Here is a 115,858-nt window from a genome sequence, read left to right as displayed (position 1 = left end):
CTATTCTCAGAATCTCATGCTACTGCACACACACACATACACACACACTCCCTCCCTCATATACATATAGATCTATGGGGTGAATTTGAATTTGCAAAATTGTATTTGCAGATACATTCTATTTTGTTCAAAAAGCATATAATCTGTGGACAGTCAATATTTTTTATAATCCATTTGGCATTTTATAGATTCCTACTTTGGAAGTAAAACCAGTCTGACTCAAGATTGGAATACAGACAGATTCTAATCTCACACTTTTTATGCATTATGTGAGCTGAAATTTTGCCTTTTTTTATAAAACCTTAAGTTATCTCAGGAATGTGACTTGAAAGAAGTTCTGGGATTTACATATTAATGAATCAAAACCTGCAATCTACTGTATTCTAAAAGATAGAAGACTTAATAGCAATCTAGGTTTGTTCAATATATCGTATCAGTGTATGACGCTGTGATCTTTTGCTATAAATTCTGTGTTCTATGATCCTACTCCACAGCTTCCTGACGAAGGAGCAGCGCTCTGAAAGCTTGTACTTCCAAATAGACCTGTTGGCCTATTAGCTGGTGTCGTATGATTTTTAACTTTGTTACTGCTGATGTCAGCATCATATCATCTGACGTATCATCATGACATTAACGTAAGCATTCTCATTCGACTATTCTAATGATGCTTCTTGACACTATCTGAACAGTCTGTTTGCTCTCGTGCTCTACAACAGCCTGAGACTGAGGTGGCCTTGTCACACTGCAGATTTCTCCTGTCAGGTAAAAGATCCTAGGTTCCCCACCAAGAGATTGCTTCCTCACGGGCTGGTCTCATGTCCTGTATTCCCATGGTGCAGCACAGTGCTCTTCTGAGAGAGAGGGCATTGTTGGGTAGTTAGAATGCAGCCAATTGGTCACACACATTGAATGATCTAATGGCACTTTTAGAGTTCTTGAGAAGAACCCTACCAGATATCCTGCAAAGACTGTGAAAAACACTATATAAGACAAACAGGAAGAAAAAAGTAAACTTTATTTGTAATTTCTACTATATACAACTGATGCAGTAAAGAAAAATGAGACCGGTTCCTTCAGGACCAAGGTGCCACATGGACAGCACAAACTACACCAAAGGGCAGCATAAAGTATAAAACACACAAGTTACAGTGTAATAAAAGAATGATAATTAACAGACATTGTTCTAGCCCAATTGGTCACTAAACATTTCTTAGCTGGATATCAAATGACCTTTCTTCACTTCAGTCAGTCCCAGGCCAGTGACTCTCATATGTCCAGCAGGATATTCAGGGATGCTTTGTAACATTTTTATAAAGTTGCTGTTATCCATTTAGGAGTGTGCTGCTATGGCTAAGTGCCACGAACAACAACCATAGCTATAGCTAATGACTGGTACTGTACAGTTCTCATAATCACATCTGTGCAGTTGTAGGCAAAGTCATCTTGGAGGGTTATGTACAAAACTTCACGTCAGCTCTAATGAAGAGTCATCTCGACTCAAAACATTAGCTTACTCTCTCTCTCTATGAATATTGCCTGACCCACTGTGGGCTCCAGCATTTTTTGTTTTCAGTTCCACACAGACCGTGTGTTGGGCTGAATTTGCCTTTAAATAGTACAGATCAGCCAGTTGAATTTGGAAATGATTGTGAGGGGTGTGGGAAAGGCAAGGAAGTGGAGACAAGACCTTGGCAACCATGATGGAAATTGTTGTCATGTTCCCTTTGACCATTGCACTTTTGCCATTAGTTGATTGCTGTAGAATCAAATGTTCTCATTTCCTGTCTTACGAGTCTGTCAGCCCCACACTGTCCACACAAAACATTGCAGATGAATGTCTTATCATAAATGGATGAGATGCCCTTTTGGAAAATCAGCACTGGGTTTTCTGCTGCTAAATAAATCATTCTTTAATTCAAAATTTAATTCCTCATGCAGACTGCACAATAGTTCAAATTTCTGTGGACCAAAACAATTTCCACATATCCTGCTGAAGAAATATTCTACAAATACCTGAACAATTAATTTTTGGTCACTCAACTCTATTTGGGGCACTGCTGGATGATAATGTTTGCCTTTTTTTTCATTTAACACAGATCACAGGAGACCAAAAGTAATTCACTATGAAGCGCTTGACAATAGTCAGAAGTCACGCAATACCAGGTTATAGTCTAACAAATCTATTGGACTTTAACCTTGTGTAAGGCAAAAGTGAGGACCGCAGATGCTGGAAAGCAGAGTTTAGATTAGAGTTGTGCAGGAATCAGATTCCTGATGAAGGGCTTTGGCCGGAAACATCGATTTTCCTGCTCCTCGGATGCTGCCTGGCCTGCTGTGCTTTTCCAGCACCACTCTAATCTATAACCTGCTGTTGTGTGACTTCTGACCTTGCCTACCCCAGTCCAATACCAGCACCTCCACATCATTATAACAAGATGTTATATGTAAATGAAAATGTTTATTTAACTCCACCTAACTGAAAACTCTCTAATAATCTGAAGCATCAGCATATATTCAAGGTTAAAAAAAACTACACCTGTGTTAATCAAGACATAGTGATTAATCTTCTTTTCTTCATTGGGATGTGGGCACCATTGGTAAGGGCAGCATTTGCTGCCCATCCCTAATTGCCCTTGAACCAATTGCCTTGCCAGGCTATTGCAGAGGGCACTTAAGAGCCACAACATTGCTATAGGTCAGCGTCATAGAGTCATAAAATCAACTATCACCAAGTCCATGCTGAACATAGTTCCAACTAAACGAGTCCCACCTGCCTGCATTTGGCCCATATCCCTCCAAACATATCTTATTCATGTACTTATCCAAATACAGTAGCGCCTCGACATACGAATGACCCCATTCACGTACAAATCGGTTTTGCTTCAACGTACGTACGAAATTCAAGGTACGAATGCAAAAAGCCCGTGTGCGACCACGTGGTTTCATTGTTCTGCTTTCATACACACTTGTTGAACGCAAAAGCTCTCGGACCCCACATGATCTCATTCAGTTCATCTTTGGCGCGTGCGCTGTGAACAGCCGTCCAAGCATTTTTATGCTATCCGAACAATGGGAATTGATTCAGTTCACGAACAGTAAGTCGAGGCGCTACTGTACCTTTAACTATTCCCACATTCCTCTGGACGTTCATTCACATACGAACCACACGGTTTGTAAAATAAGTCACCCCTTAAGTTTTTTTGAAATCTTTCTTATGTCTCTTAAAAATATGCCCCATGAGGGGCAAATTCTTTATGCAGAGAGTGGTTTGTGTGTGGAATGAACTTCCTGAGGAAGTGATGGCTGTGGGTGCAGTTATAACTTTTAAGAGACGTTTGGATAGGTGCATGAATAAGAAATGTTTGAGGGATATGGGCCAAGTGCAGGCTGGTGAGGACCAGTTTAGTTTGGGATTACGGTTGGCATGGGCTGATTGCACTGAAGGGTCAGTTTCTGTGCTGTATAACTCTATAAACAAGAAGGCCTCATGTTTCTCTCACTCTGCACCACACCAGCCATTTCTTGGCAGTTCCAGTGAAACCCAATAGTGACCAGATTCACACTGAATGTGAGGCCTTTGTCGTTTCCCAGGGAATGTTTTGTCATGACCACATGTTTTTCTGTTAATGTGTGAGATTCTGTGTCGAAGAGAGTGGTTCGTTGACTCTCTGCCATTGGTGTTCTTAAACAAGGATGCTTTCCCTGTGGAGTGAAACTGCAGACTTCTTGCGGCCCTCCTGTTAAAGTAAGTTTTCCAATCTGAAAACCTCAAATCTAATTCTGTCAAGGTGACGACTGAATCTGTCCAAGCATTTCTAAAAGAAAACACACTAGAAAATTCCAACAAGTTATCAATCAATAATCTAAAATTCAGGTCATTATAACCCTCAAGGACAGATAAAATTTCCATCAATGAATTTAATGCCAGACCAATAGTCTAATACAATGGCCTAAGGGAACAACACTTGTCATGTGGGAGATTTTGACAGAGGTTTGGGTTTGCACAGAGTACTGTGGTTGCTATGGTGATATAATAAAGATTTTTATGAAGTTTTCCCAGTTTAGCAGGTTTAACAAAAGCATAAAAGATTCATAATCAAAAGGCTGATGAAATCTTGTCCTTTACCTCAAGGGGTCTGCATGACAAATGGAAAGGAATTTATGTCCCGATTGGACCATCCTCGTCCAAACCTGGGCACTGTGCCTCTTGGAAAAGCCCTCATGGAGGGCTTGCAGAGCCACCAGGAGAAAATGAGGACTGCAGATACTGGATATCAGAGTCAAGAGTGTGGTGCTGGAAAAGCACAGCAGATCAGGGAGCAGGAAAATTGACATTTCAGGCATAAACTCTTCATCAGAAATGACTGGTGTTAATGTAATGATGAGGACAGGGCAATACACGTGATGTGTTTTCTCTTGAGTGAAAGCGATTGAGACTTGATTATTTTGGTAATAATAATTTATTATTACTATTAAGGGCAGAACTTATACAGTTAATGGTAGGGCGATGGATAGTGTTGTCAATCAAAAAGACCTATGGGTTCAGGTACATAATTCTTTAACAGCTGCATCTCAGTAAACAGGGCGGTTAAGAAGGCATTTGGCTTGCTTGCCTTCATTGCTCAGAACATTGAGTATAGGAGTTGGGACGTTTTGTTGAGATTGTACAGGGTATTGGTGAGGCCACTTTTGGAGTACAATGTGCAGTTCTGGTTGCCCTGCTATAGGAAGGATATTATTCAATTGGAGAGGGCTCAGAAAAGATGTTGCTGGGACAGGAGGGTTTGAGTTATAAGGAGAAGCTGGATAGGTTGAAACATTTTTCACCGGACCATAGGAGGCCGAGATAGTGGAGGAAGTCATGCCAGAAAAAAATCAAGAGCCCAATCCTGATGTATCTGAATCCATTGCTCAATGGACTGTAGCAGTTCAAGAAAGCAACTCCCCATCCCCTTCTCAAGGGCAGGAAATGTTGGCCCAGTCAGCAATGTCCACGTCCTGCTAGTGAATTTTAAAAAACGCTCAATGATTGGATGAGCAATCATTTGGTCTCCTCTGTCATCAGAAAACTATTAATATTATTAATAAGTAGTAAATATAATTACTTCTTTATCTTTTTATCGTAATCCCAGCATCAGGAATGTTTCACTGGCAACAGTGACAGAAATGAACTGTTAATCTTTTGTCTTTGGTCAGCATTGTTTGAGGAAGAAATCTCAGACAAGCGTGGTGAGTCAACCTGATCTTCATCAAGCTTCTTCTAAAAAAATTATTTCTCGAACGCACAAACCACTGGCAAGATTGGCATTTACTTCCAGTCTCTCATTAGCCTTGAGAAGGTGATGCTGAACAGTGTTTTTGATGTGCTAAAGACCATGCAATCTCAGTATGGTCACTTTACTGCTAGCGAGCATTCTTTAGACCAATGACGAGAGGGGAATGAAGAAATATGTCCAAGTCGTCATGGTGTGTGGCTTAGAGACACACTTGCAAGTCATGGTATTTCCATTTGCTGCCTGTCCTTGGGCTTCTAAAGGGTAGAAGTCTTGTAGCTTGGAACCCACAGTTGCCGAAGCCTTGGGGCGAGTTGATGCAGGAGTTGTGCACTCCACGTCATGTCATCAGTTCCTTAATGCACACCCTTTCTTTCCTTATCTCTGTTGTTCCTCAAAGTTTATGTTCTCCTGTACAGTGGTATAAATAACATGTGCAGCTATCCCTCATCTTGCATCACCAAATACAGTCAAATTAAAGGAATGTCATAAGGGGTTCCAGAGACAAAGAACTACAGCAATGAGGATAGATTGAAGAAGTTGTGACTGTTCTCCTTAGAGAGAAGAATGGCAAGAGATTACTCAAAAGACGTTATCCAAATCCTGAGCAAGCAGGATGAAGCAGATAGGGAGAAACTGTAGCCACTCATGAAAGGAAAAGGAACAAGAGAGCGTAGATTTAAGGTAATCTGCAAAAAAAGCAAGGGTGAAGTAAGGAAAAGCTTTAAACACAGCGAGTAATTATGTTATGAAATGCTATGGTAAGGTGGTAGAAGGTAGTTCAACTGATGTATTCAAGAGGGTATTAGGTGATTATTTCAATAGTAAGTAAGAGTATGTGGAAAATGCAAAAGATTGGCACTCAGTAATGGAGCTCATTTAATAAGCTGGTGCAAGCACAATACACCAAATGGCATCCTTCTACACCATATCACTTCTGTGATTCTGAGTAGGCCATGTGGCTCTCAAGGCTGTTTTGGCATTCACAGAGATTCTGGGTGTACAAATCTCTTACTTCTGGGACAGCCTATTCTGGGAAAACAAACTTCAGTCTAGCACAGCCATTTTGGTCGCCATGACATTGGTGTTGTAAAAGATGCTGCATGGCTAACTTTGAATTAAAACTAAGCTAACGAATTGTGATCTCTAATCCAAGTTAGATCATCAAGCCAATACATTGCCAATCATCTATCCAAATCTATTATAATTATAAGGGCTGTCCATAATTTTTTAAAAAAGAGATGCTGCCCATTTCAGTGTTAAAGACTCTTCAGGAATTTAAAGGGTTAAATGAAAGGAGCCCAGATTGGCTGATGAAGAGATTATCGACTCCAGCAAAGACAGGACTGGCGCCTACAAGATTGGACATTCTGAAAAGAGATACACAAAATTCAAAGCTGGTATGTGAGGCATCTCTCAGGTTAACCCTGAAGAAAAGACAAAGAACAACTGAAAAATTATGAATGGGGGAGTGTTGTGAAAAGAAATCTCAGTCCATCTTTTGAAGATGTCTTAGGGATTCACCTCATACGGACTGGTGATAGTGATGGAACGCGAGCCCAGAGAGGAAATTACGAGTACTCAACGGCGGATTCCAATGGACAGAGGCAGAATGTTAGGTTCAAATTGAAGGAAAGTAGCCCACTTATTTCCAGATTATAGCTCACCCAATATTCAAAGCATTAATGACATTAAAGTATATCAGTGGAAGTATTGACTGGGGTCAGGCCACATCCTTGGAGAGAAACAGTGAATATTTGAGGTCAATGACCATTCATCCTAGAACCCAGAAAGATTAGAAATGTTTTTAAATTGGTAGAAGTGGGAAGAATAAAGCAAAAGTCTGTGATAAGATGGAATTGTTGAGGGGTGGGGGAAAGGCACGAATGCTCAGATGACTTCCAGGGTAGAATGTTATTGGGGTCTGAGTGATGTTGGCTCTGAAGAGATTTGTGGCACAATCCAATGAGAAATCCCACGAGGCCTATCCCAGTGTCCGAAGCAACCTATTGCATCTTTTATGCATTTGTTGAGCGACAAAACAAGTTTGTTGCTAGGCAGCAGGGAATACGCAAGGAAGATGGATCCTAACTTTTTAAATGCCTTATTAATTATGCCAATTTACCTCACTAATGTCCAACTTCTCTTACCAAACATATTGAGATATTGAGAATTCTCAACATGCAAGTCGGAGCGGATACCTTGCAATTTGATATCACCACTGGCTGCAAGGAGCCATTATGTTCATAGACTCCCTACAGCATGGTAGCAGGCCATTTGAATTCGTACTGTCCCTCTAAAAAGGATCCCACCCATTTCCCTACCCTATCCCTTGGATCCTGCATGGCTAACCCACCTAGTCTGCTCATCCATGGGCACTATGGGTAACTTACCATGGCCAGTCCACCTAACCTCCACATCCTTGGACTATGGGAGGAAGTCAAAGCACACAGAGAAAGCCCACACAGACACAGGGAGAATGTGGAAACACCACACAGTCACTCAAGGGTGGAATTGAACCTGGGTCTCTGGTGCTGAGAAGGAGCAGTGCTAACCACTGAGCCGCCATGCAAGGCATCAATCTATCACCTGGTGCTTGTGCAGCAAACCCACATTCATTCAACCAAACGGCCATGTTGGGAAGTGGGGTCTTATCATCAGTCTAGTCATAAAGTCATCGGGATGTACAGCACGGAAACAGACCCTTCGGTCCAACCTGTTCATGCCGACCAGATATCCCAACCCAATCTAGTCCAGGGTGGGTCTGGTGTCCATTTCGGGAATCCCAGTGCCACCGGTCATGGGCATAGTCCACACAGAATTCTGGGACTAGGCCAGTCTGTCTAAGCAATGTCAGTCCTCTGCTCAAGCCGCTCACAATGAGGATCATCGCCTGGGAGCATGCAGTGGTCAGTGTTGTAGGGCCAGGTTTGGTAGGGTACGCCGAAAAATCTCATATGGCCTCACGGTAGAAAACCCTCCAATAAATTCAGCATAATGTCCACAACAAAATAAAAGGTGAGATTCAGCCCCATAAGCCAAAAGCAGTAGCAGTGGGTGTACATAGTAAAATAACAACAGTAATATCTAGATGTGCTGTATAACCACCATCTGAATGCAACATGAAGGGATAAAGAAAGAAATAAGAAAGCAAAACACAAACAAACCAAAACAGAGTGAACAAGATGAGGACAGAGGCTAACACAGATTAAGAAGGGTGGCACAGTAGCTCAGTGGTTAGCACTGCTACCTCACAGCACCAGGAAATTGGGTTTGATTCCAGCAACAGGCAACTGTATATGTGGAGTTTGCACATTCTCCCTGTGTCTATGCGGGTTTTCTCTGGGTGCTCCAGTTTCCTCCAAAGATAAGTAGGTTCTGTGAGTCAGCCATGCTATAGTGGCCAGGCAAGGTGGGTTAGCCATGATTAAAAATCCCATATGGGATGGGGGAGTACTGCTGGAAGGAGGGGTGTGGGCTGAATCTCCTTGCTCTGCATCGTAGGGATTCTATGAATCAACTCTTCTTAAAATTGAAGACTAGTACTTTAATTTCCAAATATTATGAGCTAGTTTTACTTATCTTTTCCTCCTGGGCAAGTTGCATAACATGATATTGAAAGCATACGGTGCGGTTCCAGTAGAAAGGATAATGTTCTGTTCCTTGTGTTTACACTGACCCTCATCTGAACATGTAGGAGGCTACAGACAGAAGAGTTCACTCACACTCTGACTTTTCTGACTGGGCTTGTTTCCCCTTTAACTTAGAAGATCGAAGAGTTGATCTAATTGACGGGTTTAAGATGATAAAAGGAGTTGAGTTGATCGGGTATATAAGGAGAAATTATTTCCTCTGATGGACATAACCTTCAAATTCCAGTGAGGCCATTCAGGGCTGAGGTTAGGCAGCACTTTGTCACAAAGGGGGATGGAAACCTGGAGCTGCTCTGAAAATCAATTAAAAATTACTGAAATGAGAGAAAGAAATAGTCAAGGTCTTTTCCTCAAGGTCGGGGAATTAAAATCTACACGGCATAGATTTAAAGTGAGAGGGGAAAGATGTAAAAGAGACCCGAGGGGCAACCTTTTCATGCAGAAAGTGGTGTGTATGTGGAATGAGCTGCCAGAGGAAGTGGTGGAGGCTGATACAATACAGCATTTAAAAAGCAGCTTGATGGCTATATGAATAGGAAGGGTTTGGAGGGATATGGGCCAAGTGTATGGCAAATGGGACCAGATTTATTTAGAATATTTGGTCGGCATGGACAAGTTGGACCAAAGGATCTACTTCTGTTCTGTTCAAGTCTATGTCTCAATGACTCAATAAAACTGGAAGTTTGGATAAATTTGCATTGTGATCTGGTTAATGATCACAGCTCAGGACAACGCAGATTTGAGCAGTTGCCAAAGTGTTTGACTGATTCAATTTCAAGGTGAAATGGTAATTCTATGAAGATGACTGCAGATGCAGGAAATCTGAACAAAAATACAAACTGCTAGAGAAAGCAGTAGGTCCGGCAGGGAGAAACAGAGTTAACATTTCGGGTCCAGTGACCTTTCTTTTGAACTGGAAAATTAGTGACGTGCTTGAAGTATAACTATTGCCTTGGATACGTGGAAAACTGCCCTGCTCTGCAAAACAGTGCAAGGGGCTAGTTTATGTATGCCCGAGATGCCTTGACTTAAAGGGTTCATCTGAAAGACAGCAACCCCACCCCCACCCTCCACCATACCACAGTTAGCACTCCCTCATTACTGCACCAAAATGTCAGCCTAAATTATGTACTCAAGATATTTAAATTGGAACTTGACCTTCTGGCTCAGGCAAGACTGGCTACCAACTGAGTTGACACGTGGGAAAGGAGAATTTAGAGAGAAAGGGATCACATCTACATTTTGTGAGGAAATGCAAGCTGAATTATTTTATTAATCCAGATCAGTCTGCTACAGTGTGCAGTGTCATTGCTAACCTCCATGCATGGTTTGATAAATATCTTTCGGCATGTGTAAGAATCGCTGTATAAAACTGGAATCATTGCTTCAATGGATAACTTAGTAGGACTTTCAGAAACCTGGAAATCACAGTGAGCCACCATTTACCTATTGTTCTATCTGCACGTGACTCACCTGTGATGACAATTGCTTCTCACTCCACAGGAAGAATGAAGTGCAAATAGAAATAGGACAATGTTCAAGGTGAAGAATACTTTAATTTTGTAGAGTGTGCAATAGTTACAAAGTCACAGAAACTTACAGGTACAGGTAAAGTTGCAATCATCGTATACCACACCATAGGGCTGCTCACTCGTTAGGGAGAGATGATTGTTGGTGGTTTAACCTGAGGGTCACACACGTCAGGCAAAGAGAAAGATTAAGGAGGAGTATAGAGTCTTATAGCACAAGTGGGTTGTCACAACTTAACCAGGGACAAGACTCATGCCTTCATACTCCACAAGCCATCATAAAACATACAAAATATCATGTAAAATTGTACGTTTAGTTGAGTGTAGGAGTTGGGACATCATGTTGAGGTTGTACAGGACATTGGTGAAGCCTGTTCTGGAATACTGTGTCCAGTTCTGCTTGCCCAGATATGGAAAGGGTATTATTAAGTGGGAGGGGGCTCAGAAGAGATTTACCAGGATGCTGCTGGATACGGAAGGTTTGAGTTACAAAGAAAGGCTAGATAGGCTGGAACCTTTTCACTGGAGAGAAGGAGGTTGAGAGGCAACCTGATGGAAGTTTATAAAATAATGAGGGGTATAGATTGAGTTAGTGGTAGTTGTTTTTTTCCCCCCAAGGATGGGGGATTTCAAGTCAATGGGGCAAATTTTCAAGGTGAGAGGAGAACATATTTAAAAATTTGAGGGACAACTTTTTACACAGAGAGTGATTTGTATGTTAAATGAACTTCCTGAGTAAGTGGTAGATGTGGGTAGAATTGCAATATTTAAAAGACATTTGGATAAGTACGTGAATAGAAAAGGTTTGGAGGGATATGAGCCAGGAGCAGGCAGGTGGGACTAGTTTAATTTAGGATCATGTTTGGCATGGATTGGTTGGACCGAGGGATCTGTGTGGCTCTATGACGCTAGGATCAATATCTTGACTAACTGCTTCTCAGGACAAGTATAAATCACTCCAGGTTTCATCAATTAACAGAAAATAAGTATTTATTCTAACTTAACATTGACTAATGGCAGAAAAAAAACATTTACAAATCATCTACTGTGCAGCTGAAACAAGACCGCTTTAAAACCCCATTTACTCACACATTAATGATTAAGACAGACAGAAGAGAAACAATTTGATACAGATGTTATAGATGGAAAAAGTGTGGACGGGCAAAACAATATTTCAAAGATTAAAAGCCCAAATTTTAAGAGTGGATTAAAGTATCCCTCATTTTCCTTTTGATTATTGTCCCAGCTCACACATGGTTGTCTGCAAAGTAGCGGTTGGTTTTTACTTTGGTAGTTGTTCCAGTGGAACTAGGTCTTACCTTGCAGTAGTTCTTTATTTTAAGTTTTCTTAGTTTTCTTGTCTTTTCATCTGCAGAGAGAGGAAGAGAGGCAGAGAGAAATGTTTTCAGATCACAGCCTCTAGATGTCTCTAGCTGCCCTGCACCTACAGATTTGTTGCAATCTACCACTGAGCCAATCCAGGTAGTGTTTCTCCTCTCTGAGAGATTCTTGCTGCTGTGTGCAGCAAATTATTCTCTTACTGCTCCGAAAAGCAACATTGTCTTGCACTGAGAAAAATGTGCACCACTTGGATTCTCCAAGTTGCAAAGCTCTTTTGGTTTTTCATCTCTGTATTAATGCAACCTCCACTTTAGTTTGTCATTCAAAAAGGAAAAAATATGTGGCACCTTACAAGGAAGTCATTCACCTTATCTTTCTGCACCAGCTATCTTGGTGATTAGATTACTTCCAGTGTAGAAACAGGCCCTTCGGCCCAACAAGTCCACATCGGCCAGCATACCACCCAGACCCATACTCCTACATTTACCCCTTCATCTAACACTACCGTCAATTTAGCATAGCCTAACCTGCACATTTTTGGATTGTGGGAGGAAACCGGAGCACCCAGAGGAAACCCACGCAGACACGGGGAGAATGTGCAAACTCCACACAGAGAGTCGCCTGAGGTGGGAATTAAACCGGGTCTCTGGTGCTGTGAGGCAGCAGTGCTAACCACTGTGCCACCGTAAGAGTAATTGATAACTGAATTGTCACTGTTATGCAATTTCATTGTGCACAGAACAACTGCCTGATTTGCCTCCGTGCAAAAATATCAATCAATTGATTTTTTGAAATAAATCAAACACAAATGCAAGTTTTTATTTTGTTATGAACACTCCACAAGATACTGAGACATCTGGTCACCTATTGAAATGTATACAGTGCAAAACCAACTGTGCATATTAGTGAACTGACCTGATAAAATCACTGCTTAAAGATGATTAAGATTCATTCGTAGTTCAGCTGGTGTTGCCAACTCTGGATGGTCATATTCCTGGAGGTTCCACCACACTGCCTCAACCTCATTGGCTGTCTAACCAGTCATCAGAACAATCCTACCCACTTTTCATTATCTTACTGGATAACCGTTAATTGTCGATCAAACAGCCTTATCAGAAATTTTCATAACTAGTAACTAAAATGAAATGAAATTATACCATTTTAACTTTAGGGGAGGTGGTGGTGCAGGGGAAATTTTGCCAGCCTAATTCCAAAACACCAGTTTTATATTCAGAAAACATGGTGAAATTTAAATTCAGTAAAAATTGGGATTTAAATGTTAGCCTAATGACTACTATCAATTGTTGTAAAAACTCATCTGATTCACTAATGTTCTTTAGGGAAGAAACTCTGCCATCCTTACCCAGTCTGACCTACATATGACTGCAGACTCTCAGCGATATGGTTGACTCGTAGCTGCTCTATGGGCAATTAATGTTGGCCTAACCAGCAATGCCCACATCCCAAGAGCCAATCCAAGACTTATTCAAAGTATTTGTGCCTCAGATGAAAAGCCAATATGCACAATATTAACTCCGTTATTCTCTAATGAGCCTTTCCATTATTTTCTGATTTTATCTCAAATTGCTAGTACCTGCATGATTCTACTTCTGTTCCGGAGATTAAAGTTGTTACCTGAACTTTCCAAGGTATTCCCAAACGGTTGTTAGCAAAATTTACAACATACATTCTGTTTCAAAATCATGTTAAACATCTTCAATGACCTGGTGTAAAACTTCTCCAGTATCTTTCAAAGCTGATGTCTGTTATGTGTTGAATTTGACCCTTACTCTTTGGTTGTATTCAGGGTATTGGAATAAAGTACATTCAGTGTTGCTTTTTGATGTATTGAGAGGGGCATTTGAATGGTTGGGGAGCTGGTCTTGAATACATTAGGAGTGGGTTTTTGAGTGCATTAGCAGCAGGTTTTTAGAATGTGAAGATACTGTCACTTTAAAAAGGTTATTTAGTTCTGGGGTTTTATTTTGAAGAGAGCTTATAAAGGCAGAGGTGCTGAACTGGCTACTGTAAATGGCCTGAGTATATAATTTATGAGGCTTTTCAAACTTTTTTTTAATTGTAACAATGGAAGTGGAGTTGCCAGCTCTCAGAGAGCAGGCTTTCTAGTTTTTTTTTCTCATTGCAGCAATCAGAAGCTGTTTGGGGTCCCAGAGAGTGGGAAGCTTCAGTAAATGATTCCTAGCTGCTATTTTCCCTGAGATCTCTCTTGATGTTGTTTCCTCCTGGATTGGAGAATTGTATGTAACAATCTGTGTCTGAATTCTCCTTTTTGCCCAGGCGTCTGCTTATGGGATTTTACCACATTGGAACGGTTAACTAGTAATTGGTCCTACATCTATTATTTAGTTAAGTTTTCCAATCGTAAATTTATTATAAATTCTTCTGTTTTTCTTTTAACTAGCGTGTTTAAATAAATTATGTTTTGCTTAACATTGAGTAGTTTGACCAGTTGTGTTTCATCTGGAACACAGCACTTCACATCTACCTTCAAAATAAGGAAAAGTTAGGTTCTAGGCTACCTTCTTTAAATATTTTGAGGGGACCTGGCCTGGTCCATAACTGTTTTGACTACATTGGGTGCATTGAGTGCTGATATTGGGTGTTGGGTGCTGATAATGGGGTGTTGGTATTGGGTGTGTTGGTTGCTGATAATGGGTGCATTGAGTGCTGATATTGGGTGTTGATATTGGGTGCATTGGGTGCTGATATTGGGTGTTGATATTGAGTGCATTGGGTGCTCATATTGGGTGTTGATATTGGCTGTGTTGGATGCTGATAATGGGTGCATTTGGTGTACTGGGTGCTAAAATTGGGCACTGGTATTGGGTGTATTGCGTGCTAATATTGGGTGTGTTGGGTACTGGAATTGTGCACTGATATTGGGTGCCGATATTGGGTAGACTGAATGCTGGATTTGCGGGTGTTGATTAATCTAATGTTGATTTACATCACTATTTTATGAAGCTGCAGTATTTTAACAGGAATTACAATCATTGCACCTTGAATGTGGATCTATGGATTTCGACAAACCTTCGAAACCATCAACACAGAGCTTTAGGCTACAGGAGTGTGTGTGGGGAATGGCGCCTGATTCATGGAACATGTCCATTTTTATCCATTAATCTGAATAATTAGAAATATCTGAATCTCACTGCACGAAATGTTAAGCTTTTGAATCCTTATGTTACTCCCAAGGATTAATTTGAAGCCTGTGAATTGATAAGACACATGTATGGGAAACTCAATGGGGAACACATTATCAGTTTTTACTCTTAATGGAGCAGATGGGTCAATGATGTTGACTGCAGCAGAGCCTGCACAATATCACCAGGATCATGAGTGACTCCTGAAACAGAATTATATAAAATTTGCAGCACATTTTGGAAGACATGGTGGTATAGTGGGACTGTCTATGAACAGTATTGTAGGATTAAATCACTGGGAACAAAGGTTTTAAATCCCAACATGGGGAAAAGATGAATTTAAAATTCAATTATTGATTAACTGAAAGGTAATCTCAGTAATGGTGACCATGAAATGATCATCAATTGTCATTAAAAAAAAAGACAGCCTAGTTCACCGGTGATCTTTCGAGAAAGACATCTGTCATCCCAATATGGTCTCATTTAAAGTAACTCCAAACCTACAGCAGCATGGCTGAATTTCGGTTGTCCTCTGGAATGGCTTAGCAAAGGCCAATAAAAATGGACAATAAATGCTGGCCATATCAGGAGCACACACATCCAATCTCACATTTCTTCCTATGTGCGAAAAAATATAAAAGCAATATCTAGGGGCACTTGTGGGACAATGGTAGTACCTCTATCACTAGGCTAGATAGTCCAGCTTTAAGTCCCACCTGCTCCAGATGTACCTAACAAAAGGTTGTTTAGATGAGAACATTTAGAACATAGAACATTACAGCGCAGTACAGGCCCATCGATCCTTGATGGTTCCACGGGTCGATGCAATAATTCATACCTCTACTACTATCTGAGTAACGAAACTACCTCTGACATCTGTCCTATATTTATCACACTTCAATTTAAAGCTATGTCCTCTCGTGCTCGTAATCACCAAGGATAAAGGCTCTCACTATCCACCCTGTCTAATCCTTCGATTATCTTATATGTCTCAATTAAGTCACCTTTCAACCTTCTTCTCTCACAGCAAGTGGTTGAAGTGGATAGTATATGTGCACATTAAAGAGGAAAATAGACAAGCCATTGAGAGGATCGAGGATTAGAATGATACATTAGGAAAGGTGTGACAAGGTCAGGTGGAGTAACATGGACTGTTTGGGCCAATGGTCTTTTTTACAAGCTCCTGTGGTAGCAATTGAGTTTCCCATTCTAACCTCTCTCCGGATGAAGCGGTTTTTCCTGAATTTCCCATTGGATTCATTGGTGAACCAATTATAATTCCCATTATTTATGGATTTGCTGCATTCCCATCATTCTATGTCAAAGAAAGGATCCCTTTGAAATGTTTTACATAAAACAGTTTTGCCTCTCCCCATCTCTAACTCTATCAAACATTTTTGTAATCTTAAATACTATCAATTCACCCTTTAGTCTTCTCTAGAGAAGTGAGTCTCACTCAACAATTGTGCTAAACCTGACAAACTCAATGACATCTCTATTTTTGAACCCCACTCATTTGTGTAAAAATAGATCAGTTTTGACTTTAGTGCAATGAGTCAAAAGTAGTGTCTATATCTGGATTGAACCCAATCAGGAATAATGTGTACAGAGGCATAAACAAGGGCCCCATGTTTTACATGTTGTTTAAAGATGTTTTGTCTTCACTCCTGCCAACAGCAGAGAGCACCCTGCCTTTTAATGGTCATAAACATGAACATATATGAAAGGCAACAACTCCAACAACCATTCACTAAACCTTTCAGCTTTGCTGCCTGTTGATGAACACAATGCCTTTTCTTTAATTATGTCATTATAAAATATTTTCCAGGTAATAAAAATTAATAAGCATAAAGTGAAATCTCAAAGGGTTGTTCAGCTGTTTTCCCATATTCAGGAAAGCACCTTCCTTAGAGTTAAAGATGTGAAGAAATGTCATACTGGACTCAAGACCTTAACTCTGTTATTCTCTCTCCACAAATGCTGCCAGACTGGCTGAGTTGCTGCAGGACCTTCTGTTACTATTAAAGTTGCCTTTTGTTTTGCTTGTAACATAAGCAAGTGTACACAGGCTCTGTTTCATTCGCTTACTTGACGGCACATAGAGACATCAAAAATTTGAGCTGGAGTAGGTCATTTGGCCAATTAAGCCTGCTCCAGTGTTTGATATAATCAGGGCTGATCTTGGCCTTAAACACCTCGAGGAAAAAGTGAGGACTGCAGATGCTGGAGATCAGAGTCTAGATTAGAGTGGTGCTGGAAAAGCACAGCAGGTCAGGCAGCATTCAAGGAGCAGGAAAATCAATGTTTCGGGCAAACGCCCCTCTGCCCATTCCCCATACCCCCCGACTTCCTGAGACCAAAGATTTCTCTAAACAGCCTTAAGTATATTCAATGATGGAGCAGCCACAAATCTCCAGGGTAAAGAATTCCAAGGATTCACAACCTTTTGAGTGAAGTTATTTCTCCCCTTCTTGATGCCAAATCATAGAATCCCGACAGTGTAGCAGCAGGCCATTCAGCCCATTTACTACACACTGACCCTCCAAAGAGCTACCCAGACCCACTCCCCTACCCCATAAACCTGTATTTCCCATCGCTTATCCACCTTAACTGCATATCCCTGGACACTATGGACAATTTAGCATGGCCAGTCTATCGAACCTACACATCTTTGGACTATGGGAGGAAACCAAAGCATCTGGAGGAAACCCACACAGATGCTTGTGAGAACATGCAAACTCCATACAGACAGTTGCCCGAGACTGGAATCGAACCCACAGTGCTAACCACTGAGGCACTGTGCCCTCTTAATAACTAGCCACATATCCTAAGACTGTGCCTGTGTTTTAGTTTTCCCAGCCAAAGGGAACAACCTGTCTGTGTCTATCCCATCAACTTTCATCAGACTGTTCAATGACTCATTGAGATAGACCCCCACTCTTCCAGATTCCAGAAAATACAGACCTAACTTTCTCAGCCACTGGACAATCCAAGCAGCTTACAACTACTTTATTGCGCTTTCACTGTACCACCTTCAATGCAAATATACCCTTCCATTAAGGAGGAAGTGAGGATTGCAGATGTTGAAGACCACAGTTGAAAAGTGTGGTGCTGGAAAAGCGCAGCAGGACAGGCAGCATCCGAGGAGCAGGAGAATTGACGTTTCGGGCAAACACCTGGACACCCCGTGCTGGCCTCTTACCCACCCTCGATCTCTTCATATCCAACTGCTGCCGCAATATTGACCGCCTCAGCCTGTCCACCCCTCTCACCCACTCCAAACTCTCACCCTCACAATGCGCAGCCCTACACTCCCTCCGCTCCAACCCCAACCTTACTATCAAACTGGCAGACAAGGGAGACGCAGTGGTAGTTTGGCACACCGATCTTTACACCATTGAAGCTAGACGCCAACTCGCAGACACCTCCTACTGCCCCCTTGACCATGACCCCACCTCCCACTACCAGACTATCATCTCCCAGACCATCCGTAACCTCATAACCTCAGGAGATGTCCCATCCATCGCCTCCAACCTTATAGTCCCACAACCCCGCACCGCCCGTTTCTACCTCCTGCCCAAAATCCACAAACCCGACTGCCCTGGCTGACCCATTGTCTCAGCCTGCTCCTGCCCCACCGAACTCATCTCTGCATACCTCAACACTGTCCTGTACCCCTTAGTCCAAGAATGCCACCCCCCCACCTACGTTCGGGACACCACCCATGCCCTCCACCTCCTCCATGATTTTTGCTTCCCCAGCCCCCAACACCATATCTTCACGATGGACATCCAGTCCCTGTACATCTCCATCCCCCATCACGAAGGCCTCAAAGCCCTCCGCTTCTTTCTCTCCCACCGACCCAACCAGTACCCTTCCACTGACACCCTCCTTCGACTGACTGAACTGGTCCTCACCCTGAACAACTTCTCTTTCCAATCCTCCCACTTCCTCCAAACCAAAGGAGTAGCCGTGGGCACCCGCATATGCCCCAGCTATGCCTGTCTCTTTGTCAGGTATGTGGAACAGTCCATCTTCTGCAACTACACTGGCACCACCCCCCACCTTTTCCTCTGCTACATCGATGATTGTATTGGCACCACCTCATGCTCCCTTGAGGAGGTTGAACAGTTCATCCACTTTATTAACACCTTCCTCCCCTACCTCCAATTTACCTGGACTGTCTTCAGACTCCTCCCTCCCCTTCCTAGACCTCTCCATTTCTATCTCGGGCAACCGACCCAACACAGACATTTACTACAAATCAACTGACTCTCACAGCGACTAGACTACACCTCCTCCCACCCTGCCCCCTGTAAAAATGCCATCCCATATTCCCAATTCCTTCGCCTCTGCCACATCTGCTCCCAGGAGGACCAATTCCAATATCGAACAACACAGATGGCCTCCTTCTTCAAAGACCGCAATTTCCCTCAGATGTGGTTGATGATGCTCTCCACCGCATCTCCTCCACATCTCGCTCCTCTGCCCTTGAGCCCCGCCCCTCCAATCGCCACTAGGACAGAACCCCACTGGTCCTCACCTACCACCCCACCAACCTCCGGATACATCGTATCATCCCCCATCATTTCCGCCACCTCCAGACAGACCCCACCACCAGGGATATATTTCCCTCTCCACCCCTATCAGCGTTCCGGAGAGACCACTCCCTCCGTGACTCCCTCGTCAAGTCCACACCCCCCCATCAACCCAACCTCCACTCCTGGCACCTTTCCCTGCAACTGCAAGAAGTGCAAAACTTGCGCCCACACTCCCCCCTTCACCTTCCTCCAAGGCCCCAAGGGATCCTTCCATATCCATCACAAATTCACCTGCACCTCCACACACATCATTTACTGTATCCGCTGCACCCGATGTGGTCGCCTCTACACTGGGGAGACAGGCCGCCTACTTGCGGAACATTTCAGGGAATACCTCTGGGACACCTGCACCAACCAACCCAACCGCCCCATGGCTGAACACTTTAACTTCCCCTCCCACTCCGCCAAGGACATGCAGGTCCTTGGCCTCCTCCATCGCCAGACCCTGGCCACACAACGCCTGGAGGAAGAGCGCCTCATCTTCCGCCTAGGAACCTTCCAAACGCACGGGATGAATGTAGACTTCTCCAGCTTCCTCATTTCCCCTCCCCCCACCTTATCTCAGTCCCAACCCCCAGATTCAGCACCGCCCTCTTGACCTGCAATCTTCTTCCCGACCTCTCCTCCCCCACCCCCTCTCTGGCCTATCACCCTCACCTCCTTCCACCTATTGTATTCCCAGTGCCCCTCCCCCAAATTTCCCCCACCCCCAACTTTTATCTCAGCCCGCTTGGCATACCAGCCTCATTCCTGAAGAAGGGCTTATGCCCGATACATCGATTCTCCTGCTCCTTGGATGCTGCCTGGCCTGCTGCGCTTTTCCAGCACCACACTTTTCTACCCTTCCATTAAACAGAGAGGCTAAAAGTGCATGCAGTACTCTCAAAGCCCTGAACAACGCTGGCAAGACATCTTCGTTCCTGTACACCAGTCCCCTTGCATTAAAGGCCAACGTGCCCTTCACCTTCCTAATTGCTCACTGCATTCTGCAAATTATATTCCTGCAAAGCCTGCACAACTGTGTCCAAGTTTCACTTTAAAGTTTCCCATCTTTTAAAATATATTTGGCTTTTCTACTTTACTGACCAAAGTGAATAAATCTACATCCTTGTCAAAAGCTGTTTATCTATGTTGTCAGTGTGTCATCTGCAACATAACATCCACACAGACCCACATCACAGCTTTTATTAAACAGTATGATGTTGGAAATGTGTTTTAAAACACCTGGAAATGGAGCTGTATGCCTGTATTTTTCTATTTGCAAGAGGAAACTGAATGCTTTCCTACCATAGAGTCATAGAGATGTACAGCAGAGAAACAGACCCTTCAGTCCAACTCGTCCATGCTGACCAGATATCCTAAATTAATCTAGTCTCATTTGCCAGCACATGGCCCATATTCCTCTGAACCCATCCTATTCATATACCTATCCAGATGCCTTTTAAATGTTGTAATCATACCAGCCTCCACCACTTCCTCTGTCAGCTCATTCCATACATGTACCACCCACTGCATGAAACAGTAGCCCTTTAGATCCCTTTTAGGTCTCTCCTCTCTCACCTTAAACCTATGCCCTCTAGTTTTCCCCTACCCTGGGGAAAAGATCTTGTCTATTTATCCTATCCGTACCCCTCTTGGTTTTGTAAACCTCTATAAGGTCACCCCCACATCCTCCAAAGCTCCAGGAAAATCAGCCCCAGCCTATTCAGCGTCTCCATATAGCTCAAACACTCCAACCCCAGCAACATCCTTGTAAATCCTTTCTGCACCATTTCAAGTTTAACAACATCTTTCCTGCCTATGGGAGACCAGAATTGAAAGCTGCATTCTAGAAGCGGCCTAACCACTGATCTGTACAGCCGCAACATGACATCTCAACTAATATAGTCAATGCACTGACCAATCAAGGCAAGTGTGCCAAACTCTTTCTTCACCATCCTGTCTACCTGTGACTCCACCTTCAAGGAGCTATGAACCTGCACCACGAGATCTCTTCATTCAGTAACACTCCCCGGGTCCCAGGGTGAATGATAAATAGAAATTCAAACTCTATAAAGACACAATGAAATAGTCACAGAGAAATGCGAAAAGCATTGCTACAGAATTCTCTTCCCTGAGAGGTTTGGGAATGTGGAAAATACAACATTAGAGCTGAGGCAGGAATACATTTACATTTAACGTCGTACCATGAGTTATGGACAGAAAACTAATAGCATATGGGGATAGATTGAGGTGAGGTTGTGTTGCATGCCTAACAAGGTGTTGGCCCCCAAGAGGTGGAAAGTTACTCTTGGCTTGTTAAAAACCGAAAGAATTGTGGATGCTGTAAATCAGAAACAAAAACAGAAATTGCTGGAAAAGCTCTGCAGGTCTGGCAGCACCTGTGGAGAGAAAGCAGGGTTAACGTTAACCATCAGTTCTGAGGAAGGGTCACCGGACCCGAAATATTAACTCTGATTTCTCTCCACAGATGCTGCCAATCCCGCTGAGCTTTTCCAGGAAGTTCTGTCTTTGTTCCTGTTGGCATGTCGTTCCAAGCTGAGCTGTCAGCCCGGCTCACAATAATGCCATGATCTCCTGCCTTCCCATTCCAGGGTTACAGCCCCACATCAACCCATCAGTAATTACTCACATTTAATTTGCCTTCTAGCTCTGGTGATAAATTGCTCCAGTACACCACCATGTAGTGGTCTCGTCCCTAGACAAATAGCACAGGCTAATGCTCCAAGGATGTGTGTCCAAATCCTGTTATGGCAGCTGGCAGAATTTAAATTGTATTAATGAAGCTGCAATATGCAAACTATTTACATTTAGGATAAAAGCTGTTCTGGTTCATTAATACTCCTTTACAGATGATAATCAGCCATCTTTACCTGGTCTGGCTAATATGTGATGGCCTTAAATGGACTCTCTATTCCTGAGATGCTGCCTGGCCTGCTGTGCTTTGACCAGCAACACATTTTCAGCTGGAATGTCAATCAGTTCAGCAATAATTAGGGATGGGCTGATTTATTTTACTCAAGATTAGAGTGGTGGTGGAAAAGTACAGCAGGTCAGGCAGCACCTGAGAATCTTGACGAAGGGCTTTTGCCCAAAACATCGATTCTCCTGCTCCTCAGATGTTGCCTGACCTGCTGTGCTTTTCTAGCACCACTCTAACCTTTATTCCAATCTTCAGCATCTGCAGTCCCCATTTTTGCCTAGTTGATTTTAACCTTACTGCGAATCCTCTTGCAAGGTCGCCTACCTTGAAGAAGTTCTCCTCTTCTTTCTACAAAGGGTTCCTGATGATGGGCTTTTGCTCAAAACGTCAATTTTCCTGCTCCTCGGATGCTGCCTGACCTGCTGTGCTTTTCCAGCACCGCTCTAATCTTGACTCTGATCTCTACCATCTACAGTCCTCTGATTTATTTTACTGCTGATATTTCAAACTAATGCATTAATATTAAGCTTTTCTTTTGCAAATAATCCTCAGTAAAAAAAAATCCATTGCAAATGTCCTTTGCACAGTGCATCAACACAAGAGTTACAAGAATTCACATGAACAATAGCAGGGATGTCAAAATTAATTTTTGGAATTAAAGCCATATGTTTCCAAAGGCAATAGCTACATCTAGTGTTAGAAAGCAGCACTGCAGGGAAGATGTGTTTGCATACAGTAGGATGAAGCTCTTTTGTAAGGTCAGGCAATATTTTAAATCTGCATAATACAAAATAATGTTGATACTGCATAGGCCTGAAATATTAACCTAAGCTTTCTCTCCCAGAAGTGCTGCCAAGTGCTTCCAGTTTTTTTTCCATTTTTGTTCAGGCAACTTTATGATAACAAAGGCTATCAGGGAGACCTCTAAACTGTATTTGCGTGGCCACCTGTAGCTGTCCCTTACTTCCAGCGGGGTCAGTCAAAGGTCTGAACAGTAGAAAGCTTTAAATCCAGTCTGCAGTGATTACCTCCAAAATATTACCTCAAGGATGCTGTTACCATCTAAAATTGGACAGAAAGAGACAGAGAGTGAAGTGGAACAATGTCTGGAGCCTTCTGATACTTGTTCACGTGTCAATCAAAGTCAGAAACACCAGCAATTGTCATCCATGAGGGTCCACCTGAAGACACCATGGATAACAGTCTGTTGGTTCCGAAAGGCAGTTTGAATACCTTGCTTCCATCTCCCTGATTCCACCCTGGCTCACTTCAGACGTATGTGTGGCCTGTTCTGAACCAGCTATCGCCCTACTTTATGCTCAAGTGTGACACAAGCTGGCCTCTCAGTCTACGTTCTTGTTCCTTTCTGTCTTTCACTCCCTGTCCACGCTTTGATCTTCTCCAAGTTCCCACCTAACTTTGTTTAATTTAACTCTTTAGCTCCCCACTTTACCAAATGAACCCCAAACCCTCACCAAACTTGGTTCGCACTGTGCCCATATCATGATAGTGGTGCTGACCCTCTCCTCTCTTGCAGTAGCCCTTGCCTTCCTGAACCTCACAGTCTCACAACCTTCTATGTTAAGATAGCCTCCTTCACAATTATTATCCCCTTTTTATCCCAGCATTCTGCCTACAATTCTCACAATTTACTTCCCTACCATAAAGGTGGCCTCTGACAGTCCCATGTAACCTCTCGTAGACAGACCTCAGGACTAACTGCAGCTCATCTCACAGACTGACCTGGGATAAGGCCATCAGAAAGGGGAACAGGAGTAGGCCACTTGGCCCCCTCCAGCCTGCTGCACTATTCAATGGGGTCATGGCTGACCCAACATTCCTCACATTCACTTTCCCCCATTACCCTTGATTCCTGAACTGGTTTAGAATCTATCTCAGCCTTAAATATACACATTGACCCTGCTCCCTCTGCTCTGTGTGACAAGGAGTTCCAAAGACTCATCACCCCTGAATGAAGAAATTCTTCCTCATCAGTTTTAAATTGGCATGCCCTTTATTCTGAGACTATACCCTCTGGTCCTAGACTTTCCCATGAGGAGAAACATCCTCTCAGCTTTTGCTCTGCCAAGCACCTTAAGAATCCTGTATGTTTCAGTGAGGGCACCTCTCACTCTCCTAAACTTCAGTGAGTCAAATCCCAACTATTTAGCCTTTGCTCATAAGACAATCTCTCCACACAAGGGTTCATATCAGTGGACGTTCTCTGAATTGCTTCTAATGAAATAATATCTTTCCTTAAATAAGGGGACCAAAACTGCACACAATACCAAGGCCCTGTATAACTGCAGCAAGACATCCTTACTCCGACACTCAAATCCCCTCGCTATGAATGACAGCATGCCATTAACGTCCCTCACCGCCTGCTGCATCTGCATGCCAACCTTCAGTGACTGTTCCACCATGACACTCAGGTCGCATTGCACCTTACCTTTTCCTAAACTGCTACCATTTGGATAATAATTTGCCTTCCTGTTTTTGCAACCAAAGTGAAGGGTTCAGAAAAGATTTACAAGTATGTTGCCAGGGTTGGGGGGTCTGAGTTAATGTGACAGGCTGAATAAGCTAGAGCTGTTTTCCCTGGAGTTTTGGAAGCTGAGGGGTGACCTAATGGAGGTTTATAAAATCATGAGGGGCATGGATAAGGTAAATAGACAAAGTCTTTTTCCTGGAGGGGGAGGGTCCAAAGCTAGAGGGCATAGGTTTAGGATGAGACGGGAAAGATTTGAAAGGGACCCGAGGGGCAAATTTTTCATGCAGAAGGTGATACGTTTATGGATTGAGTTGCCAGAGGAAGTGGTGGAAGCTGGTACAATTACAACATTTAGAAGGCATTGGGATAGGAAGGGTTTGGAGGGATATGGGCCAAGTGCTGGCAAATGGGACTAGATTAATTTAGGATATCTGGTCAGTGTGGATGAGTTGGACTGAAGGGTCTGTTTCCATGCTGTACATCTCTATAACTCAATGTGATGTGAAACTGTCGCTGTGAATAAAGTAGTCTGACAGTAACATTGCAATGAAAGGCTTCAATGAGCGTCAGAGTGCAGCGTTGAAATCTGAGCTGTATTATGTGTGAGTCGGAGATGTGCTCTGATGACATGATGAGGCTGGTTCTTGGACAATATCAACCTTTGCAGAGAAAGCATGAAGGCGGTCACTATCCAAGGAGCATACGCTGAGAAATTGAGGGACATTGGCTGGGTTGGACTGCCGCAGACAATGTCAGTAAGCATAGCTGCTAAGTCACTGCTCTGACTTTCATGTCGGGAATTGTCATTATCTAATTTCTCTCACTGCCTGGAGACATAGCAAGCCGCACTGAACTGAGGCGAGGTTAGGTATTAATGAGGAGTTACTGCATACTAATAGGCCCCTTGTCACTTATTAGTGAAATTCTCATCTAGCTGTTAAAATTTTACACCCAAGGTCAGACTTTGTGTTCTTCAGCATCAAGAATCACATATTTTAGATCCTGCTGTATTCTCTGAACTGACTCACCATCGCCCATCTTGGTCAGTGCCTGGGGAAATTCCACTGATTGGTGGAATCTTACGTAATGGGTTAAATGGCCAAATCCTGCTCCATCCTAAACTATGTAGAATCAACTTTTTCAACCATGTTGGGACAGAACTGGTATAGATCGGGCTTGAACCCAGAGTATCTAGCCCAGGAAATAATAGCATCATCACTGCATTACAGTAGTTCCTCCTGTATACTATGTAATTCAATGTTAAAGACAGATCACAATGTAAAAAGTCATGATGTGGAGGAGCCAGCATTGGACTGGGGTGGATAAAGTTAAAAATCACACAGCACCAGATTGTAATCCAACAGGTTTATTTGGAGGCACTAGCTTTTGGAGCGCAGCTTCTTCAACAGGTGATTGTGAAGCAGGACCATAAGGCACAGAACTTATAGCAAAGTTATAAGTTTGAACAGACTAAGTTTGTTCAATACATCATTGTAGCACTGTAATCTTTTGCTATAAATTCTGTATCAGAGCTGAAAATGTGTTGCTGGAAAAGCGCAGCATGAATCCTGAAGAAGGGCTTATGCCCGAAACGTCGAATCTCCTGTTCCTTGGATGCTGCCTCACCTGCTGCGCTTTTCCAGCAACACATTTTCAGCTCTGATAAAAAAACTCCAGCATCTGCAGACCTCACTTTCTCCTATAAATTCTGTGTCATGTGGTCCTGCTCTACAGCTACCTGATGAAGAAGCAGCATTTTGAAAACTAGTGCCTCCAAATAAACATGTTGGACTATAACTCGGTGTGTGATTTTTTAACAATGTAAAAAGCATCTGTACAACTAGATGGCAGCAAAGCGGCAACTTCACCACCTGATTTCCTGGTGCAGTCCAACAACATTCGGTTGTTTAATATTTAATTTACTTGCATTGTGACATTTTCATGTAACAATCAAATTTCTTTCTTATAATGTTACAAGTCCAGCTCATGAGGTACAACATCTCAGGACAAATCCCCAGGACCTGACCAGGTGTACCCTAGAACTCTGTGAAAATCTAGGGAACTGATTGTTGGGTAAGTCCTGATGAAGGGCTTATGCTCGAAACGTCGAATTCTCTATTCCTGAGATGCTGCCTGGCCTGCTGTGCTTTGACCAGCAACACATTTGCAACTGATTGTTGGGCCTCTTATTGAGATAGTTGTATCATTGATAGTCACGGGTGAGGTGCTGGAAGACTGGAGGTTGGCTAATGTGGTGCCACTGTTTAAGTAAGGTGGTAAGGACAAGCCAGGGAACTATAGATCAGTGAGCCTGATGTCGGTGGTGGGCAAGTTGTTGGAGGGAATCCTGAGGGACAGGAAGTATATGTATTTGGAAAGGCAAGGACTGATTAGGGATAGTCAACATGGCTTTATGTGTGGGAAATCGTGTCTCACAAACTTGGGAGAGTTTTTTGAAGAAGTTACAAAGAGGATTGATGTATTTATGTAGCACCTTGTATGGCCACAGGACACCTCAGCTACACTTTTGAAATGAAAACACGAAATTTCTGAAGCAACTCAGTTGTTCTGGCAGCATCCATGGAGAGAGACAGAGAGAGAGAGAGAGAGAATTAACATTTCAGGTCCAGTGACCCTTTTTCAGAACTGGAATACACATTTGAAGTTTAGTTATTGTTGTCATATAGAAAATACAGTAGCTAGTTTGCACACAATAAAGGGACAAATATTGGTCACGACACATCAGATCAGAAACATCTTCATTGTAAAATTCAACCTCGTTTTCAAATCTTTTTGTGGAATTTTCCTGTCATAAAAACCTCCAAAATATGTGTGTTTTGCTAATTCTGGACTTTTTACATCCCTAATTTTAATATCTCCAGTATAATAAAACAAAGAACTGCGATGCTGGAAATCTGAAATGAAAGCAGAAATTGCTGGAGAAACTCAACAGGTCTGACAGGAACTGTGGAGAGAAAGCAAAGTTAACATTTCAAGTTCAATTTGAATTCAATAAAAATCCAGGATTAAGAGTCTAATGATGACCGTGAAACAATTGTCAACTGTCGGAAAACCCATCTCATTCACTAGGAATGGATTTTGCGAAAGGAAATCTGCCATGCTTGCCCAGTCTGACCTACATGTGAAATATATGGTTGACCCTCAGCTGACCCCTGGGCAATTAGGGATGGGTAATAAATACGGCCTGGTCATCGATCTCCATGTGCCATGAATGAATAAGAAAAAAAAGTCCAGTGACTGTTCTTCAGAACTGATATAGCTAGGACAAGTTATTTATACTGAAGATATGGGGTGAAGGAAGGGGTGGGGCATGGGGACTGAGTCGATAGGTAGAGATGGAACCCAGAGAAAGAGAACAATGGGTAGACGGATAAAGGGATGGATGATTGTCAGCCCGGGAGAAAGAAGAGCCGCTAATGGGGACCATACGAAGGTGAAAATGGGTTGGCTGTGCTGAAACCAGCCAGTGTCATGATAGTGCCTGGGCTCTGGGGGTAGGTCAAGGACAAAGACAGAGGAGTTCAGATTAATCTCCATTGGATTCCATTCTAATGATGCTGTGTTCCACAGGAGGGCCTCAGAGTCATCCAGTTTTTCCCTGTCACCATGGTTGTCAGGACGCTTAGTTGTATCCAACTCATTTCTCTCACTTCTGCCCTCACCCCTCCCATATTACCAATAGGGTCCGCCCCCCCCCCCATAATCCTCAATTTCCACCCCACCAGCATCCACATCTAAAAGATCATAAGCCTCCAGTGGATGCCACCACCAGACTCATATTCCTCTCAGCTCTCTTGTCAGCATTTTGCAGGGTCCCCGTTCCCTCTGGGACACCCTGGTCCATTCCTCCTCCATTCCCAACACCGCCCCACACCCCCTTCCCATGCAACCGCTGCAGGTGAAACACCAGTCCGTTTACCTCCTCCCTCCTGACTATCCAAGGTCCGGACACACATTCCAGGTGAAGCAGTGATTTACCTGCACTCCACTCAATCTAGTCTACTGTGTTCACTGCTCACCACGTGGTCTGCTCTACACCGGGGAGATGAAACACTGAGTGGGCGACCACTTTGCAGGTCACCTATGCTGTGTCTCTGAGCTTCCTATTGCCTGCCACTTCAACAAACCACCCTGTTCCCTGGCCAACATTTCTGTCTCTGGCTTGCTGTAGAGCTACAGTGAAGCTCAGCCCAAACTAGAAGAACAGCATCTCATTTTATACTTGGGGATCCTGCAGACTTCAGGACTTAACATTGAGTTCAATAAGTTCAGGGCCTGAATCCCATCTCTGTCTATCCGCTCACTCCTTCCCAGCCCATCTTCAGCATAAAGACCACCTTTTCCTGAGCAATATCAGTTCTGAAGAAGGGTCACTTGACTCAAAACTTTGCTTTTTCTTCAGACCATCTGAGTTTTTCCTTCTGTTTTTGTTTTAATTATTACATCCTAAGCCTTCAGTTGCCTAGACCTTAAACTCTGGGATTTTCTTCTATAAAACCCTCCATTTTGCTTCCTCCCTTCCTTTCTTCAAGCCACACCTTAAAACCCCATCTCTTTCAACACGCTTTTGATCATCTAACCAATTCTGAGATGTCTATATTTCAAGGTGTTCCAGTGGTTAGAGACAAAAAAAAAATGCAGATGCTGGAATCCAAAGTAGACAGGCAGGAAGCTGGGAGAACACAGCAAGCCAGGCAGCGTCAGGAGGTGGGGAAGTCGACGTTTTGGGTTGTTTTATTATGACAAATGTAAATGTAGACTGTTGGTGTGAGGACAGCTGAAAACATAGCCTTGTTCTTTCTTCAAAATGGCATCAAGTTCATCTTTTACACTGACCTGCAAGGGCAGAGAAAGCCTTGATTTAACTTCTCATCAGAAAGAAAAAGTCACCCACAGTGCAGCACTCCCTCAGTGCAACCTTACAATGCTCTTTTAGATGTTGTGCTCAAGTTTCAGGAGGTGCATTAAAACCCACAAATTTCAGACACATGCTGCTACCTATCATACAATGTCCTAGTGTTTGAGGGTTGGTTAGCTTTGATGGCTGGTTTGCAATACAGAGTAAGACTGACACCATGGGTTTGATTTTTCCACCAGCTGAGGTTACCATGAAGGGCGCTCCTTCTCTACTTTCACCTGAGGGTGTGGTGACCCTCACATTAAACCACCAGCAGTCATATCTCACCCTCTCACACACACAAGAGAGAAAAGACCATGGCAACTCCCTTTTATTCTGCTTTGATGCTCCACACTGCCACCATCTGGTCTGGAGGTGCTAAATGGAATCCAATTTGTTGCTCACCACATGCATGATGCAGTGCCTGGATATAAATGGCTTGTGGTTGGGGAAGAGACTGAACTCCGTCTATACTTCTTGCTGCCTTGGGAAGACAGTCAGCATAATCAAAGACTGCTTCTACTCCAGTTATAATCTCTTCCAGCCTCTTCCGTTGGGCCAGAGATACAAAAGTTTAAACATACCGTATCAACAGAATCAATAACAGCTTCTTCCCCTCTGTTATTAGACTTCTAAATGGGCCTGTCAAATTTTAAATATAATGTGATCTCACTCTTTGTGCACCTTCTCTGCAACCATAACATTGTATTCCTAGCTCTGTTCTATTAGATTAGATTAGATTCCCTACAGTGTGGAAACAGGCCCTTCAGCCCAACTAGTCCACACCGACCCTCCGAAGAGTAACCCACCCAGATCCATTCCCCTTAACTAATGCACCTAATTCTATGGGCAACCTAGCATGACCAATTCACCTAACCTGCACATCTTTGGACTGTGAGAGGAAACTGAAGCATCCGGAGGAAACCCACACAGACACAGGGAGAATGTGCAAACTTCACACAGACAGTCACCCGAGGCTGGAATCGAACCCAGATCCCTGGGTATTACCCTAATGTATTTTGTAAATTATGAACTGCCTGCACTGCTCGTAAAACCAAACTTTTCATTGTACCCAGATACATGTGGCAATAATAATAAATAATAAATCCTCATTCCTGTGAGTGTTTAAGAGATTCTGTAGTAGTCTGTTGTGGAGGAGGGACCACAAATGACTCTCAGCAGAAGAGGTTCTTGTTTTTCAAAACACTTGATGATAGTTGTTGCAATCACCATTACTGAGATGAGTTTTATATTCCCAGTGTTAAATCCACCATTTGCCTGGGAGGGATTTAAACCAGAGCATTTTTTTTTTTATTCATTCATGGGATGAGGCTGTCACTGACTAGGTAAAAACAAGGACTGCAGATGCTGGAAACCAGAGTCTAGATTAGAGTGACAGCAGGTCAGGCAGCATCCGAGGAGCAGGAAAATCGATGTTTCAGGCAAAAGCCCTTCATCAGGAATCATTTGCCCAAAACGTTGATTTTCCTGCTCCACAGATGCTGCCTGACCTGCTGTGCTTTTCCAGCACCACTCTAATCTAGACCATGTCACTGACCAGGCCAGCATTTATTGCCCATCCTTAATTATTTAGAGTCAACTACATTGCTGTGGGTCTGGAGTCACAAGTAGGCCAGACCAGGTGAGGATGGCAGATTTCCATCCCTCAAAGCCATTAGGGAGCCAGATGGGTTTTTCCAACAATCGACAATGGTTTCATGGTCACTATTAGATTCTTTAATCCAGATTTTCTTTTCAATTGAGTTCGATCTGTCATGGCAGGATTTGAACTTGGGTCCCCAGAACATTACCTGGGTCTCTGGATTAATAAGTTCTAGCAATAATATCACTAGACAATGGCCTCCCTGAACTAATCCATTGCTCCTTCACCAACATTTCCCATTGTTGCTGTCCATGACAAATCACTGCTGCTACGTACTGTATTGAAGTGGTGCAGATATGATGAATGCTTTCCATTTCCTGAAATATTAGCAAGTTACTGAGGTAAAGACAGCAAGTAAAGCACATCTTGCTGTTTTTGTAACATGCTAAAAACTGTCAAGTCTCCCACAGGAATAATCATTAACAAGAGCAGGAACAACTTGCCTTTGAGCTTCACACCTCACACATTAGAATAATTCAGAGGACTTTAGAGATGATGTTGGGGTTGGGAATCAGGGGGGATTAAAATGAAGAGCAGAAGGCAGTATGAAGGAGGTAGGTTCTCAAGAGACATTTGAAGGAAGGCAGTGACATGGTTGGGCAGGGACAGAGCAGTTAAGCATGAACAAGAAACATTGGGATCAGAGTGTGAACACAGATGGGATGTGGAGCAATGTGAGACATCAGTGTATGAGCAATGAAGGCATGTGGGCAAAGAAGCAGCCATCTGCTTGTAGCAGAATGATCTGTTTCACTCTCTGTGAGAAGATTGCTGACCTTCTGGGTTTTAATCAGGGCAGATCAATGAAAACCAGGCATCAAAAGCTCCAGCATTTTCTTCGGCTCTTCGGTTCTCATAAGGTGAGGCGTGGAGGGTTCACTTGTCTGCCCATTGTAACATCAGCAAAGTGCCACTCAGGGTAAATAGCACAAACTCCCTGCGAAGCAAAAGGTGGGAGGAACTTGCATTAATAAGTGGTTTTTCTCAGGACAATCCATAGTACTTGGCACGCAGCAACATACTTTGAAGTATTGTATTGCTGGTGCAATGCAGGAGGAATGAATGTTTACACAGCAGGCTCCCACAAACATTAAAGTGGTTAGGAAGAACATTGGAACAAGAGTAGGCCAATCTGTCCAATGAGCCTACCCATCATTCAACACGATTAAGTCTGATCAAGCACTTCAATTTCTTTGGCCCACCCCCATCCCCATAACCTCATATACTACTGATAATCAGAAATCTATCAATCTATCTAGCTTAAAGATACTCAAAGCTTCCATAAACCTCCGCAGAAGACAATTCCAACAGTTCACAGTGTTCTGAGTAAAGTGACTAAATTGTTTAAAGGATTAATATTGACCAGAACAGAAGATATTGAGTTTAATACCTCCAGCACTGAGGGTTGAACATATAACTATAAAATAGGCTGTTATTTCCCAAAGATACTGAGGGAGATCCATGAAATTCAGAGGTGCCGCTGTCCACCTTGGCCAATACCCCCAAAAAAAAAGAGTTGGGGGAATGGGGGTGGTGAAGAGGGCATGGGAGAGGACTACGGCCCTCCTTCCTGGGGTTGACTATGAGATAACACTCCTGTGCTGACATAAACAGAAGCCATTTCAATTCAAAATGTTTCATCTTATGCAAAGCTTTTTGAGAGATATTAGAAGATTCTGTATAAATGCAAAACAAAAACTTTTCAAATGATGGAGATTTGAAATAGAAGTGGGAAACAGGCTTTGTCAACTTGTGTCAAAGGAGAAAAGACATATTACAGATATGAAACCTTCACCAGAATTGTAACATTAACTAGCACTTTTCTCTCAGATTATTGGATGACCCACTCGGAATTTACCACAGTTTCTAAAAAGAGGAGGCCATTCAGCCCCTGATGCCTGTTCTAGATCATAGCTAGATACCTGTATCTCAACTCATTTCTCTCACATTGCTTCTGTAGTAAGATGAGGTCTATACTCTTGTAAGTTAACATGAAAAGGCTTTGTTAAACATAACTGTATGTCAGGGAAATTAAAGGAGGTCAACTTCAAGAATCCCATAGACACAGGCTCCAGCTCCATGTAATCTGACACCTTGGTGACCACGCTCCTTTTGCATGAGCTCAGTATGTTTTTCTTGCAGCGAAGTTATAATTAACCCTTTACACTACATCTGGCTTCCATAACAACTGTCAACAAGTCTCACTTCTGAAACTTTCAATTCACCCAGCAGCTTCTACATGGTGGAAGTTCTAGATTTCCACCACACTGGTGTAAAAGGGGCTTCTTCTCATCAAACCCATATCCCCATAATCACCATCAATGAGCCTCACTTCATTATAAGGTAATGACACTCCTCCTGCTCCCCCCGCCCCCACCCCCCACCCCTTGCTTTAGACTTCAACAGCCAACCCAGTGATTGTAGTTTCTGTTTATCCATCCTATCAAATCCATCATGTAGGGCGGCAAATATTAATTGGAGTTCGAATCTCACGCAAATGTCTGAGATAAAAGTCAGTGAGGATTCTGCATGAAACTAAATAATTTTGAGTCATTTCATTCCAGGCAGACACAGTTCTGCAAAAGCAGCTTAATTATCAAAGATGCAGGATATGATGGATGGTCAAATATTACACTGGGGAGGCTTTTTTTTAAGGGGGGGTGGTTTGAAACAAGTGATTGGAGGTTATATTATGGAAGCTTTACTCAGTCAGTTGCCATACTACCATCAAGTATAAGAGCTTGACACATGAAATAAATCCCGTTCACTTGATGAAGGCAAAGACTATGTTCATCCACTCAGAAGCATTGTGAACTGCAGAGACAGTGCAGAATTTCAAAGGGATGTGGACAAGTTGCTGGATAGGTTACTAATGAAGTTCATTGTGGAGAAGAGTGAAGTAATATACTTTGGAAGGAGGGACAATATAAACTAAAGAGTACAATTCCAAAGGGGGTGCAGGACCTGGGTGTATATATGTAAAAGCCATTAAAGGTGGCAGGACAGGTTGAGAGAGAAGTTAATAAAATATTCCAGCTTTGATTAATAGGAGTATTGTGCATAACTGAACATGTATATATATAACTAGTTCAGTCTAAGCTGGAGTATTATGATGTGAAGTTCAAGGCCCCACATCATGGGATGGATGTGAACGTATGGAAGAGAGTGCAGAAGATAAATGTAAAGATGGTTCTGAGATGAAAAGCATCATATGAGAGTAAAATAGAGAAATTAGGACAGTTTGCCTTGGAGAGAAGACTAAGAAGAGATCTGATAGAAATTTTCAAAACCATGAGAGGTCTGGTCAGAGTAAACAGTGAGAAAGTATTGCATAGTTGAGAAAGCCATGATGTGGAGATTAGATTAGTTTAGATTCCCTACAGTGTAGAAACAGGCCCTTTGGCCCAACAAGTACACACCGACCCACCGAAGCGTAACCCACCCAGACCCATTCTCCTACATTTACCCCTTCATCTAACACTACAGGCAAGTTAGCATGGCCAATTCACCTAACGTGCACATCTTTGGACTGTGGGAGGAAACCGGAGCACCCGGAGGAAATCCACGCAGACACGGGGAGAATGTGCAAACTCCACACAGAGAGTCGCCTGAGGCGGGAATTGAACCCGGGTCTCTGGCACTGCGAGGCAGCAGTATTGGTATTGGACTGGGGTGGAAAAAGTCACAGGTCACACAACACCAGGTTATAATCGAAAAGTATAACGTTGAAAAAGCACAGCAGGTCAGGTAGCATCCGAGGAACAGGAGAGTCAATGTTATATCAGGAATGTTCTCCTGCTCCTCAGTTGCTGCCTGACCAGGCTGTGCTTTTCCAGTGCCACACATTTTGACTCTGATCTCCAGCATCTGCAGTCCTTACTTTCTCCTAGACACCAGGTTATAGTCCAACAGGTTTGTTTGAAATCCCAAGCTTTCAGGGCGGTGTTCCTTCATCGGGTGAAGTCCCTCCAAAAGCTTGTGATTCCAAATCAAGCTGTTGGACTATAACCTGGTGTCATGTGACTTCTGTACTTGAGAAAGGACTGAGGACACAAGGGTACATATCTAAGACTATTAGTAAAAGAACTAAAAGTGATATGAGAAATCACTTTTTCAACCAATGAGTGGTTAGGTTCTGGAATGCGAGTATTTTGGAGGTAGGTTCATCTGAGGCATTCAAAAGATGATTATTCTAACAGGAAGACTGTGAGAGTCTGGGAAGGAACCAGAAGAATGGCACAGTGTGAATTAGCTCATTGCAGGGAGCTGGCACATGGGCTGAATAACTTCCTTCTGTGCTGTAACAATTCTGTGAGTCATGTGTTAACGTATGCTTGGCTTGTCAGTTTGATCTGCGTGTTGGTGGATTCACAGTTGCAAATACATTAAATCTGTGCACATTCATTTGCATGCAATTAATTAACTGCTGTGTAATTTTATCACCAATGGGTTTCAGTGAGCACCCCAGTTTTAGGAAGAAATTAAGTTTGAGCAATTGCGTAGACTCTCAAATCCATGTTGATGTACAATAGACACAGCACAAAAGTCACTGGAAAACTTCCCAGTCTCAATTATGTTTCCACATGTGGGGCAGGCTCTAGTTGGGATTGGCTGCTTAATCTTGAAGCACATTTGAGATCATTCAAATTCCAATCACAGATTGAATGAAGTCTTGTTTTATTCCAGTCGTGGGAGCCAAATATATAACTGGAATAACTGGATGTCTCTTTCACACGTACCAAGTATCAGTGTAGGTATTTTTAATCAAGCTACTCATAGGTGTTATGACATGCCTCTAGACCACAAGGGACTTGAAGCTAGGTCTCCTGTCTCAGGGGTAAGGACACAACCACTACACTGCAAGAGCCCCTTCCAAGCATCAGTGTATGCAAACATGACCCCTTTTACTACTTAATGCTGATTTATTATTATCGTCAGACTTTAGTCAGGCATTATCAGTGTCATAGCAAATTCAGGATAGTAGATTTAATTCTAATGGTATTTGCTTATACCCAATGACTAGACAAAAGGGATATTATGACTCTAATGATGGTAACTCAGGTTTGTAACAGAGCTCCAACTGCTTTCTGCAACATCCACTTACACAGGATATCATTTGGTTCCAGATGAGATTAATTATGGGGAATCCTCTGCCTATGTTAATTGGTGCTCCAGATTATTCAAGTGTTTGATACTTCAAGATTGGACAATTTCTCACACATTAGGTAGCTTTGTTCTGCTTACTTTGTGCAGTTGCAAGGGGACCCACTGAAGACTGTGCACATAATGTAGACAAATGCTTTTGGTTTAGCTTTTAAGCCGAGCAAAGGACTGTTGCAGGAAGTGTAGCCTGGCCTGGCTACACTGGGCTGGCTGTCCAAAGGCAAAAGACCACCTGGGTAAGTGTATCGGAGGGCTGCTTGCACACAGGGGGCTGAGCAATAAATTAATACCTTCAACATGAGAGCAAAAATGAAAAGAACTGTGTGAGGAAAGAAAGGAAAGGTGATTCATTCTACCAACCTCTATCTAGTATTTAAGCTTAGTTTACCATTTATAGCTCCCCAGCCTAAATTGTGCTGTTATTTGGACAATTAAGTGACATGAGGTTAGTGCAGTAGATTGGGTCTCATGCAAATGACTAACCATGACCTTGTTAAATATTGTCCACCTCCCTGAGAGAGCAGGCAGGGGTTCAGTTCAAGATCTCATTCAGAAAGTAGAACACCCTCAAGACTACACTGCGACGTCAACCTTACTGCTGTACTTATTCTCACCAGCAGGGGACTTGAACCTACAACAATCAGAGTCAAAGGTGAGAGGACTACCAACCACCAACAGTTAATCGTTCACGATCCTATTGAATAGCAGAGAAAGCTCAAAGAGCCAAATGGCCTCCTCCTGAGGCAATCAGTAATGTTCAAAGGCTAATCAAGGGATCTGTTCTGCTGGTTCAACCAAGGGCAGTTCACCTGGTGCAATGGTAGTTTCACTACTCCTGGACCAGGAGGCCCGGGTCCAAGTCCCACCTGCTCCAGGGGTGTGTAATAACATCTATGAACAGATGGATTAGAAAAAAATAGGTTGAATAAAGCAAATTATGGGCAGTTTACTCTGCACTCTGAAGGTCATAATGGGAACTTTCCTGGTGTGTACAGATCCACAACATAACTAGTCACGAAGGCAAAGCCATTAATGAAGGGGTGAAGTTAAGAAGGGGATTGTCAAAAGTTTCTGAAGGATTATGGGAGATACACTGAACAAGGGAAAAAATGATGACTAGAGTTAAGATACAAAACCACCATTTATCAATTATATTATTTTTCAATCCCATAAAACTGTCCTTTTTCACAATTGATATAAACAAACAATTCAATTTCCATTAATTACATGCTGTGAGGGAATAGACAATTTCAAAAATATTAACTTGCTTAATTAAGGTTCAAAACATCTTTTAAAAATGTGTGGTAATAATATACAATACTATAACCTTTAAGCTTGAATTGTTCTTCAACTACACATTATTGACATGATAGTGACGCTCAATTCCTTTATGTTTTCAGTAGTGTTTATTGTAAAGAGAGTACTGTTTTGTGTCCCTACTGTAGTATTTACAATAAATACCCGATGTTAAGGCAGATTACCAAATGGGAAAGTCAAGTCTGTAAGTTTTAAGGACTAGTTTAAAGGAGCTGAGGTATGTCGAGAGTCAGAGATTTAAGCATGTTTTTGAGTTTAGGATTTGGTACTGTGGCTTATAGAGTCATAGAGATGTACAACACAGAAACAAACTCTTTGGTCCAACTCATCCATGCCAACCAGATTGGTTGGTTAAAGTCTTCTAGGAGAAAGTGAGGACTGCAGATGCTGGAGATCAGAGCTGGAAAAGCGCAGCAGGTCAGGCAGCATCCAAGGAGCAGGAGAATCAACGTTTCGGGCATGAGCCCTTCTTCAGAAGTGAGGAAAATGTGCCAAGCAGGCTAAGATGAAAGGTAGGGGGGAGGGGCATTGGAAATGCAATAGGTGGAAGGAAGTTAAGGTGAGGGTGATAGGCCGGAGTGGGAGTGGGGGTGGGGGCGGAGAGGTCAGGAAGAAGATTGCAGGTTAGGAAGGTGGTGCTGAGTTTGAGGGTTGGGACTGAGACAAGGTGGAGGGAGGGGAAATGAGGAAACTGGAGAAATCTGAGTTCATCCCTTGTGGTTGGAGGGTTGCTAGGTGGAAGATGAGGCGCTTTTCCTCCAGCCATCGTATTGCTATGGTCTGGCGATGGAGGAGTCCAAGGACCTGCATGTCCTTGGTGGATTGGGAGGGGGAGTTGAAGTGTTGAGCCACAGGGTGGTTGGGTTGGTTGGTGCGGGTGTCCCAGAGGTGTTCTCTGAAATGTTCCGCAAGTAGGCGGCCTGTCTCCCCAATATAGAGGAGGCCACATCGGGTGCAGTAGATGCAGTAAATGATGTGTGTGGAGGTGCAGGTGAACTTGTAGTGGATATGGAAGGATCCCTTGGTGCCTTGGAGGGAAGTAAGGGGGGAGGTGTAGGTGCAAGTTTTGCATTTCTTGCGGTTGCAGGGGAAGATGCCGGGAGTGGAGGTTGGGTTGGTGGGGAATCTTTTCGAAACGCTGGTAAGGGTTGGGAGGGAAATATATCCCTGGTGGTGGGGTCTGTTTGGAGGTGGCGGAAATGACGATGGATGATACGATGTATATGGAGGTTGGTTGGGTGGTAGGTGAGAACCAGTGGGGATCTGTCCTGGGGTGGGAAAGGAAGAAGCGGCGGGCTTTGAGTCCTTCGTGATGGGGGATGGAGGTGTACAGGGACTGGATGTCCGTGGTGAAGGTAAGGCGTTGGGGACCAGGGAAGCGAAAATCATGGAAGAGGTGGAGTGTTCTGAACGTAGGTGGGGACTTCTTGGACTAAGGGGGACAGTACCACGTCGGGGTATGCAGAGATGAGTTCAGTGGGGTAGGAGCAGGCTGAGACAATGGGTCGGCCGGGTGCAGTCAGGTTTGTGGATTTTGGGCAGGAGGTTAAATTGCCTACCTAGCTAACAGAGGCTGTTGGGTTCAAATCCCAGTGTGTATATGTTTAAGCACAGTGGTAGTGTCCTTACCCCAGGACTGGAAGGCCCAATTTTAAGTCTCACCTACTCCAGAGCAGTATAATAACATGTTTGAACAGGTTAGTGAGGGAAAAAAGAAGGTATGCCTAGCAGTGGTAGAATGATTAGAATGAGAATCTGAAAATGTGCAGGCTGGGTGGGTTAGCCATGGGAAATGCAGGGTCGGGAAATGGATCTGAATGGGATGTTCTTTGGAAGGTTGGTGTGGACTCGATGGGTCGAGTGACCTGTTCTCAAACTGTAGGAATTCTAATCAGGGCCGATTAGGATGGAATTGGAATATTTATATATCTCCAAGCATTGTAGGGGTAGAAGAGATTACAGAGATGGGGAGGGAATGAAACACAAAGAGATTCAAAAGTTGGGGTAAAATTTTTGAAATTGAGGCATTTGTTAAATTACATCGAACAGGGGTAATGAATGAATGGGACTTTGTGAGCATCAAGGCACATACAGTAAAGTTTTAGATGATCTTTTGTGCTGTTATCCCCCGTCTTCTTTCCAACTGCCTTCTGCATAGAACTCAGTTGTTCTGTGCTTGATTACTTGAGTCTGCTTGCTGTCAATGCTGACTGAACTTGATTAGTTGAGACTGAGTGTGAACTCAGGGAAAAGTAAACACAACTGTAAAATGAACGAGAACCCATATCTGAAACATGCAGTAAACATTTTAAAGCTGTGAATAACGCCTGTTACATTACATGGAAACTAGGACCATCTCTACATACATTTACAACATTCTGCTACCTTACCCAATACAACATTCCTTTCATAATGAGTGTAGACCATGATTACGGCCATATTCCAGATCCTACCTTGCTATTCTGTTGCTTCCCTTAAACTGGATTGGAGTCAGTCCGTGTGTCCCAGGGATAAATCTAGTGAACTTTCGCTGGACTACCTCAATACTAGTTTATAAAAGGTCAGTGAAGATAAAGCAAACAGGACCTGGCATGGGAGCAGGCTAAAGCTTACAGATATCATAAGCTCGATTTCAGGATGACAGTTCCTAGGACATTCGGTCATTTCCTCAAATCCCGATCCTTTCTTTTGTGATTGAAAATCTCCATCAAAAATGGTTCAAAACCCCTACCCTCACTAGTTAGAATTGTGATACAGATGGAGTCACACTGAAATCGTTGACTAAAGGTTGGTGAACATCTGGCAAATTCTCCAAACTGTCATCTTTGCTTGGTGTAGAACGTGTGGAATGGTGTACGTAATAGAGTGGTGATTATTTACTATAGGATGGGGGCTTACCTGGATTGGTAATCAATCTCTAATTGCCCTTGAGCTGAGCTGCTTGCTCAATCATTTCAGAGTGCAGTCAACAATCAAACATGTAGAATCCTGGGGAAACTCAGCAGGTCTGGCAGCATCTGTTTGAAGTTCTGAGTCATTTCAGATTCTCCTGCAGAGTTTTGTTAGCACTCTCTGTTTATTTTGACTTCCAGCATCTGCAGAATTTTGCATTTACTGCAAGAACCAACGGCATTGCTGTAAGTCTGGCATCATGTGTTCACCAGGCTGGGTAAGAATGCCATAGTTCCTACCCTAGAGGATAACCTAAGGTAGCTAAGAGGTGAGTTACTCATTCACTTGCATTTTCTATCACTTTTTCAAGTATTTTGAATATTTATTTCATAGAATCCCTACAGTGTGGAAGTAGGCCATTCAGCCCATCGAGTCTTCACTGGCCCTCTAAAAGCATCCCACTCAGACCTACCCACTAGCCCATCCCTGTATTAGCCATGGTAGCACATTTCCCTAGCCTGCACATCCCTGGACAATTTAGCATGGCCAATCCACCCTAACTTGCACATCTTTGGATTGTGGAAGAAAACCAGAGCACCAGAGGAAACCCACGCAGATACAGGAAGAACATGCAACTCCACATAGTCACCTACGGGTGGAATCGAACCTGGGGCTGTGAGGCAACAGGGCTAATGATTGAGCCATTGTGCTGATCACATAGCGATCCGAGCTTGGGTGTTTTACAAGGCTTGCTGCATGGGTGGTGTGGTGGAGGGGTATATACTTACTCATTAACTGAAGAACTGTGAATGCAGCTAAAAATTTAAGCAGTGTTCAGGCAACTTTCCCGTTTTACAATGGCAGTTTCCTTCCCAAAAGGACAATGGTGAACTAGTTAGGTTTTTCTTGACAATTGATAATGGTTTTATTGTCATCATTAGATTCTTCATTCCAGATTTTGTTTTAAGATTGAATTCAGTTGCCACCATCTACCATAGCAGGATTCAAACACGGCTCCCCAGCATAGTACTTGGGTCTTTAGATTAGTAGCCTTGTGATATTACTGCTAGGTCATTGTCTCCCACACAGTTCAAGTCCCACCTGCTCCTGAGATGTGTAAAAACATTTCTGAACAGGCCGATTAGAAAATATTTATCCTGAGGAATTCCTGAAGCAATGGCTTGGGACTACGATGATTTACATCAAAATACCACATCCTTTACGTTTGCAGTCAGTACAGGGTTTTCATCTGATCCCCATTGACTTGGGCTCTTTAGCACAATACTAAAAATGTCAAGGACAGTCATGTCACTCTATACTCTTTAGTTTTAATGTGTCCTGCCAAACGAAGGCACCTCCAACAGTGCAGCACTCATGCGTACTGCCATGTAATCAGGGCTGGATCACATCATCAAGAGCCAGGGGTGACATCTAAAGACACAACTTTCTGGTTATGAAGTCAAAGTGCCAACAAGGAGCCAGGGCTGATCTTTTGCATGTAAATAATGTCATTGGTGCCCACAAGAGAATTAACAATGAAGTTATGCAACAGTTAACTTTGCAAAGTCATCAGCATGGAAATGAAACAAACCGCTAACTTGCTGAGGTATTTGTTGGCTGGAATTAATTCTCCAAAGGGTTAAGTGTTTCAGTGTAGTACGTGTGTGGCAGAGTGTAGACGCGCAGGGGTATATTTAAGGAGACCACAGTCTGATTGTACATCCTCTGAAACTTGTAATCAGGGTGAACAATCATATACTGTCCTCACTTCTAGGTTGCTGAAGGAACTTTGATGCCTCTACAAAGCGACTGGTTCTTGCCGATTGACTGCTTAATGTCTTTGTGCAAGAGAGAAAAACGCAACAAGAAACAAAACCTGCTGCTGATTGGTGAGCTCGGTCTGGATGCAATTGGACGTGAGCCGGTGAGGGGGTTGGGTTGTAACTGTAGACGTCGTTATGCTCAAGTGTGTAATCACATTTTCTTGCTCCCAGCAAGTACTGTGTGTCACTGTTAACCTCACTTTCAGCAAGCTGATAGAGTCTTATTGAAGGCTTGTGGCAATCGTTTTCCAGTCAGTAAGTAGGTCTCAATTCTCATCATACTAGTTAAAGCTATTTAATCAGTAGTTGTTCAATCCACTTGTTAAACAGGCCTGTGTACTTTTTCAGAGCTGGGCACCAAGTGAGAGCTTCATAGTAAAGTGCAAAACAATTGAACACATCTTTCAGAGAATATTAAGCTTCATGCACAAAAAGAAACTGTGCAGAGCATTGTAATATGTAATTAGAAGTGTAATATTCATTCATGTAACACAACTATGCTGCAAGAAGATGTGTTGGATATTTTAGTGTTTACAGTGAGGTATTGTATTGATAAACTGAACTGTGTCTGGCTCATTCTGTAAAACTCCTGTCCCCAAGTCAGAAGGTTATGGATTTGAGTCCTATGTCTGTGCACATAATCCAGGCTAGTTTTCCAGTGCGGTGCTGAGGGAGCGCTGCATCATTGAAGGCACCAACCTGCAGATGAGACATTAGACCTTTGCTTCTCCTGCCTGTACTCATGGTTCAGTGGAGCTTAGTTTGGAGGAGGCACTTCTCCTGAGTTCCTTAGCCAACATTCCTCCTTCAGCCAACACAATCAAACCCAATAGATTAACTAATAGTTTAATGCAATATTAATAGTGGAATATTACTGGTGTTGAACTTGCCGGCCTATTTAAGAAGTCACTGCACCACCACATGGGGTGGCACAGTGGCTCAGTCGTTAGCACTGCTGCCTCACAGCACTAAGGACCTGGATTCGATTCCATCCTCTGGTGACTGCCTGAGTGAGTTTTCTCTGGGTGCTCTGGTTTCCTCCTACAGTCCAAAGATGTGCAGGCTATGTGGATTGGTCGTGCTAAATTGCCCATAAAGTCCAAGGATATGTAGGTTAGGTGACTTATCCATGGAAAATGCAGAGTGATAGGGTAGGGGTGAATGTGGATGGGATGCTGTTCAGAGGGCCACTGTACACTTGATGGGCTGAATAGCCTGCTTCTATGATTCTAACAACAAGTAATTCGGTGTGGTCTATTTTAAAGTGAAAAGAGTTTTATCCGACATGGCAATGAATTGGAAACTTTCTTTAACAAGAGCCAAAGTTAACATTAGAGGCAAAAGCAGAAAGTCTTGCATTTACATAGCACCTTTCACAACCACTAGACATTTTGGGATGTTTTAAAGCTGATGAGGGACTTTTGAAATGGATCTGGAATGTGGAAATCTGTTGTAACAAGAATTCTGGCAGCCAATTTACGCACGGTGAGTTCTCACAGACACCAATGAGTGCATGACCACATAATCTTGATGGAGGAATAAATAATGGCCAGGAAATCCGGGATACTCCTCTTCAAAACTGTACCTTCAACTATTTTACCTCCACCTAAGGGAATAGGCAGCATCTTGCTTAAATTGAATTGAATTTATACCAAGGCTTCGTCTTGCAAACAATACAGACAGATCAGAGTTAAGAGGCATAGAAAAGTAAATAATAGGTAAACAGCAAAAATAAAAACATTGAAACAGGTGAATGTTCAGAGTTTGTGAGTCCATTCAGTGTTCTCACAACAGTAGGGTAGAAACTGTTATGAAACTGGCTGGTGTGTGTGTGTGTGTTCAGGCTTCTGTACCTTCTCCCCAATGGTAGAGGTTTAGCAAAACATTGCCAGGATGGGGTGGATCTTTGAGAATACTGCGGCCTTTCCTTGACAGCGGGCCTGGTAGATGGATTCTATAGATGGGAGGTTGGCCTTTGTGATTGTCCGGGCCGAGTTCACCACTCTCTGTAACCGTCTCCGATCTTGAATGGTACAGTTGCCATAACAGGTAGTGATACATCCAGACAGAATGCTCTCAATGACGCACCTATAAAAGTTAGCAAGAGTATTTGCCGTCATGTCAGATTTCCTTAGCTACCTGAGGAAAAAGAGACGTTGCTGGACCTTTGTAACCAGTGCATCCACATGTAGAGTCCAAGAAAGCTTTTGGGAATGACCACTCCCAGGAGCTTGACACTCTACACTCGTTCTACCTCTGTGCTGTTACTGTGTAGGGGGGCATGAGTTACATCCCGCTGAAAGTCAATAATGAGTTCCTTGGTTTGCCGGCATTGAGAGCTAGGTTGTTCTCAGTGCACCATTTTTCAAGTTCTTTCACCTCCCGAATGTAGTCTGCTTCAACGCCATCTGAGATTCAATAGACTATGGTGGGGTCATCAGTGAACTTGTAAATGGCATTAGTCTGGTATTTGGCAATGCAGTCATGGGTATACAGTGAGTACAGCAGGGGGCTGAGTGTGCACCCTTGGGGGCTCCAGTGTTGAGTGTTAGTGATGATGAAATATTGTCCCCAGTCTTCACTGATTGTGACCTGTGGGCCAGGAAACTGAGGATCCAGTTGCAGAGAGTGAGGCTTAGTCCGAGGTCACTAAGTTTAATAATGTCTCATCAGAATGAGGCCCCTCTGGGGAGATGTACCCCTTCAGTCCTGTACCAGAGTGTCAGCCTTGATATCTGCGCTTAACCTCTGAAGTGCGACATTCTCTCTAAGAGGAGAAGTCGATCCAATGAACAATCAAAAAGGTACAATTTGTTAATTGTATCTCATTTGTTACAGACTGTTTGACCCCAGCTATTCTTTTCTCAATTGTATTATTGCAGTGTACACAACAAGAATTCCTGATGACAGGGCAAAGTAACACAAGTACTAAATTAACAAGTTTCAAACAAGGTTAGAGATTAGAAAACATCTGTTTCCCATGTGATATCTGAGGCATAAAATGGTCACTCAGAAAAGGTATTGTTTGGTGGTGAATAGGTACCTTTTAAAAAGGAGCTGTTGAGCTGAGGGATGTAGGAATATTAATTACTGATTAAATTAGCCTTTTGTTTTCAAGGGGTTACAACTATACCTCAAGTCTAGCGTCAGTTTAGAGTAATTATGGCTTCACGTCTAAAGTTGTGTCGCATAAAATAGATGTGGATTCCTATCTCCAGATCAGATCCAACTTCACATTCATTCACGTATTTTCTGAGACTCATCAATTCCACGTGTATAAAGAAATCAAAGGTGGACTGCTTGTGATTTACCAATCTATGCCACTAGTGGGCAAGAGCCGCGGATGCCAGTCTATATTTTTAAAAACACGTCACCCTTGCAAACTATGTTACATCAGGATAATCTCTGGAATAATGGACGAAATGGCCTCTTTTCATGTCAATAACTTTGCATTTCTACGGCACCTTTTAGGAAGTAAAATGTTTCACACAGCTTCACAGGATACAAGTTGATCCAAAGGATACAGCCAGATAGAAATCAATACTGAAACAGAAAATGAGCCAATTGGTCAGGTAACTAAAAGCTTTATCAAAAGGTGGGCTTTGAAGAGGAAGAAGAGGCAGAGACAGTGTATTCAAGACCTTCAGCACAAGTGAAGATGCAATGAACATTGAAGGGTTCCCCACATTACAACAGATTCCCACACTGCAGCTACACCTCAAATGTCCCTCATCAGGATTAAAACTATTTGAAATGTCAGCTGGTTATGAAAGGTGCTGTCCAAATGCATTTATTTCTTCTTTTTCCTCTTCCATTCGATGGCTCAGCCACTACAAGCCCCTGCCTAGGGGGTTCCATATTCCCCGGAAGCAGGGGTTGGGAGAGGGACACTTTAGGGTCAGATTGGCATTGAGTGAGTGTTTCTTAGTGATGAAGCCTACAGGACTGAGGAAACCTACAGGGGGAGATGCAAACTTCCCCCTAACCCCCCCCCCCCCCAAACCCGGCATCTCCCTCCCACAATCCACCCTCTATTGTCTAGCCTGCCCTTTCCAGGTTACTAAATAATTTTGAAAGGTGCCTGTTTTTATTCAGCCTTCTCTTGCTGATAAATGCTCACACCCTAGTGACTTGGCTGTGATCTTTTTCCACTGTCTGTAGCCCACTCCTCCCTCCCTCCATCCCCTCACTCAAGACAGTAACAAGCTTCTCGCATCCTATCCAGGACCCTCACTGTCCAGCAGGAACTGACATTGCTCCAGCCCTGCAGAAACTCTGGTAGCTACAGAGTCATTAAAGTGTGGCGCTGGAAAATCACAGGAGGTCAGGCGGGATCTGAGGAGCAGGAGATCGTCGTTTAAGCGCACACATTCTCTACTATAGCTGCACACCACAATCCTGCCTTGCTCTCATGCCTTCCTTGTGTCTATTTGAGGACAGGGACGTAGGTGCCTTTCAAGAACAGGCCCAAGGGTTATGGTCCTTATGGAAACATGGGAAATAGAAGAGGAGTTCCTCCATTCATTAAGATCATCCACCTCAGTACCCCGATGCTGCATTTCCCCCAAATCCTTTGATCCCAAAGCTCTAAGTGTTATATCCAATTCCTTCTTGAAGTCATATAATGTTCTGGCCTTGACTGTTTTCTGTGGTGGGAAATTCCGTAGGATCACTATTTTCCAGATGAAAAAATTTCCCCTCACCTCAGACCCAAATGGTTTACTCTTATCCTTGGGCTGTGACCCCCAGTTCTGGACATCTCCCACCTTACCCCCACCCCCCAGTGGGAACACGCCTCTTGCATCTACCCTGTATAGTCCTGTTAGAATTTTGTCAGCTCCTGTGAGTTTCCCTCCCCTCATTCTTCTCAACTTCAGCGAACATAATCCTCACCATTTCAACGTCTCCTCATAGATCAGTCCTGCCCTCCTAGGAATCAGTATGATAAACGTTCACTACATTCCCGCTTATGACAAGAATATCTTTCCTCCGATAAGGAGATCAAAACTGAACACATAATGCACTCATCAAGGCCCTGTGTGAATGCAGAAAACATACCTGCTCTTGTACTCCAATCCTCTCGCCTATCATGTGCCTGCTTCACTGCCTACTGCATCAGCAAGCTTACCTTCCGTCACTGGTATACAAGGGCACCCAGGTCTCATTGCACATTTCCTTCTTTCGATTTACAGCCATTTAGTTAATAATCTGCCTTTCTGCTTCTGCTGTAAAAGTGGATAATCCCATATTTATTTACATTATATCACATCTTTTCTGCATTTATCCACTCACTCAGTGTATACAAATCACACAGAAGTATCTCAGCATCCTCTTCACAGCTCATTCTCTGACCCATTTTTGTACCATCTGCAAATTTGGAGATATTACATTTAGTTCTCTCATCTGAATTATTAAGGTACATTGCGAATAGCTGGAGTCCTAGCACTGATCCCTCTGTTATTCCACCATTCTTTAGCTGCCAATTGGAATGAGACCAGTTTATTCTTACTCTTTGCTTTCTGTTTGCTAACATGCCTTATATTCTTTCTTAATGCATTCCCCTGATCCCAACCACTTTAATTTTACATGCTAGTCTCTTATATTGGGACTTTGTCAAAAACCCTCTGCAAGTGACATAGCTGGCACCCCCTCATCATCTCTACTAGTTACATCCTCAAAGAATTTTAGTAGAATTTTCAAAGCATAGTTTTCCTTTTGTAAATCTACACTGACTCTGTCTGATCCTGCCACTATTTTCTAATAGAATATACTCTAGCATTTTCCCCACTACCAAAGTCAGACTGATTGGTCTATAATTCCCAGAATTCTCTCTACCTCCATTTTTCAGTAGAGGGGTTACATTAGCTACTCTCCAATCTGGAGGAACTGTTCCAGACTCTATAAAATCTTAGAAGATGTCCACAGTTGCATTCATTGTTTCGAGGGTCATTTCCTTAAATTCTCTGGGAATAGATTATCAGAGTCTGGGGTTTTATCAACTTTCAATCCTGCCAATTTGCCCAGCACCATTTCGCCACTTATACTGATTTCCTTCAGTTCCTTTCTCTCATTAATCACTGTGCTCCCTAACATTTCTGGTATATAATTTGTATCCTTCTTTGAGAACACAGAACTAAACGTGTGTATTTAATTAATCAACCATTTCATTGTTCACCATTATAGGATGGCTCAGTGGTTAGCAGTGCTGCCTCACAGTGCCAGGGACCTGAGTTCAATTCCACCTTTCTGCGACTGTGTGGAGTTTGCACATTCTCCCCGTGTCTGTATAGATTCTCTTCAGGTGTTCTGGTTTCTTCCCACAATTCAAAAATGTGCAGGTTAGGGGGATTGGCCACGCTAAATTGCCCATAGTGTCCAGACTGTACAGGCTAGGTGGGTGGGTTAGTGATCAGAAATGCTGGGTTATAGAGTGGGGTTGGGGAGTTGGGGGGGTGGGGGGCGGTGGTGGTGATGGGTGGGTTTGGGTGGAGGGTCGGTGTGGACTCAATGGGCCAAATGATTTATTCCCAATGAAGGGCATTTGCCCAAAACGTCAACTCTCCTGCTTCTTGGAAGCTGTTTGACCTGCTGTGCCTTTCCAGCAACATACTCTCGACTCAAGGGGCCAAATGGCCGACTATCTCACTATAGCTTCTTTCTGTGATTATAAACTCCCCCTGTTCCTATTCTCCAAGTTTTGCAGTGATGACAGCTGTACTTTATAGAACAATCCTGGATCACTTCTCTTCACCAATACATGACTCGTTTTTCACAGAAATTCATTTTGTCCATTCAGCAAAAAAAACTTAAACAGTAACAACAGAGGAAAAGTATAATCAAAATCTAACTTTAATTAAATGTATATAAAATGAGTTCAGTGAGGATAATCTGCCAGAGGTTATGCTAAACAATAGCTTCTGCATCATCCAACTCCACGCATGTCCCCGAGACTGACTTGAGGAACAGATTTTGCATTACAAGAATTACTTAAGTATGATATCTCCCTCTGCATGTGGAAGAGGGGAGGGGGTGGAGGCAGGGGGGGGGAGGTGGGGATGCTGCGGTTGGGTAAGGGAAAAAGACAGCTGGGTACTTTTGAGGTAACAAAGCATCACATTCCTGATCTCCCAGCCTTTGAAATCTGCCATCAGTAACAAAGTCCAGACTGGAGGGCAGTCAAAATGAAAACACTTGCTTGTCATTTTGAAAAGTTACGCCCACTTCCCTTTATTTGGGTGCTAAAGTGTTCACCAGAAGGAGTCACTGAGACACAGCTGTGAAGTGTAATGGGTCAACGTCTTCTGTAAAAGGTGAAAGCAGTTAGGCTGATGGGTCACTGCATCTATGAAATCGATACCCACTGAAAACTGAAGTGTATAATCTGAGATATTCCCTGATATGTGGACACTAGGATTTGCAAACTGTTGCATTGATCATTACCAATTTTCCTCTAGCAGAATCACTTACTCAATTTATTTCTGATTTTATCACTGGTACACAGTTACTGTAATGCTTTAGTGTGTCCACTGCACACAGGATCTCCCTTCCACCCAAGTACATCAGCTGATTACAGTTCTATTTATGGCTACATGGTGTTAGAGTGAATGTACAGTACTTTTACACTACAGCATCGTGATATACCACAGTCTGAACATTAACAATCTGTAAAGTTGCATTGCTTTGAGAAAAATCAAATTTTCTGATTCCGAATTTAAGTCCAAATCTGATTTAAACAATTCACTGAAAAATGAATTTATTGCAATTCCTTTCAGTCTTTTTCTGTTCCTCCCTTTAAGATACAGATTTGTTCAGCAGGAAACAGATTACTGCACTTCAAGTGCATATCCAAACACTTCTTAAATGCAGTGAGCATTTCTGCCTCTGCCATCATTTCAGGCATTGAGTTCCAGACTCATCATCCTCCGGGTGAAATAAATTCTCCCCATCACATCCTGTTTCCTCAGCTTTCAAATAGAGTCATAGAGATGTACAGCATGGAAACGGACCCTTCGGTCCAACCCGTCCATGCCGACCAGATATCCCAACCCAACCTAGTCCCACCTGCCAGCATCCGGCCCATATCCCTCCAAACCCTTCCTATTCATATACCCGTCCAGATGCCTCTTAAATATTGCAATTGTACCAGCCTCCACCACATCCTCTTGCAGCTCATTCCATACCTGTACCACCCTCTGCGTGAAAAAGTTGCCCCTTAGGTTTCTTTTATATCTTTCCCCTCTCATCCTAAACCTATGCCCTCTAGTTCTGGACTCTCTGACCCCAGGGAAAGACTTTGTCTATTTATCCTATCATAATGGTGTAAACATCTATAAAGTCACCCCTCAGCCTCCGACGCTCCAGGGAAAACAGCCCCTGCCTGTTCAGCCTCTCCCTGTAGCTCAGATCCTCCAACCCTGGCAACATCCATGTAGATCTTTTCTGAACCCTTTCAAGTTTCACAACATCTTTCCGATAGAAAGGAGACCAGAATTGCCTGCAAAATTCCAACAGTGGCCTAACCAATGTCCTGTACAGCTGCAACATGAGCTGCCATCCTGTACTCAATTTTCTGACCAATAAAGGAAAACATACCAAACGCTTTCTTCACTATCCTATCTACCTGCAACTCCACTTTCAAGGAGTATGAACCCGCACTCTAAGGTCTCTTTGTTCAGCAACACTTCCTAGAACCTTACCATTGATGTTCAAAGTTGCAAGGGAGGATAAAAAGTCTAAATGTCTTAATGATGTCCCAGCAGCATCTTCAGTATGCTGCTCTCCCGAGGTAAGATCAGTTAGGCCTGAATTGTTTTGATTGGAGTGTAGAGGGTTGAGGTGCAATACCTATAAAGGGCTTGCGAGACTGGAAATGAAGAATGTCTTTCCCTTAGACAGAGGTCAATAATGAGGGAAAATAAATTTAAAATGGAAGGATTCATCATTACCAGTTGTCCTTCTATTCAATATTAACATCTACTCAGGGTTGAGTATTTCTGCTGTGTATGTACATGTGGCTGAACAGGACAATTCATGGGCACATGGGCCAGGATGTCCCATGAGGAGGTAGTATCCAGAGTGTAGGATTAGTATCTTTTTTTCTTTCCTTCTCTGTAGCACCTCTGTCTTATCATGAGGTTTGGACTTAATGTGTGAAGGGACTTGATGGGTAGATTGTCACCATTTTGAATGACCGGCAGCAAGCTCCTCCAAATCATTCATGTCAACACTGCTGTGCTTCAAGGAGAGTCTTTGTAACATTTTCTTTATCCTCCCTTAGAAGCTCAGCCATTGGAGAGATGAGAAAATAGGATAAGATAGGAAAGCCTAGAGGAGAGTTGAGAATTTATTTCATCCAGGGGCTGGTGGCTCTGGAAATCAATGCCTGAAATGATGGGAGAGGCAAAATGCCTCATTGCATTTCTATAAGTGCTTAGATATGCATTTGAAGTGCTGTAAAGTACAGAGCTAAAGATCAAAAAGTGCATGGCAGGATTATACTAACTAGCTCTCATTCAGATGGACTGAGTGGCCCTCTTTTGGGTGACACATTTTCTAAATTTCTCCTTGTTTGAAAACATTCATCACCAGACCTGACCCTCAAATAGTCACAACAGTCAATAGACTCCAGTTTGGAACAGGAATCCAACTCTCTCCCTAAAATAAAACAAAACCATTTGGATGATGAAGATTTGAAACAAAAAAAAATCAGAAATTGCTGAAGAAACTCAGCAGGTCTGGCATTTAATGTGGAGAGAAAGCAGAGTTGCCATTTCCAGTCCAGTGACCCTTCTTCTGAATGGTTCAGTTCTAAAGAAGGGTCACTGGACTCAAAATAAAAAGTCTGCTTTTTCTCCACAGATGCTGTCAGACACAGAGTTTCTCCAGAAATTTTGTTTCTTGTTGTAGAAACTTTACTGTTGACTCTGAGATCGACTGGCTCAGGACGGAAGCTGGAGTTGAGCCTGGCCTGATCTCTAATGCTCAGCACCATCCTGAAACCCGTAACCAAGGAAACATTTCTCAAATCTCTTTTGTACAAACACAGTTTCAGCAGGTGTATTGTTTGTTGAAGTAAATTCATCATCGATTCAGCAGGAAGCAAGATCAGAGAATAGTCTCTTGGATGTGGTGTCACACTTGTTGACACTTGTTTTATTGAACAATGTTCTCCCTGAGACTGTGATATCGGTGAATTGACCAATTTAATATCGAGCACTGTGGTTTCATTACAATGGATCATAGCTCAGCATCACCTGGAAATTCCAACATTTCTTTATAAAGGATCACTACAGCCATTTAAATGTGGATGTAAATTCCATGACAGTCTGGAGAGAAACTCTGGAATTTCAATGTGTCAAGGAAGTTTCAGAGAGATGGACCTAAAAGAGAAGTGCACTACAAATTGAGCTGTAATCCCAGTTATCCCAGACTGGGAATATGATGGGACAAAAGACAGCAGTCAAGAAAAGAGACGTGTTTTGTGTCTTCCCTCTTTGAGAACACCTATGAACAAGGGTAAAAAAACCAGGTCAGCCCTGGACTGAGAGTGTTCATGGGAGATGGTGTGCTGGTGAGCCAAAGTACTCATTTCCACTAGCCTGGGTTAAAGCGCTTGTGTGCTGTGGTGGTCAAAGCCAAAGATGCATCAATTAGTCACCCCTGCATTGTAGACAAAGTATTCGATCTCTCTGAGTGCAGGAAGGCAGCTAGTTAGCAAACAAGTCAAAAGAAAATAGGAAAAAAGGGATTTCGTCTAACCCGCAAATCCAAGAATCTGAAATTTACTGTTCAACTATCAATGTCCCCATTATCCTTGTCTATCAATAGCCCAGAGACTGAAATGTATATCTTTTAATTTTCACCTTCTTTCTGGATTCATTTCTCATTTCTAATCTGTATATGGTGTTTTGCAGTATTATTTCTTCTTCCATTTAGGAGCTAATAAACTCAAACATTGTTAACTCAAGAAAGTTTAGTTAAATTGGCCCCTTATAAAACATAACTTCATTTGGTCTGGGAGAAAGATGTCCACAAGGGAGGAGATCATTTATAAATTAGTCTTGTTGCAATCGGCCAAGGGACTGGTGACTAACGAAAGGAAGCCAGCGCATACATCCTTACTAGGGAGCTTGACGATTTAGGGTATTCTGCCTCAAACCATAAAACTTGGCAAACAACTTCACAATCTATTCAATTCTGGCAAAGGCATCAATGATTTCCTCACCTAATGCTACTCTTGTCTCCCAGTTTCTGTTGACTGCCCATATAATTCTCATTCCTGATGAATGGCTTTTGCCCGAAACGTCAATTTTCCTGCTCCTCGGATGCTGCCTGACCTGCTGAGCTTTTTCAGCACCACACACCCAACACCCCTATAATGGTCTAACTTGCCTGTTACGTTTTCATTGCTGGTCCAAAATTATACCCTATTTCAATGAATGTCACCAGAAGAAAATAATCACAATTCCATGGGTTTCAATAGTTTGTGTTTGATCTCACTCTCTTTTTGTGCTAATGTCTCACCTAATATCTAACCATCTTTGACAGCTCTCCAATTTGGATAAGATTTGTCCCACGGTCTATTTTTTTTTAATTAAAGCTATTCAATGTAAACAGTTTGAAAATACCACTGGCAAAAAACTGACTTTGAAACCTGCTGGTATTTCCTGCCTGGTGAAATTTGGCTTAGAAGTTATAGTCAACTATTTAACTTGTTGAGCTGTCTCAGTGGGATAATTGGGCAGAATTTAATGACTGCATCAAGATATTGCAATTCATTGTGATGTTTGGATGGAGACTGCTGCACAGTAGGAGTTAATGGGAAATGGTTTGATGGCCTGATGTCTGTGTGGTTGTCAAATATGCTCGAATCTGGCCTGTGTTGATGTGGAGCTGGCTGTGTGTGTCGTTTGTAGGTTAGTCATTGACCTAACTGTAGACCTCAGCATAAAACAGCTCATTGATTGCAGGAAGCATTCCTGCACAAGAAACATGTGTTCCAACTAACCTTTTAAATGCATGGAATCAAACTGTGAATCCCAGAATAGATTAATTGCATTGCTGATCTATCATGAGCTTCTCTCACACACTTGGCAACTTCTGTTGAAACAGCTTGCAATTCCCTTCTTTGGTTCACCTCCTGCAATGGATCTGAATATTATACGTAATTCTCCCAGGGACCATTTCTATAACATATTAGCATTTCTTGAATGCACAGTCCTTTTCTCCCATGGCGAGGCTGGGCAGGCTGTAAGGCATGTGCATTGATGACAAACACTCTGATCTTCATCAACAGCATATGTGTGCTTGTCTGTATGTGGCTACATCCCTATGCATCTGTCAAAAATGTCACTGGCATTGGTCACCTCTTGGACCTGACTTTTGAAGCCATTTCATTAAGTCAATGGGTGAACAAAGGGTTCTGAAGAAGGGCCACTGGAACTGAAACGTTAACTCTGATTTCTCTCCACACATGTGGAGATTTTCCAGCATTTTTTGTTTTTGTTTTTTGTTTCATTCAGCCAACCTCTCCCTTGCAAACACTAATCCGTGCCTTTGGACTTGAGGACTTGCATTCCACGTTGGGTTCAAGTCTGACTTGAGGGCCTTGAGTGTAAAATTCAAAGCTGGCATTCCAGTGTATACCAAGGCTCTGCATTCTCTCCGATGCCATCTCTCAGGATGAGACTTTAAACTAAAGCCCCCACCGTCTTGACACTGTTTCAAAGAGGAGAGGAGTTGCCCTCCATGTTCAACCCAAAAAATGTCTCTCAACCAACTTTGTTTTTTATAATGATCTGATTGCTGTCATATAGCTTTTTTTTTACTGTGTGCAAATTGCCAGATTTCCTGTATGTTTCCAGTATTACAATAGGGGCTGGACTTCAAAAAAATACCAAATTGACTGTGAAACATTTGCTCAGTGGCTAGCACTGCTGCCTCACAGCACCAGGGACCCAGGTTCTAATCCTGAACCAGCCAATTGAGGATGACCAGGTTTAATTCCAGACCTCTGCTGTGAGTGGTGAATGTAAGCAGTGCAGTGACCTAATGTCAGTGCGGTGAGCAAATGGTCCTGCTTTCCTCTACTCATCTCGACTGCTGGAATCAGGGTTTGGCTTCAGGTCTTAGATGCCTCTGTGCTAACTGATCTGTCTGGCCACATGCACAAAAAATGGTCACTCAGGTACAGTGCAGTACTCCAGGATGTGTAATTCTCCAACTCTCCTGATCACGGCACACTAAGGAGGTCTTAAATAGCTCAATCTGGCTTTAATACCAAAAAAGATAGAAATAACAAATAGAAGTAATGTGCAAGGATGTGGGGGAGATTGGTACGGAGGTAATGATGCTTGTTTGAAGAGTAAGTGTAGGCAGGATGGGGCAAATGGCCTCCATTTCATAGGTCTTTTGCTAATATATGTTTTAAGAAGGAGGAGAAAGTGAGGTCTGCAGATGCTGGAGATCAGAGCTGAAAATGTGTTGCTGGAAAAGCTCAGCAGGTCAGGCAGCATCCAAGGAACAGGAGATTCGACGTTTCGGGCATAAGCCTGAAGATTCCTGCAGAACGGCTTATGTCCAAAACGTCGAATCTCCTGTTCCTTGTATGCTGCCCGATCTGCTGCGCTTTTCCAGCAACACATTTTCAGCTATGTTTTAAGAAGTCCATGTACAATAAGTCAAATGAAGAGATACCTGAAATACAAGAGCAAAACAAACATTCTAAAAATTGATATTCAGAAAGGAAAATGTCAGTATTACAGCAGTTTCATCAGAGCTGCAAAGTTGTAGAGAGCACGTCTAGAGAGACTGGGGAGGGTAGTAGAAAGAGGCCTAGTGGAATGATTGACTGATGTTACAGGTGAGCTACTGTGGATGTGTGAGGATGGCACAAGACTGGTGTATCAGGTTAAAAGATCTCCTGGCAGGAAGAGCTACAAGCGGCAGCAGTTCAGAGCTCCAAATACAAGATTTGAACAGCAGAGTATATCGTCTTTAGTTGAGTGAAAGGCATCCCCACTTTTAATTCTGCCTCACTTGGGGGCCAGCGTTAGTCAATGGGAATGTTCCACTCTGTGTCCTCAAGATGGACTGTGCACGTCCCCACCCTCCAGTCCAGGTCTTTATCCCATAATCCAAGACAACATTTCTGTGCAGCATTAAAGGGGTGCTGCATTGTTGGTGATGCCACTTTTGGGATTGGTTGTTCAATTATGGCTCCCTCTGCCTTCATAAGTAACATTTGTTCCACAAGCAGAACCACCAAAACTTGAGTCTATAGTTTATTTATCTATTTGCAGTTTTGTGTGGACACACTTCCAAAAATGTATTGGTAATGAAAGGGCTTTGAAAAGATTTAAAGATGTGAGAGGTACTCTCTAAATGTATGTATAATAATTAAATAGTCAAAAAGACTATTTGAATACTGTCTAAAAGTAAATATAAACATACAAATTAAGTAGTCTACATAATGACTAACACATTCTCTAAGTACAGATTCTTTACTTCGGAGTCTCACCTCCTGTTTTGTCCCTTCTGTATTTGATTTGATTTATTATTGTCACATGTACTGAGGTACAGTGAAAAGTTTTTGTTTTGCATGAAGTACAGACAGATAATACCATATAAAGTGCAATAGGGTCATATAATGGAGCAAAGAATACAGCGTTACAGCTGCAAAGAAGGAGCACGATGAGTGAGGTCAATATTAAATTTAAAATTTGAGAGGTCCGTTCAGAAGTCTAATAACAGCAGTGAAGAAGCTGTTCTGGAATCTGTTGGGATGTGTGTTTTAAGCTTTTTGTATCTTCTGCCCGGTGGAAGAGATTATAACCGGGGTGGGAGGGGTCTTTGATTATAGTATTGGTTAACTGTTTGCACTCTTAATAGTGTTGCCTTATTTCCTCTTTCAAGAGGAAAAAGAGAAGGAGCAAGCACAAGGTTGGATTGCAATTCTTGTTTGAAGAAAACAGACTTGCATTCATATAGCACCTTTCATGACCGCTCAATGCTACAAGGTGCTTTACAGGCAAAGAAATACTGTTGCATATCACTGTTGTAACGTAGAAAATGAGGCAGCCAGTTTTCACACAAGCATCTAAAAACAGCAATGTGATCACAGTCAAATAATTTGTTAATTGAGGGATATTTGAGCCAAATCTTTGAGATAACTCCCCTGCTCTTCAAAATACTGCCATTGGATCTTTTACATCCAATTAAGAAGCAGGGCTTCAGTTTAATACCACATCTGAAAGTTGGCAACCCTGACAGTGCAGCACTTTGCAGTCACATCTCACTAGAGAAATCGATGTTTCAGGCAAAAGTCCTTCATCAGGAATGAGGAATGATGAAGGGCTTTTGCCCGAAATATCGATTCTTCTGCTCCTCGGATATGACCGGCTGTGTTTTTCCAGCACCACACTCCCAACTCTGTTCTGCAGCATCTGCAGTCTTCACTTTCAGTCACATCTCACTGGCCTGAGGCAATCAGAAAATGCACTGAGCGCTGCAAACACGGGGGTGACAGACTGCACTAACAGCATGACTATCTCATGCCAATCATTCCAATATTGGCAACCGTTTGATGAGGAGCAAGTGTTGGAGTCTGTGTTAAAAGGACAATAATTCATATTGTTTACATTTAAAGAGAGTCACGTTGTCTTAGAATGGAGGTATGTCATGGAATGGTGTCAATTTAGCCAGTTACTGTACAGAATGCCTCATTGAAACCAAAGGAAAGAATATTCAGGTGGAATGTATAATAAGTAGCTGATATGACAATATGCATTTTGCAACTACCTTCCAAAGTAAACGTCACTCTCAGGGACACTGGCTCATGTTGCGAAGCTGGCCCATTGACATTGGGCAGTCAGGGGATTTTCAGTATTGAGCTGCGTGAGAAGCAACAAGGTTCGAAGAGAGAGTACACTGGCACCATACAACTGCATTGGCGCAAGGCCAGCCTCCACAGATCAGACCCATCATATTCGAACAAAAATCCTTTCATGCCTCAAAGCTACGTGCTCAAAAGACTTAACCCAGTCTGTACCACATTTCTGGGTAAAAGGGTAGAGATGGTAGATTTCGACTAGTTCATTTTATTTCCATATTGATTTTACTTTTCGGTCCTCATCGCTACTGTGTTGAGGTGAGTAGACATCTAATGAAGATTGGGTTTTCTGTAAAAGGGAACAATTAAATATCATGATGAAGCAATTTCTTTGTAGGCTGCTCCAGCTGAATGTATCTGTGTAGCGTTCACCACCAGCCTGTCCACTAGTGAGAATTTCAATGTGCTTTGGCTCTCTGCAGTATATGGAGCACTTTTACAAGGATAATTGATGCCTTTGGCCACATATTCTTAACACAAAATTACATTCCAGCAGGTTTTCATTTCATTAAAACCACCCTGTGTATCTTCCTTCTTTACCTTTTTGACATGCTGTCTCTTCTTGATCGTCCTTTACCTTATGATAGGTTAGAAAATTCGACTGGATTTAATTTCTCAATTTAATTTCCCGAACCTCCTTGAATTCCCCTCCAGCGTTTCTTTCTCCATCTTAAATTCCAATTGGGAAGGCTGACAACTGATAACCAGGAATTGAAAAGTTTTGTGATTCTTCAAGATTAATCATTCACAGGCACACTGAGGAAATTTGATCAAATTCTGTTGACTGTACTTCTGTGAAGCAACTTGAGACATGTTACTGCAGTAAAGATGCTTTATAAATGCATGTAGTTGTTATTTTGGTCTACTGAATACTCTGTTAATACACTCCAGGCCATACACAAATCCCTGTGCTTTCTGGTAATTGGGTTTAATGACAGCTCTGATAGATAAAACATTTACAATATGATAAATCATCTCTGATAGATATAAAAATATGGAAATTAGCCATAGTCAGTAAAGGACCACTGGTATCTCCCTCCTGTAGAGAGAGAGAATTGGCTATATAGTTTGAAAGGCATTGCTCCACATCAAGCCTGGGGAAGAGGAAAGGGGAAGATTGCATGAACCATCAGAAAACCAGACTACCATCTCATAGTATTAGAAATGCAAGTCATTGGGCTATACAGCACAGAAAAAGACCCTTCGGTCCAACTCATCCATGCTGACAAACTGAGTTAGTCCTATTTGTCTCTTTTTCTCCCATATCTCTCTAAATCTTTCCTACTCATGTGCCTGTCCAAATGTCTTTGAAGTGTTGTAACTGTACCTGCATCTACAACTTCCTTTCAATAGTCAACCAGAAGAGCTCCAGCATTGATTGAGAGAGGGTGATGCTCACTAGACTTTGAGCAGGAGGTCTGGGTCCAAGTCCCACCTGCTCAAGCAGTTTGCAATCACATCTCTGAGCAGGTTGATCAGTAAAATAGGTTAAATGAAATAAACTTAAGAGCAGGTTCCTTCCAGGAAAAAGGAGGAGCTGGGTCCTAGTTTCCATTACATTGGGCTTTGCCTGTACATTTCTAATTGGCTACATGGATGATTCACTAGTGGGAGCTAATAGTTACAAACAAAAAGGTCACTGCGATTTGCTGGTGGGAAAGTTGTTCAGCTGTGTGTGATAACACTTACTTCCAGATTTAAAAAAAAAAGAGCAGTTATAGCTGGCTAGCTCAGATGGTTCGAACTAATCACACCAAGGTCATGGGGTCGATTTCTGTAGTGAGATATGGGTTTGAAACCCACCATGGTAGGTGGTGAAATTTGAATTCTGTTAAAATAAGAAGTTTCATCACCAGAGCTGTGATAATGGAAAAAAGAAAACATTCAGTTGTGCGGATGTGTACTTGTGGATATCTAAAAGAGCTGGTTCCCCTTCTCCCCCTTCTAATTCAATTTTAATTTAATCTTCCCCCCCCCCTCTCTTCTGACTCCCCCTATTGTTGGACTGCCTTCGGTGGGTAGTGCTTGTCACCTGGGATTTATATTAGTGGCAGGGTTATTGTTGGAGGTTCATTTATATATAAAATAAAGAGCTGGGTCCATTTATGCTCCATCACCTCCAAATATCATAACATCTCTGATAACAGGTTAATCAGAAAAGAAAAGGCTGGGCCCCACCTCTCTCCTGTACCTACATCTGCCCAGGTGTCCTTGGAGAGGGAGCAGTGTCCATCGGTGCCCTCCATGCATGTAGAGAGATGGGCACTGCAGGAGCTGGGCTCCATTATTCCAACAAATCCTTCCACCATCATCACCAGCAACCTCGACTGGATTGAATTCCCCTCTTACTGATTTTAATTACTTTTATTGTTACGCAGGGAGTATTAGTTTGGGTAACTGGGTGACTTGTTGATGGGTTATCAAAGTAAAAATAATAAAAAAGAGCTGAATCCTTCACCCTGGATGAGCACTGTTTATAACTTCTTGATTGAATATTTTCTTACTTTTGGTGGATCTATTTTAACAAAAATACCTGGTTTGTAATTTGTTATTTATAAATTTGGCAATGTTTATATACATACACACTCTCACACACACTCACTCACACACACACACTCACACTCTCAAAGCTGGTTTCTTAATTTATTATTTGCAGCTGTGGCAATGGCTTTATGAAAAAGAGAGCTGAATTCTTCCCAGTGGTGCCAGAGCAAGGGTTCAGGAGGGAAAGGTAGAAACTGGTGTTTATGCTAAACTATAGATTTATAATAAAGCCCTTGTAAATCTCTGAAAAGCTATTGCTGCCCAATTCAACATATGGATATCAGTCTGTTAAACACTATTGTAGAATTTAATCAATATGAATACTGTTAACCAGCAGCTTTGATTTTTTTAAAAAAAACTATTTTACGAGGACTAACACCTCCCCTGTTGTAATCATTGCAGTCTCTGATTCAAATCACATGGAAGAACAGCTATTGGCATGGAAAATCTCCAGCTAAATGCATTGGGAAATCTAAACCATGCATATTTCCAATTCCTACAAAGAACAATTGTCAACAAATTGTGGATTCACAGGTTACCCAGAGATGAATATGTATGAACACAGCGTGTTGTGTATACTGGCAAAGGCTTTAACTTGTGCAATCACTTGTGCCAGCATTAACAGTAAAGGTGTAATGTAAATGCAAGTTGTTGATCTTGGCATGATAATATTACGCAGTATGTTCCAAGCTCTGAAATCTGTAACTCAAATAATAACAGCTTCACCGAAAATCATAAAACCATCGTTTACGCACAGAAAGAGCCATTTGAACCTCTTGGCTCTTGTGTAGCTATTTTCTAGATTGAAAGAAAATTAATCTCAGAATCAAGGAATTGTTGCTGAGTGAAAGGAGGCTATTTGGCCCACTGTACCTGCATCCTGTCTTTTCACTGTATCCTTGCCCATCATTTCTATCCAAGTGGTCATCTCATGTCCTCTTGAATGCCTCATTTATCCTGCCTTCATGACGTTTCCTGGCAGTGCATCCCATATCCTTACCATTGCTGTGTGGAAAGATTATTCTTCCTTTGTTTGCACATCTTTTTAAATTTATAGCCTCTCATTCTCTTTTTTTTCCCTTTAATGAGTGGGAACAGCTTCTCCTTACTACTTGAACCAGCCCATTCATGGTTTTGAAAATCTCAAATAAATCACCTCTCAGTTTTCTTCTCTCCAAGGAGAACAATCCCAAGTTCTTCAGAGAAGAAGGCCAATGTGACAGCCAGATTTGGCCCATAGGCCTCAGCTTCGTTCAATATTGCCACTTCTTTAATATCAATTGATGATCCCTTCTACTTTACAAATGAAATAAACTTCCGTTACGTTTTCACTTGATTTCCTCTATTCCAACGCAAATAGTCCCAATCTCCATCCTTCTTCAAACGGACCCAGAACCAATCCCTGTGGAACACCACTGGTCACAGGCTCCCAGTCCAAAAGCAACCCTCTACAGTTACTCTGTCTCCTGCTGTTGAACCAATTATGTATCCAATTGGCAAGCTCACCCTGAAACCCATGAGACCTAATGTTACTAATTAGTCTACCGTATGAATCTTGTCAAACGCCTTTCTAAAATCCAAATAAACAACGTCTACTGCTCTGCCATCATCAATCTTTTTGTTAACTTCCTTAAAAAACTCAATCAAGCATGTAAGACACAATTTTCCTCACACAAAACCATACTGACTAGCCCTAGTCAATTTTTGCCTCTCTATAATCACCTCTAACAATTTACCCACAACCAAAGTCAGATTTGCTCATTAACAATCTGGAAATAAAAGTTTAATGATGACCATGAAACAATTGTCAATTGTCAGAAAAACCCATCTGGTTTACAAGGAAGGAAATCTGCCATTCTTTCCTGGTCTGGCTTACATGTGACTCCACACCCACAGAAATGTGTTGACTCTTAGCTGTCCTCCTGGCAATTAGGGATGGGCAATAAATGTTGGTCCAGCCCACATCCCATGTTGGCTTTAAAAAAAAATGTTGCTATTCAGCCTGTTCATAATCAGTTAAACTACATGCAGCACTGCTACAGGTATGTACCAACACTGGCTTAAGGTTAATCTCCAGAATTATTAAGATTGTAGAAAAGGAAAAGAATTTGCAGAAACACGTGGAGGAAGGAGACAGTGGATAGTATTTCTAAAGGACAGACAGTGAGAGAGAGAAAGAGACAGACAGACAATGGGCCAGATTCTCTCCTGTGGGTTTTTCTGGTTTTGGAATGCAATGTTAAAACAAGGATGTGGGAGGCTTTATTAATTTAACAAGTCATTAACGTGTATAAGGGAATGATTCTGAAGGGATAATGTTCATGATACTTTGATACATTGGCCATCCATTCTACTGATGTCACCCACAATTTGTGGGGCGGAAACTAATGTTATGGATCAGACCAAACCCCCTCAAAATATATCAAGAGGTAGTAGAAACCCTAACTTTTATCTTTCTCAGAGGCACGTGCAAGTCACTGCATTCCAGATGTGATTCAGTTGGTTAGACTCCTAGGCTTTAAGCAACACAGACTTCATTCTTACACCGACACCGACAGAATGATTCTAGCAGCAAAGAGAGAACTCATGTTTTTGCAGAAGCAGACAGAGAGCTGTATCCAGAACTTCAATTCCAAAACCCCCAACTTCAACAATTAATAACCCTCGGCTGTTCTTTAAAAGGTGATGGTGAGCTGCCTTCTTGAATCACTGAGTGAAATTTAGTCCATGTGCTGTAGGTAAACCCATAATACTTTTAGGGAAGAAGTTTGACTTTGACCCACCCACAGCAATATATCTCCATGTTAGGACAGTAAATGGCTTGGAGGGGAACTTGCAGGTATTGACATTCCCAAGACCCTGCTTGCCCTTTTAGATGGGTTTGGAAAGTGCTGTCTAATCAATCTTGGTGAATTTCTGCAGTGCATCTTGTAGATAGTACACACTGCTGCTACTGAGCATCGGTGGTGAAGGGAGTGGATGCGGTGTCAATCAAGTGGGCTGTTTTGTCCTGGATAGTGTCAAGTTTCTTGAGTGTTGTTGGAGCTGCAATCATCCAGGCAAGTAGGGAGTATTCCATCAAACTCCTTACTTTTGGGAGATGGTGGACAGGCTTTATGGAGTCAGGAGGTAAGTTACGAGCTGCAGGATTCCTCTGACCTGCTCTGTAGCCACTGTGTTTATATGGTGGGTCCAACTGAGATTCTGGCCAATAGAAACCTCCACAATGTTGACACTGGGAGCATTCAGTGATGGTGATGCTGTTTGGTGTGATGGAAGTTATGTTCTCTTGATGCTAAGTACTGGAGATCTTTGCCACATGGCTGAAGCAGCATTTTATAGCCAGTCAGGGATTTGTAGCGTTATCCCAACCCAGAGCAGCGGCTTCTCCCAATTTGCCAAAGGATTTCAGCAAGGTAACCTCATTTGTCTTGGAGTCTCACAGAAGTCTTTTTGTTTCCTTCACACCCAGAGATGTAGCTGTGTCAAAACATCTCAAAATCTGACTCTGGAAACCATAGACCCATTTCAGAGCTGCAGACATTTTGACCCAGACTCTCTGAGGGTCGTAACATCCCACACAGACTGACCTTTCTTTCCCCTCCCAAAAGAAAGCGATTTAATCAGCAGGAAGTTTTTAAAAAAGTATGACGGCCAATGAGCCAACAATGACTAGGAAGGTCATTTCACTGACTTCCTCCATTCTTCAGTGTATTTTACCTATTGAGTCTGTGGAAATCACTACTCTGTGTTAACCTAAATAATTCAGAGTATCAGTAAGATTCTTCTGAAATGAATAGCAAGGAGAGGGAAGAAAAAGGTCTACCAGAGTCTTTAGTTGTCACCATTACCGAAAAATATTAAAACGTACGCATGCGTAACTTTTAAATGTGCTCCTATCATTTAAAATTGTCACCAAAATGATTGGAAAAGATAAGTCGGATGTTGATACAATAAAATAGAATTGCTATTCAAAACAACCAGCACAGACTCAATGGGCCAAGTGGCCTCATTTTGATTTTATGAATCTATAATTTCAACGCAGTGTTGAGTTTAAAGACACACAGTTTAGTGGACAGTTAACAAATTTATTGGAGCTGTTTTAATGTTGGTAATCAGACATTTCACACCCACAACCTCCTGGCATTAAACACACAGTGGTCACGGAGAGGGATTTTCAGTAACTGCACAATTCATTTGCTGGTGAGTAGAGTCTGAGTAACAGTCTCCCACTGTGTGGTTTATCCTTTCTGAAGCAATTTGTACTCCGGCAAACTCCAGCCTGCAGCTCAATTTGGCCACAGCCCACGTTGTGAGATATGAAAGGTGCCTTCTGATTCTGAGAGCAGCAAAGTATTCCATGAAAAGAAGGTTGTCCACATGCAACTCCAGTAAAAACCATACTCCTGACGTTTTCCAAAAGGTACAAGTCTTTCAGAAATATATATCTTCTGTCTGGGATAAGAATGCAGAGAGGCATTGTTTAGAAATGTATGCCTCGGAGGCAGTAGCTATGTATTTTATTACAGTTCTTGGCTAAATGTTAGAATGTAAGTGATTTCCCTGATGGAAGTAAAATATTATGAAGTGATTAAAATATAGGATGTCAGAATCAAGGAAGGGTTCACATTTCAGAGGCTCTTTCCAAAGAATGTTTATTTTATTTTTTTTTCTTATTTCTATGTATACGTTGTGATCTTTTTTTCTCCTAAAATGCTTTTATTTAATAATACAGCTTCCAAAAGGCAACTATGTAGTAACATTGTGCCTGGCATATATCTCAGCGTCAACCTGCATTATACATTCTGTGAAAACTGACAATGTATAAACTCTTCTTAGCCACGGAAGTCAAAATCTCAGTGAGTGAAAACCTTTCGACCAAAAGTGTTCCAAAGCTACAATATGTTGGTATCGGTGTTTCTCAGATCTGACTGCACAACTTTTTAGCAAGAACATTCAAACTAGAAGTGTGCATCAAGAAGGACCTGTTCAGAGTTGCAAAGGTGGCGAAAAAGGCCATAAATAAGGCAAGCAAAGCATCGAGAATCCATAACAAAAGGAATAGAAAAGCAGAGATGTATGAGGCATGTAGAGGACTTCGCTTAGAAACATTGGGGGCCAAGGTTTTGCAAAGGAGACAGGTATTACAAGTCAGGAGAGTTCTGTCCCATTCAGGAGATTTCAATTCACATTTTCATTCTGGTTTGGTGGGTGTGGGTTGAGTCAGGTCTACTGCCTGGGAGGCAAGCTTGCGCCTCAATGAAATTAGGCAAGTGATAAACCTGACAAGTTAAAGCACCCATCTGTCTTTACTAGGACATTGACCATAGTCGAACACTTTGTTGCTTTCAGAATCAGAAGGCACCTTTCATATCTCACAATGCGGCCTGTGGCCAAACTGGGCTGGAGGCTCAAGTTTGCCGGAGTACAAATTGCCTCAGAAAGGATAAACCACACAGTGGGAAACTGTCACTCACTCTACTCACCAGCAAATGAATTGTGCAGTTACTGAAAATTTAATGATATCAGGCAGTCAAACCCTTACCCAAACTCCAGCCCCCACCACCAATACCCTACATTGACTGCTGTGCAAATTGGGCTAGATTTTGAACAGATATGTCAACTCAAACCTGGCCTTCAGGTACTTCGGGCTAACAGCAGCAACAGAATGGTATTCAGCCATAATCTACAAACACCTATCCAAACATGGCCACCACACTCCCATTACTAGCAAGCTGAGAGAACTAACGCTGGGTCAGTGAAGACTGCAGGAGGACAGGCTATAAGCAACGTCAGTCATACCTAACAATGCGGGGTCAAACTGTGATGTTACAACACAGAACTATTTTCCAGCTGAACTGTAGAAGCAGCATAAAATAAACACGGCTAAGTTATCCTGTAAATAATGAATCAGATCTAAACCATCTTCTGGGTAACCACACAGGCAGCACAAACAAGTGCTTCAGAAATTGGTTCTTGCACAATATTAGAAGTGTCAATCCCCCAAAGCTTTCCTTACTCTCTACAAGTCTATAGACATTGTTTGTTGAGATCAGATTGATTTATCCATTTTTGGAGCTCAGCCATGCAATCAGAATGAGGCCACCTAGCAACTGTATCAACAAAATGTGGATAAGCAGATGGTCTCATTATGGAATGCCTGCCTTGAGTGAACAATAGTGTTGCATGTTAGCTTACACCCTTAGCCGTCACTGGTGAAAATTCCTGGAAGTAGGAATAGGGTCCTAGGATTTGGGCACTCCCCTCAAATTTCAAATCCCAAGTCAGTCCACACAGTGAGATTAACTACCTTTTGAGATGTATGCTGTCCATATTATAAAGAATGACTTTGCCATTCTGGTGAGAGAATGATTTCTAAAACAAAAACCCGTTCACTCATCAGAAACAATTCAATAGGTTAAGCATTCTTTATGTAAAAGAGAAAACAGAAAGATGATAGAGATATTTGCAGGAGCACCAGAATTAGATGAAGCTGCAATTAAATTAAAATCCTCAGTCACTGCTGTTCAGCTGGACTCCACACTGTGATCAGGAAGATTCACTACCACAATCCTTCTCTTAGGTTTGGAACTACACTGCTTGTTTTGCCTAGCTAGACTAGAAAATCACTTGGTAGTCTAAAGAGAAAGGCTCTTGTCTTAAAACAAAATGTAGTTAATTGCATGATAATAATCTGATACAAGTTACACTTGTATTATAAACACGGTGTTTATAACTGAGGCAATCTAGACAGTGGGTCTGTCTCCTTCAAGCTCCAGAGAGCAGTTCTCCTTTCCTCAACCAAGGCCTTATCATCAGTTTGGGTGGAGCTTAATGTGGTCTTCAACATTAACCCTTTCAGAACTATTACCTTATACAATACTCAGGACTGTGAATTCAAGTTGGTCACTTATGATTCAACAGGGAATTCAGGAGAAACCTATTCAACCACAGAGTGGTTAGAACTTGAAACTTACTACATGAATCACATAGATGCATTTACGGGGAATCTGGATATTTACATGAGAAAGGATGAATTGAAGAAGCTAAATGAACTATCAGGAAAGAGATGGATTTGGAGAGTAAACACCAGCATACAATAGATGGGCCAAATGGCCTGTTTCTGTGAGCAAATTCTGTGTAACAACTTACGTAATGTTCAAATTTTGTAAGTGATTGAGCTTTTTTTCCACTAACCCTTTTGACCTTTTAGATGATCACTTGAATTTTATTATGCCTCCAATCTAAAAAGTGAATAGTTTCTCTGAGCCGGCCTCCATCTCATGAGGCAATGAGTTTGGGCAATGTTGGTCAACTCTCTGTGAGACAGAGGGGGCATGGAAAATAGACTGTAAAATATTGCCAAATGGTTGTTAATTCTCAAGTAGAAGTTGGTTAGTCTTCCTTCTCTTTTGATGTTTTCATTCATAAGTTGCATTTCCTTTCAGGGATTAGCTTCCCCCAACAATGACGACACAGAGACAACCGGCCAATAGTCATGAATTGAAAGAATTTGACAACGTGAAGGAATCAATCACTGACATCATTAACCAACTCCAAGACATTGATCCAAGCCGTCTCTCCTTTTCTCCATTTTTGGATCTGGACACCCAGATTACCTTAGCACCTATCTCAGATAGCCCTGAATCATCGGTGGAAGAACTTCACTCCCTGTCTGATGAAAATATTGGGCACTTAACTGAATCTCTTACAAAAACCAAAAGACAGCAGTGCAGTGAAGTCCAACAGAAGGTGATGAACCATCAGACCATGCAGAAAGGCGGGAGTTTGAATATGATTAATGTAGAGCTGGTCAAAAATCAAACACTTCCATGTACAGAAATCAAGAACAAGGAAGCAGACAATGTGTCTCTAATCATCACCAGGGAAACCTCATTTCTGACCGATGAGAAAGTATCTTTCTCAGAGCCGTCATCTCCCAGCGAAGCAAGAACATTTCCTCCTCAGAATTTCATTGCCAAGGTGGCAGAAGAGAACTTAGGAGTGCTGGAGAAGTCACACAAGTTCACCAGCCAAGCTTCAGAGGTCCAGCCATTGCTAGGCCCATCGCCTGACACCGAGACCATTGACCTGATTTCGAGTGACTCTGAGCGCAACGCATCAGCCGAGTCCTCACACAAGGAGGTGACGACAGCAGTCAAAGGAAGTAAGAAATGCTGCCTGTGCTGTCAGTACTGCTCCACTTCTCACCTGAAAGCGATATCATCTGTCTTTGTTGCTCTGATTTTTATACCTTGGATCCTCTATGGCCTTTATTTGTTTGTGCCTTTCGATCCACCGCCCTGTCCAGATCTAACGAGTCGAATGACATTTACACTACGTTGCAATGTAATCGCAATAGCACCAGTTTTATTTGGTAAGCAAATTTTTTTGTTATCCTTTGTGTCAAGAAATAATGATTTTTCCCAACAATTCTCCAATTATGAAGTTAGAACTGGTCCTACAGTTTCCTAGTTCTGTAACTCACTCCTGACCACTTCTTATTTGAGTCCTGCATTGCATGAGGCCAATTTTTACAGGGGGGAACGCAGAAGAACCCAAAGGGTCGGAATAATATGTACCCTCTCACTCTTAATGGCAGAGCCTCCTGATGCACTTTGTAGGTTCAACTCCCACTGGTAATTGGTAGGGCCAAGAATAGGGGCCTATGTTCAGGAGGGTCATGGGGCTGGAAGCGTGTGATTGAGGGTGTGGGGGAAGAGAGTTGAAGATGGGTGCTTGGGAAGATTGAATGTTCCTTTCAGTAAAAGAAACTGCAACTCATCCAAGCCCATAAGGAGTGTTGGGAATGTCATGATACTTGGAGCGCTTACCTCCATTTCCCTGCCACACTTCCTTCAGAAACCTGGATCGCACCAAGTAATTTCTATTTGCATTTAAAGGAGCCCAATATAAATATGTTGAACAGCATCCTGATGCTCCACTTCACTCTGTTACTTTAAAATGATGGCAGAGTTATACAGTCTACACTCCAATCCAGTTACACAGATTTGACATTTTAACTTTCATTCACACCAACTGTTCCCCGCCCTACCTGAGACGGTAAAGGATGGTGGGGTTCATATTGATGCCTAAGTATTTACATGCCTGTCATCCATTGATAGAGCCTGTTAATCAAAACATATCCTTCCTGCACAGAAACCAAAAAGGATACAGCCAGTTAACATGGGCTCAGCACAATATATTGCCCCATTGTAGCCAACACAGTGACCATTATGATTTCTTTCCACCATATTTTGCTTTAATTAATGTGCTTTTATATTGCTCAGTGATTTGTTTTATATTTTCAACCCAACACTTAGGAGGACAGGATGACTGTCCTTTAGGGAAGGAAATCTGCCATCCTTACCTGGTCTTGGCCTACTTGTGACTCCAGACCCACAGCAATGTGGTTGACTCTTAACTGCCCTATGGGCAACTAGAGATGGGCAGTAAATGCTAGCCCAGCCAGCAACACCCTCATTCCATGAATGGATTTTTTTTTAAAGTTAATTTAGGAACTGGTCAGCACAGGTTGCATGCATTAGAACATTCTAAAGTGTTATTAAAACGTGCCTTTTAGTAGCAAGTGCTGCTTTGGGTACAGGTAACTGTTGAAGAATGAACTAGGCCCAAAGTTTTCCTTTCTCTTGTAGCTCCAACATTTGATGCCATGTTGCTTGTTTGTAAATACAATGCACCTATCCCCAGGTGGATACTGTTTGTGGTTAAGCAGGTATTTATGGCAAAATAGTGGTAGAGGTATACCTGGTGCTGATTAAGAATGGGACATTGATCTCCATACATTGCCTCGTTTCACCCATTTTGCAGTCAATAAAACAAAATCTAATTTCAACTCTGACTTTCCGCCACCAGTACAGTGAATAATCAATGAACAAATGCATTTGTACGAGGTTAATTTCTCTGCTGATTTGAATACTTTGATACAGGCTAAAGTGTGGGGTTGGTTGGAGAAATTCTTTCTAAATTTGGCTACCTCTTTACTAATATTGCACAGTATAATTTCAACTTCACAGTCACTTGTTTTGCAGATTGAAAGGAGAGGGTCCTAATTTCAATGGTGTATGAATGATGACCGCTAAACAGTCACTTTCCGGAGTCTGTACATCCAGGGCTAGTTTGATCCAAATGAATGCTTTCATGACTTTGCAGCTGCAACAGCCTTTGCAACTACTTGAGGCAGAATTTCTGCTCCCCCTCCCCCACCCCCCTCCACCCAGCCAGTCCCACTCTAGACGTGGCAAGGAATGTAGCAAGAAGAGCAAACCATTGAGTGAGTTGACCCTGGTGAGATAGTGACTCCTCCACTCCACCTCAGCAATTAAGTCTCTGGATAAAAATGCTGATGGGCAATTGAAGCCTGTAAGTGGTCAATTAATAGCCACTTAAAGGCTTCAACTTACTCATTGACTAGCAAATCAGTGTGTGGGTAGCCTGCCATCTGTAGTGTGGTGGGAGATCCCATAATCTGCAATGACTTGGGCACAACTGAGAGACTAGACCTAAGATGGTTTGGCCTCTGACAGTGGCCCATCCGAAGACCTCATTCCTCACTGCTCCCCCCTCTCCACAATCCCTCTGTTCACACTCCTCCCCTGTTCCCAGAAACTCCACCTCAATAAAAAAAAAACACCTCCCTTGAGACCTTGGCCCACAGGAGCTTGGGTGCCTTTGTGGTGGTGCCTTTCACTGGCCAGGACATCAGGGGAATGGATTTCAGAGAAAGGTCTTCTGATGCCCACCAAACTGCCTGATTGGAGGAAGATAACAATGGTCTGAAATGTCAGTTCAGGTGTTACATTGCCTTTACAGCAAGTGTGTGAGACATTGGACATCATGGGAAAATCCGGCATTGTTCCATTCCTTAATGTGCCCTTCATTTTTAGTTACCCTCTCTTGGAAGTGTTTATCAGGTAGGGAATTGTTGTACCTCTCAGCACCTGACCCAAATGACCATGTGTGAATACGGGAAATGAGCGTGTTGTACCCTGAGAACATCACATCTGTGGATACCTTTTAGCAAAGATTATTGGGTATCAGTTAAGACCAGGGACCCTTTATCCAATTTCTCTCCAATTTTCCCTCATGCCCTCTCAGAGCTTATCTTGTAGATCAGATCCACCTCCTGCTATTTTGTCCCTATTCCCATTAAAACGCTGAGCATTCAAAGCCTCTTCCTGGATCCCATGTGGGCTAATACTGTTGAAAAGACAGAATTGTCAAGTCATCAGTCCGCTTCAAGAGAAACTGCCCTTGCTCCATTCTTCCTTGAAAATTGACCCTTCCCTTCCAAACTTCCTATCTTCTCCAAAGTCATTGAGCCAGTTATTGCTTCTCAAATTCTTGCCCAACTTTCACGTTTCAGCCTCTGTGACAGGAACTGCTTTTATCAAAATCACAAATGATATGGTGTAACAGTAATAAAGGATGACTATCCCTCCCCTCCCCTCCCTTTCTCTGCCTGCCTACAGTCTTTGACACAGTTGGCGATGCCATTCTCTGCCAAAGCCTCAGCCAGTTGGTTACGACTGCTCCCACCCAGTTCTATTCATATCTTTCCAATCATAACCAGAGAAATACTTGCAATGTCTTCTCCTCCTGCTCCTCTGCAGTTACCATCACCCCAGCTATCTGCCATGGTTCTATCCTTACCTCCCACCCTGCTATTAATCATCTTCAAGTGACAACTTTAGCTGAAAACACAACACTCACCTCCACATATCACCTCGGAGCTTAATTGTTCCAACATATTGTTGGTCAGCCTCCACAAACTTCAGTTCATCCAAAACTCTGCTGTCTGTATCACAACATTCCCGTATCCCCTATTATCTTCTCGACAAGTAAGAGCTCTCAAAAGCAGTCCTTCATTCATAAAATTCTTATCTTTGCTTTCAAATCCCCCACTCTGACCTCATTGCTTCACTCCTGTCTTGTCCCTATAAGCTCTTCCAACTCTCCAAAATATTTGCACTTCTCTGAGCCTGGCCTCTTGCACAACCCCAATTTTAACCACTCCTCTGATGATGTTTTTATCTGCCAAGCCCTAAAACACTGAAATTCTGCCCAACCCTCTGTCTGTTTCTCTCTTATGCTCTTCATCTTTAAGACACACTATAAGATTTCTCTTTTGATTTGTGTCAAATTTTATTGGATCATATTCCTGTGAAGTGCCTGGAGACAGTTAACATGTTAAAGGTGCGAAGTAAATATAAGTTGTTTTCTGTACACCGTAGACAATTATAGCACCAAGAAAGGTTGTAAGAGATGTCTGCAGCTAACACTTAATTGTGATCAGATCTTCTTTTGAGATTTATTGCTTCCAACCCTTCTTGCAAATACTAACCTACAGGACTTACTCATGTTAAATGATAAAGGATTATCATTAATACAGCTTCACCAGACTGCATATACTGGAGATCAGAGTCAAGAGTGTGGTGCTGGATAAGTGCGGCAGGTCAGGCAGCATCCTAGGAGCAGGAGAATCGATGTTTTGGGCATAAGTCCCTCATTCCTGAAGAAGTTGATTCATCAGAGTAGACACTTAAGACCACAAGGTACAGGAGCAGAATTGGACCGCTCAGCCCATCGAGTCTGCATGCCATTCAATCATGGCTGATATGTTTCTCAACCCCGATCTCCTATCTTTTCATTGTAAGCTTTGATCTCCTTACTAATCAAGAACCTACTTATCTCTGTTTTAAATACACCCAATGATTTGCCTCCGTGGCCCTTTGCGGCAATGAGTCCCACAGATTCACCACCCATTGGTTGAACAAATTCCTCCACATCTCAGTTGTATTGGATCATCCCTTCACGGTGAAGCTGTGCCCTCAGACTCTAGTCTCTCCTACGAGTAGAAACATTTTCTCCATGTCCATTCTGTCCAGGCCTGTCAGTATTCCGTAACTTTTAATGACATTTGGCCCCCCCCCCCCCCCAAACCTGTGTACAGTCAGAGTCCTCAACTGCCCTTCATATGACAAACCCTCATTCCCAGGACCCCCTCTGGACCCCCTCCAACACCAGCGCATCCTTCCTTGGATTCAAGATGCAAAACTGCTCACCATATTCCAAATGCAGTCTGATGAAAGCCTCAGCAGTACATCTCTGCACTTGTATTCTACCTCTCTTGAAATGAATGCTAACATCGTATTTGCCTTTGTAACTGCCAGCAGAACCTTCACGTTAACCTTGAAAGAACCATGAATCAGGACTCCTAACTTCCTTGAGCTATAGATTCCTGATGCCTTTCCCCATATAGAAAATAGTCTACCCCTCTATTCTTCCTACCCTACACTTGGCCACATTGTATTCCATTTCTTTGCCCTCTCTCCTAACCTGTCCAAGTCCTTCAACAGCCTCTCCACTTCCTCAACAGTATTTGTCCCTCCACCTATCTTTGTGTCATCTACATCCTTGAGAGACACAGAGCAGATTATTAGATGCAGAACACAGGGATTTGGGAGCTCTTGTGCATAAATCATGAAAAGCCAGCATTGGAGTTCAGTGGATAATAGTGAAGTCAAATACTGTGTGGCCTTTATTTCAAAGGGGTATTCAAATGGAGTATTAAAATAGGAGGTCTTGACAAAACTATACAATGTACTGGTCAGACCATGGTTTAAACACTGTGAACAGGTTTGGACCCCTAATCAAAGGGAAGATGTGCTGGCATTGGAGGCTGTCCAGAGAAGATTCAGTCGGTTAATTCCAGGTATGGAAAATTTATTAGAATAAGTAGGGCTGAAGAACTGTAGCTACGAGGAGAGATTGGAGTGGTTAGGATTGTTTTTCTTGGAACAGAGAAGGCTTAAAGGGCTGACACAATTGAGGTATACAAAATCATGAGAGACAGAGATAGAGTAGATAGGAGGAGCCTGTTTACTTGGCAAAGAGTTCAAAAACCAGGGCTCATAGATTCAAGCTAAGTGGCAGAAGGATCAGAGGGGACATAAGGAAAAACGTGTGTGCGCAGAGGATGGTGGCTGCCTGGAATTCATAGCCTGAGTTGTGGAGGCAGAGACCCTAAACTTTTTTTTAAGTGCCTAATTCTGTGCCTTAAGTGCAGTAAGGGCTATGGACCATGTGCAGGAAGATGATTAGAAGGGGCATCTGTGTGTTTTTGGGTCAGCACAGACAAGATGGGCTGAATGGTCCCCTTCTGTGTTGTATCATTTCTGTGGTTCTGCAAAGGGACTGCTTTATGAAGAGAGGTTATGAAGCAATGTTCTTTCTGAGCTGCTCAGCCAGACGTGTTTACAACGCCTCCAATGTTCCACAACATGGCAACTGGCCCAGTGTGTAGCGCATGGAGTTTTGAGGGAATGATATTGGCAAGGTCCTCATTGGAGGTTAGGAAAATAAGAAAAGGATTTATTGAAACATCTAAGAATCTTCAGATTGGTTTCCCGCGTCGGTTCATCATGGAGGGCTGAAGGGCCTGTAGTGTGCTGTCATGTTCTATCTTCTAAAGCACTTGACAGGGTAGATGTCAAGAGGCTGTTCCCCTCATGGCAGAGTTTTGGACCAGAGGGCATAATCTCCGGATAAGGTGTTGCCCTTTTAAAATGGAGACGAGGAGGAACTTCTTCACTCCCAGTAGTGAATGCATTACGACAGAGGGTGTGGTGGCACGGTGGTTCACTGGTGAGCACTGCAGCCTTACCGCACCAGGGTTCAATTCCCAACTAGGGTGACTGACTGTGTGGAGTTTGCACATTCTCCCCGTCTCTGCTTGGGTTTCCTCCGGGTGCTCCGGTTTCCTCCCACAATCCAAAGATATGAAAGTTAGGTGGATTGGCCATGCTAAATTGCCCATAGTGCTAGGTGCATTAGTCAGAGGGGAAATGGGTCTGGGTGGGTTACTCTTTGGTGGGTCGGTGTGGACTGGTTGGGCCAAAGGGCCTGTTTCCACACTGTAGGGAATCTAAACTATCTATATAATTGGACGTAAATTGTAAAACTGATCAGTGACAGCACCGGGGGTGAAGTTAATCCAAAACTTCCAAGTTAACCCTTTCAAACCAACTTTCTTATTGAACTGGATCTACCATTAATTTTTGATCTTAACTGCATTTAAGACTAAGGCATTTAAGTCCACCTTGAACACTTTCCATAAGTTCATTGAACTAGCTTTAGTCTGGCTCGGGGGCAAAGATGTAGTGGTGCTGTGTCTTAATGTCCCTGGGTTGGTAATCTAGAACAGTGAGTTAAAATTCCAACAATGACAGATGATTTTTGAAATGAATAAAAACGTGGAATTAGTAGAAGCTAGTCCAATGGAGAACATTTGACCATTGTTGATTGTTGCAAAAAAAAAGCCCACTAATGTCCTTTAGACATAAAAATCTGCAATCCTTATCTGATGTGGCCTAGATGTTATTCCAAACCCTAATGAAGAACTTCAAACAACAAGAAAATGCCCCTTTTTAACAGGAATTTAACACTCTGCTTATTTTGAGTCTTTGCGTGAAAAATCTCAAAGCAGGAATCACAGCAACTGGGCATACAAGTAATGACAATATTTTTTTTAAAAATTCTTTCATGGGATATTGTTGTCCTTGAGAATGTGGTGGTGAGCTGTCTTCTTGAACTGCTCTAGTCCATGAGCTGTAGGTAGACCCACAAGGCCATTAGGAAAGGAGATCCAGGATTTTAAGACTGTGAACACTGAAGAAATGATGATCTATTTCCAAGTCAGGATGGAGCGTGGTTTGGAGGGGAACCAGCAGAGATGTATTTGATAACCTTGTCCTTCTAGATGGTAATGGTTGTGGGTTTGGAAGGTTCTGCCCGAGGAGTCTTGATGAATTACTGCAGCACAACTTATAAATGGTACACATTGTGCTATTGCGCATCAGAGATGGAAGTCTGAATGTTTCTGGGGGTGGTGGTAATCAAACAGGATGCTTTGTCCTGAAGGGGTTGGGCTTCTTGAGTATAGTTCTTGAGCTGCACCCGTGCAGGCAAGTGGAGAGTCCTCCCTCGCACTCCTGACATGTGCCTTGTGGATGGTGAACAGGCTTTGGGGAGTCAGGAGATGAATTACTCACTGCAAGATTCTAGCCTCTGACCTTCTATTAAAATCGCAATATTTACTTGGCTAATTCAATTCAGTTTCTAATCCATGTTAAACCATCGAACGAAGGCAAATTGGGCAAAGTTGACGCGAAGAAATAGTTAATCAATAAGAGTCATAATCTTCAGAAAGAAGATGAAAAAATGAGCAGAGAATCACATTGTTGCTGTGAATGAACATAGCTCTTAAAAAGTGATGATCAATTTACATGTTACTAATAGACTTGTTTCATAGCAACTCTTTTTAAAAAAAACACTTTTTTTTACATACCACAATTAACACCATGAAGTCTATTTAGCCACAATTTCCCACATGCTTCACTGCCCAAATCAATTCAAAACGTGTCCCAGCTGTTCAGGCTCAACGCTATTAAAATTTGTGGTTTCTCATGTTTTCGAGAGATGCAGCAATTACTTTTGATTCATTGTTCATCTCAAAACAATATGGATATTTTACCAATATTTCAACACTGTGTTCTCACAACAAGAATTGCTCATCAAAGGGGATTTTCTATCTTTAGGCAAACTGCATACATTTCTATTGACTGGGGTAATTTAGCCTTTTGACTGGTTTTTTTTGTTATAATTTGGTTTCATTTTTATCCGTCGAACAATAAAGTTATCTGTTAATGGAAGAGAATTGGATCAGCACGCAATCCAAGATGTTTATTATTAAACAACTTAATCATTGGAAAAACATTTTACAAAGCTCTTCTGTATTTCTGCAAAAAGTGCAAATGCAATACACATACATTTGGCTAAAATTTACATATATGCAGAATAGTTTACTTTATCAAAGTGCTTCATAAGAACTGAATCATTTTCAAGTGTTTTAGAAAGAAAAACATGCATTTGTATAGCATCTTTCATGACTTGAGAATGCCCCAGAAACAGCCACTGAAATACCTTTGAAGTTGCTGTTGTAATGAAGGAAACACAGCAGTCAATTTGCATATAGCAAAGCTCTTGAAAACAGCAATGATCAGATCTGTTTCTGTGCTGGTGAATGAGGAGCAAATATTGGTGCGGACCCCAGGGATAGCACCCTGCCACATGGAAAATAGTGTCCCAGGATCTTTCACATGCCCCTGATAGTGCACCTGAGGTCGCAAATAAACACTTACCCTCTGACAGTGTAGCATACCCTCGGTACTGATCCTCCAAAAGTGCAACACTGACGCTCCAACAGTGCGGCATACCCTCAGCACTGACGCTCCGACAGTGCGGCGGTCCTTCAGCACTGACCCTCTGACAATGCGGCGCTCCCTCAATACTGACCCTCTGACAGTGCAGCGCTCCCTCAACACTGACACTCCGACAGTGCGGCACTCCCTCAGCACTGACACTCCGACAGTGCGGCACTCCCTCAGCACTACACTGAAATTATGTTTTTAGATTTTTGTGCTCAAATCTCTGCAATGAGGTTTGAAATTACAATTTCTGAGTCAGCAGCAGATTTTTACATAGCAAGGTCTGACAAACATTAATGGCACAACTAAACATTTCATCTGTTTTGATGATGTTGGTGAGAGACAAGTAATTGTCAGGATATCTGAACTGCTGAATTTCAAATATTGCTTTGGGAACTCTGCTGTCTACCTGAGCAGGACTGCAAGTATTGCTTCAATATGTGCCATCAAAGAAAGCATTTCACGCAGAGGGTGGTGTGTGTGTGGAATGAGCGGCCAGAGGATGTGGTGGAGGCTGGTACAATTGCAACATTTAAGAGGCATTTGGATGGGTATATGAATAGGAAAGGTTTGGAGGGATATGGGCCGGGTGCTGGCAGGTTGGACTAGATTGGGTTGGGATATCTGGACGGGTTGGACCAAAGGGTCTGTTTCCATGCTCTACATCTCTACGACTCTATAACTATTACCCAAGGTTAAATATCCAAGTGGGGAATTGAGGCCTGAAAAGCTAATAGCAACAGTATATTGCTAAAACCATGGAATACAATTCAACAACGGTATGATAAAATGTTGTAATAGCTCTGACATTCTTACAGTATTGTGTTCAGTTCTAGACCACCATATCACTTAAGGGATGGCGTTATGACGTTTTCTCAAGTGAAGTTCCCCATTTAACAAGGTTCCAAATAGGAAATTCTTCAAGTCCAGTCCAAGAACTTCTAATAGAGGGTCACTGACTACAGATGCTGCCATATCTGCTGAGCTTCCCCGCTGTATTGTAAAGCTGTGGCTTCAATCTGCCAGCAGATCATACTGGTAAGACTGGGAAGTCTTGGAAAGATTCATTGCTAATAATCCTTCTTATAGATATTAATGTAGTCCACTGCTGTTAAATGGGAAAAGATGACTATACACGGACTTTGGTGGAAGTTGGTTCAGTCTTGAAGAACAGTAAATAAATTGCTTGGAAAATTCAGCAGGTCTGGCTGCATCTGTGGAGAGAAAGCAAAGTTAACATGATCGGAGAACTGTTCTGAAGAAGGGTCACTCGACCCGAAATGTTGATTCTGATTTCCCTCAATAGATGTTGGCAGACCTGCTGAGTTTTCCCAGCAATTTCTGTTTTTGCTTCTGATTTCCAGCATCTATTTGTTTTTTTTTGTTCAGTAAATAAGTTTATTTCATGTTATTTAATAACTAGTCACATTGCATCTGAGGTACACATTAGTCTCTTTTGAAACATTGGGCTCAAGCTAAGAATATGTTCACATTAATGTTAGTGATATGGACTTAGCACTAGAATGGAAACTTATAAAGATCCTGCAAACACTAATCTTGCAACTAGCCTCTCCAAGGCAACATCTTTTATGTCCTGGAGAAATTCAGCAGGAGGTCTGGCAGCATCTGTGAACAGAAAACAGTGTCACCCCTGTTCAGAACTTGCTGATTTTCTCCAGCAATTTCTTTTTTGTATGTTTTGGATTTCCAGCATCTGCAGTTCATTACTTTATTTTGTCCTTTATATCCTGATCGGCAGAGATTATCTCTTGATGTCAACTAACCCTTTCAGATACTGACTGTTTTGTGCAACAGTTGAGATAAAAATATTGGGGTTTGTCACAAGATTTCCATTCATTTTGCATCTTTGTGGAAAAGACTTGCGAATTAGTTTAGATTCAAGTGAAAGTATGAGATTGAATTTCCAAAGGAATTTTCCTGGTCATGAGTTATATTTACATGAGAGAACAGCCATGGAAATCCTAGAAGAAAATGTGCAGGCATTAACTGTGAACATTGTGGGGAAATTGATAAAGGGACATGGAGAAATGAGTTGATGGAAGAATGTTGTGAAACATTAATGCGTTTGGAAAAGATTTACAAGGCTGTTGCCAGGGTTGGAGGATTTGATCTACAGGAAGAGACTGAACAGCCTGGGGCTGTTTTCCCTGGAGTGTCGGAGCCTGAGGGGTAACCTTATAGAGGTTTATAAAATCATGAGAGGCATGCATAGGGTGAATAGACAAAGTATTTTTCCTGGGGTGGGGGAAGCCAAAACTAGAGGCACAGGTTTAAGGTGAGAAGGGAAACATTTAAAAGGGACCGAAGAAGCAAAGTATTCACACATAGGGTGGTGTGTATATAGAATGAGCTGCCAGAGGAAGTAGTGGAGGCTGGTGCAATTACAGTATGTCAAAGGCATCTGGATGGGTATATGAATAAGAAGAGTTTAGAGGGATATGGACCAAATGTTGGCAAATGGGACTAGATTAATTTAGGATATCTGGTCAGCATGGACATGTCAGACCGAAGGGTCTAATTCCACGCTATATATCTCTATGATTCTAAGTCTGTATCAACTGGAGTGAGTGCACCAATCTCAAGCCATGGAAGGTAAGCAAGTCCAAGAGGTGGCACAGGGCTAAGTGTGTAATACTGCCACTTCACAGTGCCAGAAAGATGGTGACTGTCTGTAGGGAGTTTGCATATTCTCTCTATTCCTCCCACAATCCAAAGGTGTGCAGGTTGGGATGGATTGGCCATGCTAAAATGTCCATAATGCTCAGGGATGTGCAGGTTAGGATGGATTGGCAATCCTAAAATGCCCATAATGCTGAGGGATGTGCAGGTTAGGTGAATTAGCCATAGGAAGTGTAGGGTTACAGGAATATGGTAGGGAGGTAGGTCTGGGTGAGATGCTCTTCAGAGGAATTCTGTGGACTCAATGGGCCGAATGGCCTGCTTCCATACTGTAGGGATTCTACTATTAGGCACATTTTCATTTTAATGTTTCTTGTGCTTAAGGAGCATACTTTAGCTTCAAATTTCCCCCCAGACGTGGTTGATGATGCCCTCCACCGCATCCCCTCCACTTCCCGCTCCTCCGCCCTTGAGCCCCGCCCCTCCAATCGCCACCAGGACAGAACCCCACTAGTCCTCACCTACCACCCCACCAACTCCATATACATCATATCATCCGTCGTCGTTTCCACCACCTCAAATGAACACCACCACCAGGGATATATTTCCCTCCCCTCCCCTATCAGCATTCTGAAAAGACCGCTCTCTCCGTGACTCCCTTGTCAGGTCCACATCCCCCCACCAACCCAAACTCCACTTTGGGCACCTTCCCCTGCAACCGCAAGAAATGCAAAACTTGCGCCCACACCTCCCCCTTACTTCCCTCCAAGGCCCCAAGGGATCCTTCCATATCCGTCAAATTCACCTGCACCTCCACACACATCATTTACTGCATCCACTGCACCCGATGTGGCCTCCTCTATATTGGGGAGACAGGCCGCCTACTTGCAGAACGTTTCAGAGAACACCTCTGGGACACCCGGACAACCAACCCAACCACCCCGTGGCTCAACACTTCAACTCCCCCTCCCACTCCACCAAGGACATGCAACACGATGGCTGGAGGAAGAGCGCCTCATCTTCCGCCTAGGAACCCTCCAACCACAAGGGATGAACTCAGATTTCTCCAGTTTCCTCATTTCCCCTCCCCCCACCTTGTCTCAGTCCCAACCCTCGAACTCAGCACCACCTTCCTAACCTGCAATCTTCTTCCTGACCTCTCTGCCCCCACCCCCACTCTGACCTATCACCCTCACCTTAACCTCCTTCCACCTTTCGCATTTCCAACGCCCCTCCTCCCTACCTTTTATCTTAGCCTGCTTGGCGCACCTTCCTCATTCCTGAAGAAGGGTCATGCCCGAAATGTCGATTCTTCTGCTTGGACGCTGCCTGACCTGCTGCGCTTTTCCAGCAACACATTTTAAGCTCTATTTTAGCTAATGAATCAATTTGGTATCTGGCCACATCTGCTGGTCAGATCACTTACCGCGCTATTAAAGAGAGACTCCGCTATTACTATTTGGGTTTGTCTTCACATACTCTTGTGAGGGCATGTGTAACTAATGCAATCTCTGGTTCCAATCCTAGAGGGCTCTTTTTTTTGTTTTTAATTCATTTGTGGATGCAGGAGTCATTATGAAGATCAGTACTTAACGTCCATCCCTAAATACCTTTAACCTGAGTGACTTGCTAGACTATTTCAGTGGGCAGTGAACCAGGTCACTGTGGGTCTCAAGTCATATAGGCTAGACTGGTAAGAACAGCTGGTTTACTTCCATCAAGGGTGTTAGAGAACCAGATGGACTTTTGCGACAATCTGGTGAGTTTGTGGTGACCATTAATGAGATGATCTTTTATATCAGACTAATTTTAAATAATCAAACTTAAATTTTTTTTTCAGTGACCATGTTCATGTCTGTGGGGATTAGCTTCTCGATTACCAACCCAGTTACACAACAATGATGCAATTCATTGCCACAAACATTGTCACATTCTTGATTGATCATGTCCTTGTGAGCATTGATTAGCTCAATTAACGAGAGCACTAGAGCACAGAGCAATACCAAAAGGTTCAATCCCTGCAACATAACCATTTCTTTCTCTCTCTCTAACAGTTCTGTGTGGACTATAGCTAATGACCTGGGATTCTCCTCCAATTTGTAGCTGGACTTTACGGGTATGGTTCCAAAGTAAAAAATGATTGGATCCTGTATGAGAGAGGCCAGCACACTTGTACCCAAGCAGATATCTATAATAGGTTGTTACTCTGTAACAGGAATGTTCAAAACATAATTAGATATTAAAATGGGACCATCAAAGTGCTTAAAGGATGATTTTTGATGAGCCAAACACCCTTTTTCTCAGCCGTGTCTTTTTTGTTTGTTTGCTCCTTTACGAATCTCCTGAATGTGATGATAATTTTCCTATCTTGCTCCCTATAATAGCTGTTATTGTTTTACTTATGCTTGAGGCATATTGGCTTGTTTTTGACACATCTGCATGGTTACCTTTTGTGAAATGGAACAGCAAATCATTTTAAAAGTGCATCAAATCAATCAATATTTCACAGTTCTGAGAGTGAAATGAATGCCTGTAATGATTGACTTGATTCATTTGATGTTACTAAGTTCTTTGCTCCTTCATCTCCATCTGCATGACTAACGGCTGAAGATACTGGTGACACTTCATCATCGCTCACATTTGGCCACACGTGTTTAACAACATGTTCAGTCATCCATTTGCTCTGCATTTCCTGCTCAGTCTTGTTGCTTTCTCATAGTAAAAGAAATTTTGCATATTCATTTTCTTCTCTTGGGCGTCGGCCATGGCCAAGTTGCTCACAAGCTTTAGTTCAATCCCACTCCAAGACGTGAATATTAAAATCAAGGCTGATGCTTCAGTGAGGTTGTGAGCGAGAGCAGCACAGTGCAGGTCAGGATGACTCATTAAAACCACGTCCAATCTCAGGTGAGTATTAAAGATTCCAAGTGAGATCCGAGCAAGTCTGTCTGAAGACCGAGCTACAGACACTGCGACACATTAGGGAAGGTGGTAGTTACCGAGGTACAATGTACCAAGAGGAGGTTACGGCCCTAAGGATAGGGCCTTTTTGATTTGATTGTGGTCAGAGGCAGAGGACTGCAGGTAAGAGGATCCAGAGAGCAGGACCATACGAGACTCAGCCTTCACAACTGTCCAACAGGTTTGAAGGCCTTTTAGCTTGTGTGGATGAGAATGAGAGTTGCAGGGTGGATGAGCTAATGACCATAATAATATGGTCCAACAAGCCATTCAAGTTGGGGAGGAAGAGCAAAACGAAATTTAGTGGTATTAGGAGACTGTATAGTGAGGGCAATTGACACTGTTCACTGCACCAGCAAGGGAGAGTCCAGAAGCCTGTGTTGTTTCTAGCTGCCAAAGTTAAGGACATCTTCGAAAGGGGGTAGAGGAACTGAGTAGGAACAGGAGGATCCAGTTATTCTGGTCCATATAGATAACAGTTACAAAGGCAGGACACAGAAAGCGATTCTTCATAGTCAGCATGAAGAGCTAAATGCCAAATTAAGAAACAGAGCCACAAAGGTAACAATCACTGGATAATCTCTGGATTACTACCTCATCCATATTCAATTTGGCATAGAGCAAATCAAGGAGTAAGAAGACATTATGCTGAAAATGATACCTTGCTACAAATTAAAACTACTATGTTTTTGATTACCGTTGTCAGAAAAGACACGACATGGGAGCAGGGATTATCCCTTCATTACCTCTTAAGATTAAACTCCTATCAAAACCAGCCTTAAATATGGTCATGGATGGAGTGTCCAAGCCTTTCTGGCAGTGAATCCCAAAGATTTAAGATAAGCTAAGATTTCATGACTAGGGGGCACATTTTTAAGGTGAGAGGTTTACAAAACACACAAGGGGCAATTTTTTTACACAGGGTGGTTCACATGTGGAATGAACCTCCTGGAGAAGTGATCGATTATGCGTACAAATACAACATTAATAGACATTTGGATAGGTACATGATTCAAAGGTTTGGAGGGATGTGGGCCAGGAGCAGGCAGGTGGGACAAGTTTAGTTTGGGATTCTGGTTGACATGGACAGGTTGGACCGAAGGGTGTTTCTGTGCTGTATGACTCTACAGCTATAAATCTAAGTAACTGCTCCTCAACTAAATGATCTGCCCTTATCCATTAACTGTGTTCCCCACCCACTCCTGATCCTGTTTTGGATCTCCCTAACCAGCAGAAACAACCTCGCCACATCTATTCTATCAAATCCCCGCAGCATCTTAAAGTGTGACCAATTTAAACTAAATAGCTGTGTACGTTGTGGAGTTACTTTATTCAGTCAGTCCATTCAGTGTTGCACGTTCCCTTTCCCCTGTTCTATAGGGGGCAAGAACTAAATCTAACAATGGGACTCTGTTACCTTTCACGCCTCAGTGATCATTTCAGCTCAAACACATGTTTCTCTGTTTTAAAAAGAAACTTGAAGCAGCAGTGGTTTATTTGCAGCTCTGACTTTATTCTCAGGAGACAGGTAACAGTTATCTGTCCTATTGCTGACTCCCCTGGTCTGATTGAAGCGAGGCTGGAAGCTCGAGCAGAAACAGAATCATTTTCACAGCTGGATAAATCATTTCCTCCTCAACTTACAGGCACACCGTCTCTGACAATGTGCCCTTTGTGCTGAAGGCCTCACCAATAATTCAGACTTGACTTGTCCTACAGAAATGCAGCAGTATATATTCATTTGTCCAAGAGCTGCAGACAGATGGGCAGCTGGCTTGTTGTTTTCTCTCCTGTCAGGAGGTCACCAGGGTGAGATACCATATAAATACAAAGGGACAATTGAGTGCACCAAATGGTCAGAGAAGCACGTGGAGACCATTTAACCCCTTATGTCTGTTCCTGTCATTCAATGAGACAATGATCTGGGGCATAACTCCTACTGTATCCCAGGTTCCTGCCCTGGTTTGTGTTGGGTCAGAGAAGCCAAGCTGAAGCAGGAGAGTAAGGAAGTGCCTGCAATATTCTTGGAGATGGGAGCAGGCCATTAGCCAGGATTTAACTGCTACACCATGACCTTATCCTGCCTGAAACCATGAATGCGTGCCCGAGATTCTTAATAATTGAATAATCAGCTAGCACCCTAAGTGCTGGCACCTGATGATTGACCACTTGGGTGAGACGCTCTAGTGTGTTACTGGCAATCATGGAGCTGCTTTCACAGTGCCGAGCCCATCCTGCTGAAGAAAGGGCATCAATATTTCTTAAAGTTATTTTAAGTTTAATCACCAGTTTACATCATGCTGTGACGCACCTCCAAGACAGGTGAGTTACTTGAATCTGGATCTTCTGACCTAGAGGTAGTGACACTAGCCTTGTACCAAAAGACCCTTGTGTATTCCTTAAAGGACAGCAAGAGGGTTCTTGTGGTATAGTCCCTTACTCGGGGACAGAAGACCTGGTTCAAGTCCCACCTACTGCAGAGGTGTGTCATTACATGACTGAACAGATTAATTAAGTATCTAAAACACAGCAAGAAGTTATCCATTACCGTTGTTAACATGAGCAGACATCCATTTAACATACTGACAAGACCAGAGAATGCTGGAGAAATGCAACAGCTCCAGTGGAGAGAGAAGCAGAGTGAATGTTTCAAATGACTTGTTCAAAGATGTTATTGCACAACTCTGGAGTAGGGTGGTTCTTGAACACAGTCCGCCAAGTCCAGGAGTAGGGATACTACCAATGCGCCACCGAAGGGCCCTCCAGGATGACATTGGTTTAATTTTAACCTATTCTTTAATCAACCTGTTCAGAGATGTTATTACACACCTGTAGAGCGGGTGGGATGTGAACCCGGCTCTCTAGCCCAGAGGGAGAGCTCTGAAGAAAAATCTCAAAATATTCACTTTTCTCGCTCCACATTTGTTGCCAGACCTGCCGAGTTTCTTCAGTGCTCTGTATTTGATTTGGATTTCCAGCATCCACAATATTTTGCCTTTATTGATACGACATTCCCTCCACTCACTGTTTTGACAGAGGGCTATAATCTGTTCACTATAACATGATGGAGACCTCAAACTAATACAGTGGACAAGGAAGTGCATGTGAATTGGTCTGACAATATCACCAGAACTTGCCTGTTTGCAGGAAATTAAATCCACACAATTGTATCTGCTTTAACAGAAGTGGTCGCGCTGAAAAAGAACACATTTCCAGTGGAGACCATATTCCTTCCTTTACTGTCAGACTGAGAAGCTGCTCTGAAATTACTCCATCTGTAACAGAATGCCTGTAACAAAAGCAGAAAAATGCTGGAGAAACTCAGCAGGTCTGGCAGCATCTCTGGAGAGAGAAAGCACAGTTAAAGTTTTTACGTCCAGTGACCCCCTCCCCCACCCCACTTGAGAACTGGAGTTGAAACGTTAACTCTGCTTTCTCTCCACAGATGCTGCCAGACCTGCCAGGTTTTTCCAGCAATTTCTGTTTTCAATTCAGTTCTCCAGCATCCACAATCCTTTGTTTTATCACGGAAGGTCCTGCAGCTCCCTTTCCACAGAGGCTCCTTGACCTGCTGAGTGTTTTCTGGTGTTTTCTTTTCTTTGAAATACATTTTCAAGGCGTCAGCCATTTTAAAAGGTATTCTGGAGTGAATGGAATGTGCGATGTTCGTCGCAGTTAATGAGCACTAAAGTTTAAGGGAGGTTGTGTAACCTACATAGCCACTATTTCGATGTGAAGGTTGAAAGGAGTGCTGACCTTTACTGAGCACTTCAATTAGGTTCGTGTTTGGACTGATTTAACAAGCTTTTGAGAAGCTATATTGTCCTAATCAGTGTGATGTATTGCACGTCTCACCAAATGAAACTAAAGAAAACACGCCAACTAATGAGCAACAGTCTGGGTCACTCAGAAACTTTTAAACAACCGCATCTGCCCAGTCAGCAGCAGTGACATGGTCAGAATCTAAACAAAAAGGGGAAAATAAATATTACCTGAAAGTTCGGTGGCTCAGGCGTTAGCACTGCTGCCTCACAACACCAGGGACCCAGGTTCGATTCCAGCCTTGGGTGGTGTCTTTGGGGAATTTGTACATTCTCCTTGTGACTGTATGGGTTTTGTCGGTCTCCTGTTTCCTCCCACAATCCAAAAGTGTGCAGGTTAGTTGGATTGGCCGTGCTAAATTGTCCGTAGTGTCCAGGGATGTGTAGGCTAGGTGGACTAATTATGGTTATGGGGCTAGGGGTCGGGAGGTCTTTGCAGACAAGGTCGGTGCAGACTTCATGGGCTGAATGGCCTCTTCCTGCACTGTAGGGGTTCTGTGATTTTTTTTTCTGAAAAAGAATTGAAAGCTGAATGAAGAAAGGTCTTGTTCAAAACTGGACATGAAATAAAATAGCTTTCCATTGTCTAGAATTTGGAAAAATGAGATGTGATCTCATCATCGCATCAAACTGCTAGACAGGGTCAATGTCGAGTGTTTGTTTCCCCTTGTAGATGACTCCAGAACTCAGGCACAGTCTCAGGGATGTGCAGACTAGGTGGATTAGACATGGTTATGAATCCAATGTGGGGTTATGGGGATACGATGGGGAGGGTGGGTTTGAGTGGAACACTGTTTGGAGGACTGGTGCAGACTTGATGGGCTGAATGACCCCTTTCTGCGCTTTGGGGACTCCAGGTACCCACTGCCTCTCGTGACCTCAGGAATGAAGTCCATGTTTGATCTTCCCCATCCACCGCTAATCCAGGCCTTGGAGTGGTCAATTAGCACTTGTTTAAGGTCCTCCACCTGTCTCCAGTCTGATTAACATTGTTCCCTGGTCACCTGAGAAAAGTGGCAGCCTGTGAAAATTGTCCTTGGGAGCAATCTTCCCCCAGTCGCTTTTGGGGTTGGGGGTGGGGTAGAGGAGGGGGTGCACAGATGGAGGACGTAGGGATAGGTGAGAGGCTGCTGAAAACCAACCCCGTGATCTTGGCTCTGATCTCCCCATGACCCCACTCCACCATTTCCAACTCCCACCAAACTCCCCTCATCTCCTCATATGGGGCATTCCGGTGGCTCAGTGGTTAGCACTGCTGCCTCACAGCACCAGGGTCCCAGGTTCAATTCCAGCCTCGGGCGACTGTCTGTGTGGAGTTTGCACATTCTCCCCATGCTAAATTGCCCATAGTGTTAGGTGCATTAGTCGAAGGGGAAATGGGTCTAGGTAGGTTACTGTTCGGAGGGTCATGTGGACTGGTTGGGCTGAAGGGCCTGTTTCCACACTGTAGGGAATCTAATCTAATCTAAAAAAATAAATAACTCACTTTCCTATTGTTCCCGGTCTTTAGCCTGGCTGTGCAGAGGCTGATGGGATTCACTATATCGGTGGGGGGTGTGTGTGGGGGGATGAGGGGGGTGGAGGGAGGTGTGTACTCTTTGATGGGATTGAAGGATTCCACTTTTGAAGTGGTCCATTTTAACAATGAAGGTATGTGCTCTGAAAGAATTGCCTGATGCTGTTCTGTAATAGGGGCTGGGACTGCGCATTTAAAGGGGAAGCTGTGTATATTTTAATGAAGTCCTGATGTATGTTCTGCTGGTAAATGAAGAGGCCAGAAAGCATCAGGAGAGTGGAGCTGTTAAATTAGTCGTATTTTGCCCTTGCATAAGTGCAGTGGTTAATTTCCTCTTCCCCATAGGGGACGTCCTCTTGTAAATTCAGTTAATTGTCTGGAGGTTTCTAGGCCAGGGTCAAGGCCATTATGATGGTTGCATGGCAACCAGGTTACTATGTGTGGCAGACCCAGTGCAGAAACTTCTTCATTGGGGAAGAAAGCAAAATTCTATCACTGGCTTATTAACAACGCCTTTCCAGATACAAGTTTTGTGAACCTTGAACTTGTAGCAATCTTAAACTTGTAGGGTGTTATTTGACACAGCATTTTAAATGCAGATTTCAACATTTGTATTTAATTTGGACAGTGGAAGTTGGCTCACAGCAGTTAAACTATAGATTCCGGCTTCATATCCTTGTGCCAGTCACACAGACACATAAATTTTCTACTCCTGAAACAGGGAGGCTAGTTGTTCTCTCATGGTTAAATGATAAACAAAATGCTGTATGTAGCCATAACAACTTATAGTTCACACGGAACTCAGTAAAACATCCTGAGACACTTCACAGAAATAGTATCAAAGGTTTTTCAGCCAGTAGAAGAGATGACCAAATGCTTGGTCATGGAGATAGATATTAAAGTAAGATGCAGAGAAACAGAAAGTTTAAAGGTAGGAATTGCAGAGTTTAGGCCCAACCAGAAGGTTAAACTAGTAAAACTTGCAAGTGATACATACAGGTCTGACTTGTCTTGTATTTACAGAGGGCACACAACTTGGGAAAATTGCAAACTGTTGGGAGGATCACATAGAACTCCAAAACAACATTGACAAGTTGATAGATTGGGCAAATAGATGGCAGATAATGTTCAATGCAGAGAAATGTGAGGTGATATAGTTCCATGCAAAGAATATGGAGAGAGCCATTAAAATACAGGGTACTATTCTTAAATATGCACAAGAGCAAAGAGACCTGGGAGTATAGGTACATTAGACATTAAAGGTGGCCAGACAGGTAGACAGAGCTTAACGTACAAGAGCAGAGAGTTTTTAATGAACATATGTAAGAGATTAATTAGACCTCAGTTGCAATACTATGTACAGTCTGGCCACAACATTACAGGAAGGATGTGAATTCATTGGAGAGAGTACAGAAGAGGTTTACACAAATGTTTCCAGGAGTAGACATTTCAGTTATGAGGCAAGATTAGAGAAGTTGGGACTGGGAGGAAAAGGCTGAGGCAAAATTTGAAAGAAGCAAATTATTGCAGATGCTGGAATCTGCACTGAAAACACAAAATGCTGGAAATCACAGTGGGTGGGGCAGCATCCATGGAGAGAGCAAGCTAACATCTTGTGTCCAGATGACTCTTCGTCAGAGCTGATGTGAGTTCTGATGAAGAGTCATCTACATGTGGAATGTTAGCTTGCTGTCTCTCCAAGGATGCTGCCTGCCCCGTTGTGATTTCCAGCATTTTTTGAGATTTGATAGAAATGTTCAAAATCATAAGGAATCTGGATAGAGTAGTCAGAGAGAAATTGTAAATGGATCAAGGACCAGACAACTTTTTTTAAAGTGAAGTGTGATAAATCATTTTTAGCAGTAAGTAGCTAAGGTCTGGAATGCACTCCTTGGAAGTGTGTTGGAGACAGGTTCAACTTAAAGAGGACATTAGGAAATTATTTAAATAGAGACAGTGTGCAGGCTTGGAGAGATAAGGCAGGCGATTGGCATTTAATCAAAATGACCAGAGTGTTACGACACAGAGGTAAACATCTCTATTAATTAAACCAAACACCCAGAAAAGCTCACCTCACCTCATAATCTGTTAAAATACAGGCAATAGTGAACTCCCAAATTCCACTATTTAAAGAAAATAACATCAATTTACTTTTTACCTCTAAAAGTGAACATTAAACAACACTACTCACAACTCGAAGCCTCCCCTTTATGCTTTCTACCTGCCTCCAACTCTATAACAATATACTGTTTCAATAAGACACTTATTATAATTACAACAACTTAATTTCAAAACCACATAGTTGTTGTCTTCTGTGTCTTCACTCTTCCAGCTGCTGATCTGCCTGAGTCGTCTTCTTTCTTTTTGCTGTATGTTTCACATGCAAAGATACCTTTAATAGAGAGTGATTTCTAATTTCTTTAAGAGCAAGATGTTAGCTCCCATGAGTTTCTCTCTCTGAGGTAATTGCTGTTTGACCGATTTTCAAAATATCTGTACTTTTATATATTCAACATTGGATCATCTCATTGGTTCACTGTTGGCAAAACAATAAATTCAAACTCGATTGGGATTTAATATCCTGGGGCATAATTTAAACTGGTTAAATTCAAATTGTTATCAAAACAGCAACCAAAGCTCAGATATCCATTTCACCGCCAAATGTTACATGTTTTCAATTTTCCAGTGCACTCTGCGACTGCCATCTAGTCATATACACAGGTGCTTGTAAGCTCTCAGTTCATAACAGCAGGTGGGGAGTCCAGAACTAGAGGGCATAGGTTTAGGGTGAGAGGGGAAAGATATAAAAGAGACCTAAGGGTCAACTGTTTCGCACAGAGGGTGATACGTGTATGGAATGAGCTGCCAGAGGAAGTGGTGGAGGCTGGTACAATTGCAACATTTAAAAGGCATTTGGATGGGTATATGAATAGGAAGGGTTTGGAGGGATATGGGCCAGGTGCTGGCAGGTGGGACTAGATTGGGTAGGGATATCTGGTCGGCATGGAGAGGTTGGACCAGAGGGTCTGTTTCCATGCTGTACATCTCTATGACTCTATGACATGCCTTCAACTTCATAGTACCTCCCCCTTAATTAAAAAATGAACCATCGTAATGATAATGTGGCTTCATTTTTTTATGATGAAATAAAGTGGTCATTACTCTAAGTTATACTTTTCATACTATTGTCTGCACACATATACTACATTGGAATCAGCCAAAGCTTATCTACACTGTTTCCTTTAAATCCACAATAACACATCTGCTATCGTATCTTTATGACCCACAACATTTACAATTTGTAAATTAAATGTCTCTAACATAAGATTCCAACAAAATAGTCTCATATTTTTGTAGTTAAACCTTTCCAAGATGCAAGATGTTGTGGGCTGTGTTAACAGTCGCCTATGGCACATTGTTTGTCACGGGGCCATTAAAATGGTGGAAGGCCACTATTAAACTCAGTAACTCTTTTTTGATAGTAGAGTATTTTCTCTGGTGGGTGTTGAGTTTCATTGAAAAGTAGTCAATTGGTTGTTCAATTGCATCATCATCTTCCTGTAGCAATACAGCTCCAACTCCTATATTGCTAGCTTCGATTGCAACTTTCAAGGGTTTCAAAAGATTTGATGTAGTTAAACCCATGTGATGGTTAACATGGCTTTTAAATTCTCAAATGACTCGTGGCATCGTTCTGTCCACCAAAATTTAGTGTTCTTCTTTAGTAAATCAGTCAGCAGTGCTACAATGCTGTTGAAGTTTAGAAAAAGCTTCCAGTACAATCTGATTAGTCCCAAACATCAAAGTATCTCTTTCTTCAAGGATGGTCATGGAAATCCCTCCATGGCCTTCGTTTTCACATTTCTTGCGGTTATCCTTCCATGTCCGATGTTATGTCCCAAGGACATCACCTCTGCCTTCGCAAATTCTGTTTCCTTTAAGTTTATTACCAGTTTTGCTTCTCATAATCATTCAAAGAGCTCTGCCAGTTGTACCATGTGATCTTTTCATGACTCGCTAAAGATCACTGCATCATCCAGATAACTGCACAGTTTGTTAATCGAGCCACGACTCTGTTCATGAGTTTTTGGAATGTGGCGGGTGTGTTCTTCATTACAAAGCGCATCACTTTGAATTGATATAGCTCATTTGGGGTTACAAATACAGAAACTTCTTTCGCTTTCTCTGATAAAAGTACCTGTCAATAACCACACAGTAAGTCCAGCTTTGTGATATACGCACCTTGACCAATATTCTCTATACCGTCCTCCAATCTTGGTATTGGATAGGAGTTCGATTTTGTTACACCGTTGATCTCCCGATAGTCCACGCAAAATCGTAGAGTCCCGACAGGTTTGGGAACTAACACGATTGGCGAACTTCTCTCATTCTGATTTGGTTTGATGATATCTTCATTGAGCATCACATCACTTTCTTCTGGACCTGAGTGGCTTTGAAAGGATTCAGCCTGTATGGGTGTTGTTTTATTGGAAAGGCATTCCCTACTTCCAGCTTACAACAATGGTACTTGTCCTCCCCATCTTATTTTTGCATATGTCCTCATATTGCTACATCAAACCTTTCAACTCGGTTCTTCGCTCCTGAGGCAGAGAGATCACTTACTTATTACACTCCTCAAGGATTTTCACATTACTTAATGTATTTTGAGGCATATCAAACTCCATAACATCTGGATTTGATTTTTTTGTTCTGCAGGGCAGTAACTAACACTGGTTTCTCTAGTTCCCTGTCTCTATTATAGTAAGGTTTCAACATATTCACATGACATACCCGATACAGTTTTTCCTATCTGGCATCTTTACTAGATAGTTTACCTGACTCAACTTTTTCTCAATTTGATAGGGACCACTAAACCTAATTTTGAAGGAATGTCCTACACTGGTAACAAAACTAATATATCATCCCCATGGGAAAACATCTGCATTTTAGAGTTTTTATCTTCATTCTATGCTGTGTCCTCTTCAGGTGCTGTTTAACTAACTCATCTACCCAATTTAATCGCTCCCTCATCTCAGATACACAATTCAAGTGTGAAATATCTTACTTTGGTCCGATTAATTTTTCTTTAATTAATTTCAAAGGCCCTCTCACTTCATGTCCGAATATTAACTCAAAGGGAGTAAACTGAGTAGATTCATTTGGAGAAAAGGGTCAGTTAGGCTCAAAACGTCAGCTCTTTTCCTTCCTTACAGATGCTGCCAGACCTGCTGAGATTTTCCAGCATTTTCTCTTTTGGTTTCAGATTCATTTAGGATATCTCTAATGGCAAACAATATGAATGGGATACCTTTAAACAATCATTTGGATAATCCTGACAGTATCCTCTTAATGTGGTCTCCAGGTCTAATGCCACCTTTAAACTGGTTAAAGTCAAACAGCAAACAAAACTCAGGTAACTATTTCACAGCCAAATGTTACATATTTTCAATTTTCCAGTCTACTCTGTGACTGCCATCTAGTCATATACACAGGTGCTTATAAGCTCTCAGTTCATAAGTGTTCTCTCTCTCTTAAAAGTACAGTACATACCTTCAACTTCATATCAGAACAAGTACAATCCTTATGTGGGTCTGGCCTACATGTGACTCCAGATCATTAGCAGTACCCACTGAAATCATGCTGCAGGTCAATGGGAATGAAAGTTGACAACAAAGACTGACTGAGTCAGCATTGCTTCCATCCTATGAAAGAGTTACAAAAAACAGCTAATGGCTTTTGTTAAAATTACTTTGAAGGAAACATGTGATATAACCACCGCTGACAATAATTTCTGCCCTATGTTCAGAATGAGGTCTTAAATCTGATAGGTGTGTTGTCATAGAGTCATAGAGATGTACAGCATGGAAACAGACCCTTCGGTCCAACTCATCCATGCCGACCAGATATCCGAACCTAATCTAGGCCCATTTGCCAGCATTTGGCCCATATCCCTCTAAACCCTTCCTACTCATATACCATCCACATGTTATGTCATGTTTTGGAGGTTTGCAATGGAAAATAAGGAAACTTATTTTCCATTGCAAATGAATTTTGTGTTACGAAATTGCACAAAATATTTCAGAGGCAAAAACAGAAATTGCTGGAAAAGCACAGCAGGTCTGGCAGCATCTGTGAAGGGAAATCAGAATTAACGTTTCAGGTCCAGTGACCTAAGTTCTGAGGAAGGGTCACTGGACCCAAAACATTAACTCTGATTTCTCTTCACACAAACTGCCAGACCTACTGAGCTTTTCCAGCAACTTCTGTTTATGTTTCTGATTTACAGCATCTGCAGTTCTTTCCGTTTTTAATTTGCATAAAATTTCAAGGTTTCAAATCAATTTGAGACACCTTGGATAGCATTGTGTTTTGTTCTTTCTTAGTGGTTATTGGGAGTCTTAGTTTGCCCTCAGAGTACACTAAAGTGCCTTCCAGCCTAATAATTACATTGAAAATACTGTGGTTTTTGTGTCCAGGGTCTAATGCCACCTTTCCAAGGCTCCCTGGGATTCAGGGTGGTACACACTTGACTTAACGTTCTGTATGCCTCAGCTATTCATGACTTCCATAAGCAGCCTAATGGTAAAATTAGGCCCTTGGTCAGACTGAATCTCTTTGGGCAGCCCATACCCCTTGAAGAAAGCTACCCAACTCCTTCCCCTCTCTTTCTGCCTTAATAATCTGTAATGTAATTGCCTCTGGAAATCTGGTAAACACATCCATTATGGTTAGCTAGTACTAGTTCCCATATTTAGTTTTTGGGAAGAGTCCTAAACAATCAATCATAACCCGGGTGAAAGGTTCTTCGAATATGGGAATTGGCAACAATGGTGCTGGTTTTATCACTGCCTGTGGCTTACCCACCATTTGGCACATATGACATGTACGGCAAAATTTAACCATATCCTTGTGCAGTCCAGGCCGTTAAAAGTGCTTTTGTACCTTAGCGTAAGTCTTTTCACACCGAGATGATCTCTTAGTGGTATTTCATGTACTACCGTTACATTTCCTGTCTGTATGCTAGCGGCAACACAATCTGGTACACTTTCACCAGTTTCACCTCTGCATTAACCTGCTGTGGTTTCATGTTAGGATTCTATCTTTAAGATAATAACCTTCAGGAATATATTCTGATTCCTTTTCTGATAATGCATCTATATATTATATATCTTTCATTGTCTCATTTTTCTGTTGAAGATCCATTAGCCTTTCAGGACTAAACACCCCTGCATGTTAGGTTTTTCCTGCACCATTACATCAAACCAGGTGTCAGCTAGCTGAACCTCAACTCCTTCGTCTTTCTCTTTAGTTTTTGCTTCTTGCTGTGGCCTACGACAAAGGGATCTTGTTACAACACAGTCTGGAAAAATTCCAGGATACTTGTCTTTTAACTCCTTAGTTCCCTGTTTTTCCTTGGGCTTCTCCACAATAAGGGGTGTCACTTCCACCTCGGATCCTGCTAAATCTTTCCCAAGAACAAACCGTGTTCCTGGAACTGACACTGTCAATCACTCCCACTGTTACTTCCCCAGTCTTGATTTGGCTCTCTAACCTGATCTTACCACAGGGGAACACTAAATTTCTGTCCATCACTTCCACAAATTACCATTCTCTCAGGCAACATGTCAGAAAGAGTGTAAACATTTTTACTATTAAGACTGATTAGCTTCCATAGCTCTTAAACTTGTAATTTCTTACCCTTCTCCCCCTTTCTTCCTGAGTAAACTTTATCCACAGAGATGTAGTCTTTATAGAGACCAGACACTAACTCAATACCCAGCCCCTGCCTAGACTGTGCACTCTCCTGCAGCACCTCAACCTTTCTTGGGGTTCCTTTACTACTTCCATTAAACTCACTGGCTTAACTTCTTTTACCACCTATTTTCCCACAATGCCTTTCTTCAATGACCAGCACTGTGGGTTTTATATATCCCACCTTATCACAGTGAAAATACCTGAGGCTTTTCACCCACTCGGGCTTCTTTTTTCACCTGTGGTAAACTATTTCCAGCGTGATCTACTCTGTTTTGTAGTGAAGGATCTCCCCTTTTCCCAATTTCTATCACTCATAGCTTCTGACAGGAATTTCATCCTAAATTTCATCTTATGCACCAATGCATATTCATCTGTCATCTTTGCCGCTCTTCTCACATCTTGAACTTTCTGTTCATCCACATAAACTCACTTCCAGGGATAATAAGAATTTTTAAACTCTTCCACAGAATAATCTCTCTTCAAGCCTCATCTGTCTTGTCTACTTTTAAGGCTTGCACCCATCTATCAAAATTGTTACATTTAATTCTTTCAAACTCAACATAAGTCTGACCTGGTTCCTTCTTTATGTTTCCAAACGGCTGTCTGTATGCTTCTGGTACCAATTTACAAGACATCTGCATAATCTCTTGACCCCTCATCTGACAACACTGCAAATATCTCACTGGCCCTGCCTACAACTTAGTCTAAACTAGCATTACTCACAAGTTCAATGGCCACTCTATCTGTTTAGCCAACTTTCAAATGAATTAAAAAAGGCTTCGACTTCTTTCTCATCAAAATGTGGCAATGTTTTAACATATTTGTAGACATCATTACCTTCTCCCTTAATTTCCATCCTGTTAACTTGACCTTCCTGATTAATTCATAGCTTCTGAAGTTCAAATTCTCTCTTCCTTTCTTTTTGTTCAGCTAAGTGTCTTCTCTCCTTTTCTCTTTCCTCTAACATGGCTCTTCTTTCCCTTTCCTTATCTTATAACTCCATTTGCATCAATTGCAATTTAAGTTCTTCTAACTCTACTGCACTTCTGTATTTCTCTGATACACCTAAGTGCTTGGTCAGCTCATTACAATGTCGCCTTTCCTTTTGTTCCTGTTAAACTCATTTCAAATCTATTTGCTAATTCTAAATGTATATCCTTCCTCTGACTTTCTAAACTTTCTTGGAAAATTTGGGAAGCAACTTGAAACTCCAGAACCTCTTTCGCAATCTTAAGAGCCATTACCCTCATTTTTAATTTAACTAACCGCAAGTAACCAAAATTAAACAGATTTTCCCACTTACATATTATTTAAAGATCAAGGACACTAATTGGCAAATGTTTAATTCTGATGGGATCTTTTGTACCCCAAATCAATTCAGATCTGTCCAAATTCCTGACAGGATCTGTCCAAACCTGTCCAAATCTCAGCCCAGACATCTGGTCGTCATGGATGGGGTTGGAACAAAGGGTCTGTTTCCATGCTGTACATCTCTATGACTCTATGACACGAAGGTGAACCTCTTTGTTGATTAAACCAAACACCAAGAAAAGCTCACCTCGCCTCGTAATCTGTTAAAATATGAGTGACAGAGAACTTCCAAATTCCACTATTTAAAGAAAATAACATCTATTTATTTTTACCTCTAAAAGTGAACATTAAACAACACTACTCACAACTTGAAACCCCCCTTTCTCTTAACTGCTTACTACCTGCCTCCAACTCTATAACAATATACTGTTTCAATAAGACACTTATTATAATTACAACAACTTAATTTCAAAACCATATAGTTGCTGTCTTTTTCTGTCTTCATTCTTCCAGCTGCTGATCTGCCTGAGTCATCTTCTTTCTTTTTATTGCAAGTATGTTTCACATGCAAAGATACCTTTAATAGACAGTGTTTTCTAATTTCTTTGAGAGTAAGATGTTCGCACTCCATGAGTTTCTCTCTCTGAGGCAATTGCTCTCTGACCAATTTTCAAAATGTCCGCATTTTTATACCTCCAACATCAGATCGTCTCATTGGTTCACTGTTGGCAAAACAATAAATTCAAATTAAATTGGGTTTTAGTATCCTGGGGCATAATTTAAACTGGTTAAAGTCAAACAGCAAACAAAACTCAGGTAACTATTTCACAGCCAAATGTTACATATTTTCAATTTTCCAGTCTACTCTGTGACTGCCATCTAGTCATATACACAGGTGCTTATAAGCTCTCAGTTCATAACAGTGTTCTCTGTCTCTTAAAAGTACAGTACATACCTTCAACTTCATATCAGAACAAGTACCATCCTTACATGGGTCTGGCCTACATGTGACTCCAGATCATTAGCAGTACCCACTGAAATCATGCTGCAGGTCAATGGGAATGAAAGTTGACAACAAAGACTGAGCATTGCTTCCATCCTATGAAAGAGTTACAAAAAAAAGCTAATGGCTTTTGTTAAAATTACTTTGAAGGAAACATGTGATATAACCACCGCTGACAATAATTTCTGCCCTATGTTCAGAATGAGGTCTTAAATCTGATAGGTGTGTTGTCATAGAGTCATAGAGATGTACAGCATGGAAACAGACCCTTCGGTCCAACTCATCCATGCCGACCAGATATCCCAACCTAATCTAGTCCCATTTGCCAGCATTTGGCCCATATCCCTCTAAACCCTTCCTACTCATATACCATCCACATGTTATGTCATGTTTTGGAGGTTTGCAATGGAAAATAAGGAAACTTATTTTCCATTGCAAATGAATTTTGTGTTACGAAATTGCACAAAATATTTCAGAGGCATAAACAGAAATTGCTGGAAAAGCACAGCAGGTCTGGCAGCATCTGTGAAGGGAAATCAGAATTAACGTTTCAGGTCCAGTGACCCAAGTTCCGAGGAAGGGTCACTGGACCCAAAACATGAACTCTGATTTCTCTTCACACAAACTGCCAGACCTACTGAGCTTTTCCAGCAACTTCTGTTTATGTTTCTGATTTACAGCATCTGCAGTTCTTTCAGTTTTTAATTTGCATAAAATTTCAAGGTTTCAAATCAATTTGAGACACCTTGGATAGCATTGTGTTTTGTTCTTTCTTAGTGGTTATTGGGAGTCTTAGTTTGCCCTCAGAGTACACTAAAGTGCCTTCCAGCCTAATAATTACATTGAAAACACTGTGGTTTTTGTGTCTGAGTTAAATAATTGTAGGTTCAGGTCCTGCTCCAGAGACTGGGCTGATATTCAATTGAGTAGTGAGGGTGTGCCTCATTGTCAGAAGTGCTGCCTTTCAGGTAAGGTGTTAACCCAAAGCCCCATCTGTCCTCTCAGGTGGATCTCAAAGATTCCCTGGCACTTTTTTAAAGAAAAGCAAGGAAATTATCCTCCGCATCTTGATAAAAAATTTTCCCTCAATCGATATTATCTGGACATTGCTAATTATGGGAGTTTGCAGTCCATTAATTGGCTGGTGATATCCTACATTTTATTTATTTGGGGATTGACTGATTTGATTTATTGTCACGTGTACCTAAGTACAGTGAAAAGCTTTGTTTGAGAGCAGTACTGGCAGATCATAGTAAGCAAGTACATACAGATCATAGAGTGAAAAAAACAACTTGGACAGTGTAAGACAAATAGGATGTGCACTAGGCAAGAGCAACATCAACAGGGCCAGCATTATTTAAAGTTAAAGAATCCACTCATCAGTGTAAGAATGGCCAGAAAGAAGCTGTTCTTGAACTTGCTGGTGTGTGTGTGTGTGTTCGTTCAAGCTTCTGTACTTTCTGCCTGATGGAAGAGGTTGTAGAAGAGCATTGTCGGGGTACGATGGGTCTTTGATCATGTTAGCAGCCTTTCCACAGCAACAGACGTGTAAATGGACTGTGGGAGGTTGGTTTCCATGATGGTCTGGGCAGTGCACACAAGCTTCTATAGTTCCTTATGGTCCTGGGCAAAGCAGGTGCCATACCAGGCCGTTATACACACGGACAATATGCTTTCTATGGTCCATCTGTAAAATTTGGTGAGGGTCCTTATGGACATACCAAATTTCCTGATCTGCCTGAGGAAGAAGAGACATTGTTGTGCCTTATTGACTCTTGCATTTATGTGGGAATTCAGGACAGGTTGTTGGTTGTCATCACTCTTAGGAACTTGATGCTGTGCACCCTCTCAATCTCAGTTCCGTTGATATAGGTGGAGGCTTGTTCTCTTTTTTTTCTTTGAAGTCAATGATCATTTCTTCAATTTTGCTGACATTGAGAGAGTGGTTGTTCTCATTGCATCCTTCTGTCTCCAGTGGGTTGGGTGTTGGCTTTGAAGATGAAGTTAGCATTTATTACCCAGAGAGCTGTTGCAGTAAACATACAGCATCTGCAATGCGCAGATTTCTTTCCCTAAACAGCATTCGTAAACCTGATGTTTTTTTTTCTTCAACAATGGTTATCTTGGGCTAATTTTCTTTCATCAAATTCAAATTTCACCATCCACAGGATATGAGCCTATGTCCCCAGAACATTAATGTATGGGATTACTGTCCAGCAACAAGCACCATTATGCCTCCACCTCTCCTAACAGTAAGAGTGCTTCGAAATTATTTTGTTGCCTCTCAAGCACTTTGGGTTGCCACCATTGTTAGCTGTCACTCAATTGAGTGTGACTTGTTGGTACGTATCTCTTCCCTGGGACTTCATGTGACTGAAAAGTTGTGTGTGCTGCAGTCATGTAAGGTATTATATGAATATAGGTCTATTGGTGATGGACAAGTGCAGATAATAATGGTAATAATTGATTATAATCCTGCAATGGAAAATCCATTTTTATGAAAAACAACTTTGCACACAGCAGCACTGGCCCCTGCATAGCATCTATATCCTGAAAACACACAACTGAATAAAACAATTATGTGTCATGCTAACTCATCAATTCATGTTATATACATTAAACAAATTCCACTGATTTCCCTGTAAATCCTTTTACATTCTTTCTTTATCAAATAATAAAAATTATTTTCCTTTAAATGATATTATACTGCTTCTACAATAAACACCTGCAGTAAGACTTCCCAGCATTCAATATTTTCTGCATATCCAACTTTAGTCTTGAGTTCGAGCCACCTCATTCCAAAGTGGACAACCTTTTATTACCCACCCTCTGAGAATTGCTCACAGTCTGGAGAAACATGGCCCTCATGTTCCAACAAAAATAGCTTTTTTCTCATAATGATAGTATTTTGTTATTAATGTTTATTTTTCTTGAACACGAATTGCACTGTTTCTCCTTAGGCCTGTTCCTCTTCCTGTGACCTCCACTTGGCAAGTTCCAAAAGCAGCATGATTCACATCTCAGTTGAACTTTCTGGAGAATCATAGGCTCAGAACCAAGTCTCATTGCAGTGGGTTGGCACCTCAGAGAAAACCACTATTTCCAATCACAGTTCTCCACCAAAGTGCAATCATTATTCCTAGCAGCTTGTGAGCATCTGCAGATGAAATTAGCATTAGAACCAATGCAGTTCCCCTATTATTATCTTCTCTCCTCAGCATCATACTGCCATGCAGCATCACAGCACTAGTCATTCACAGCCTCGAGTTCTGAGAAATTGGGTTCAAATTCCATCATAATGACAACTGATAAAATTTAGATTCAATAAAAAGCTACCCTGATGGTGACCCTGACTGTAAAAACCCCTCTGGTTCATTAATGCTCTTTAAGAAATTTGCCATCCTTACCTGATTTCGCCTACATGTGACTTCAGACCCAGAGCAATGTGGTTGACTTTTAACTATCCTTTGAGCAATTAGGGATGGGCAATAAATTCTGGTCTAGTCAGAAACACCCCATCTCATGAATTAATTTAAAAAGTGGGAACATATCAAATCAGCCATGATTCAAATGGATAACAGAACAGGCCTCCTAATTCATAAGCATTGCCCTGGCTCAACATTTATCACTTCCAAGTCCACAAATGCCAGGTCACATGTATAACAGGTTTACAGAGGAACCTCGATTGTCCGAATGAGATGGGCGGGCACTATTTTGTTCAGATAATTGATTATTCGGTTAATTGATTCAATGCCTCCCCTCTGGAGCTCCAAGTTTTCTGAAGTTTCCTTTGTTCCTCATCTCTGTCTTAGGGTTTGTTTCTGAGCAGACACACACTTGTGTTTGAGGAACCTGCAGCATTGCTGAAGCCTCACCCCTCGCCCCAATCAGTTCAATAGGATTGACACAGCAAGCACTCGCTAAGTCCACTCCCCATTCAGGAGACTACAGAGCAGCACACCGCGCGTCAGCCCCCGTCCCCTGTTTGTCCCCACAACCCGTCCAAACCCACCCCCCCATTTGCCCCCAATCCATCCAATGCTGCCACCCCCATCCACCCCCACTCATCAGCGCCCCCCTCCTACCCCAAACCCTGTCCAACCCTGCCCCATCCACCCCCAACCCCCATCTAAACCTGCCCCCTGTCTGTCCCCACCCAACGTCTGACCCCACTGCCCCACGTCACCCTGACCTCATCTCCCACCCACCAAGTGCCCCCACTCACTGTCTGCCCCCCCTTGTCCGCGCCCTCCGGCCCCTGTCTGACCTGGCCACCCCACCTCCCCTGTACACCCCTCTCCACGGCAGCCAGACTGGACACCAACAGTAAGACTGCTGCTGCCTTGGGGGGGGGGGGTGAGTCTCAAAATAGCATGCACGCATGCGCACACAAACACAAACACGCACGCACACAAACTTTTTACTGCAATGTTTTGCTAAGCTCCACCTTTGCCCTGTACAGAACAATGTTGGAGAAATTATCTGGGGAAGGGGAGTTTAGGGCACACCACTGTGTAGAACTCAAGGGAAAGTGTGGGGGGAGAGAGAGAGAGAGAGAGAGGGCAGGTAGTTAGTCATTTGGAGACGGTGCCTATGCTCCCATCGATGTCCAGGACTGTTCTCAGCAACATTTCAGTAAACTGGGTTCATTTTTAATCATTGTAAACAAAAGACATGATCAGTGTTGGAAATGTCTCTTTGATGTAGTGTTTCTATCGGGACCTTGAGATCTTCTTCAGATTATCCAAAATTGATTTTTGGATAATTGAGGTTCCTCTGTGTTTAGAAGCACTAGCTTTTGGAGTCCTGCTCCTTCATCAGGTGGTCATCGGAGTAGCACTCCGAAAGCTAGTGCTTCCAAATAAACCTGTCGGACTAGAACTTGGTGTTGTGTGATTTTCAACTTTGTGTACCCCAGTCCAACACTGGCACCTTCAAACATGGCAATTGTATTGCACTTTATGCCAATCTTGCTGTGACTAATGAACAAAGGCATGTCTCTTTGATCTGTATGACCACTTGCCATACCAGATAGTGTGTTTAGCCGTTGGAATGTTTTACATACTGTGCAATTTACTTTCTTAGCCATGCCATTTTGTTTTAGGCTTTAACTGTATTGAAAGATTATGTTCCTGATACATCCTCATGCAGTGTGTGTTCAGATTGCAACCAATGTGTGGAGCACAGCAATAAACGTAACAGACTGAGATCAGCTTTGTCATTCTTGATAGAGAGGGACAGTTAGAAAAGTAAGGTTTGATGTGGGAATTCATTGCTACAACATAAAAAATGCAACTTCTTGAAAGATCATTTCAATAAATAGTCATGCACACAAACTACATTCGATTTCCTTTTCATTAACAAGTTAATGTTTACATTTTTAGGTCATCGACCTGCAAATGTACTCTTGCCACAAAGATTTTCACATTGAACAATATTACATGGAATTACACAGAGGAAGAAAATATGAATACAGGTCATTTGGGGCAACTAGTCCACACTAGGTTTGCATAAACCTTATCTGACCTTTACTGATCTAACTCTGTCAGAATAAATCTTTTTTTTTCTCCCTCATGTTAATATCTAGCCTCCTATTAAACACATCCTTACAGTTCACTTTGCCCATGCCCAAGAATCACTTTGTCACGACTCTCTGGGTGAAGAACTTTTGATTTTCACTTAGAAATTATAATTGGTTACTAAAAATATCAGAATGCATACATATAACTCCTATATAACATAGCTTCCCCTTTAAAATATTCCTTAGAAATTACTTCTTTGGCCAAGTGTTTCGTCATTTGGTTAAAATATCTGCTCATATGGCTAGGTGTCATACTTAGTTTTTTAATGACTACAGTCAGCATTGCAATGATACAGACTGGGAAGAGTGGTCTGCAGTCGGTATAGCAGTGAGGCAGGCTGGGAAAGGGGCATTCTCTGTGTTTGTTTCAAATTCCTAGTATTTACAGTATATTGCCTTCACCCAATAATTATTTGTTCAGATGTACAAGCTTTCTGCTTTGTACTTCTTGAACGGTATGGCCACAATTAAGGTTCTTGTTTGGACTGTCTGCTGTCATATTGGCACATCATGTTGAAGAATTAGTGTGATGCTCTATCTAAAGAATTGTTATCTTCAACCAGGAAACACACTTTAAAAATCCACTCAATCATTGGTTGTAAAATTTTCTAACTTATAGTATTACTTGTCAGAAATCTTTGCAGACTTCTTCTCAAGAATATTCAGCTTTGATCCATACTTAAGAAAGTTAACATGTCTTGATCTTTTCCAGGTGTTGTAATAGGCTCCCTGTCCCGGCTTTGTTCGACGGCAATTGATCCCTTGGACACTAATGTTCGCGCTGTTCTTATCCATCAGAGATATGTTGGCAACTCCATTGAACAGTTTACACTCTACTTTATCAACATGGCTGTCATGGCAACTTATCTCCACCAGGAGCACCTGAAGATCATTCCTATATTAGCAGGACTCTTTGCAGTGGCAAGGTGAAGAACAATATTAAAGAGGCATTGTTGTTTTTAATGTTATTTCTTTAGAGCTAAAGGGTGAAGGGTTCTGCCAATGGACTGCTCAATGTGGTTCTAAGCACGTGGATCATGATGTCCAACTGCCATCCTTGTTTTGTTACGTGTTTGTTTGTTGTAGGTGGGGCAGGAATAGGACCTCATAATTGGGATCCGGTAACTTCGGGAATAAAATCCACTGCTATTCCACCACCAGTCACCATCACATTGGTCGGCATGGACCAGTTTGGGCCAAAGGGCTGTGAGACTCCATGCTGAAGGACTGTGGACTCTATGGGCTCCACTGTGATGCCTTCTACAGTCAAATAAAATGACAACCTCACATCATTACGCAATACAAGAACAATGGCCGCTTTCAAATGGATTGTCAAGGTGGATACATCCTTACTCTAAACTCATTGGTCAATGTGGAGTTGAAAACATTCCAAGTAGCAGAGATCCAAAGAGATTCAGATACATTGACATGAAAATGTCACTGAATCAATAAACCTTGAATATAAAGCTAGTTTCAGTAATGGTGACGATGAGACTAACATCAATTGTCATTAAAAAACTCATCAAAACTGTCCCTCAGAGAAGCAAATCTGCCATATCTGATCTAGTTTACTTGTGACTCCTGAACTACAGCAAAGTCATTGATTCTTAACTTCCCTCTGAAATAGCCTAGAATGCAACTCAGTGCAAGATCAGTTAGAGATGGGCAATAAATGCTTTGCCAGTAACACCCTCATCCCATGAAAGAATAAAAAATGGTACAGAAAATACTTAGGGGAGTTAACAAAATGCTGCTCTTTACATAGAGAAAACCAGAATGCTAGTTGTCATATCCTATCTGAACGTTTGTATTCCATATTAGAGACCTTAAATTAGATAGTCTGATGTTGAAAGGGATACAGCATAGATTTACTAAATTGTAAGTTGCAAATTGAATGAATAGAGTGCACAAACAAAGTTTGTATTTTTGTAATTTAGAAGGCTAGAGGATAAGTTGATTGAAGCTTTCAAGGTATGAAAGGAACAGTGTTGATTGACAGAATTATTTTCACTATTTGTCAAATCTTGGACTCAGGGAATCATTTAAAAATTAGAACCAGACCTTGCAAAAATGAAATCAAGAAATGCTTTTATTCAGAAAGAGTGGTAGAATTTTGGAATTCTTTTCTGCAAAGTGTAATTGATGCTAGACCAATTGTGAATTGTAAATCTAAAATTGATAATTTTCTGTTATCCAACAACTATGGATTAAAATGGGTATATAAAGTTTGGTCATGGATCAGCCATGATTTTAATTGAATGATGGAACATGATCAAGGGACAGAATGGTGTCTTCCTGTTCCTATGTGATAGGTCCTCTATTTAAATTGCTCCGGCCTTTCAAAATAGTATTTTGGAAGGACAGCTTTACTGAATTAAGAGTTGAAATTATATCAGGACTACCAAAATGTTTTACTACTGGCCACTCTAACTAGTTAGGCGATGTGTAAAACCAAGCTGTACAATTCCTACTATTAATAGAAAACTGGAATGCATCAGTAGAGCATGCGATTGCTGCCAGTAGGAACATGTATGTTCTTTTATTGGAGACCTCAAGACAAAATAGCACACCATTATATAAGTAATGGGATACTGAAATACACAAGGACAAGTATACAACTTATTATTAAACTACTTAAACACACAAACAAACAAATGTGAAAACATGAAGGAAATATTAACAGCAGATAATTCTCTCAAATAATCAGAAGAAGCCCAACACAGAAGGATATCAAAGCTCATTGACTACATTGAAAATATCTACTGCAATCTCATCTTTCCCTGTAGCTTTGAACATTTTTCTTCAAGTATTTGTCTAACTGCCTCTTAATTGTTGCCAAATAATTGTGATTGAATTAGCATGTTGATGTATTCCATATTCTAATCATCATTTGCATGCAATAATTTTTAATGCACCTATTTGTGTTAGTAATCTATTCATATTTTTATACCTCATTATTCCTACTTAACCTAACAGTAGAAATAACTCACTATTAAATTTTGTTTTTGAACATTTCTGTTGGCTCCTCTATTAACCTTCCAGTGAAACTTGTTTATAGTCTTATTCAAAGCTTGAGATTTGTTAGGGAGAGTAATAGATTCCATCATTTTCTTTAATGCTGTCTATTAAACACAATAGATATTGATTTTCATGGATCAGATCTATGCGCTTATACAGAAAATATGGCATAAATCTGCTTGAAATTTGAAGTAAAATTAGAAAAGATGGGAAACACTCATCAGGTCTGTCATCATTTGCTGAGCGAGAATGAACATCTTAGATCACTAGCCTTTCCAAAGAACCACAGATATATATAAAACACTTTGTATTTGCACACCAGTTGTCAGGGGTGTATGACAAAACTGTGGCAGGAACTTCACTGATACAAAGTTTATTGTGCATTTCTTACAGATTGATATATTGGATCACAGCTGGATTAAGCAGTGCCTATCGTGGATTTGGATTTGGGCTGACATTTTTCCCAACCTTGGCGATGGTAGCCTACAATTTATACTGCATGTATGAACTGGGACTCGATCACTACTTTATCCCAGCTGAGAATGGAGGACCCACACGAGCTCCCGCCCCAAGACTGAGGTGGTGGGGTCTTGGAGGTTGAATAGTATCAGGGCAAAGATAAATTACACTGCATCGTGGAAGATTAGACTAGTGCACAATGCAAATGAGTGCAAGAACACTAAAAGGACCACACTGCTTATGTGGTTTATTGCAGTTTAAAAGCTTCAAGTATCAGATAGGATGAAATCTCGTGATGGTTTTAACAGGAATTCAACATTTCTGGAGTTATGAGTCTAACTACAAAATTATTGAAACTACGATATTGTTCTCTGTCCCACTGCCCTTGTTTAGTGTCATCTCGCCATAAATGTCTATTACATATTTTTTCAGATTTGTACAATTAGCTGATACAACTACATCTCAAATCATAGCATAAGAGTCAATAAAGTGTACATTTATGGATATTTATATACAATTGTATTCAATTTTGCTATTAAATTGAGATTGTTTCTCCTATTCTTGATGAACAGTTCGGGAAGCTTGATCCTTGCAAAGTTAGCCACACAATTCCTTTTCATTGACCTACCACATAGTTCTCCATGCCACAGAACTGTGAACTCATTCTGACAGGGAGTCTTTGCTATGAATTACTGTTATGTTTCAGATACTATTGAAGAGGTTCCCAAAGCAAAACCACTATAGGTTATCGTGTAACCACAATGATTCAGTGTTTGAGACCTTCTATGTTTATTGTCAATTTGTCTCCTTGCCTGATTCCACAAAGCATAAAGTTGCCTGGTATAGGAACTTTACAATAAAATTTTAAGTACTTAGCCATATGACTGAACATAGGAATAAATTCCAAGTATTTAGTCAAAACTTAATAGGTGAGAAATGTACAATTACACTCAGGAAGCCCTTTATTGTTTAACTGGATTATGAGATCTCAGGGCTATAATTACTGTAAAATCCAGTATAATGGATATACCAGCATAAAAGTACGAGCAGCATTACCCCTGGCTGGTGGAAGTGGTGTAAGTCACCACCAGACATGTATGCTATAAAAACCCACACTGCCCACAATCTATGCAGATTATATGGTAACAAGAACCACATTTAATGAAGCATAATTCTGACCCAGTATTAATGTTTCCTTACTGCAAGAAAGAATACCCAAAGCACCTGAATTACTAACAGCAAACTTTTAAATTCTGGCCAATAGTGGAGTCTTTACTATAGAATAGGTTTTACTGAACTCCAGCTGATTCTCATTGAATTTGATAATATCACAGGTTGATTGTTAACTTTTTGCCATGTTGCTTGTCTATTTCATTGCGTTACTCAGTGCAAAAGTTCAGAACGTTTTCTCTTCAGTAACATGATGAGATTGCAAATTGACAATGGGAAAATTCACAAGATAAATATGAAGGATGCTGGTCCATCAATTCTGAATTTCCAACATTACAGTATTTTAGGAAGAATTAATATTGATAGTTTATAAGTATGCTATTATAGAGTATGTTTGAGATCTCTGTGCTTATGAAGGTATAAATGTAATATCAAGCCAAATATATACATACCACGCCACCACTGAGCATTCTTATTAATTGTAATAAAGGTGTTTTTCTCATTGGAATTCAAAAGGAAAGGAAAGCTATCAATACATCAGGCTGGCAATTTTCCAGACTTCTTATAGTCTGAAACCTTTGACACGTACAACACAGTACTAATGCTGAGAAGCACAGATAATTCTAGACAAAAACAAAGAGACCCAGTACGCTCGGGATTTAACCAGACTTTCCCATTCACTCCTTATATGTACAGATAAATCTTCTTTTACTTTGACATCTAAGCATCGGACTAAGAAACATGGTAGTGGAGCTGTCAAATCTGGAAAGAGAAGTGCAGGGAATCTAAGAAGTGGTGATTATGTGATGCCAAACTTGACTTTATAACCTGGAAGATCACAGAAGGATATTCTGTGGAGGCCTAAAAAGTTGACTGTTGTAGTTCTGGAAAACAACTGATTACAATAAATCTCCATGCATTCAGTCTTGATTTGAATAGAGTAAAGAGGAAGAAGTATTTGTTTAATCATTGATCATGAATATTGTGAATAATTTCATTGAAGACTGTAATATATGCTGATCACCCTTTTCTCCTGGATAATTTTTGTGTACAGTAGTGAATTGTGTGTTTTATTTTAATATTGACCTAACTATAACTTAAAAGAAGTACATTTAAGAATTGAATATTAGTCATTTTTATATGAAATGTTTAGATATGTTTACTTGCATTGGACTTTGACCCATCCATAAAACATGTCGATGAACTAGTTATGTATTTTATCTAATACATCGAAGAATGTAAATATCTAATAAAGCTACTGCATTGTGAACAGTGTTTTGCACAGCAGTTTATACATGTGGATTCTCACTGTGTATTTGTATATTATAGTCAGAGTAGTAAATAAAAACATAACAAATAAGAACAGAATTAGGCATTTGGTTAAATGGAGCTGCCACTGTAAATGTTACTTTTCTATTCTGAAATCTCTTTATTAATCGAAAAACTATCAATATCTCTCTTGTGAATATGTACAGTGCAATGATTTTTTAAAGCATTGCTGCTTATTATGTAACTCAGGGGTCACTTGGACCTGAAACTTTGGCAAAACTGCTGTTGCATTTATCATTCCAGGTTTTTCTCATCCCTGATATGTTTCTGGATCCTGAACTTGTTGGGAAAGTGTAAGAAAGAGAGAACACCTGGGGCTTTTTGCATTAGGAATGATAAATGCAGTGGGTTGACAATCTACTGTCACATCTGGTGGTGGATACAAATCAGTAGGTTTGCTTTACTGTCACTTGAACAGGATTTAGGTGGGATGAGATTAACCTGTTGGTTGCAGATGTGCATCTATAGCAAAACGAAGGAAACCAATGGCTAGCGTATGCACCCTGGCAATGGAAAAGTCATTGATTTAGCAAGTAATAGCTCTTTGGAAATTTGGGTTGAGGCACACTGTTTGGGAAAATCAAACGAGTGCAACTGTTAGCAATACACTGCTTCTGTGTCAGACATTTATGATTTTGACTTTCGTACTAGAGACTTGACCACAAAATCTAGGTTCTAATGCAAAGTTGAACGACTGTTACTCTGTCAAAGATCCCATTAACCGAGCAGCCTGCTCTTTTAAATGGATGTAAAGTACCCCGTGGCACTATTTCGAGGGAAGATTATCCCTGGTGTAAAGACAAACACTTAATGTCTCTACTAACATCAATAAATCTACATTACCTGCCATGATCACTGTTATTTGTGACAGCTTGTGTGGAAATGAGCTTCATGGTTCCTAAATTACAACAGTGACTAGAATCAAGCCATTTTATTAGTTGTAATGCACTTTGGAAACACTTTCTTTATTTCTCGGTCTACGTATTACTCTAATGTGTGATACTGATTTCAGTAGGCTACCTCATTCCTGATGAAGAACTTTTGCCCGATGGACGGCACAGTGGCACAGTGGTTAGCACTGCTGCCTCACAGCGCCAGAGACCCGGGTTCAATTCCTGCCTCAGGCGACTGACTGTGTGGAGTTTGCACGTTCTCCCTGTGTCTGCGTGGGTTTCCTCCGGGTGCTCTGGTTTCCTTCCATAGTCCAAAAATATGCGGGTCAGGTGAATTGCCTGTAGTGTTAGGTAAGGGGCAAATGTAGGGGTATGAGTGGGTTTCGCTTCGGCGGGTCGGTGTGGACTTGTTGGGCCGAAGGGCCTGTTTCACACTGTAAGTAATCTAATCTAATCTAATGTCAATTTTCCTGCTCCTCGGATGCTGCCTGACCGGCTATGCTCTTCCAGAACCACTCTAACCTTGACTACGAAGAGTTGCAGCCTGCAGTGCTGACTTGCTTCCCCATAGAATTATTCAACAAAAGGATAGTGCTCCGTCAGGCTGATTCTCTGCTGATGTCACTCTACTGAAGTGCAGAAAATCAGTTTCAAACATTGCCCAGCCATAACAATGCACATGTATGTTCTTTTGAAAAGAGCAACTGTCCCTTAAGGGCAGGCCTGCAAACAGTTCAAAGTTAGTGCCATCTTGGACATAAGAGGGTCAGAACTAAAGGACAGCTTCAGCCTATGGAAGAGGTTGAAGATGGATATTTAACATCATCTCAGCTTCCACCCAGCTTCCTAATCCTTCGCACTTAGACAATTGCTTCCGATGTTTAATGAAGAAAACATGTGGTTTCACATAAAGGATAAAAAGGAAGACTGCATTTGTGGGCCTGCAGATGTATGCAAGAACAGTGCACTACAGAGTGAGTCTTATGCAGCATGTATGCTACTTCTCCAGACAAGCTGATTGCACAAGAGCCCACTGTCATTGTGCTGGGATTAGGTTGGGTGCGGCAGGCGGGAAATATTCTTCTCAAAGTTCAACCTCTGACATTTCCTTAGGGTTCAAACTGTTGCATATCGATTGTCCTGATAAGCACTCATTTTATCAAAAGCTCAAAAACAGTCTGGAGAACCAAAAAAAACCCAGAAAATGTCCACCATCTGAAAAACAAATAAAAACTGATAAATGATTTTTTTTTTCTGTCCTCATATTGTGTACCATCATCTCCTTGTCTGAGTGAACTTATTTTGCACTTCCAACACTTCCTGTTTTCTTTTTGGAGTGTGAAGGGAATTTTATTTCTAAATCCATCGACAACTCAGAGGGTGTCGGTCATGGTGAGGTGAAAAGGCTTAATGTTTTTGAGTGGTGACCTTTTGTCACAACACCGGATGCTAGTGGAGCATTCATCACTGAAGTACTGACCAGCAGCTCTTCAGTTTCCTCTGATTTATCACACTGCCTACGAGCTCTTCTGTCCCTTCTTTGTGGGAAGTTTAGCATTCACAAATATCAGTGTACAGCTGAGGTTGAACAAAAACTTTAAAAAGAATACTTTGAGGTCTTAAAAAAATGCAATTCTAAGCTGGTGACTTTAAAGACTCCTCTGGTCAGGGAGCATTGGCCACCACTTCAACAACATTCTGAAAATAATCAAGGGGATCTGAAAGTAAAGATACATTTGGGGATAGCAAATACAACTTCTGTTGGCCACATTTCATTCTAAGAGAAACCAAGGAGTGCAGATGCTGGAGAGCGGAGTCAAAAAGTGTGGCGCTGGAAAATCACAGGTCAGGCAGCATCCCAGGAGCAGGAGAATCGACTTTTTAAGCCATTCATCAGGAGTGTGAGTGCGAAAAGGGATGGGGGTAGGAAGAAGGCGACTCAGATAAATAGGGGGGGGGGGACGTAGCTGGAAAGGCAATAGGTAGATGCAGGCAGGGGGTGTTGGTGATAGGTTAGAGGGGAGGGTGGAGGAAACAGGTGGGACCGTTCCAGAGGGCGGTGCTAAGTTGGAGAGTTGGATCTGGAACGAAGTTTGGGGAGGGGAGATGAGGAAACTGGTGAAATCGACGTTGATGCCACATAGTGGGAGGGTCCCAAGATAGAAGTTGAGGCATTCTTCTTCCAGGCGTTGGGTGGCTTGGATTTGGCAGTGGTGGCGGCCCAGGACTTGCAAGTCCTTGGTGGCGTGGGAGGGGGAGTTGAAGTGGTCAGCCACAGGGCAGTGGGGTTGTTGGGTGTATATATCCCAGAGGTGTTCCCTAAAACGTTCCATGAGTTGTGGTCCTGTCTCCCCGATGTATAGGAGATCACATTGAGAGCAACAGAAGGATTAGATGAGATTTTTTTAGATTAGACTTACAGTGTGGAAACAGGCCCTTCGGCCCAACAAGTCCACACCGACCCGCCGAAGCGAAACCCACCCATACCCCTACATTACCCCTTACCTAACAGTACGGGCAATTTAGCATGGCCAATTCACCTGACCCGCACATCTTTGGACTGTGGGAGGAAACCGGAGCACCCGGAGGAAACCCACGCAGACACGGGGAGAACGTGCAAACTCCACACAGTCAGTCGCCTGAGTCGGGAATTGAACCCGGGTCTTCAGGCGCTGTGAGGCAGCAGTGCTAACCACTGTGCCACCGTGCCGCCCACGGTTGAATGTGCAGGAAAATCTCTGCTGAAGATGATCTTTTGGGGCCTTAGACAGAGCTGGGGGTTGGGGGGTGGAGAAGAATGGATTTGGGCACAGGTCTTATACCTCCTGTGATGGCAAGGGAAGGTGCAGGGAGTGCACCTAACAAGGGAGTCATGGAGGGAATGGTCTCTACAGAATGCTGATAGGGGTGGGGGTGGGAAATATGTCTTTGTCGGCGGGGACTGATTGTAGATGGCAGAAATGGCAGAGGATAACACGCTGTATCCAGAGATTACTATGGTGGAAGGAGACGACCGCATTGGGTGAAGATGTGCTGGAGGGCATTTTTGACCATGGGTGAGGGATAACTGCTGTCCTTGAAAATAGGAGGCCATCTGCAATATCCTGGAGTGGAATGGCTCCTCCTGAGAGCAGATAGGACAGAGGTGGAGGAATTAAGAATGAAGGATCATCCTAATTCGGTGGGTGGGTTAGAAATGTTAGTGGAAATGTAGTCCAAGTAGCTGTGGGTGTTGGTGGATTTGAAGTAGATGTCCATGTTGATTCATTCACCAGAGAGATCTAGGAAGGAAAGGGAGATGTCAGAAATGGTCCAGGTGAGTTGGAGGTCAGGGTGGAAGGTGTTCGTGAAGTTGATGAACTGTTCAACCTCCTCATGGGAGTACAAGGTGACAGCAATACAGGCAACAATGTAACAGAGGAAAAGATGGGGAATGGTGCCAGTGTAACTGCAAAAGATGCACTGTGCCACATATCTGAAGAGGCAAGCATAGCTGGGCCCATGACTACCCCTTTGGTCTGAAGGAACCAGGAGGTGAGCACCAGTTGCAGCAATCAAATGAGTGAGTGGGTGAAAGAGTACTGGTTGGATCAGTGGGAGAGCTTTTGCCCAAAATGTTGATTTTCCTGCTCCTCGGATACTTCTGGAACTGTTGTGCTTTTCCAGTACCACTGTAATCCAGAAGCAGTGGGAGGAGGAGGAAAGTGAGGGCTTGGAGGCCTTTGCCACGGCAGATGGGTGTGCACAGGGACTAGATGTCCATTGGGAAGAGGAGGCATTCCAATTCTATCGCAGTCTTTCTTCTATTTGATTTTTGTCTCTCTTCTTCTGATTTTCAAAAGGGCCCTTGTACTTTTACCCAAGCTGTGGCTCATGATGTGCAAGTGCAGAATCTATCCAACTGTGGGACATTAAAAAAAATAAAGAGC

At 42.2% G+C, this 115,858-nt stretch overlaps 1 protein-coding gene across 2 annotated transcripts; it reads left to right on the top strand.

The window, feature by feature from the left end:
- The first annotated feature begins 42,900 nt into the window (after positions 1-42,900).
- Positions 42,901-108,936, top strand: LOC132829011 (uncharacterized). 2 transcript variants are annotated; one of them, XM_060846275.1, is made up of 4 exons: positions 42,901-43,006; positions 68,633-69,561; positions 105,773-105,986; positions 108,472-108,936. In XM_060846275.1, exons 2-4 carry the CDS (start codon positions 68,652-68,654, stop codon positions 108,677-108,679), a joined length of 1,332 nt encoding a protein of 443 aa, XP_060702258.1. In that variant the 5' UTR covers positions 42,901-43,006; positions 68,633-68,651; the 3' UTR covers positions 108,680-108,936. The 2 variants fall into 2 exon arrangements, with proteins under 2 accessions (XP_060702258.1, XP_060702259.1); XM_060846276.1 differs by having other exon boundaries at positions 42,903-43,010.
- The last annotated feature ends 6,922 nt before the right edge of the window (positions 108,937-115,858 follow it).

The sequence above is a fragment of the Hemiscyllium ocellatum genome, chromosome 28, assembly GCF_020745735.1.
Source record: "Hemiscyllium ocellatum isolate sHemOce1 chromosome 28, sHemOce1.pat.X.cur, whole genome shotgun sequence".
Taxonomy (NCBI): Eukaryota; Metazoa; Chordata; class Chondrichthyes; order Orectolobiformes; family Hemiscylliidae; genus Hemiscyllium; species Hemiscyllium ocellatum.
Note: the sequence above shows the minus strand (reverse complement) of the source record. Positions and strands in the feature narration are given on the sequence as shown.

What these genes read in the sequence shown, in the direction of transcription:
- LOC132829011 (XM_060846275.1), top strand. Translation starts at nt 68,652, where the DNA reads ATGACGACACAGAGACAACCGGCCAATAGTCATGAATTGAAAGAATTT. An exon ending in AATAGCACCAGTTTTATTTG is followed by an intron (nt 69,562 to 105,772) that starts GTAAGCAAATTT and finishes GATCTTTTCCAG; the next exon opens with GTGTTGTAATAGGCTCCCTG. An exon ending in GGACTCTTTGCAGTGGCAAG is followed by an intron (nt 105,987 to 108,471) that starts GTGAAGAACAAT and finishes CATTTCTTACAG; the next exon opens with ATTGATATATTGGATCACAG.